The sequence below is a fragment of the Corvus moneduloides genome, chromosome 27 (assembly GCF_009650955.1).
Source record: "Corvus moneduloides isolate bCorMon1 chromosome 27, bCorMon1.pri, whole genome shotgun sequence".
Taxonomy (NCBI): Eukaryota; Metazoa; Chordata; class Aves; order Passeriformes; family Corvidae; genus Corvus; species Corvus moneduloides.
Window position 1 is genome coordinate 2,345,089 of NC_045502.1, and position 104,131 is coordinate 2,449,219.

The 104,131-nt window shown below is 47.4% G+C and overlaps 2 protein-coding genes across 4 annotated transcripts in view; one reads left to right on the forward strand and one right to left on the reverse strand.

Moving 5' to 3' along the window:
- The window catches only part of ADRA1A (adrenoceptor alpha 1A), a 19,359-nt gene extending 10,498 nt beyond the window's left edge, over positions 1–8,861 (forward strand). Inside the window, exon 4 of the mRNA XM_032092157.1 lies at positions 3,497–8,861. Within this exon, the coding sequence (XP_031948048.1) occupies positions 3,497–4,008 (512 nt within the window). The 3' untranslated portion in view covers positions 4,009–8,861. The remainder of the gene's footprint in view (positions 1–3,496) is intronic.
- A 15,913-nt stretch (positions 8,862–24,774) lies between these two features.
- Positions 24,775–78,475, reverse strand: DPYSL2 (dihydropyrimidinase like 2). Of its 3 annotated transcripts, none has more exons than XM_032091793.1 (15): positions 78,334–78,475; positions 77,271–77,640; positions 63,868–63,956; positions 62,417–62,601; positions 45,076–45,240; positions 44,224–44,285; positions 43,072–43,152; positions 42,120–42,188; positions 38,030–38,150; positions 34,717–34,873; positions 34,416–34,557; positions 34,058–34,228; positions 30,812–30,991; positions 28,584–28,749; positions 24,775–27,585 (listed from the first exon to the last, which is right to left on the reverse strand). In XM_032091793.1, exons 2-15 carry the CDS (start codon positions 77,619–77,621, stop codon positions 27,494–27,496), a joined length of 2,031 nt encoding a protein of 676 aa, XP_031947684.1. In that variant the 5' UTR covers positions 77,622–77,640; positions 78,334–78,475; the 3' UTR covers positions 24,775–27,493. The 3 variants fall into 3 exon arrangements, with proteins under 3 accessions (XP_031947684.1, XP_031947686.1, XP_031947687.1); XM_032091795.1 differs by lacking the exon at positions 78,334–78,475 and adding an exon at positions 78,025–78,109 and having other exon boundaries at positions 77,271–77,637; XM_032091796.1 differs by lacking the exons at positions 77,271–77,640; positions 78,334–78,475 and adding an exon at positions 67,175–67,560.
- Between the last annotated feature and the right edge of the window lie 25,656 nt (positions 78,476–104,131).

Genomic DNA, 104,131 nt, shown 5'->3' on the forward strand with positions numbered 1-104,131 from the left:
ATGGTCAAGGATTGCATGGAAATGCTCATCCCAGCTCCACCTGCTCTCCCTGCACTCACTGCTCGTAAGGAACTTGTACCATACGCCCTAAGAAAGAGATAATTCACCACTCTTGTTTAATCTTCTGATTAATTATGGTCATTGTTTAAAAAAACCCCCACGAAATCTTTGTGGTATTTCTCCTTTGAGTTCGTCTGACCTGAGCTATCCATCCTGAGGGCTCAGCACTGAACAAACCACTTTGTCACCAGGTTTGAAAATGCCTTCTGCTCATTACCAGATGCATCAGCCACTGAAATTGATCACAACAACATCACTGAATATTAAAGGTTGGAAGAAAGGGACATGTTCTTAGGATTCTGTGGGGATGAACACCATTCTTCAAGGATTTGGAAAATAAAGTATTTTTTCCCTTTTCCTAGATACTCAGGTAGCCAACAGGAAAGATTAGGAAATATTTTTGAGCTACAGAGGCAACTGGGTGGCTGCAATAGAAGGACAGAGATTTCTGTGGCCCCTAAGTGTCAAACACACCCTACAGGGAGGCTGGAGAGAGAGTTTTTTCCCAGGGCATGCACTGATAACACAGAGGGGAATGGCTTTGAGGTGAAGGAGGGTAGACTTGGATTAGATATTGGGAAGGAATTCCTCCCCGTAAAGGTGGTGAGGGGCTGGGATGGAATTCCCTGAGAAGCTGTGGCTGCTCCATCCCTGGAAGTGTCCAAGGCCAGGCTGGAGCAACCTGGGATAGTGGAAGGTGTCCCTGGGCATGGCACAGGGTTGGAATTAGATGATCTTTCATGTCCCTTCCAACCCAAATCATTCCATGATTCTCCAAAAGCCAGTGTGTAGTGGGGTCTTTAGATAGCAAAGTCTCTGTGCTGTTAAAGCTCCTTCGTTTTCTTTCACTGTGTGTTATTCCAAGGCAACCACGAGTCTCTCCACTGATGAACCAAAAAAGGCTACATTAATAAATTAACATGCAGATCCCACCCCAAAAAAAGAGCAAGGGACAGACTCTGACACTGGCTCTTTTCTATTTTTATCAGACTTTGGCACAGCCCTTGCATTCCATTTGGAGAGAGCCAGGAGTTGCAGCAAACAGGAATTGTTATTGTTTACCCATTTTTACACTCAGCCTTACACAGCTGATTCCCTAATCTGGGATTTGGTTCGCCTTTTGTCTCACCACAAAATGGGAAAGCAGCAGATACACTGCATTTAAATGAGGAAACAAACCAAAAAATTGAGCGTGATTTGGGCATTTAGAAGCCTTTCATTATTTTTCATCTGCCAGTGACTTCAGCCAGAAAGTTCTTTGAGAATGTTATTTAGTTGTTTTTCACTAAAGGAGAGAAGCATTAATTTGCTGAGAAAAATTCTGGGTTGTGGATACGCCTGCCCGCTTCTGCTTCACTGCAAAACAGCATTTGCAAAATATTTTTGGTCTTAAAATCTGGTTGATATTGAAAGTAATAATGAAACTGGCTCTACCTGGGCCAGCTTGGGGCAACCAGAAGCTACCGCTGAGGCAGCAAGACCCATGTTTGGTGCCCAGGTCGTATGTGGGGGTGGAATCAGAGGTTCCTCTGCTCCAGTACAGAAACAGAGATCCTGTGTCATGTTATGCACTGCCTTGGGAAGAGAAGGCTTTGGGAAAGGTTTAGTGTCCCTAAAGAGGCTCCAAGAGAGCTGGAGAGGGACTTGGGACAAGGCCTGGAGGGCCAGGGCAAGGGGCAATGGCTTCAAACTGACAGAAGGCAGGGTTAGAGGGGATATTGGGGAGAAATTCTACCCTGTGAGGATGGAGAGGGGCTGGGATGGAATTCCCAGAGGAGCTGTGGCTGCCCCTGGATCCCTGGAAGTGCCCAAGGCCAGGTTGGATGGGGTTTGGAGCACCCTGGGACAGTGGAAAGTGTCCCTGCCCATGGCAGAGGGTGAAGTGGATGGGCTGTAAGTTGCCTCCCACCCAAACCATCCTGTGATGATCCTGACTTGGTGTCACTTCTCTGCTGCTGGAACGCACACAGACCACCTGGGCCCAGGTCAGAGACCCCTGCAAGGCTTCCCACCCTGCCCCATGTCCTGTCCCCTCCCCGGCAGCTGCGTCCCTGGGCCATGGGCTCTGCTCTGGCTGCAGAAGCTGCTGCCACCACAAGATCGCTCCACATTTCCCAGCAGATCCCGTGTTCAGCAGGATGAGCAGGTCATTAATCACCCTGCACTGGGAGTGTCTCTGGGCCAGGCAGGATTTTGATGCATTACCACACAGGCAAAACCACCCTGAGAATTGCTCGAATGCATTTGCTGCAAGTGCTGCAGCTTTGTTTGACAAAGACGGGAGGAGAAAGGTTCGAGCAATTCAGTAGCTCTCAGATTTCAATCAGAACACCCTTGCAGGGCATTATCAGCTTTTCCTCGGCCAGGGGGGGTCCAGGGAAAAGATCAATCCCTGTAAAGCTTCGGAGCTGCTCCCAGACACGGTTAAAGTGCAGAGGATGACAGATGCATCAATGCCTAAACCTTCCACAGTATTTCTTTCACATGCTTACAGTTTTTCCAGGGGAAGCAGGGAGACAAGCATTTGTCAGTGCTAAAAGTCCTGTTTATTATATATTTGAGTACAAATTCCAAAACAAGTCAATTTTATTTCTGGGAATTTTTTTTTTTTTATTTTATAAAACCAAAAGTTTGGCAATGGGAAAAACATTCTCAAGATTTATAATCAGCAGATAACTCATAATTCTATAGAAAAAGAAGTGCCAAAGTACTTTTCTTACTAAGGAGCCATGGAAGTTCTTGCTCTTTGAATCATCTTTGGAAGGTAACATTGCAAGTATATATCAGATTTTGTGTAAATATAAATATAAAATAAGTAAATAAAATGGCTGCCTATGACATGCTACCCAGTGTTCATTGATAAAAGAAGGAACCTTTCCTTAAACTTCTCTGAATTTTAGCTACATTCCATGAGGCAGAATGTGGATAGTTAGGTTTTCTGAAGGTTTCAGGGAATATCAGTACTCAATACTTCATAATTTCAAAGACTTTTAGCTGTAACACAGTCAGCTCTAATCCCTCTTTTCTCTAACCCTTCTGAAATGGTGTGATTTTCTTGCCATCTGAAGCCCCTTGTGATGACCTCCAAGATATGGCTGTCATTTGGGTAATTAATCTTGAATTAGGAGTCCCTGAGGAAGGAATTTTCTTCTAAGCCTGGAATCAGCCCTCTCACTGCCTCTCTGGCTGTAAATGGGAATATAATGCTTGTAATTATGAAATAACTCTCTTGAATTGATTTCTGATGGAACATCCATGTAATTGTATGACACCATAGATCCTGAAACACTTGTTCCTGCAGGAATTGTGTTTCCAGTCATAATTTTTTCAGGACAGAACAGAATCCTATTTATTTTTTTCCAGTGTTTTAGTTTCTTTGGTTACCTGCAATTCCTCACTGCCTCTGCCCTAACACTCTGCGTATTTTCCATTTTAGGTTCTTTCTTTCCTGCAATCAAACCCCCGGACACACTTTTTAAAATAACATTTTGGCTGGGATATTTAAACAGCTGCATCAACCCCATCATCTATCCATGCTCAAGTCAAGAGTTCCAGAAAGCGTTCCAGAACGTCCTGAAAGCTCAGTGCCTCCTGAGGAAGCAGCCAGCAAAGAAGCAAACCCCAAGCTTCAACCTCAACCATCCCTCTGGCCAGAGCATGGAGAGCGGCAAAGGGGTGGTCAGGATCCCTGTGGGATCAGGAGAAACCTTCTACAAGACTTCCAAGTCGGATGGGGTCTGCGAGTGGAAGATCTTCTCTGCCGTGCAGGGCGTGCCCGCCAAAACTGCTGTTTCCAAAGACTGCACGGCTGCCAAAGCCAAGAGCAAAGGGTTCCTGCAGGAATGCTGCTGTGCAGGCGCTTCAGGGAGCCTCGTCCATGAGAACTGCAAAGTGCCAACCATTAAAATCCACTCGATCTCCCTGAGTGAGAGTGGGGAGGACGTGTAACCAGCTGGGTGCACCAGGCTGGCAGCTCGGGGGCCTCGTGGGCTGTCTTTTTATGGGGAAGTAGGAGTAGGTGTGGTGATAGTTGAAAGGATCCAGGTATGAACAGGTAAAACAGGGCCAAATCTTTCGAGGAGGGATGTCTGTGAGTGCTGGGAGCATAAATGGAGGCCCTCAAAGACAGTGCATGGCTTCAGTGGATGGTATTCTGAGGGTCCAGCATCTGCCAGGCATTTCCTTGGCATTTAAAGGCTTTATCCCTCTATTCTCCTCTTTCAAAGTTCCCTGCTCTGATTTAGGGGCAGTGGAGAAGAAAGAGGGAACCACAGACTCCATGCTCATTTCAGCCTCGACACTCTCTAACAGCTCCACCTCCAGAGCCATTTTGTGATTCCACCCCTCCCCATAAAGCCAAGCCTAAGCTGTGGATTTCAGTCAACTCCGTTGCCAAGGGAAACTTGATCCAAGTGACTGCACTCCACCGAGCTTCAGAGACCAAGGAGAACTTTCCCGTTTTGTGCAATCCGCCTCCCTAATCTCCACACCAAACCAAATGAAAATTTGCATGTGCCCCAGGTTTGTTCGGACAATCTCTGCGCTTTGACGTGGGTCTAATAAAACTCAAAACTGGGTAAGTCCTCATCAAGCAAAGCTCAAAGAGCTCACTTGCACTCATCCTTTTGTTTTTCTTCCTCTGAGTCCAGCAGGAACCTGCTGAAAGGCTCAGTAATTCCTTGCTCAGGTGCTTGATAGCCAGATCAGTGCCACAGTCACTGGAAAAGCTGCAGATTTTTCCTGTCTCCCTGCCCAGTGTTTTGCTACATTCCTTTTCCCGACTCCTTCAATACCAAGTGCTCTAAGCTTTCTGTGAGATCCTGGGTACTCTGGAGTCAGGAACTTTCCCCTTGCTCTGAGCAGGGGGAGTTAAGCATGTTAAAAGGCTTAAGGACATCCATCCCCATGAGAAAGGGCCATCTCTTGGGAATTTGGGAGCAAAGCATTTGGAAGCATGTTATATTTTAATACAGCTAATCCAAATAAATAAATAAATGAGATGGCCAGCATCTGGAAGAAATAGTGGGAGGAATTCTCTGTACAATATTAGAAATAAGCAGCTCTTGACATAACTCCTCCTGAGCTTGCCAAGTAAGAATTTAGCTCCTTGAAACAACACATGAGCCTCTACTCTTGTGTCTGTCAGCTCCTGTGCTGAAGATCCACTGCCTTGAAAAGAGAAGGGGCTGAGGTAAGGATCATTCTCACAGGATGGACCTTGAAACAACACCTTGGTGGCGTTGATGAGAAATCATTGTTTATTTATCTCTCATTCAGTACTAAGTCCCCAATGTCAAGAGGATTTGTCTCCTGTGTCTTTTATTTATGCACTCACAGAACACGGAGCTGTAGCATGATCCCATTTTTAGCTTAAATAAGAAATCCGCCTCACTCTTAAGGTTCGTCAGGCCTAGAATTTTAATCTAAAAGTGTGGAAATACCATGTCTGAAAATATTCTCATGGTGCTTCAAGCCAAGAGCAGAAGGAGAAAAGCTGGAAATCTCATAAGAAAGTCACGTGAGACTCATGGCCGAGGTTTCCAGTCTCACAGGGTTCAGATACGTGGGACGTTTATTTGGACAAAACCTGAACTTTGAAACATTTTGAAAAAACACCCCTTAAATTGAGCAAGACTGGCAAGATTTAAAGTCTTCACTGCACACCCTTGGTGCCCAACCCTGTCTTATTCTACAACCAGTACTTGTTTTATAGCCAGTAAGGTCCTTTTTGCCATCTCTCCTTTGGAGCTGGGAGATTTACACAGGGTTGCTGCAGTAATTTCAGATTTATTGAGGTTTCATGGTGTCAGGCAAAGAGGTGTTGTGGAGATACACATGGTGGCTGCCACAACTGGATTAATTTAACTCCAGAGCAATCCTGATGCAGCAATATAATCTGACCCTGTAAGATGAAGATAAATAGTGTCAGGATGGACATGGATGCACAGTTCTCCTGTGTGGCAGATACAGAGGCTGGAATAATGGAAGTCTTGGTCTCAATCTTCATCCTTTTTTTCTGTCACCTAAGATGCTAAAGGACCTCTCTGTGTCCAGTGACTCTGAAAAGCTCCCAACCCTCAGCAGCAGGCGAGCCCGGTCCCAGACACACCTCTGCTGCTGCCACATCTGCCAGCAAAAACAAACACATCATTTGTTTGGCTGTCTCAGAGAATTTCTGCAGGAAAACTGCCCTGTTCCCTTGTTGCAAGCAGGGTCACTGGCACTTGTCATCTCGGTGGAGATTTGGACTGAAAAGTCTCAAAAACCATAGAAGGAACTCTAGGGAGCAGAAAAAAAAAAGGAGTGCAGATTTAAGCAGCCCATTTTTTTCTGTTATTTAAAGTGGACTTGGCACTGGTGAAAGAGCTGCAGCCACAGAGGCTGAATGTAGCTGTCTGTCTAAAAGCACAAACAGGACAAAAGGTTTTCCCAGTGGCTGGACATCAATCATCACTTCTAAAATCTTCCCAGCATCAGGATTTTGTTGTGTGAAACCCAGCAGGAGCACAGAGCAGAGATCAGAGAGTGGCCAGATGGGAAGGGAGATCAGTGGAGTGCCAGGAGTTCCCCTCAAAGCCACATCCAGTGACCTGCTCTGACCGGGCAGTGGATGTGTCCTGACTGAAACCTCCGAGGGATGGCTCTGACATCCCACCATCCTCTTGGGTCAGGGTTTTCTGCTGGGAGTGACAGCCAAGATTTCCACGTGGGGTGGAGCACAGTCTCAGCTGCAGAGAGTTGAGAGCTGGAGCATCACAGAGATTACTCTTAATTTGCACAGTCTGAGGCAAAGCAGATCACCAATCCCTCTTCCTCCCAGGGCAGGGAAAGTTCAGTAGTCCAGTTTCCACAGTCAATTCAGATTTACTATCTGATGTTTTTGAGGCTTTGTGTACTTTGCAAGTTTATTCAAATCCCAAATACTTAAGTTCTGTCCACTATTCAAATAAATGTCTTCTCATTTTTATATTCTTTATTTCACTCTGCCAGCTCCAAGGATAAATTGTGCATTGTGTAAAAGAATATTCTCCTTTGCCAGGCCTTAATGTCCTGAAAATCTGTAGCACTGGAAAGAAGAAAGATTCAGCCAGGAATATTTCTTGCTTCTCTACTTGGAGTAAGCAAATGGATTTCACAAAGCTTCTATACAAAATTTCCCTGCCTGACTTTTTCAGTTTTCTGAAAGGCAACACTGACAGGCTGCAGCATCTTGTACTGATTGAAGTCAGTTAAAAAAGGTCTTACTGCTTTGCTGAAGTGGAAATGCCCAGTTTCAGGTGTGCCTGTTGGCCTTGAGCTACTATTGCTCATGTCTGAGTGGGGTTTTATTAGGAACTTCATTTTAAAATAAAGCTACTGAGACACAGAGCAACTCAGTGATTCATCCAGAAAGGTTTCAGCTGTCCCAGGCTGAATCCATGCTGGGTAATTAACTCCACATCTTACCCAGAGACACCTAGATCCTCTTTCCTGTCTTAATATGGTTTGGATAAGCAAGACAAGGTTGAAAACTAACTCTAGGGGACAGACTGTTGACACCAATTTTTTCTGGATGATCCCTTCTGACAGCAGAGCTGAACAGGAAAGCCAGTTGGTCTTCAAAGAGTTGCACTTAGCTCCAGGCAAATTTGGGACCTGCACGAGTGTTATCCTTTGCCAGAAGGAAAAAAATCCAACATGTCATGAGAGAGCTGCTCTCACAGCAGCATCTGCTCTCTGCCTGCACCCCTCACACACTCAAGTATTTGTGAAGGTATTTTGTATGTGACAGTGTTATAAAAACCATAAGACACTGCAGAGGTAGCTTTTGGTGCTTTAAAATACAGATCTTCCCTCCAGCTTGATAGGAGTAATTGAATCTCTGATTTCCCTGGAAAAGATGGAGCATTTGTCTCAGGGATTGGAGTGAAATGTCATTCCTTCTACACAGAGCACACTGCATATTTCTCATGATGGCAGAGAAGGAGAAAATAGCAAACGTGAGCTAAGGGAAAATGAATTGCTGAGGAGGAAAGCTCTGGATGGCAACCATCACATGAGAAATAACACATCTGTCAGTCCCACAGTGGGCTCAAAGCTCTACTTAATGCACATTTCTGTCTCAGTGCAACACTGAGCTCAAACCCAGGATGAGCAACAGCCTCTCCTTTATCATCACGGTAACATCCAGATCTTTTTCAGAGTCAAAAACCTCCACGTGTTAATAGTGAAAATAAACATGATTTTCCAGTGCTCAACGAGACTTTCTTGCATTAATCCAAATTTCTTTTATCAGCTGTCAAAACTTAGCCCTTGTAAACCATTTTCTGAAGTAGGAAAACACCAACCTGCCCAGCATTTCAGCAGATTTCCACTTTCAAAGCAAGTCCACTCAGCCAATGATAGAAAACCTCCCTGAATTTCATGTAATGCTCAATTCTTCCTGACAGTACAACTATGGGAATTGTATACAAGCTGGTTTGGGCTTTTTTTTTTCTCTTTGCTAGTCTTTGGTTGCAAAAAAAAAAAGGTTTTGTTTTTGTTTTTGTTTTTTTTTTCTTCTGCCTGCAGCAGCATTTTGCCTGCATGTTGTACAAGTTTGGCTGCCAGTGGTTTTAAAAGATTTCTTCTGAAACAGGCACTGCATTTTCTGAATGTGGTATTCTGGTGTTACTGAATTTTCTAGGTGCTGTGTTCCAGGTTTATCATGTTTGAACAGTCCATGCTGGTCATTTCCTTGAACAAAATGTATATGAAATCTTGCTAAGGTGAACAAATAAATTATTGGGGGGAATGTGCACTTTGGGATATGTGAGCTGCAAGTCTCGTTGGTTGGTTGGTTTTTTTCCCCTAATTATTCATACAGATTTGTCTTCTCCCTTTCAACAAACATTTCAGGCAGAGGGTCAGGTAGAGACTCCTCCTGATACTTCTGATCCTAGTGAGGTTTAGTAGGGCAGGGTGCAAAGTGAATAAAGGAATAAACTTACATTTCTACTGTAAAAAGTCAAAGTCCTTGAAAAAACTTTTAACAAGTTCATTTGGGCCCCAGGTCCTTACTCTGCTCCTTCAGTCTGCTTACAGTAAAACATCAGGTCCCAGATGAAATCCAGCCCATTTTGCTGTATTCCTTATAAACAAACACCAGGAGAACAATCCCTGTCCACCCAAGAATGTAAATGGGAAAGACAAGTGCTGAGTTATTATTTCCTATTTATAAAGGACAACTGAGACACGGGGAAGGAAAAGACAGATTTCAAAAACAGCTGATGTACCAGGAACCTGGAAAGCCCTGGCTGTGGCTGCCTCTAGTGAAACTCTGGGAAATTTCATCCAGGGAAACTCTGAAGAAAACTTTAAATGAAAAAAAAACCCAACAAAATCAAACCCCAGTTGCCCTCCTGCTTATTCCACAGGTCTGTTCTTCCTCTGGATTATAATGTGCATTTATCCTTAATAATTTTCTGCGGCAGTCGTCTGGGAGCTTCAGTGAAGGACCAGGATTTGGTCCTTAATGGACACAGACCTTGCTCTAAAAATTCCCTCCTGAACTTACAGATGGCCACAAAACCTGTTGCAACTCTAAGGAATAATTTGGAGTGTCAGAATGCCCTTGTGACCACCACATTTGCTGTCAGATAAAAAAGCATTTTTAAATAAAAATGTGCATTTTTGCTTGGCTTTATAATTTAAATCCAGTTCAGCTAAGATTACACATCATCATCATCATCATCATCTGCCTTGGTAATGTGGCTGTAGGTCCTTCCTGTATTACAGGATCCCTTGCTGGATTCCGCCAAGTGAGGAGAGGAAGGAGTCACATTTTCTGGCATTTTGGATAAGGATTCTGTTTTCCTAACAGGGTAATGAATTTTTGGCCTTAAGCAAGTCACCACTTTTTCACTGTGTCCAAACTCCCCTCTGTGCAATGGATGTGATTCACCCCAACTGTCCCAGGAATGCTGATAAAATGCTCATGAAACACCATCAATGATTTTGAAAAACTGACATATGACAGGGGAAAAATAAACCATGGTGCATTTGTTTAATTTCACTACAAGGACGTGAATTCATAAAATTCTGCTTGTGCTTTTTTGGGATTCATTTACCCCTTTCTGGCTCCTCAGATTTCTTTGATAGTTTGTCCACCCATGGGCATCTGGTGATAATGGCACTGCTTCATTTCCCAGACAGATTCTGCTCTCAAGACTATTGAGGGTTTTTTCATCAAGACTCAGACCCCGAGAGAAATTCTAGGACAGTTTTAATCACAGCCCCTGCAGGATAAAAATCTTTTGTTTTGCTAATCGAGCTGCAGGCAAAGGTCAAAGCAGTCAGGAGGTTTATTGAGGTTCAAACACTGCTAACAACACAAGTGACACCGTGCTGGCAATTACAGGAGAAGAAAACATCCAGTTTTTCATTCAGCTGCTTATTGGCCTAATGCTATTGAGGTTTTTGCAGTAAATTTCTGTTCCAACTGGATTTGTTTAAACCCACCAGTTCATATAATGAATTACCAGTCAATTACCAGACCCTGATTTTTACCAGGAGCTGTAGAATTGACAGAGTAACTTTGGAAAAGTGGCTTTTTTTTCTCCCTGATATCAACATTAACACCATATTAACATCAAAATTCCCCAGTTTTGGCCTGGGAATTTGGCAGCTGATGTCATCTTTTATATGAAACAAATGGATTTGGAGCAGCTTCATGGACAGGCCACCAGTTATGTGGCACTGCTGGTTTGGTTTCTCACTGTAATGATCAGCTCCATCAGGGACAGATTCCCAGATATAATTAGAAACACTCGTTTAATCTAATAATCCATCTCCCAAAGCAAGGAGAATCTCTGCGATTTGCATCAGGGAGATGGGTGAGAAATTCTGGTAAACATTTCTAAGAGTTTAATTGAAATCATGAAAAGAGAGGTAAAAAATAAGGAGTGGGATTGGATTTCAGCTGAGGATTGTTCCCAAGTACACTTCCACACCACATCTTTTAGCTTTTACTGTTTGTTATAACTGAAGTGCTCTGTTATGTTTTCAGGAGAACACAGTGCATGATGGATAGAAGCTTTCTGGGTATGTTTTCTTTTTCTTTTGCATTTTCTTCCTGATGTATTTTGGCAAAAAAGGAAAGAAAAAAAAAAACCAGGAAAAGAATTAATGCCTCCCATAACCAAAAGAATGAAGGGCTGATTCTGTTTCCCCTCAACCCAATTAAAAATACAAATTGAAGCAGATCCAGCGTTCCTTATCCATATTGAGCAGTGAGTCACAAGGAGCCCCGACGCAGTTTGCCGTGGAATTACCTCTGGGTCCTCAACATGAAGCTGGAGAATTCCTGGTTAATGCTAACACAATCTCAGAAAAACAATTACCAGCAATTAGGAAACCATTTCAGTGGTAAAATAGACAGAGTGAAACCAACCCAGCATCACATTATCCTTTGTGTGCACACCCAGAGCCCATCTGAGCTTAGCCCGGAGCGCCTGTTCAGTGTCTGAAGGCATTTGCATGGCTGAGCCTAGAAAAACCGAATGCAAAAATATAGCCTGCAAGAAGCAGGAATCCCAGTTGATCCAAAGGGTTATTTTAGAAAATGGAGTTCTGTATGAGAACCCTTCTCCTTTCCTTTCCCTTCTCCTTTCCTTTCCCTTTCCCTTTCCCTTTCCCTTTCCCTTTCCCTTCCCCTTCTCCTTTCCTTTCCCTACTCCTTCCCTTCCCTTCCCTTCCCTTCCCTTCCCTTCCCTTCCCTTCCCTTCCCTTCCCTTCCCTTCCCTTCCCTTCCCTTCCCTTCCCTTCCCTTCCCTTCCCTTCCCTCCCTGCAGAAAATAGGGTTTCTCTGCAGCTTCATCTTGTCTGAGGTACAAGTTCTCCGTTGGTGGCACCCAGGAGGCAGCACTTTCACATCTCAGTGTTCATCCTCAGGCTTAAGCTCACAGAAAACTTGGTTTGCCAGGAGAGCATCCTGGGCTTAATTCTACATAAGACAGCTAATATTAGTCCTGAGCTGTAGGGAGAAAGAACCCACTGCTGAGCCCACCTCTTGTCCAGTTTTCCTGTTAAACCATCCCAAGAGCAATAATTTAGAGGAGTGAAGTATATTTGGGCACAACTGCAGATTCTTTGGCTAGTGCAGTATTTCCCTCCCATCAAATACCCCTGAAATACTCCTGGGTTTTTCACCAGCTCCTCAGGAGTGAAAACCGGGGCAATTCCACTTGCACTCAACGAGACCCACAGCAGTATTTCAGCCCAGTTAGAGCTGTGTTAGATTAAAAGGTTCTGTTTTGCTGGTTGAGAGTTTTTACCACTAAAAAGCCTTTTTTTATCATCATCCACAATTGCACTATGATGTTTGGTGTGGACACAAAGCTGAAGAGCTGCTGCCTCCTCCTTCCCTCACCTTTTTTTCCCCATTCCAGCTGTAGAGATGGAGGCAGCTGGCAGCAAGCAAAGCCTTCCTGACAAGTGAGTTCTTTGCTAACACTCCCTCCCTCCAGTTGTGATGCTTCGTTATCATCAACTCGCTGCTGGAAATCACTCTGAGCTACTTGGAGATGAAACATTTACTATTTACTAGTGACACAAGGAACAGTATTGGTGTTTATTGGCCCCCTGCTTCTTAAGCCAAATATCCCCTCTGTTGGCAGCTCTGTGATTTATCCTTGAGAGAGGCTGAGCTCCAGCTCAGGGACTCCAAAATGCTACTTCAGTTTCAAGAATGTTCTGAGTTTCCCCTGAGAGCCATAAAAATCTCAAACTAATGGTGCTATATCCGGAGCTGTGGTGCAGGAGGGGGCATGAGGGAGGAGCACTGCCAGGGTTTTAAAGTGTTTCTTTCCTTGAGCACTTGGAAAAAGGAGGACAAACTTAATTATTGTTAAAGCCAGGGATCACTAATTAACCCTCCAAAAGCAAAAGACACAAAACCCCTCCTAATTTTTAAATTTAGTTTTAATTCTAAAAATTAGAGAAAATCAGCTATTTTGGAAAAGAGAACCTCTTGTACAGGCTTTTTATAGTTTGAAGATTCTCAGTCCAGCAGTATCCCTCCCTTGAACTGCAGTGGGGTCATGTAAAAAGGATCTCAGGGGGACCCACCCCCCTTTAGAAAACAGGTTTTTCTGAAAGAGATGTCCTGGTGTCCAGGGAGAATGCAATGAGCAGCCTGTCCCTAAAACAACCCCCCAAGATTTTGTTTGCATTCAAGCTTTGAAGTTCTCACATCCATTGTGGACTTTTTAACATGTGGTGGATTCTTTTATAAAATCCTGTCTTTTCCTTACATATTTTATTATCCAGTGTGTCAGCTGACCTGAAAGAAATAGAGTTTTTTCAAAAATCCTGAAAGAGATCCATTTCAGAGATGGATGGGGTCTATTTGGGGATTGTTATTATTATTATTACTATTACTGTTACTATTATTATTATTATTATGACACCACCTGTGACCCCTCCCAACATTAACCATTCTGTGATTCTGTGATTCTGTGATTATTATCTTTATTGTTGTTATTATTCTTCTTCCTGTTCCCTTGGCCTTACATTTCTCTACACTCCTAGAAAACTGACTCTTTTCCTCTGTCAGTGTTACTCTGTCAGAGGCCCATCACAGAATAATCACAGAGAAAAAGATCTTTTCAGCCTGTGGTTTTTAGTACTTAGTTCAGGCACTGCTGCCTGAGGCAGTTGAACTTAACCATCAAACTCAAAGTATTTCTGCTGGTTTTCCTTTTTTTTTTTTTTTTTTAATCTACTCCAGACTATTTATCTACTTCAAGTACTCCATTACTGTTTATCTACTTCAAAAAGGCCTTTTGCTGCTACTAGATATCCCAAAATATGAAGGTGAGAAGCTACAATTTTTGTTTGCTGCTCTTTCCTATTTCAAGCAGGTTCAGTAAAACAAGCAGCTTCTCTGGGCTCAAGGTGGTGAAGCAGAAGTGGATTTGGAATATCTGGTACAGAAGAAATTTCCTCACAAGGTACACACAGAGAACTTGTGCCAGTTCAAACGGGATAAATTCCTGTCCCCAAAAAGTCTGTGCGTTCCCATCGAGTGCCTGAGGAGTTGTATGAGAATTTATAGAGTGTATGAGAAGTTATAGAGAACGTGAACAGCCGAACCCCTGCCAATGCAGAGGAAAAGGAACATGTACTTATTTACGAGCACTGAGCCCAGACCCATAAATTGCCTCCCCCTTTTGCCAAAAACACAGGTTCCATGGGGTTGTTAGCAAACTATTTTCAGGCACTTTTATGCTTTACACCCCGTTGTTATATCCAAGAAACATTTGATTGGGAATTCAGCTGCCTGATTCTGAATGCATGACACATACCCCGAAGAGAGCCAGTTAAATTAAATTACAAGGTTTGGTTGGGTTGTTGTTTCATTTGCAACATACCTGCAGTGTCTCCTCAGGAAATATCTGAATACAAATCTCATCCCAAGCTATATTTCTGTATGGATCTGGGCATAATGCAAGGCTTCTGAGGACTCCTGAGAGCCATATGCCCCTGGTGCTGCCAAGGGATGGTGCCTAAACACTCCAGAATCCCTGTTCACCTCCCTGAGGACATTTGTTTTGCTGAAAGCCACATATAAAAATACAATTTGGGGTCTGTGGAGACAGGTGGCAAACAGCAAGTGGGCCAATCCACACCTGCTGTATCCCCTGGGATGTCCTGGGCAGTTTTGCCGTCTCGTGGTGGTCTGGAAGCAAAGCGGGGGGGAAAAGGATCTGTGAGGACAAAGTGGTCCTACAGGAACTCAGGAAAATGGGGAAAAAGTCAGGGAAGGCCGGGTATTTCCCTCACTAGTTTGCCCTCCCATTTTACACCAATTCCATTTTACACCAGGACGTCGCCCCACTGCACTGCACAACCAATTTATGCCTGCAGGTGAACTTTGAGGATTTTATTTCTGATCCCACCAGCAGCAATGGCAACATCCAGGGAGGAAAATCTCCCTTCCTGCTGCTCGATGGATGTACAGGCTGATCCAGGCAACCACGGGCTCATCCCAAACAGGAGCATGGAGTGGTGGCTCTGCAAAGGGGTCACAGCAGCTTGGGAGATGCCAGAGCAGAGCCAGGGAGGGAGGCAGGTTTGGAGAACTTCAGCCTCAGAAATATCAGCAGAAAATGCTTGAAATTAACTGAGGAGAGCAAGGAAATGTTCAGACTGACACAGAAAATGAACACTTCCTATGAAACTCTGATTACTGCAGTGAGTTAATGGTGTGTCTTCTTCTCCCTATTTTATACACCCAAGGTTCTGCAGTTTTTCGGTATTCATTTTGTTTATTCCAACAGAGGAAATCTTTCTGGGGGGGGGAAGATTGGCTTGGGAGAGACTTTTCGGTGGGGTCCAGGCTCAGTTGCTGTAAAGGGGTTAATGTGGAGATGCGGAATCTGACACTGAACCATTCCTACAGAAACCAGGAAAGCAAAATGAAGCTGGGGTTGTTTTCCTGCTCTTCCTTCTCCCATGAACCCCAGGACTTTTTGCAATGTGTTCACTTAACTGGTGGTGTTAATCTAAGTGGAATCATATCATCTTAATTTGTGTTGAGTTTAATTTTTGTTTGGGACAAAACTGGCTAGACCTTTGTTTAATGTGCTACACATGCCATTTAAACCAGCTGTTTAGCTCTAAATTATGAATTAGAGGTATAATTTTCTTTCAGGTTTTGAAAATTAGCATCTAATTATTGTTAACCTAAGGGATATTAGCACTCTTATGAAAGGGAATAATGGCCTGCTCTAAATTTAGAAGTGAGAACTCCTGGGTAAATGGCAAGGCTGGAATTATGCAAAGACAAAGGAATCAAGCCAAAACATTAAAAGAACCCCCAGAAATAACTTTTTAAGATTAACAAAGAAAAAGGAATCTTCCTTTTTGGGATCTGTGTTGGTGATATGACCCAGCACCTTCCTGCAGCTTGAGACCAGCTCAGGATAAGCAGCAAGACACAGCAGTGGGATTTCCATTCTCTTTGGGACCACTCAGATTTCTTTGAAAAAACAGAATATTTTTAACTTTCTGTTTCATTTTAAAAAAAAGTCAGTGTTTCAAAGGAAACTTAGAAATGAGAGGTGTTTTGTTGATTGGGGAGAGCAAAACAGACACAACAGCGCCATGACAAAGTCTCCATCTCTAAAAGACTTTTAATAAAACTAAATGAGTGTCTAAAGAATGTGATAGCTCAGGCTCAAACTCTTGGGCCTGGTCTTGGAACAAATCAGGGAATTAACAAAAGAATCATAAATTATAAAAAAAAGGCTTAACATTTAGGAATCCAAACATCTTCGACAGCTACAAAACTGGAAATATTTTTCCCCTTTCAAAGTGCACAAAGCACAGATCATTTTTCAAGCAGATGTCTCATTATTTGAGGCTTTTTCTTCTAATGAGAAGCAGCATTTTGTTTTTCTTTTTATCCTTAAACCACAGCTTATGTCAGAGAGAAGTGCAGCAACCACCAGCAACAGGACTGGATGTGGTCTGACAGCTCATTACTGGTGCCTGATGGATTAAATCTCTTTGGAGAAGGAAGGCATCACAAGAAGGGAGCTTTCCTTGGAGATCTCCCTGTGCCTTCAGCCTGACACTTCCATCCGTGCTGCCTCCACTGAAGGCTCTCCAGCGAAAATCCTGTCTGTGCCAGATTATTTCATTCATTCTCATCTCCAAGCCAGAAAGGAAGTGCTTGCCTTCCTCTCCCAGGACTTTGGATTATTTTCTCCTCCCTTTGGATGCCAGGCTGGTCATTGCCACATCCTTCCATGAGCACTTATCTCTGGGAATACTTTCACCCCACACAAAGTCAGGGGTGATTGATTTCCCTCCCAGAGCACACACAGACTTGTGGCATCTGCACTTCTCCTGATTTCTAAATCCAACTCACGGGACAGGCCTAAGGCCAGGAGGTTTTTCTCAAAATAGGAGTTTCCCTTCTCCCGTGATGGTGGGGAGCAAACAGCCCTTCCAAGCTGGGATATGTCCTAATATTATCTGCTCAGATGTTCCTCAGCTTTCTCCCAAGCTGTTTTGGTGCCCAAGCAAAGTGGGTTTAGTGCAAGTTCTGGCAGTTCTAAAGACTGAAAAAATCTCTACACAGAACTGAGGGTGCTCAGGGTAACCTGTGGGTTTTCCAGTTATCAAAAATAAAGGTTCAGGTGTGCTCGGTGGGAATGGTGTGTCCAGAGTCACGTCCATCATTCCTTTTGCAGGTCTTTGGGGCTGGTGATGGGAGCTGTGCAGGCAAACTGGGCTGGGGGTGGGATTTTTCCAGAGGAGCTGTGGCTGTCCCACCCCTGGAAGTGTCCAAGGCCAGGTTGGAGGGACTTAGACCCTGCTCTAGCAGAGGATGTCCCTGTCCGTGGAGGGATGAGCTTTAATGTCCCTTCCAACCCAAACCGTTCCATGATTCTGTGATCAGGAATGTGGCTTTTCCTCTGGGATTTCAATCCTCAGGCTCCATCCTTTACCACTGCAGGCAGGGAGCTGCTTCCATGCCTAAAGCCCAGCACAGGCCAACACATTCCACTAAATTATGCCCTAAAACTGTCTTGTAGGCACTTGCCTTTGGATGGGAGCATTAATGAGCTCTGCCAGCCCCATTACAGCACCAGGCTGACACAGCTCTTCAAAGAAGATTTAAAACAAGAGTTGCAGGGGTTTGGATTACATCCCCTCTGTTGCCGTGGTTGGTTCATAACAGGGGTATTTAGAAAATAAATTTATTATAAATAAAAAGGCCCATTTAATATCCAAGTGACAGGTTAGAGCAAAACCCAAAGCATATAAAGGCCAGGGGCTTTTTGCAGTTTATAAAACCTTGTTTCTAAGTTTACATGAAACATCTTGCTGGCTTTGTTTTGTGGTTTTTAAAGAACTCTAGGAGCCAATCCAAAGAGCACTGAAATGGATGGAAATCCTCTCACTGATTTAAGTAGTTTGGGTGAGCATGTTTTCAGTCCAGGATGGATGTACAAGGAGATGTCTCCAGCCCGGGATGCAGGACTCTTGCCCTCTGGTGGCTGCTGCAAAATAAAATATCAGGAAAAACTGCCTTAGAGCTGGATTAGGGAAAAAACCACCAACCTCAGCTGGGATACCTCCAAGTACATTTGGTATTGATTCAATATTGTTTTTTGGCTTTGAATTAGCCCCAGGCTGGGGCTGCAAAGCCTCACCCAGGCTCATCTTTCATCACACAGAACAATAAATACCTGTTGGGGCCACATTTCTACTCTGCCAATTCATCATTTTTAGCCATGGCCACGCTCATACACAAGCAGAGACCACTGGCTCTGCCAGTGGTGGCCTCAGCTGAAGCAGGAGTGGCCAAAATTGCCCTTTCCAAGGAGCTGTGTGTTCACACATGCACAGAGACCCACACAGCACCCACCACCTGTGTCCTGCTCCCCTCTTTGGGCTGGTTTATGCCTCTTGAAGGAACACTCTGTAACAGAGACAGTCCCTCTCTACTTCAGGCTGTCTCACAGTTATTTTGGGATGCTAGGAAAGAACTTTCCCCTCCACTGTCGCGTTTTCCTTGTCTTCAACCTTCTGTCCTTCTTAAAAGTCTGAGCCAGAAACATCCCCTCCCTCCAGCATCTTCAAAAAAGCCAATCCATCATTCAGGGGAGAAAAAGAACCTGGCCGTGGATTTTCTCCACAGAGCATGGCTCAGGCCCATCATGGTTTGTGTATTATTTCAGGTACAAAACGCAGCCAGTGATTGAACTGAGAGGTATCTTGGGGGGGATACTCCAAGGGGAGAAGCTCTGGCAGTAGCTTGGGAGTCTCTCTGCAGCACTGGTTTGGGCCTGTTGTGGTGGAAAACTTCCCTGCAGAGCTCCAGCCTTGTCCCTTCCTTGATTTCTACCCAAGGTTCTCACACAGCAGCACAGGCTGAGGAACTGGATGAATAAAATTGAATTTGAACACGAGGGAGGGAGAACATAGCCCTTGGAGTAATTTATGAGGCACGTCTTAGCTGTTATTTATAGATCTCAGTGGGGGATTCACATTGTCCTCCTGACATTATTTGGCAGTTTAGTAGTGTCTAAAATAAACCAAAAACCAAAAAAACGAAACAAACAAAAAAAACCCCAAAAACCCAAACCCCACAAAACCTTCTCCAGGACCCCATTTTTGAGCAATAATTCTGAAAGCTCAGAATGTCAGCAAGTCCTCAGAAAGAGTGTTCCTGCTCTCCTCCAAAAACTTATGGCTGGAAGGTATAAGGGCTTGATTAAAACTCTCATCACAGTAAATCAATGGCAGCTCAGGGAAAAGAGGTCCCTTCCCTTCCCCTTCCAGAAAAACTTTGCTGCTGGCATTGATTGAGGATTTTTGTCAGAAAAGCACAAGTGAATAAAGCTCTCACTGGGGTGCTGAGTCCTGTCCACAGCAAGCTGGAACATCCTTATGCACGTGCCTCCAGCATTATTTTGGGAAAGACCGATGAATTCAGGTGCCGTAAGAATAGTCTGCTGCAAACAAACAGATGGCACACATCCTGGCACACTGGAAGGATGTCACCTGCAGGGACACAACCTCGGGGACACTGGGAGGCTGAGGAGCAGTTGGGATGGAATTCCCAGGGAAGCTTTGTCTCCCCCTGGATCACTGGAAGTGTCCAAGGCCAGGCTGGATGGGGTTTGGAGTAGCCTGGGATAGTGGAAGGTGGGAGGTTGAAAAATTAGTGCTGAGCCCTCGAAGCCTCCATGCTTGAAGGGCTCTCTGCCTGATCTGTGGGAGTTTTTTCGCTCTCTCTCTTAAGCTATAAAATCTCAGGAGATTTTAAGTTGACTGCTAAGCCCTGGTCACATCCCCCGTGGGGTCTCCCCCTGCACCCAGCAGTGAGGCTGCTCCGAGTTGTTGGAGGGAAGGACAAAATAAAACTGGATTAAAGCACAAATGTGGGATATTATTTCACTACATCACTGGCCCAGAGCCTGGAAAAGCTCGATTCTACCACCAGCCAGGCCTTAGAGAGGACAGGGAGTCAGAGGGGAGCAAACCACAGGGGTTTCTGGAGAGCTTTGGTCAATCCATGGATAATTTGGGTCTCAGCCTTACCGTGCCCGGCTGGGCTGATCCTCTGGGACCATTTCCCTCTAACCAAGGGGCAGCGTGAAATGGCCTGGAAAGGGAGAGCACTTCACACCCCATGATGTGCCTGCTCTTTCAGGTATCACCCAAAACAAGCCACTCCTGGGAATTGCCAGGAATTCAGAGCCAGGAGGCTGAGTGCACTTCAGAGCTGTGACAATTGAAGGTCATTGAGCCCCAGCCCAGCTTCCAGTTGCTGTTTGAGTTGGCACCTGGCCTGTTCTCCCTGTCCCAGAAAGAGGTGACGTCTACCTCCTCTCTCTACCTCTCCTATGGTCCATTTGTCTTTGTCCTGCAGGGAAAAAAAAGCCACAGGAATATTTATAAATAAACCAGGACATTTTGCTGCTTGCTTGATGTCATTAGGGAGAAGGGTGCAGCTGTTTTCACCTTGCTTGGACAGTTTTGTAACAAAAATCCTGCAAGAATCTGTAGAAAATCCCATGGGGGTGGCTCTGATGGGTATTTTAGACAATCACTTGTAAAACTTGCTGCAGAATTCTGTGTGTAAATTTTAAAATGCTGTGAAAAACAGATGACTCCCTATTATACTTACAGCCAAATTTGATTCGAGGGGGAAAAAAAAGAGGTTATTTCAGATGTGCATGAACCAGCATCTATCTAATCCAGGATAATGTGAAATGTGGCAGGTTTTGGTGCTGAAAAGCATCAATATAAAAGGCCTGTATGCTTTGGGGAGGAAGTGATGCAAACAGGAGGGAGAACGGGAGCCTCAGGAAAAGAATAAAAACTCGATTTAATAAAAACACAGGTATCTGGTGCCCTCCTGTGGAAATGAGAGTAGCAAATACCGAGTGGATTTAATGAGCAGATCCTCCTCTGCTCTGGAGCCAGGCTGGGAGAGCTGGGGGTGCTTACGTGGAGAGAAGGGTCCAAGGAGAGCTCAGACTCCCCTCCAGGGCCTAAAGGGGCTCCAGGAGAGCTGGAGAAGGACTGGGGACAAGGGGTGGAGGGACAAGACACAGGGAACGGCTTCCCAGTGCCAGAGTGAGATGGGATATTGGGAAGGAATTCTTCCCGGTGAGGGTGGGGAGGGGCTGGGATGGAATTCCCAGAAAAGCTGTGGCTGCCCCTGGATCCCTGGAAGTGTCCAAGGCCAGGCTGGAGCAGCCTGGGACAGTGGTGGTGTCCTTGCCCATGGCAGGGGGTGGGATTGGATGGGTTTTGAGGTCCCTTCCAACCCAAACCAGTGCGTGATTCCCTGGTACTGGTTGCAGATGTGTTGCTCTTCTCATTCCATGGGACACAGCCCCTGGTGGTGGGGGAAGGATGGCTCCAGAGATGAGCCCCCGGGTTCCAACAGATCCCAGAGAACATCCCCACACATCCCAGAGGGATCTTCCTTTTATTGTGGGAATGCAGAACAAGCAGTGATGGTGAGAGATGCAAGGCAGCCCAGTGCAGATCAGAAGCAGGGAGAAAAATGAACCATGAAGATGATTAACCTGTGGAATAAATTACCAAGGGATTTTCTACCATTTGAGGCTTCACAAGTCAGCATCAGAAGACATCCACCAAGTTTTAGTGGTTAATGGTTGAAAAAAATGCTTGTGGAAAGAAAGAACTGTACTAGTTTGAAAACAAACCAGTGGGAGGCACCAAGTCAGAATAACAATTTAATGGGGAAATTAAAGAAAAGGAAAAAAAAAAAACAAAACAAAAAAACCACTGGTTCAAACTGACAGAGTCAAGATACAACCTGAGTCCCTGTTAGGCAGGGTGGTGGTAGCAGTCTGGTAGAATGGTGGCTGCAGTCCTCTGAAGCAGTGATCCTGTAGTAAAACAGTCTGCTCTTCCTCAGGAAGTCCAGTGGTGGCTGTGTAGCTCCTGTCCTCTGGAAATCCAGTGGGAAGGCTTGTCTCTGGTGTTCAGAGTCCCAGATTATATCCAGGATGGAATGCTTGGTTCCTCCCTCTGGGTGGAGCATCTCACAATGGGGTAATGAGTCATGAGGCCAAGTGTTGATTAGGCTCATTAACAGAAGATAGTCCGGAGGGAGTTATCTCTGAGTCAGGCGGCAGGACAATGATGGGCAATTTACAGCAAGATAGTCTGGGGGGAGGAGGCAAGGAAACACTGCCCCAGCTGATTTCAACAGCTCATGAGGATGGTAATAGAATACACTGCAACCCAGGACAAGAACACATTCAAGCACAGAGTGGTAAATCCACAGCTGGAGTGCCAGGGCTGGAAGTCAGTTACATCTTACAGGATTAGCAGAGGGCAGCTTCTCTGGCCTGGGTCATAGGAGAGAAAAAATCATTTCCTCTAATTGCTTACTTTACCTCTTTAATGAAGGGAACTTTGTCCCACCCCTGCCATGGCAGGGTCACCTCCCCCTATCCCAGGTTGCTCCAAGCCCTGTCCAGCCTGGCCTTGGACACTTCCAGGGATGGGGCAACAACAGATTCTCTGGGAATTCCATAGGGCCCCTCACCACCCTCACAGGGAGGAATTTCTTCCCAATATCCCATCTAACCCTACCCTCTGGCAATGGGAAACCATTCCCCCTTGTCCTGGCACTCCAGGCCCTTGTCAAAGGTCCTTCTCCAGCTCTCTCGAAAGTCTGGGGGTTCTTTGATGTAATAAATTGACGGGTAAAGTTTATAACTTGCTCTGTATCTGATTTGAGACAAGTGTCTTGCCAGGCTTTAACAAGAAGAGAACACACTCAGGTGATTCATATTTAACATTGAAATACCCTCCAATATATTAATATAACTGAGAGGACGTATGTGTGTGTCACCTCTCTGTCACAGTCATCATAAGCCCTGTGCATGTTTCACATTTATTACATCCTAAATCATTCCTGAGATGATCCATGGGCCTCAAGGGAGATGGGCCTTTACATTTCCCCATGTCCTGCTGCCACCTGATAGCACTGAGCAAAACCAGCAATTTTGGGGCTAAAAAAAAGGAGGAAAACGGGTTCTAAAGCTTCTAGGCACAGTGACATTTATCTGAGGGATAAATAAGGCTGCATTGTCCTCATCTCTGATAACCCCCCCTCTCCTCAGGAGCTGACAGTTCCTATTCCAGGTCACAGTCATATTCATCACCTACTTGATTTCTTCTCCTTTCAGCCACAGAATTCTCCACCGATGTTAAGATCAGATTAGATCTAATTTTGGCCTTACACAATGGGCCGGCAGAGAACCAAATTAGTGCCTATTAACGAGTTGTAGGCTGCCAGATCAGGAATTACCTGGATTAAGGGGCTGACCAAATACAACTATTCCTGTGCTCCTGTGCAGCACCAAACCAGGGCTGCCCCAGTGACCCCAATATCCTCCTGATCTCTGTCCCCGCCTTGGTCCCTCAGCACATGTTGGCCTTAGATCTAGCTGTTGGCAGTTCTTCCTGACCTCGAAACCTTCTCTACTCTGCCAGTTCCAACAGCTTCACTGAGTCCTGGACATTTATTTCCTCAGGAAGAGGTTTCTTTCATTCCAATTCAGGTGCTGGAGGAAGAAATGAATGATAAAATAAAACCAAATGGAGGCTCTGCAGGTGGGTGTTAACTGAGTACCAGTGCTTCAGGCTGAATGCATCTTTTCACTGGGATATTATTGTTGGGATTAGCTGATAAATCTTACGTACAGCTACCCACCAACCCTGCTCCACAGGAGTTGATTGCACAGACGCTAATATCTAATTTAAGCTGCCAGTAGCCAAATAACTGCATGTCACTGGTGCCAGAACCAGGATTCCCATGTTAACTGGAGCTCTCTTTACCAGGGAATGACCACTGACCCTTCTCAGCAGGTAAAAAGGAAAAACCCTCTTAAAACTTCCCACTCTATGGGGTGCCGGGTTTAAAGCCGTGTGGAGGAAGCTCAATGCATTTCAGAGTGCTCCAACATTTGGATTTGTTCACATGAGGAACAAGAACTAAACCTCCTCACAAAGTCAGTCACAAACTCCAGCTATGCTCGGATTTGGGGGAAGATCCCCCAGAGAGCTGAGCTGGTGGGTGTAGGGATGCAGCATCCAACACTCTGAGCAGCTGACAGGGATGCTTGGCAGTCCCTGTGACAGTGAAATCCAACCACCACCACCCCAAGTTCCACTGGTGTTTCTCCTGTAAATCCCAAGCACCACCACCCGGAATTCCACTGGAGTTTTTCCAGCCAGCTCCAACTCTCCCCACCCAGTTGCTGCCTGTGGCTCCTACTTACGACTGTGCTTTTTTCCCCCATTCCTTGGCTGGCAGAGGGTCCAAGCAGAACCACCCTGGCGGGCTGAGGGCTATGCTGATACTTTTAGGGGCTTTTGCTCACATTCCATCAGTGATCCGTGCAATGCAGAGCCAGGATTTTTCAGGCAAATGTCTCTGCTTTGCCAAATGCCATTTTAAACAAAGTGCCCTGAGTTGCAGCTCACTTTTCTCCAGAGGAAGTGACTCTGTGGCCCATCAATTCCTCTTTATCACCACCACCACAGGAGTTCCTCTCCAGCTCTGCCCCTACACATCTCCACATCAGCCCACCCCAGGCTGGTTTCCAGGGCTGTTTGTCCCTGCTGAAGGCACCAGCCCAGAACGCAGTGACACACAACACGCAGCACCTTGAGACACAGATGCACCTACTGAAACAACAACATTTTGTCTTTATTAGGAGTTCCCATGGTAATGTAACACAGAGTTCTTAAGGAATAAAACACAAGACTTGGGGTTGGGGGGCAGGGGGGTGTTTTTGCCATTCAGACAATGGTCAAATACCAGTACTCCTCTTTGTCTACACACATGATCAGCTTTAGCACTTACAGCTCCTCCACTCATGGTTCACAATCACAAATCCAAGGGTTAAATCCAGCTAGTATTAAATCCTACTTTTTCTTTTATTATTTTTAGAGCTTCAAGTCACTGCGGTTAATTAATTAATTAAGTCATCATCTTTTTTTTCTTTAAGCATTTACATATGACATTCATTAAACAGACACAAAGCGGACGAGCTCTCACAGGAAAAAACATGCTTACATAGCCTGCAAAAATCTCTTTTTTTTGTGATTTTTTTTTCTTTCCTTTTTAAGAACAAATTAAAACTTAAAGAGTTATCATGAGTCAGTGAAGGAAAAAAAAAGGAAGACTTAAGTGAATACTGAAGAGCCGCAAGTGTTTCGTAGAATTGAAACGGATCCACAATTCTTTTTTTTTTCTCCCCAACTCGTTCAAATTGATTTTAACATACAGGTGACAAAGAAAAAAAAAAAAAAGAAAAAGAAAATAGCTGCAATATATATTAAGTTCACGAATTACTTAACAAACAAAGTGCAAACTCTTTATGAAAAACTAAAAGACCCAGGAGTTGAACCTGAATGTAAAATGCATGGAGGAATATGGCGAAGTTTTTCTTAACTTTTGTGTTCAAAGGGGCCTAAAGGGTTTAGGTGCTGAAGCTGGGAGGGTTTGGGTACCTAAGTAGCTTCCAGATCCTTTGCAAATCCCAGCATTGATACTTCGTAACAACGAAATTTGGTACTCGTTTCTTGAAAGCCTTCATATGTATAGGTTTTTTCCTAAAAGAACCTGTAAACAGCATTTAAGAAAATACAACTGTGGAAAAACAAGTTTGATGGAGATGGCAAAGCACAAAGGGAAGAGGAAGCAGAAGATGCAGCCAAGTGCCAGGGCAGGCAGACAGTGGTAAGAAAAGCTCTCTGTGCTAAGACAAGTCCTTGGGACTGCTGAGCCCTCCAGCTATGCCTTAGTGGGGATCTGATGGTGCAAATTTATACTCCACGTCCCAAGAACAAGCCTCCAGTCCCAGGGCTACCAGACCTTCAGTCCCAGAGGATGGTTAAACACCCAGATCCTGTTGGCTGACCCAAAGCTGGGACTCCTCCATTCCTTTAAGGACCACGGACTGTGTCTCAAAGCCGAGGCGTGTGAGGCTGGGTGGGGAACAGCCAGGCCCTGCCATGGGTACGTGCAGGATTCCTGCAGAGCTGGGCAGCTGTGACATTTGTACAAGAGATTCTCAGCTGCTGGGGACCCACCCATCTCCCAGCTACAGCAGCTGGACCTGGACTGGAATTGCCACAGGTGCTCAGCACACACTCCCTGACTGCCCTTTGAGAGCTAAAGATAAGCCCTCAAAGCTTTAAATAACCTCTCCTTGATGGCCAGGGAAGGAGTTTCTGCTACAGAAACCTTCTAAGCAACGTGTTGCTCTTTGCCCACAGCCCCCTGCCTGTCCATACCAATCTCCAGGGACAGAAGACAAACTGCTACAAACTTCCAGATACTCCATCCCAGCAGCTCAGATGGTGTCCAGCTCCTCTATTTGCACCAGCTCAAGACCTGATGGACTGAAGATCCCACCCTATGGGCCTGCTCCATGCCCTTACTGCAGCTATGTGGCAAGAAATGGCTGGAAAATGCAACCAAGGGACGCCTGAAGTACCAGGGTGGCAGCGGCAGCGACACTGGTGGGAGTCTGTGACTTGGATGAGGTTCAGGAAGAACAGGGAATCATATTCCGAGTTCTCAGATAAGGCTTCATAAACACAATGATACAAACATATTAAAAACACACACATAAACGTTTAAGAAAAAAGTTTCCTCAAGGACCTAATTTGCAGCAAAAATCCAGAAGAAAAAAGAAACCAAGGAAAAACCAACCCAACCGAATGGAAGTCCCCAAGGATTCTGGCTCACCCGGTGGCTGGGGTGATGCTCTCTGTCATTCCTAGTGCTGGGTCCTGTTCCTCTCTCCTGGCAGCATCCAGTGACCTCAGAGCGGGTGGTGGGGAATGGCCACAGACAGGCTGGGATTCCTGTCCCTCTGTGCTTGCCTAGCTAATTCTGCTGGAACACAGAACCCTACAGAATATCCAGTTTAAAACCCTTGAACTACTCTTCTGCTTGACATTAAAAAAAAAAAAGCTTTTTTTATACATTTATTTTTATTTCTTTCTTTTTTTTTTGTGTGTGTGTGTGTGTGTGTCTTAAAGGCAGCTCCCGGGAAATTCACTTTATCCTTCCTTTATTAAAAGAAAGATGCTGAATGGGACAGAGGCCACATATCTCAAATACCCTCTTTACATTTACTCTTGCATGTCAGAGGTGTCAAAACAGGGTTTATTTCTTTAAATGTGTAAGGGGCTGAGGGGGGAGGGAGTGAGAGGGGTTGGTGAAGATGAGGAGGGAACCTGAGGGGGCTGAAAGAGGCGCTTTTACTTCAGCCCCCCCGCACTGGGTGCCCGCAGTAACTGTCACAGGCTCTAAAAGAATCAAAAAGGGTCTCCAGGTGCCCCAGCCCCTCTGGATGTGCCCGGTGGGCACAGGAGGGCTCGGTCCTTAGCCCAAGCTGGTGATGTTGGCACGGCCACCCGGCGGGGCCACGATGCGCTGGGTCGTGCGGCGTGGGATGTTGTCATCGATCTGTGCCCCTGTGGGAGAGAGAGGAGTCGTCACCAACTCTGCCAGGCTTTAAAATCTGTGTGGGTGTGGCCCTTCGGTGCTGCCTTGATGGCTGGATTTGATTTTAGAGGGCTTTTCCAGCCTAAACCATTCTGTGATTCTGTATTTGAAGGAAAAGCCTTCAGTGGTACCCACTGCCTTAATTCTCCTGAAAGCTGTTCTGCATTAATAATCTCTGCCCTGAGCACCTGAAGCACCCAGCCAAGCACAGGTAAGAGTTGGCTGAATGATTATCCCTTAGCCAGCCTTCCTATCCCTTTTTACAGTCAGCCCTTCTTGCGCTGGAACACCAGCTGAAAAATCAAATCTGCCCCATCCCAGATCCACAGCTGGTCTCAGCTGGCAAAGTTCTCCTGAAGTTTGTGCCATCTTAAAAAAAAAGGCTTTTCTGCTATAGCCTCTTAAAACCAGAAAATTCCCACTTCTAAACACAATTGGAATGGTCTTAAGCTGGAGGAGGGCAGGGTTGGATGAGATATTGGGAGGCAATTCCTCCCTGTGAGGGTAGGGAAGGGCTGGGATGGAGTTCCCAGAGGAGCTGTGGCTGCCCCTGGATCCCTGGAAGTATCCAAGGCCAGGCTGGACAGGGCTTGGAGCAGCTGGGTCTAGTGGAAGGTGTCCCTGCCCATGGCAGAGGGTGGGACTGGATGGGCTTTAAGGTCCCTCACACCTCAAACGATTCCATGATCTGCCCTCTCCAACACCCAGCTGAGGACTGAGCCCAGAACACACTGGAGTGCTCAGCATGCATGAGACATCATGAGAAGAAGCAGGAATTTAGGACAGCTCCTGTACTGCTCTTCTTCATCATCCCTAAAGGGAAAACCTCCCAGCTAAAAACCCCCCACAGCCTCTCCCATTGCACCCCTATCCCAGCAGAATTAACTCAAGAGCACGGGAGCACAAACCAGTTGTGATCTCAGTGCAATAAACCACTCAGCAATAAATCATTCCCAGAATCACGTACCAGACAAGCTGAACCCAGACTGGTGCAGGTTCCTCACGGGGGGTGCCTGCTGTTTGGCAGGAGAGGTCTTTGCTGAGGACGCTGGTGTGACCGTCTTGGGCGTCACCGACACCTCGCAGACGGGGCCGTCGTAGAGGCCTCGGGGCACCCCCCGCAGCTCAGCCAGCTGCAGAGAGAGAGGGCAACACAGCCTTAAAGCACAGCCACAGCACAGCCCAACAGCTGCCCAGATGTGGCTCAGCCAGTGACACACATTTTGGGACTGGCTGCTGGTAAGAGGATTTGGAAGTGCGCAGCATCTCCGCTGTGCACGTCCCTGGGGAGCTGCTCTCTATCTGTATTTATTTTATATCTGTATCTACATCTTTATCTGTATCAATTTTACATCTATATTATATCCATATCTTTATCTATATATCTACATCTTTATATCTGTAACGTATTTATATCTGTATTATACCTATATCTATATCCTGTCTATACCTATTTCTATTTCTACTCAGTATCTAGTTCTGTATCTGTATCTGTATTATAGCTATATCTATTTTCTATCTCTATCTATATTATATCTATATCTATCTATATCTATATCTGTATCTATATCTGTATCTGTATCACATCTACAACTATTTCTATTTTATATCTAGTCCTGTATCTATATCATTAATATTTCTATTTTATGTCTATGTATATATATCTATCTATGTCTTATCTATATCTATACCTATTTCTATTTTATATCCATATGTATATAAAACATGTCTGCGTCTCTGTCCAACCCAACCAGTTTTGCAGCAAAAAAGGTAAATTTGCACTATTTTCCTACAAGTGAAAACCAGTGTTTGTGCAGTTCATCACCTTCCACCATGGAGACCTGAGGGGCTCTGAGTCCATGGGTGCCCCAAGGCTCCTTGGCAATATGGACTTGGCTGCTCTGCACTCCCAAAAACCCCACTGTTGGATCATCCATGGTGTGGGGTACTGTGGGTTGGGAACAGGGTATGTTTCTATTTTGGCTCTAGATTTTTGTACAGGATAAATTCCTACTCATTAGTATGTGACACAGAATGTGCTGTGGCTCCAGCCAGTCTGCCCCGTGCCCCGCAGGTGCTGTCCTTTAATGATCTCAACCTACCTGCCACAGGATTAAAGGCTCCTGACAGGTCTCAAATGCACCTTATTACTCATTCCCAAAAAGCCATGCAGTGCTGAGACAGGCAGGGCTGCCTAGAGGAGCCAGGCTGGCTTCAACTGCCAGCCCTGGAGCTGTAGATTGGGATAAATGCAATTATTCCAGCTGAGATGCTGCCCAATTGGATTTATAGGTCAGACGTGTATTTCTGTGGGAGGACACAGCAAAAACGAGGGATCTGTTCTCCATGGGGCTAAATTACGCCAGGTTGTAATTTTGATAACTTGCAATTTCTTCAAAAGAACAATCAAGGAAAGATGATTTGCAAGGAGTGGGAGGATCACTCGTGGCCAGCAGAACCAACGCAGCCCAGGAGTTGTCCAGGAGAGGGCAACACTTCAAACAGCAAAATAATTTCTCAGAAATGATTTCATCTATAAATAAACTTCTTAAATTCTCCGCAACTGAGTTCAGTGTCATCTCCCTTGTCAGGCAAATTCAGGCGTATCAAAAGACAGGTTCAGTTTTGAATGGGTGCATTTTACAGAATCACTTTCCAACTATTTTAGCCTCTTAAAAATAGAACATTCTCCCTTTTAAGCAGTCTGTAGGCTGTGCCTGTGACTCACCAGTCACCAGACAAGAGCATCTGATCGTATCTGGCAGAAGCGAAAGCAGCATATCTGTAACAATAAATTACAATTCTAAACTGCTGCTGAGAGATTTGATATATAAATGCTAATGATAACTACTCCTGGGACCTCTGTGACAGGAGAAACCTGGTGAGTCCTCTGCAGCTTGACTCATGGCCAGACTGGAGGGCTCCTGGACAGATTTTCTGTTCGGGTGTCCTCAGACAGAGAAAAATTAAAGACCCGAAAAATAAAACCTGCAGAAAACCCGAGCTCAACCCAAAGCATATTCCTGCAAAGACTTGAGTGAACAGCAAAAATGAAAGAGGAATGAGACAAATGTGGCTCCCATCCAGGGAACAGCAGTGTGGCCTGAGCCAGGGGACAGCAATGTTTCCCAGCCACTTTAACTCAGGGTTATCAGAGGGAGAGAACAAATGTGCAGCCAAACCATCGACACTCACCCTGCTCCTGGCTTTGATGCGCTTGTAAACGAAGTCAGGGAAGGGTTTCCTGGGGATGTACCTCCCAGAGCCCTCGGTGACGTGGAGATTCCCATCCTCCAGCACAATCTTGCCCTGGCTGATCACCACCAGGGGAGACCCACGGCACTCCATGCCCTCGAAGATATTGTACTCCAGAGACTGCAGTGAGCAAAAACAGCACATAAGGTAAACATATTCACCCAGCAGAGCCTGCTGGGCTTTAATCAGCAATCACAGGCCATGCTAATTGCCAAAATTTTAAGGGCAGATGGAAGCAAACTCAACAAGTGTTTACCTGAGCTGGATTTGCTGTGATTTAATACAGGCTGCTCTTAATTATCAGTCTAAGTTTAGGAGTTTATTAATGCAAAATTTCCATTGAAATAAGGTTCATAAAGAATCCCAGAATGGTTTGGGCTGTGAGGGACCTTAGAGTTCATCCCATTCCACCCCCTGCCATGGGCAGGAACACCTTCCACTAGACCCAATTGCTCCAAGCCCTGTCCAACCTGGCCTTGGGCACTTCCAGGGATGAAGCTTCCAGCTTCTCTGAGCAAGAGAAAAAACAGTTTCAAATGAGAACATCTCAGAGCCTCCCTGTTTAAATACCTTTAGGCACCTATCTCTGCTGAGCTAGGGGCGGATTTAGGAGCCAAAGAAAGCTTTATGTGAGTTTCCTACTAAAAATAATAATTCTGAAGAATCTCTATTTCAAACCAGTATTTTGGATGATGGGTCAGGGACCAGGACAATCTTGTTTTACTCTAATGGGATTGCTCATCCTCAATTAACAGGATTGGAAACATCACACCGCGGAAAAAAGGCAAGTTTGAAAGGAATCACTGCAAATGTGAAGCATCCTGGAATGAACTGCACTGCAACCATGTTATTTGGGGACTGTTACTCTAATGACCATCTCTGAGTCAAATGCAGGTCTTTTTTACTGAGTTAATGATGGAGTTTGCCCTTGAAGTGTGTTGTAAGTATGGGCAGGCCTGAGTGCAGCTTTGCAATTAGCCAGGCCAGTGGCTAAACGGAGCCTGAACCGGGTCCAACCTGAAAAGAACTGTGGTGACAAAGGAGGAGGCTGGGTCAGGAGCTAATGGATTAGGCTGCTTCCAAGAACAACACCACCTCCCTCTCCAGCTCCTGATGTTTCCTTACCAGAGAGTGGCAAGAGCAGTGTGAATTCTTGGAAAATATCCGTAAGTTGCTCGAACATTTCAAAAAGTAACAATCATCCAAGGCCACATAATCAGAGGGTGTCCCTGTGCCTGACTGTCAAAGGCCTTTTGTTTTCTGCTTGGCCAAACCAGGATGCCTGGGCTCCAAGGGCATCACTTGTATCAGTTTCTCCTCTAACACAAAGCACCGTGCAGTTTGAGACCCGAAAAAATACAGACTTTCAGAATCATTAAGGTTGGAAAAGAGCTCCAAGGTCACCAAGTCCAAGCCGTGCCCGATTTCCACCTTGTCCCCAGCCCAGAGCACTGAGTGCCATGTCCAAACTGCCTTCCTTGGACACCTCCAGGGATGGGCACTTCAAACCTCCCTGGGCAGCCCCTTCCGATGTCTAATCACCCTTTCCATGGAGAAATTCCTCCTGATGTCCAACCTAAACCTCTCCAGAGCCTTCAGGTGTGATACCAGGTACAACAGGTGAAGTGATGACAGGGGAGGAGATCAGAGATGGATTTGTAAGCAAACAAGCTGTGATTGCTCAGCCTTTCAAACTCTTGGGAATGAGAGCCCTTCATCCTCCATGGTCTTGGCACAGCTTAAGGATGCAGCCTTTGGCCACAGCTGAGTGCTGATGCCTTTTACACAGTGTCAGGGTTTCGGGGGATCTGCAGCTCTCAGCAGACAAAAATATTTCTGAATGGAGCTGGTTCTCCTTTGCCTTGCCCAGATCCATGGCAAAATCGCTGAGCCAATCGTGACTGCACTGGGGCACATCCACAAAAGAGAAAGTCTGTCAGCTCTGTGTCACGAAATATAAAGAGCCCAGTTCATTTCCTAAAGACAACAGCCATTAAATAGCAAGGACATTCAAGCACTCCACCCAAACTACTTCCAGCTCTCTGAGCCATTCATAAGCACAAGCCCGGGTTCAGACCATGAAATCTGACACCTAAAAGAAGTGAGTCCCTGGGTTCCCTCTTCTCAAGTCATTCCTCTCCAGACTAGAAGGAGTTGGGAAGCACCTCTAAGGTGATTGAAGTGACCAGACTCCTGGAATTCCTCTGCCAGAAGCCTACGCAGAGGCAGGATGAAGCCAGGCCGTCTGTGACCAATTCTGACAAACAGTTAAGTCACAGGGAAGTGAACCAAACCTTTAAAAAAAAAAATAGTTTCTTTGTGAATGTGCCCAGGGATCCAACTGTGGAAGAAAATTTTGCTCCTTCAGCTCCAGAGTGAATGAAAGCATTCATGGGAAAAAGGAACAAGGAGTTTTTTTCCAGGGAAAGATTCCATAGGTTCATGGCCAGTAGTCAAACAAGTTGTCAACAAATGCAAACAGTGGCTGCTTTCTCTGAGACAGGGCTCGAATGTCACGGGGAGACTCCAACCAGCCCTCTGCACTGGGACCATTCTGCAGATTCCCACAGGCTTTGTCACTGCAGGGCCAGGTGTAAGGCATGGGACACTGCAAAGGTGTCCCTAAGAGTGCCACCACAGAGCTGCAGAAGAGCTAAGGGGAAGCTCTGGTTGGTTTGGGTGCTGCCCTGTGCCCACTAATGTGGGGATGATCACCAGGAAAATCCTGACTCCACACACATGTGCCAGATCAGTAGGTGGTGTAAATCCACTCAGACCCTGGATCTGGGCCAGATTTCCAGCAAAAGTGTCCACTGATAAAGCTTCAGTGAAAAAGGGCAGTTCCCATCCCCACCACTGGCAAGCCTGGATGTCATAAACAACACACTGTCCCCTAAGAGGCCTTTTGGTATTTTAGAGGATTTAAAGAGCTTTCTGTGTGCTCAGATCCAAGCACCCAACACTCAGGAACAGCAGACGCACTCCCTGCTCCGAGGGGAACCCACATGACTTCAGATGGACTCATCCTGCTCACACAGCTGAGCTCCAGAGTGTGAGACCAGAGAGGGCTTCAGGCACAGGGAAAACAAGCCCTGAGTTATCACAAGCTCCCGTTGCTGGCAGCACAGCCTGGCACTGAGGAAGAGAGCAGGAAAGGAAGTAGGAAATGGTAGGGAACATCCTTACTATGTTGTGAGTCTTGGCAGAGATTGTCTTGACGCTGTCGGGATCCCAGATCACCAGGTCGGCGTCCGAGCCCACGGCAATGCGGCCCTTCCGCGGGTACAGGTTGAAGATTTTGGCTGCGTTTGTGCTGGTCACAGCCACAAACTGGTTCTCGTCCATCTTGCCAGTCACCTGGGGAGACACCACAGGAGTCACTGCGTGAGCCAGCAAAGAGCTGGCAGCCCAGCAGATTCCCAAGGATCTCACAGGGGTAAAAACCCCAAGTGGAAGGACCGTGGCAAGAAAATAACACATTCCTGCAGCCCCTTCCCCTCTGAATGTCCAGCTGAAACCTAAACCCGTGACACGTGTGACCTACCACAGCCTTATCCCAGATGATGGACATCCTCTCCTCAGTGCCATTGGTTCCTTCAGGGATCAGGGTGAAGTTGTCCTTCCCAACAGCTTTCTGAGCAGTGTTGAAGGTGCAGTGGGCACTGCCAGTCACTTGGAGGTCTCCACTGGAAAAGAAACAAAAGGTATTTGAAGTATTTTGTTGTCACAGGTTTGTTCCTGAAAGTAAAACAGCTTTTTGCTTGCTGGCAGCAACATCCCCTATTTTATCACCCATGTTCTCATGATGAATCCCACGTTGTTTGAACACAGAGAGTTCTACTCACCAGGACAGTAGTGAGTTGAGAAAATCAGGAGTCGTCGGGTCAGGACTCAGTGGTGGGGATGTAACAAAAGCTGCGGCCTTTGCCCAGTTCTTGCTCCAGTAATGGGATCCATCGGTGCCCAGGCTGGCTGTGATGGGCTCTCCATACACCACGGTGCCTGTGGGACAGGGACACACACACAAACCCTCTGTAAGCACCAAGGAATGTGCACTTCCAGCCTGGCTTCCTGGCAGAAAGCATCCTCCTGGGAAAGGACACACACTGCAGGGCTGCCTGGTACTTCCTCTGAAGTATTAAATAAGATACTGCTACTGACCAGAGCTGGGAGCAGCAGAATGTGCACAATCCTTCACACAACTGCAGAAGTTGGCACTGATTGTCCTTGAAATGGTTACTGTAAAGATTCATTTTATTGTTTATAGTCATTTTATTATTTATTTACCCCGGGCCAAGAACTTTGTGGAAGAGGACGAGGGCAAGTGCAAGGGCGTGAGGAGATCCAGTCTGATCTAGAAGAGATGTGCAAGAAAAAAAAAACCCAAAAAACCAGGCCTGCCATGTTTTTATAAATTAGTATGAATTAAAGAGCTTCGGAGCAGGGTCTGTGCATAGACCAGGTAGGAGAAAACTCCTACCAGAAAGATTTTCCGCATACAAAGAAAGCCCATCACAGGGGAAATACCAGAGTTCCTGGTTCACAAATGCAGCTCAGGAGAACCCTGTGATCCTCCCGAAGCACACAGCAAATCTGTGGCAGAACTGGGAAATGGAGCTGCATATCCTGGCTGTCCAGTGCGCTCACCACCAGTGCATCCTTCCCCCTCATTAACATTTTTGGAACCACATGAAGGGACAGCAGATCCTTAAGGCCAGGATACTCTGCAAGCTGGAACGCACCAGCACCATCTGCACACCAAGCAGATGCTGCAACTTCAAAAGCAGCACAAGCTGGCAGTCCCAGGGATCTGCTCACCAAATGCAACTTCCCCAAAATCTGCTTTGTGCCCACCCACCTGCCTCCCCAGCCCAGGCACTTCACGGGTTTGGATCTGCCTGCCAAAGATGTGGGTGGCTGAGATGCCAACCCTAAATACTTCAGTCAGAAAAGATGGGGAGAGGGACAACCAGAGCTGGTCGGCAGGGTCTCACACCTCACCATGCAGAGTGAAAAGACAGAACATTTCTTTCACTGTATTCAGAGCTACTGTTGTGTCTCTGGGGTCTCAAGACAGCTGGGAAAGAGCCCACTAGCTGAGGCAGGATGATGATTAACTGGCTCCATGCTGCTCCCAGGACCCTGCTGACACAGGAGGTGCAGGAACAGCCTTTGCCAGAGGGTTTCCAGCAGCAGAGGAAGAGGCTCCCTGACATCACTGACCACAAATAGGGTTCTGAAATCACAACAAGGCCAAACACACGCTGCCTATTAACGGGAGGCCTCTTGTGGGCCAGCACATTGGGGGGATTGTTCTGCAGGGAGTGATGCTTTCGGGCCCCAGATCTGCCAGCAACAGAGTCTACAGAGTCTCCTCCATACAAAAGCCACTGGGAACATCTGGCTTTAAATAAGGTCTGCTCTTTTCCATTTAGCAAATCAATCCTCGTTTGTTTTCGCCTTGGATAGTCTTTGGTTATGCTTCCTCTGTTGTTTGGGAGGGCAAGACCAGTGTGTGTGGCCCTCCTGGGTTACTGCACAGCATTTAAATTGAGTTATTTGAATAAAGGAACCAAGTGATGGGGCACCATTTATACCCCAAATTCTCCTAATAAGGAGAAAATGCACTGTGAATGAAAACCACGTGTTCTGGCTCACTCAGGAGGCTGAGTGAAGTGAGCCCTGTGGATCATTCCTCTGGGACAATCCCAGCACCTTTTGCAGGCAGGGTAACATCCACCCAAGCCAAGTTGTGTTTTATGGCTTTCTGTGATCCAAGTGTGTGGTCCCTCATCCCAACGCCCCACTCCACTTGCAGCTGGTGGTCTCAGGACACTGAGTGTAGCAAGAAGGTGTTTCTGTTGATGCTCCACCTTTGTGGTGCACATGCCTTCAGTATTTTATCTGGAAAAGGGAAGGGAGGCTTCCCTGGCTCTCAGGATACAGCTGCACCACAACACCAAGTTCATTTCTGCAGGGATGCAACATGCAGCCACTTTGCTGGGTCAATGCATCTTCCTCCAGGATAATCCCCTCTGACAGAGCTGGGAAAGGAAGGTTTATCCCAAACGGCTCCAGCTGCTTCCACAAACAACCTTGGAAATCAGTCCTCCTCACCAACTCCTTTAACAGGAATCACGGGACCAAAATACTCCTGAGCCAATGCACAAACACCAATCTGTTTGCTGGAAATCAGCTCCTCTCGCACCAAACACCCAGATGGAAAGTGATGTCATTTGTATACCCATCCAGGCTTATTTAGGCTGCAGAAAATTAAATCCAAGCCTTGTGAGGAAAAAAGAGGGTAAATCATCCCTCCCAGTTACTCACCCATCCTGAGCAGCTTTAAATAGAAGTGAAGGGTTTAGTCACAGGATAAAGCAGCAGACAGCACTCACTCTGCAGGCAACCCTGGATCCTTGGAGGGCCAGGCAGCAGGGGCAGGGCTTGGGGGAAGTTTCTGCATCCCTCACAGCAGCTCAGTTCCCTCACAAGCCTCAGTCAGAGAGGACAGACATAGGCAGCAGCACCCACAGCAGGTCTGAGTCTTGCTTCTTGCAGCGTCCCCAAGCAGAGTTATCAGAAGCAGTCGCAATTCCCAAACCTAACCCAGCCTGCTGATCCCAATCCCTGCACGGATGTCAGGCTGTGAGTTACAGCACATGGAGAGCATCTATTCCACAAGCAAGAAGCACAGCAGGCAGCTGGAACTGGTGGCCTCTTTGGCTACTCCAACTAAATCCAACAGGGCCTATGAGTCAAGAACTCTGTCAGGAACACTGCTGACCCCCAGGAAGCTCAGCAGAAAGCACCAAGGGAGAACCACAGCAGCTGGAAGGAGGACCCAGCTGCAGTCTCCAAGGGGATTCACTATGTGGAAGGAGCATGGAACGACTCTGTGATATCATGGAGGCACAGGGCTCGGTGTAGGAGGATGAATGTGAAGGAGACAAGTTCAGGGCTGAGCAGAAATAAGCAGCTCCTGGCTCTGACACAACCACTGAATCCTTGTCTGTGGGAGATGAGGCAGAAGGAGCTGCTGGGGACCTTTATAAAAGGAGCCTGGACAATAACACTGGAAAAAGAAACCTTTCTTGTAGGGATGAAGCTGATGTTGGCAGGAGCTGAAGTGCATGAGCTAAGGAGGAAATAACTTACCCTTTTTCCTGGCTTGAGCAATGACATCAGCAGCACTTTTGCTCATCACCTTGGTGATGTACAGGGGGCAGTTGGTCTGGTTGGCAATGGTTATTGCCCGGTTCACAGCCTCTGCCTCCACCTGAGGAACAGAGGCGGCAGCAGGTCAGGGACACCCCACAGCACCCCAGTTACCCTCCGAGGTCCCAGACCCTGTTCTCCCAGAACACCGAGAGTGACGAGGCATTTCCCACCTCTGAGCCAGAAAAGGCACAGTGTAATCACAGCAATTAAATGACTGCAAGCTGCAGTCCTCTCTCATTACCACCTCTTCTCCCAGGCTGCTTCAGAGCCTCTCTGCCTGAACTAAAACAGGCAGGTGCTCAGGGTCAGAATGATTAAGCCCCTTTTTTAACCTAGACAAAAATAAGCAACTAAATGTTGACTCAACAAAACTGCTCCTGCTCCAGCCCACGCAGAAAGGAGATGCTGCACCACAATCTCTGGTAGGCCACGTTTGCAAACAAGCCTCCTAAATTGTACCCTCCACTACAGTCTCTGGCTTGGGATCTGACAGAGTGTGAACCACCCCATAAATCAACTGCTTTTCCTTGCATGTGTACAGAGAATTAACCTCAGCCAAGCTGAGGGTCACGCTGTAACTGCAGCCTCGGGATGACAGGCATCACTCTGATTTTATGGATCACATGTCTTAATCAAAGGATCCAGATTGAACAGCTGGGTGATGCACACAGTGGCTGCTGCCTGCAATGCCATGGATATTTTCCAAGCAAACAACAGCAGAAACAAACCCAGAGCAATCTCCCACCTGATTCCCCAATGTGAGAGGCACCTAGAACCTCTCCCACGGACTCTTGGTGGGGTTAGCACACACTCAGCACTTGGGAAAACCTGCTCTGCAGTAACTGCTCACAGCCCAAGTACCACAAATCATCATCACCTGTCCCAAACACATTGCCCAGACAGGTTGTGGGCTCCCTCATCCCTGCAAGTGCCCAGGGCCAGGCTGGACAGGGCTTGGAGCAGCCTGGGATAGTGGAAGGTGTCCCTGCCCATGGGAGGGGTGGGACTGAGTGGGCTTTGAGGTCCCTTCAAACCCAAACCACTCTGGGATTCTGTGACTGCTGGCTCCCAGCAATGTGCTTGGAGGAAAAGAACCACCTAGAAAAGAACCACCAGCTTAGGAAACTGTGGCCAGGCTGATGTCCAAGTGTCCTGAAGAGCTCTGCTCATGCCAACGAAGCCACTGCTTGCACCCATGCCCTGTTTGCAGCTGGAATGCTCCAGGAAAACAACAGCCAGGAATTTTTACAGCAAACCAGCCCCCCAAGAGCCAGCAGGGTGGTCTCTGGGGCCCAAAGGGTTACAGTTCCACGCAGGGGATGCTCACCAAGGGGTATTTTCTGGCCCAGCTGCCCCAGACAAATGGGAAAGGCTGTGAGGGAGGGGTTTGTTCCAGGATGTTGGACCTGAAGTGTCACAGCCAGCAGCACTCACAGGGGCTGAAAGGAAGAGCCAAGAAAAGCCCAGCTCTCCCTTCTGAGAGACAAGGGGAGGACTCAGACAGGCCAAAGCTTCCAGGCTGTGGCCTCCCTTTGCAAACTCCCCACTAGAGCAGGTCTGTACACGGCTCTGCCTCTGCAGCATGTGGGAACCACGTTTCCACTCCATGCCTCAGTTTCCCTGCAGGCAAAGCAGGGATAAAACAACACACACCCCCAGACTTTTGGGCAGAAGGCGTTTGAGCAACTGTGAAGCAGCAGGATAATATTTTCTGAACAAGGCTGCTGAATTCCTGTCTCGTGCCCAGATGCTATGGTGACAGGCACGTAACAATAACCCAATGAGTAGTCCAAAGGGGAATGTTTGCAATTACCAGGATGCATTAGAAGCCCTAGCACAGCAGTTCTCTTGGAAAAAAAACAAAACAAACCAAAAAAAAGACAGACATTTCCTGGAGCACTTGGACTGCTTGTGCTTCCAGCGTTTTTGTGGCTGAAATAAAAACAAAAAAATGATGGATCACTCCGAAAAGTCATCACAGAATGAGCTGTGAGGGGGAGAGTTTTCCAGAAAGTGATGGGTGAGGCTGAGTTGGGATGGTGCTTTCTTAATCCAGGCCCTGTTTTCTGGCTGGAATAATGTACTGGACACTGTCACCTTGGCTCAGCCCAGGTGACAGACGTGAGCAAAGCTAAACCCCTGAGTCAGCAGTGAAACTTAAGCCTCAATTTGAGCCTCCTGCCAGCCTGGGAATTCAGATGTGTGCACTCCAAGACACAAATACACGTGGCCAGCCCCTGAATGCTTCACTCTGATGTAATTCGCCCTGAAATGAGTGGGAGTTTTAAGTTAATAAATGTTTTAGACTTGCTCAGCAACTCCTGCTGGTTTGCCGTAGATGGAGGTCTGAATTAAGGAGCTCTCCAGTCAGATGCCAACCATCCTTAGGATGGGCTTTGCACTCCCTAAGGGACAGCAGGAAAAACCAATTCTAGTGTAAACAGCACCCCAGAGGGATACAACAAACATCCACTTCTGCCGAAGTCAACAGGAATTAGGGATTTGCTGCCACCCTTGGAATCTGGCTTCTATCACCAGCCATCCCAAGGGGAGCTGGATGTTTTTAAAAGCACAGAGTCACCCCCATGCTGCAGAAAGGGAGGGGAGGGAACCAGATGACATCGTTTCCTGCTCTGTTTCCTATGACTTTCAAGGAGGAGAATGTTGGACCAAATGCTTCCCAAGCTTGGGCAGAGCACAGCTGAGCTCAGCTGCACAGAGGCTGCCCTGAGTGACATCAGGGAGAGGCTTCACTGAGCCTCATCTGCGGCAGCCACGTGTCCTCAGGCTGCATTTTTCCTCCCTGCACTGAGGCAGAGCACAGTCCTGCACAGATTAACAACCCATCCACACCTGGGAACCACACAACTCACACTTTAAAGCTCCTGCTCCATGAAGGATGAACTCTGGAACAGCCAGACACAGCTTGGCTGGTTTGATGTCCAGATCCTTTAAGGTAAGAGCAGCCTTCCTTTGAAAACAACCCAAACTGAACTCCCTGAAGTGTCACACCAGCATCTGTTCCCACTCTCCCGATGCAGGCCAAAATACATGTTAAAAAAACACAAATTGGATGGCTTACTGGAAAGCTCAGTGCAAAGTGTTTGCTCACAATTTCAGGAAGCAAGAGATCCCAGCTCCTGGAGCCACACACAAATTCTGTGAGGATTCACTTACTGTCCAAGTGGAGCATTTTTTTTTTTTTCCCTAAGCAACAGAATGATTTATGTTCCCACTGAAATGCCTCTGGATGCTGCTTGTCTGAACCAAGGGGAGGAAATAGAGAGGGAGCATGAGGGGCACGCGTGGATGATCTCACAGCCCCAGCTCCCAGCTGCCACATCTGGCAGGCAGCAAAGCCCTGGGATCTTGGAGGAACAAAAGGAGCTGCTTGTACAGAACAGATGGACTCCACAAACCCAGAATGCCACGGTGAGGTGTCCAGCTTAGAGACACTGAAGGACTGGCAGTGAAGACTGCAATGGGAACCAACCTCAAAGGCAAAGTTTTAAGGCTCTTTCCTATTTTGGGATTTATTTCAAAGGCTTAGAGAGATTGGGGTGCTCATCCCTGGAGAAATCCATGGGGAAATATGAAGGGTAACTATACTGAAGTGCTGGACTAAGGCCTGAGCATGAGCTCCCCTCTCTGGTACGTATTTTCTGTGCCTTCAGCAAACCACTTAATCCATTGGTATAAAAAGCCCCACCCCACTGGTAAAATTTCATCAAAATATCAAATATCACAGTAATGGAAGCTATGGAAGTACCTAAGACCACGTCAGGATTTGGGCATACATTAAAAAATTCTGCTGATTCACTGAAGTCTGATAAAACAATGACCAAGAGAGAAGCCCAAGAGACTGGAAAGACTAGAAAAGACAGTGGCAGAATTCCACCAACATAACCCCAAATGCAGAAAAATCCTCCTTCCAGACACATTCATCCTTACATGAAGTACTTGGTGGCAATGCAGAGATGCTATAAATTGGAGAGTGGAGTAAATGCAAAGGCAGGGGGGTTCTCACCTCTTCAGGTCTGCTCAACACATGCCCTTCAGGGCCTGTGATCCCCAGCTCCAGGATCCTTTGCTGCTCCTAAGGCAGGGAGGAAAAAAGAGCAGGGATGAAATTTAAAGCAACAGGGCATTTTTCTTGCAGCACACACAACTGTTGAAAAGGGGCACGAGTGAGATCCTGAGCATCTGTGCTGGCTAAAAATCACAGGGGGCTTTGCATAAGGGTCCTGCAAGAGAATCCTGTCCAACTCCCCTTGCTGAGAATAATCAGAGCCCATAAAACCTTGCTGATTTGTTCACAGGAGGTCAAGCAAACCTTTTATTTGGAGTTGCTTCGCACGGGGTTCATTGCCCCTCGACTTTCAGCACTCATTTGTGTCTATAAAATCATCTCTAAGATGTGGCAAAATGAGATCTCATAGAAAAAAATCATCCTGCAGCTGGGCTCAAGGACTGGGGTGGGCTCTTGCCCAGCCAGAGAACACAGAAATCTTCTGAGTGCTTGAGACACAGTGTACAAAATGAGCTGGAGATAAGATTAAATTGAATACATTATTAACATTTCTCCCTTGCTGCTGTTTGAAAGATAAACAGACCCCAAACATCAGCACCTCACGCACTGTACGGATCTGCATCCCTTTCCACTCCCCCTCTTCTTATTTCCTGAAGAACAGTTTTGTTGCACACAGTGACAGTCACACCCAGCTTTTCACTTTTGGGGAGAGAGGCAGAGAAGCCCAATATCCACCCCAAACTGAAAGCTGCCACAAAAACCTGCTTTATCAGTGTCAAAGGGGATAAATTCTGCTGTACAGCCCTGCTCACACCCTCCCTGTGTGTGCCACACAGCCATGCCATGCTCTCAACAGCCTGTGTGGCTTTCTATTTGCAAAGAAGGAGTCAGAATTTAAACCCCTCCCAGCATTTTGCAGCCAGTAACTCAGAGAACAAACAGGCCATACCTCAGCAATGATGTCACCGTTCTCAGCATGCACTTGGGCTGTGGCACCGATGTCCCGGATCACACTCAGGACCTCGTAAATCTGGGGGACAGACAACACACATCACAACAGGAACACACCTGTTGGGAAGGCCACACTCCAGATCCCCTCAGAAACCAGAATTTTGCAGGAGGGAAAAGAGGAAGGGAAGCATTAAGCAATGTAAGATGTGGTTTGCTGGAGAGATGCAAGGCGTTTTCATGCCTGTCACTGAATTTCCCAGTTCTACAGTTGGATGCTGCTGATGTGGCAAAGGAGGATTACCCAGCAGCAGGTCTGGAGTATTTACCACACAGGAGGAAGAAACGACAACACAAGCTCCGTAGCTGGATGATTTTAAAGGACTTGAAGAGTTGTACCTGTTTCATGTCTCATTTACTGGTGCCTGGCATGAAAAACATCCCTCATATCTGAGTGCTGGGGGCAGGTTCTCCATGGAAATCCAGTATTTGGAGGTAGGAGCAGTGCGATTTCCCACTCCAGCAACCAGTCTGAGAGGTCTCAGGTCCAGTAACCCCCAACTGGCGCCGTCAATGGTCCCTCATCAAAATGCTTCCAGAGCCCTCAGAGATAACCCACACACCAACACTCCCAGGCATTCCTCTCCTCCCACACCTTCAGAAACATAAACTGCCCCTCTCAACAGCTAAATGTGCCCAAACATGCCCACCAGAACAGCAAACAGGAGGGTAACTAATTCTTTTTTAAGGTCCCAGCGATTCTACCACTGAAAACCACCTCTGGACCAGGATCAGTTTTAGCTTCTAAACAGAGTAATTACCCCAGAGATCTCCCTGTCCTGCCCTGTGCAGAGGCATAAAGCAGCAATTCGTAGAACTGCCACTGCTTCTACCCCATAGGAGCTGGAATAAAACCTCAGACCTCTCAAACTGAGGGTTTTACCATTGTTACCCTCAGCCAAGCCTTTCGGGGTTTGCTGTTGGTTGGGTTTTATTTTTAATTAAAAATATAATCTTCAAACCAGAGCTGTGGCTGCTGTTGCCAATCTTAGGTACTGTTACACACATAAAGATGGGAGAGTGTGTCAGATCCCAGGATATTGAATTTAAACACTTTTTTGTGACGAACTGAACATGAAGCCTTCCTTCCTACCTGAGAATCACTGAGCTGAAAGCGATCTTTGAAAGCCATGTACACCAAGAAGGAGTTCACACCTGGTGGAAAGAGAGCACGTTGCAGGTAAAGCCATGGAATGCAGCCCCTAAATCAGCCCCCCAGCAATAATTCCATGGATTCAGCACTGTAAGAGGTTGAGTAACAAAATAAAAGCAAAAATGCATCTCACACAAAAGCAGAGACTGGGCCTGGCTGGCTGATCCCCCTCACCCTCCAGGGAGAACAATGGGAAATCTGTGTCTGTGATGTGTCCAAACTGACCCACCGATCCTAAGCTGGCTTTCCCTCTCCAGCTTTTGGAATCAGTAAAAACTCTCACCCAGCACATGTGGGAAGCTCCCATTAGGGCACATAAAATGCTGGATTTTGAAACTGCAAACAGGATGGAAAATTACTCCAGCCTGAGGATGAAACGCCAAGGAAATTAAAGAGGGGGAAAACTTATGAGGTTATTTTACTCAGCTCTTCACTTTTAGCAGCCAGAGCTGGGTTGTTTCTCCTGGGGCTGATACTTCCCTTGTTTACAGCACTTTAGTGGCTGCAGGTATCACCAAAGGCACTGATGAACCCAAAGGGCCTCCACTGGACACAGGAGCTGCTCTGCACAGGAAAAGCAGGAGATTCACCTCTGGAAAATCAGTGCTGCAACACCAGTGTGCCCCAACCCCTAAGCTCTCTGCAATCCCAACTGCCCAAATCTTCCCAAGGAGCCAGAATGGGCCCAAAACAGCTTCATTGGGATACAAAAGTAAAATACTGCATGAGAGACAGCCCCAAAAAACAGGGGATCCTGAAAAACAAGGAGGGGGAAGGCTTCCCTGATCTTACCATGATCTTTAACCAGAGCTTCCATCTCCTCCTGGACACCTTTATGCCACTCAGTGATGTCCACATGCAGGGAGTAGTCACAGCAGGATTTGCTGTCTGCCCACTCTCGCCACTGGTCGAACGCCGTCAGCAAACTGGTCCCAGGCTCGGGAACCACATGGTCAACTGGGAATGACAACCAAAACACTGGTAAATGGCTGATGCAGGAGCTTTCCTGGGTACCCAGGACAGCAAGCACAGCTGTGCAGAGGCTGCTGCAAAATCAAGGCACCCTCTTTCCCCTTAAAATATTTCTAATTTGAAATTTCTCAGTGGTTTCCACAGAAACAGCCAGGGAAGCAGCCAGGGAAGTCGATTATGGAGCAGCAGCTGAAGGAAAATGAGTTGTTACTATAACCTGTTTATTACAACTGTTGGTGCTACACATCCCAACCAGGAGCACCTACCAGAGGACTGGAGGAAGCAGGACCAACAATTTGTGGTTGGAGAGATCTCTCTGACACTGAGAAGGTCCTACTGCCTCTGGCACCTGCTCAGTTTGATCCTCACACCGAATCCAGCAGCAACTGGATTCACAGGCAACTGCAACTGCAGGACAGCCTCAAAGGGTGACACAAGGGACCTGGATCTGAAGGTACAGTGTTCCTGGTTTTTATTTGAGCACACGGAGTCTCTGAGATCTTCAAAAGACACAGTGAAACAAAAGAAGCAAGTCAGCATCTCCAGTGCTGAACTGTGAGAGTAGGAAAAGCCTGTGGGATTTCAGGGGTCACAAACTGGGCAGGCACTGCTGGGGAGGAGGAGAGGACCTAGCTTGATTCTACATTAAAACACACAGAAAAAGCAGAAATTGCTTCAGTTATCAGCAGTGAAATCCCAGCAGTTTATTTTTAACTTTACGGTGAGGATCAGGTCTGCTCTAAATCACAGCTGGGATGAGAGACAGAGCCCATGGGTCCCGCTCACCCTCAGGGCAGAACAAAGCTTTGCTTCACCCCCATGCAGACACAGCAGCCAAGATTTATAAATGGTTTTGCACTGCCTAAAGAACCAGATTCACACTGGGAAAGCCAGCCCAGCTCTCCTGAACAGACATGAGCCTCAGCCACCCGAGTCAGCAGAGACATCTCAGCTGCCTGAGCTGGGCACACACTGCAGAAAGCCAAGAGCTCACCCAAAACAACCATCCCTGCTGCAAAACTCTGCCCACCCTCTCCCCTTTGCAAAGGGAGACAGCTTAGGATATTTGTGCTTTTCCAAAAGGCTTTTCCCCTGGAAGCATCACACCAAGGGAAGAATATGCACATCCTTACAGCCTCGGCAGTGCAGCTGCAGCTTTGATCAGCTCGGAGCCCCAGGAGTGGCTGGTAGTCTCTGTCTCTGCTCCCTCCCTGCCCATCACAGAAATCCATGCTAGGAGTGAAAACTTGGAAATTTGCCTCCTGTCTGGCACCACATCAAGGATGTGCTTTTCACCACCACTGGGAAAAGCAGACCAAATATAAGCAGACAATAAACTGACCTGTTTTGTTAAAAAATCATCCCATTTCTGTTCCATGATCTGCTTCTCCCTAGTGGTCAGAAACCTTCCGCTAACTTCCAGCCTGAATTGCTTCTTGGCCAGTACAGAGCCCCTGTCGCTCTGCCAAAGTTAATCTTTAGCTTAAGTAGAATGAACAACAAGGAGAAAAATAGCATTCCCTTTGCTTTTCCAATGGGACATGGAGAAAGCCCACATTTACACAAATGGCTAATTAAAAAGCCAAAAAAAAGCCTATTTAATCTCTAACACATCACAGGAATAAATCCATCTCCACTCAAGACTAAAGGTGCCCTCAGAGCTCTGTCAGCCCCAAGATGATGGATGGCTTGTGGGCACTGGGAAATCCCCGAGGGCTCCAAGGGGTTAACACGGAGTCCTCAGAGCCCAGCACTGAGCCCCTGGGAATGGCTCTGGAGCCCCCAGGAATGGCTTTATCACCAGCTCACTTCACGCACTGCCCAAGGATGACTAAGGGGAGTTTGTGGGGGAAGTGGGATGAGGGTAAGGGAGCTCTATCAGCTCTCTGACAAAGCCAAACCACAGCTGGCTGCAAGAAGGGTCAGGGATGGAGGCGGTGGTGCAAAATGTGCAGGGAAGCCAACTCCAGGGGTTGGGAATATCTCCTGTGGCAGCTTCCCTGAGCTCCCTGAGAGCTAAATCACCCTCCAGCCCCCTCAAAACACAGCACCCTTTCTCTCCACAGCAGCTCTGCCAGGCAAACACCAGCGAAGCACCTCTTCCCCACATCCACATGAAGAACTCAGCAGGAAGGCAGCCTGAGTGTGCGAGGTAAGCAACAGCCTTCACATCCTGCAACTGAACTGGTCCAAAGAGAAAGGACCCAGCAGAGCACACCAAGGGATAGTCACAGTGACAGGGACATCCCTGGAGAGGGGCCCAAGAGCTGGGGTCCTGTACCTGACCCTGGGGCAGGATGGAAGCTGTGCAGGCAGCAGGAGCAGTGCATGCTGCACAAAAGGCGTGGAGAAGGTAGATGTAATCCCAAATCCTGGTCTGGAGGCAATTCAGACACAAATGGCAAAGTCTCCTTGATTCTTCCATTCTCTGTACAATGGGAGGGGCCAAACACATTGCAAGATCATGGCCCACATCCCTTCATGCAAGGGTGGGGTTTTGGGGGGACTAAATAAGTAAAAATGAGCCCAGATCCAGGAAAGGAGAGGAGTCAAGGCTGACTCTTCATCTGCTCTTAAACGGACTGAGCTCTGGAACTGCTCCTGCCTGTTGGCATGGCCAGGAATCACCCACATGCAGCTCACAGAAGCTTCTTCCAGCCCTCAGGCACAGCTCAAGAGCTCAGAGTAAAACAGAAATCTTTTTCTTTCAGGTCCCTTTCAGCAGCACATGCAGCTGATGGAGGCTCCATCCCACCTCATTCCCACAGCCCCAGGCTCCCAGGATTATCCCTGGGGATGATCTGCCCCAGGACCACAGACACAAGGGCTGACCCACCCCAGCTCACAGCAAATCCCTCCATGGAGAATTCCCAGGAGGCTTCCCATGGGAAAAGCAGTGCTGTGCTGACCCCACAGAGCTCCTTCTCCCTGGGGATCCCATCCCACTGCCCCATCTTTCCTTCCATCACAGCAGGAACCAGGAATGTTCAATCCCTGGGGTGGCCCCACGCCTGCAGGGCACACTCAGGACAAACTGTTGTGACACAGGCTGTTGTCACCCCTTTATTCCCTCCACCACCACAGCCTTGATCTGGTCATGCTCCCCAGCCCAGATGTTTTCTTCCTGTTGTTAATTTTTTTTTTTGCTGTGCAAATGAATTCAGCTGCTTGAGGTCTGAGAAGGAAGTTGCCAGCTCATTTTTAAACTCAAAGCTTGTTCCAGAAACAGAAAAAAAAAACGGAGAGGAAAAAAAAAACAGAAAAGGAAAAGATAATTTAAGAATCACTTCATTAGTGATGAAATCTTCAAAGGAGGAATTAAAGAGTTAGTGGGCCTTGTAGTGGCTCCCTGAATCTGAGTGAAATTCAGGCCAAATCCTAATGTTTCTCTTTATTTAACACACTCTCAGCAAGGCACAGGGCAAAGCCAAGCTCAGGGTTACAGTGGTTTCTCAGCTATGAGCAGAAAACATTCTGTAGATTTATCTTTTAACGTTCTGAGCTGCAGAACCCAAATGCAGCAGCCCAGGGCTGAGAGCAAACAAGGCTGTTACACCAGCAAAGGAACTTCTTAAAAACAACTGTAAGAAAAAGTATTCTATACATTACAAAGAATCTAGTTTTTTCCCTTGTTAAAACGCTGGAAGGATTCCAAAAAGCCTAAACAGTCTATCTTTCTCCCAGACAACCCAAGCACTCACCTCCCTCTGAGGGCAGTGGGATTTGAGCACCTGCGGACCCACATGCTCCAGCCCTAATCACCCAGACTCTTAATTACCCTTCCCATGCCTGGTTTGGCTCTCCTGTCATTACACACGGCTTACAAGGTGCATCTGCTCCTGCTTCCTGCTGTTCCAGCTGCCACCCACCACCAGCCAGGGCTGTTTTCCTGCTTGCCTGGCTCAGCTCAGGATTCCTCGCTCCTCCTCGGCGAGATTAATCGGCTCAGGATTAAAGGCACACAACGAGCTGAAGTGAGACAGCAACACTGGGTGATCCATGTGGCTCTCCTGCACCAGAGCTGGCATCCAGCCACGCTGGAATATTCTGTATCTCATGAGCCAAACTGGTTGGATGGTGGTGGGGAGAGATTTGAGTGTGAAATGGAAGCGGAAGGCAAAGACTTAGGGGAATGGATGAAATGTTCCAAGGACGGGGAAAATAAAGCAGTGCTGTTTTAACGTAAGTATGGAAAAATCTACACAGGGTAGAAGTGCTGGCAGCACTTTAGACTGCTAGCATCACCAATTATTAACACGTTCTTATCATATATTAACGTAAAACCTGTACTAAAATCAGATCCCAGCACAATCCCATACACACACAAGTAATTTTGAAGCTCAGATCATTCCTACTGCTTTTTTACACAATTCACAGAATCATGGAATACCCTGAGCTGGAAGGGACCCACACAGATCAAGTCCAACCACAAAGGGCAGCCTAAAAGCTGAACCACACTTAAGGCTGGCCTAAAACATCTCCTTGTCTTCATCAGAAGGCTGGGGAATTACCCAACAGCCTGCAAGATGCTCCGAGACCAGAGCCAGAAAAAAACCCATATAATCTCTTTCTAACACTTGGAATCTCTCTCAAATTAAAAAAAAAAAAAAAAAAAAAAGCAGATGAAGAGCAATGCCTTTATATTTTTGACCCCTTGCTAAGATCCAGAGAAATTATTGCTTCAGAGGGAACGCTGGATCCAGCTCTTTGCCTCTCCTTGAAAACAAAGCTCTGCTTTTGGGATGGATGTGCTCATAGGTGGGGGTTAACAGGTTTTATAGCTTCCTGGCATTGTGGCATGCACTTTTTTTTTTCTTTTTTGCATCCTGCCTCAGCTGAGCAGGCCTTGGCTTGCAAACAACCCCTTCGTGGAGCTTCTATTAATAGCCCTTGCTTCCAGCTTTCCCCTGGAAAGGATTTTTTTCAACTGCTTTAATTAAGTGTCATCCAAAGTGTGCATGAAAATTTTTTTGGGGCTTCAGCTAATGAATGCCACTACCAGGAAGGAGAAAAACTGTTTGAAATGGACAATATAAACATGAATTAGGGTCAGATGATACAAAAATTGTGTATGTAATAAAAACCATGTATTCAGGGTTCCAGTTGCTATTATAAACTGCAGTTTTACACATTATTTCCTGCTCCTACCAGCATTAAATGTGCCTATTGTTTAAGAGGAGTTTATAAGGTGAAAAGCCTTAACATTTAAGCTTAACTGTTAGCAGGCAGATCTCCCCTACCCAAAACTTTAAATAGCAGCTTGATCACTATAAACACATCTGCCTGTTTAATACTACTTAATCCCCACAGCAACTGCATGTGATGAAATCTGGTGAATTTATTGAGTTGTACATTCTGTCACAAGCCATTTATTGAGAGGTTGTAATTAAATTCAGCCCTGGTAACTGCACAGCTCCCTGCTTAGAAGTCTGGAGTTGTCAGGCTGTGCTGCAGGAATATTCTCCTAGCACTGGTGTGAACTGGGAGTAATTCTGTGAAAGCAAGAGGAATAAAATCAATCTTCGTGAACTGAAAGTCAGGCCCTCAACTGACCCACAGAAGATTATCCCATAATCACAGACCTTATTTGATCCAGTGGCTTCAAATTCTCAACTGGTGAAATATCACAATCCCTTCTATCTTTATGTATCATGACCCTTTTATGTGTCAAGGAATTGAGCTACCAAAAGCTGCCTCATCCAGTAACAAAGCTATTCCAAAGTCAAACCTTTCAGCACCAAAAATTCTGATTTAAGTATTAAACCCCAATTTCCAGCTCAGCAGCCCTGCACCCATCCAGGCTAGAGAGACCTCAGCCCTTCTCTGAGCTCAAAATCCCAAATCAAGTCATCCAGAACGGCCTTACACCTCCTATCTTCTGATTCCATCCCAATTCTTCCTCTAAACCACACTCTGCACGGGTTTGATCTGGGAAAAGGAAAGACAGTGACAAAATTGCTTTGAAGGGAACTGCTCCATGGATCTGATGCACCTCAGCTGATGAGATATCAAATGAAGGATTTTCTTCACATCCTGGCTCTGGCAACCAGATTTTAGCTCTGTCTATTTGTGTGGATTTATTCCCACAGTATTTTATTCTTGTTTCCCCCCCAGGAAAAGACACTGGAATAAAGAGATTATTCTGAAGAGTTACAGCGCTGCACAGAACAGCATTTATGGTGCTAATACAGCTACCCAAGGACTGTTCTCCTGTACATGCCTGCCAAACTCGTAGAAAAGGCAGTCTAAATGACATCACATGTTGTTTTCTGTCAGTTCAGATCCAGTTTATGAGACCTGATGCAGAGAAATCAGAAGCTGGACCAGGCTCAGAAGAATCAGACACATCCGTGCTCCACTGATTACATTTTCAGACTGCAACATTCTCTTATTCCCTCACTGATGTTATACAGATATTTCTCTTGTCCTTTTGGCTGATTACATCCAAAATACAATTAACAATTTGAGGCCAGCTGGACCCAAACATAAAGAATTCAACAATAATTAATAACCTTCCCCTGCAGCTGGAATGGCAGCATATTAAGGTCAGATCAAAAAAAAAGGCTCCATCTCTTCCCAGTACAGGTTTATTGTGCATTTTTTGTATCTCAGGAGGTCACCATGGCGGGGGGGGGGGGGGGGGGGAACCAAGTTCAAAAGAGACATTTAAGTGGTTCCAAGATTTATTCTTTCTTTTAGGCATTACTCCACACTTGAAGGCCATGACAAGAGCACACAGGACTTCAAAGGCTTCCATATGAATTGGTCTGTAAACCTTGAGGGACTGGGATGGAGAAAAACCTCGGTTTGTAGCCATGGATTTCAAGTCAAGACAAAACACAGGAATTAACAACACATCCAAGGGGCAAGAGCTGGATCAAAGGAGGACAAAAGATCACTTGCCGTGAGCCAGCTCTGTCCCTCTCAGGTCACTGGAGATGTGTCCTGCCCCTCAGGCTTTTTCCACTCACTGGGAAGCTGGAACAGTTCTGGATTTGCATTGTTATCACCAAGTTTCGGCTCCTCGATTCAATTTCATGGCCTGGACTTGTCTCAGGAGTGTTGCACATAAAGAGGAATGTGACTGCAGAATGCCAGTTTTTACAATGGAAATTTGTGATGGTTTTGAGAGGGCTTTGTGTGTTTGGGATTAGAAAAGTTGGGTTTTCTCCCCCTGCAAAAATAAACTAAATATGAAGACCTCTGATTCTATACAAGCACTTTTTATTACTACAGCTTGTGAGAGAAATGGGGAAAAGAAAAACCCTGTATTTGTCAAATAAACATCTCCCATGGCTGGATGAGGAGCAGACACTTCCTCTCCTCATGTCTGTGACAAGGTGACATCATGTTCTGAGGAAGAAGTTGTCACCCACCACCACCAAACCACTGCCACTTCTGCTACGACACCGGGAGTCCCCATCCTGTTCCCACTCAAACCACTGACAACTGTCACACACAGCTGCAGGCATGGAAGTGAGGGCTGAATCAGACCTAAACATTCTCGTGTTTATAGAGAAAATGTGCTGGGCTGTGGCGTGGAGGGGCAGCAGAACCTGTTTTCTACCAAAGGACAGGGCTTGGAACAACCTGGAATAGTGGAAGGTGCCCTGCCCATGGCAGGGGGTGGAACAAGATGATCTTTTAGGTCCCTTCCAACCCAAACCATTCTGATTCTCTAAGAAAAGCACTTAAAAGCAGCTCTTCAAACATAAGAATAAGGTAAGATAATTCAAACAGCAATTTCCTGACCGCACCTGCCCATCTGCAGGTGTCCTCTCCACTTCGTGGCACTGATACTGCCTGCAAATTAGCTCTTGTGCTTGCTGAAACCATTAACCTGTAGGAGGTCCTAACTAGATTATCCCCAGTTTAAACAGAGACTCCTATGGCATGTTCCCCAGCTGCTGAACTTCCTCCTCCAGCTTTGAGCCAGCCCAGCCTGGCCTCACAAGCTGTCTGGTGTCTTCCTATATCTGTGAACAATCCAAGGTTTGGGGCACAAAGCACCACTCCTGGGCCCACCCAAAGAGAGACACCCAGCCTGTGGCAAACTGGTTTGGGAAACTCCTACACACAAGATCTGACTTTTGTTTTTTCCACGCACCCAGTTTTTAGGGGCAACCGTTGCTTTCTACACCTCAGCTTAATTTCCTGTCTCAAACATGGTATTAGAAGGAAACTCTTTACTGTAAGGGTGGGGAGGCCCTGGCACAAGGACAGGCTGGACAGGGCTTGGAGCAACCTGGGATAGTGGGAGCTGTCCCCGCCCATGGCAGGGGGTGGGACTGGATGGGGTTTAAGGTCCCTTCCAACCCAAACCAATCTGGGATTCCAGGAACAGCTGGAATTGCCCCTGGATCTGAGCAGGATGGCTCAGTGGGAGTTGTTCCATACAGTTGCCACCCTTCCCTTTACTATAGAGTGCTTGTATGGCAGAAGGACTGACTGGTTCAGAGACCTGAACTCTGGTCCTGGTTCCATGGCCTTATTCTACTTCTAAGAACACCCTGCACATCTACATTTTTCTCAGCTGTGCTATGAAGACTTTCCAAAACTTTTTCCATTCACGGTGGGAAAAAAGCCTCTGCCCATCAGGCTGAAAAGTCCTTTGTAAAGCCCATCAGTAGCTGAACTCTTCTCTTGGGACACTGATACTAATCCCGAGAAATCTAATCTGAAGTAAAGAAAAGCCTGCTGGGAAGTATCATTAACTGACACCCACTCCAGAAAGAGAGATTTTTTTAAGCAATATCGGGATATTGGAACAGAGATCCTGTAACACAGCCCCTGGCTGCTGAACTGGCCCTGCCTGGCTTTTCAAGGAGTCTGGAATCTTGCCAGTCCCATGAAGAACCCCAGTTCGGGAGCACAAACCCCTCAGTGTGTTGTAGCTTGGGAGCTTCCCCCCTTCTCTGCACCAACTCAGCGCCGTGCCATAATTTGGGAGGGTTCTCCAGGAACTCCTTCCCAGCTCCTGCTGCCTGGAGGCTGCGCCAGGGAACTTCATTCATATGTAAAACACCACCAGCGAGTCCCCCAGATTCCAAAAATATCCACGCTGCACATATGTAGCTGCTTCTAGGGACAAAAGCAATCTGGTGCAAACACACCCAGAGAAGTGGCCGAAAGGGAAGCTTCCAGAAGCTGAGCCCTTTCTGGTGGGCTCTGAAAACCAACCAAAGCATTTCCCAGTTAATATTCGTATGTGAAGTCAAAAAGTTCCTTCTGATACTTAAAATAGGAAGCCAAAAGCACTTTCCTCAGGATCTGCAGATGACAAGTGGGAGGGACAGGGATTATCTCCTTGCTTCATGTTGCCCACATCAGCTTCTCAGACAGCTCTTCATAAAAATAATCACTTTTTACTTATGATATGAGGCTCTAGGTGAGCTTAATTATATTTGAATTAAAGCCATAACCCCTCAGCAACAAAGCCACCTCCCATTATGGACAGCCAGCAACCAGCACGGAGAAATGGAATGACATTCCCATTGTTGCAAAGGCGGTACCAACACCAACTGCAGTGAACCAAGGGGGAAAAAAGAGTTCTCCCAGAAGCCTTAACTCCTAAATGTCCACCCCTGCGTTCCCTGCAAATGCACAGGGCTTCCATGGGAGTGAGGGCTGTGAAAAGATGCAAGCACAGCCCCAAGCTGGTAACAACTGGCAGCTCCTGAGTGTGACGGAAGTGTGCCAGACAGGAGGAGCTCATTTGTATTCCTCAAACATTTCTCCCTCTCACCAGAAAGATTAAAAAAAAAAAAATCTGGTTTCTAAGAAACAGATGGGATCTATGAGCTCTGAAGGCACAGGGGCTGAAGGAAAGAGGGAAAAGAGGCTCTGCTGATCGAAGACATCAAATCCCATTCCACAGACAGCACTCCAAATCCATCCCGACTGGAGAATCCTGCAGTTGGTTTCAGCCTTTGCTTCTTTCAGGCTCCACTTGCATTCCTCCCATGGCACACAGAGCTAATTCCCAACGTGGAGAGCTGAAAGGTCCTGCCTGACCAGGGCATTTTCTGCTGAGTCAAGCTCACAGGAAGGCAAAAGCAGCCAAGGGGTTGAACACTGGTAGGGAGACAAAAATTCCCTGCTCAGAAAAACAGGCAGAGAAAAGAGCTGAAGGCACTATTTTCTGCTGCTTCTTTGAAGACCTTGTCAAGGCTTGAAGGTGATTAATATACTTTATCTAGCAAGGTTTAACACACATGCCCTGAAAACCTATCACAGGCAGCTAATGATGTTATATGAAGGGAGGTGAATAATTTAGTTTTAAAGATTTTTTTTTTTTCCATCCACAGCAGACCTGGAGGAGCCAGTTTTTACAACTGCACCCTTGAAAACATCATGTACATTTTCCACTGATGTAAGTGGCTGGGTGAGACACAGCACATCAGAGAGATCCACTGGCTCTTTACTTCTCTTTTGTGTCATCTCTAAGGCCTGGAACTTGGGGATGGGAGCACTGGACACAGAAAGCAAGAATTTGGGGATTTTGGGAACTTTTAACAAGGGCATGTAGTCATAGGACAAGGGAGGTAGCCTTAAGCTGAAGGAAGGCAGGTTTAAATGAGATATTAGGAAGAAATTCTTTATTATAAGGGTGGTGAGGCCCTGGCTTGGGTTCCCCATCCCTGGAAGTGTTTAAGGACAGGCTGGACAGGGCTTGGAACAACCTGGGATAGTGGAAGGTGCCCTGCTCATGGCAGAGGTTGGAACAAGATGATCTTTAAGGTCCCTTCCAACCCAAACCATTCTGATTCTCTAAGAAAAGCACTTAAAAGCAGCTCTTCAAACAAAAGAACTCTTCCCCACACAGTGGGAAAGCAGCACCGCTGAGCCCCAGCATTAAACAGAGTAAGAGGCATTAAGTGCTATTGCATCAACAGACAACATGGGTTAATGTCTCCTGAAATAAATCCCGCTTTTTGGACGCACGGAAAAATATAGGTCAGCCACATCTGCACTGTCAGAGCTGCTGCCACTCCAGCACTCGTGTGTTCAGAACTAAACCAGGCTCCAGCACGTGTGGAATTGTCTCCATCCCCTCCTTCCTGCACAGGGAGGGGCTGGAGCAGAATGGGGCAAAACAGAGAAAGGGACCCCTCGCCTGCTCTTTAAAAAATCCGTGCTGCCAAGAGGCAGAAGGATGGCAGAGGAGGCAGAAGGATGGCAGAGGAACTAGGGGAAGGATCCCCAGCAGCTCTGGGGAAGGAAAAGGTGGGAAAATCGAGAAAAATCTCCTGATTGACTCAAAAACAAGCCAGGCTGGACTGCAGAGGTTTCACAGGGCTCCAGCCCAACACCAGGGCCAGTGATTTCACCTTTCAGCACTGAGGCAGGACGATGGCCCAGCTGAGTATGTGACAGCCAGGGTTAAACACCTCACCACCCCACAGACCTCCTGCATCACCCCAGGCACAGCCACTCAGCTCCCGAGTCCTTGTGTGCTCCTCACAGGGCCCTGCCCCTCACAGGAGCCTGTTCTCCCAGCACAGAGAGGTGGCAAACAATAGCTGCAGCCCAAAGGGTCAAAAAAACCCCCCTCAGAACACACAGAAACACACAACACTTCTGAGGTCTGCACAGCTGTTTCCTCCTGTGCTCTCTGGCAAGGGACATCAAGGGCTTGGCAGATCCCTGTGAGCCCCTGCTGGAATCCCCAGCAGAACAATGGGGGATCCCATCCAGCACTGCTGGGATGCTGGGAGCAGAGCAAGCCCCAGGACACAGGCTGCACAACCCGCTGCAGGCAGAGCCTAATGGACTTAGAGGGGTTTAAAAGCTCGGGAAGAGGAGCTCACACCAGGGAACTGCCCAGCTCTGCTTACGGCCCCACTTTCTCACTAAGGATTTTAAGCCTGCCCTGAATGAAAGGCACAAACACAGCAGCAGGAAGCTGGGAGCTGGTGAAGCAAAGAGATTTAGAGTGAATCAGGGCCAAGGCTGGTTTTGGGGGTGTAAAAAGGACCAAAGGAAGCTGGGGAGAGGAGGGACAGGGCAGGAGGGACTCTGCACTCCTACGTGGTGATGCCACTATTCCAGTCACAGAGAGCCAGGATTCCCACCCAGAGAAATCCCCAATAATCTGTGGACATTCTCACTGCGTTTCTAGAGAATTAAACACTTCTTTGGGGCAGAAGAACCACTGCCAGAAAGAGAAACAAGCTCCAGAGCCAGGGCAGCCTGTCTGCAGGGCTGGTCCCAGCACACAGTTCCTCTTTCATCTCTGGGTGCAAAGAGAAACAAAACGGGCTGGTTCCTGTGGAACAATGCAGTGCTGTGTACACACAGCCAGGGACTTGGGGAGACACTGCAGCTCTGTGGTCGCTGCTCTTGGATGCAAAACACTTGGTTTTATAATTCCAGCTCAGCCACAAGTCCCTGCCTGATCACTGCTGTCACCTCCTTCTGTCTCTGCTTCCCTCCTCCTCCTTTCATCATTTACACTCTAGACCAGCACAGGACTAACCCTGATAATATAAAATAAATGCACCCAGTCAGGTAGAATATGATCTGATCTCCACTGGTGGGTTTTAATACCACCCCACACCCTCACCTTGTCTAAAGCCCACTTTAAGCTGAGACTATCAGAGACTCTGATCTCCTTTGGGGCAGCTCCATTCTCTGTCACACTCAGATCAAAACCCAAGAGGAAAGGAATCATTTCTGACTGGAAACATCTCCTTCCAGCAAGGAGGTGATATTCAGGATGACCTGGGAGACCTGGTGTCACCTCACTGTGAGTTTGATTGTGGCTGGGCAGCTCAAATCCCTGCCATGCTGCCCACGGGAGCTCTTTAATAGCAGGGTCAGGAATTAGGGAGCCAACAGCAGCCCATGTGAAGCTCCCCTTCATCTCCTGAACCTCCCAAGATACACAGGCTTCCCTCCCCAGCCTTCCCTCCCCATGTCATTAGGATAACTGCTGCTCGAGTTCAAAAGGCTGCTGGCTTCCAAGCCACCAGGCCAGAAAAAGCTATAATTTCTCTCACTGTAATTTCTCTCTTTGATTACAACAGTGGTTGACTGAGTCAACAGAGGCAATGTCAGCCAGAGATTTCACCCAAGGACAGCAGATACCAGGGAAGAAGCAGAGTCTGGGAGGAGGGGCTCAAATGTGTGCGGAAGCAGGCCTGGATGGATGAAGTTCTCACTGGGACATTAAACAGGCTCGGGGATCAGAGAGCCAGTAAATACACAGAGCTTAACTTCTTCAACCCTCCTGCAGGGCTGGCAGCAGAGAGAGGCAATCCTGCCCCTGCTCACATCAGGGGGAGTTTTTCCACTGAGTTTGATGGGGATTTCACTCATCACAGTTAATCAGCAACCAAACCATCACCAGGCTCCGAGAGGCCACTCTGTTCCTAGCAGGGATTCTTCCCCCTCTAACAGCTCCACGGACTGGGCTATATCCTGGGGTATTAACCTAGCTCAAGTTGGGAAAAATAGGGTGTCTTGTGCAGGCATTGGACTTTGATGATCCTTGGGGGTCCCTTCCAACTCAGGATATTCTGTGATTCTATGAAAAACGCCATTTTTAGCTCACCAAAATTTTAGCCTCTTGTAAAGGGCAACCTCAGACAGTGCCCTTTTCCAAAACTCTGGGAGGACTGTTCTCTTTGCATGGAATACAGGGGAGTTTAGGGAAGCAACCAGAAGAGGTTGGAGCACATCTAATACTCCTCTCTCCTTCAAAATTCTCTGTGGAGTGTTCTGGAATTCTCCTTTCAACTTAATGCCCAAACACTGCATTCTGACATTTCAAAAGGGCGAGAATCCAGGTTTTTTTCCTGGAGCAACGTTATCCTAAAACCCACAGGGAGGGCTGTTCAGCTGACATACCCACACCAACACTGCTTTACAGTAGGGACAGAGAAAAGGACCATGCAAATTGTCACTCCAGAAAAACAAAGATATCACAGTACGTAATTTCAGGCAAAACCAACTCTGTTTGTTCCTCTGCTAGCAAAGTCAGCTGGAGCCTTTGGCACTGCAGAAGGGAGAGACAGAAGGATCATAGCTGGAATTCCTGCTCAGATGGCCTCAGGGGAGCCAGCAGAAAAATAAATCAGCCCTAACTCCTGAGTGGAGCAACCTAAGGAGGGCTCAGGAAAGCAAGCGACAGAGAGACAAAAGAGCAGATTTGGACCATCACCCCCAGTCCCTTTTTCCTGATGGGCTGGGAAGCCCTGGAATGGAGCTACATCTGTTTCCCACCAGGATAAATCTCCCCTGGTGCCACAAAAACCCCACAATTGCTCCATTTGACAGCAGGACCCATCTGATTCCCCCCCTGTGATGCTGCAGGGATGAATTCAGAGGGGAGCAAGCAAATGAGGACAGGGTTTGGAAACAGTAGGTTACATGCCTGTGCTTCCCTTGGATGTGTCTGCCATGAGAATTAAAGGAGCAACATTGAATTTGATCTGAGCTGAAAATGAGGTTCACCAAAGCAGATCCTCCAGGTGAATTCCTGGCACTGCAGGTCGATGCCAAAACTCACCAAAGCCAGAATTTCACCCACAATTTTTATAAACCAACCACCAGGGGAAACGTATCCAAGGTTCTTGTTTCGATTTCACTGAAAACGGTGTGTAAAACAAGTATTTCCCTACAACAATTGTAAAGTAAACAGCCTTAAAATGCCCTCCTGCACAAAAATGTGAAACAAATTGAAGCATGAAGCTGAGGAAGCTGTTTTGTGTGCCCAAAGTGAGGGTTATGCACAAAGCAGAGAAACAGATGGAGTAAAGGTATTTGTAAATAAACCACACAACGTTTGCTTAAAGCACTAATGAGGAAATTGGGTGGTTTTTTCCACAAATCTCACATCCAAAAAGAAGTGCTTTTTCCTAAAAAAGACTGAAGAACAAAGACATACAAGTCCACAGGAGGATCAGATTGAAAAATCCCAGCATTTAAAATATACAGTGAGATAAGAGTGTCATTTTCAGGCTGCAATTTGTGATACCATTAATCCAGTTCACTAAATATTGCCCCATTTATCGTAAGGAAAAAAAATGCTGCTATCCACCACAACTCCCACCTGCTGTGGGGAAGCCCAAGGGCCACCCACCAAGAGAGTGTTCACCAGGGCTTCACTGTGGAAAAACTTTTGCAAATGCTGTAATTTTGCTCAGAGGAACAGCTGAGCTGACACAGGGCAGAGGCTCCAAAGCTTTGAAGTCTACTCTGGATCATTCATCCTGCTTTCCACTGCTCCAGTTGCAGATTCCCACCCAATCAGAAATGTCTCTCCATCACCCAATTAGTCCTTGCTGCAGTCACAGGAAGAATTTTTTTGTTGTTCAGAGATGATTTTGTATTTTGGTGTCTTAATCTGAGATACTTAGGATGGTCAAGTCTAATCACCAGCCTCCTCTGAATTGGTTGCCCATGATCATAATCCAAATTATGCTCATTTTCACAGCTGTAAAAGGAGAAACTGTAAAATGGGGGATTCTCCTCCCACCTCCCTAACTCAGAAAAGTGGTATCTCACCATTAGTGAGATATTCAGGTACTACAGCCATGAAGGCAATAAATATTTACACACATAAAGCATTTCTGAAACAGGAGGCTCTGCAGAGGCAAAATTAGGCAACCAAAGTAAAGGGCTACTCCAGAAAAAATTTTGCCAAAGCAATTTCTGCTTTCAAGAAGTGCCCCTGAGGGGAATAGTGCTGCTGGAAGGTCACATGCAGATGACAGAGAATGTTATTTTGATCTAATTCGACTTAACAAGGAAGAACAAAACAATAATTTGTGTGAACCAGGTGTACTCCTGATGAAGGAACAACCAACAAAACGAAGTCAACGAACTGAGGCTGAAAATAAAAAACCATTTCAGTGCTATTGATTCAAAGTGACAGCAAAGATTTAAAGAAGTGGGTATTAGTGTGCACAAAGGCACCATCCACAGCCACATCCCCTGTGTGTGTGAGCTTATCTTCAGCCACAAACCTCACAGCCTGAAGTGATAACGTTATGAAAAGTAATTTCCCAGGTAATTTTAAGATTGTTTCTTTGAAGCATCAGACCAAGACATAACCTCCAGCCTCCTGTCAATCAATCCAAGTCCACCCACCAGGCCAGGGATCAAGGACTGCTCACAACCAAGCTCTGGGAGATGAGGATGTTCCAGTCCGTGCGGAGCTTGGTTTGAACTGAGGAGAGTTAAGCTGGTTCCTGGCTGTGCCTAAGATCTCTTTATATCCATGAACTGGACAATAGACACTAATACCTGTTCTGAACCAGATTCTTTTATTCCTCTGTGCCTGAACTCCCCTCCTGTGGAATGGCAGCACCTCAGAGTACATGAAAGACTGCGAGATGCTCAGATTTTGGATCACTTCACACCTTTATCCCTCATTCCCACATGCAGCAACAGAGCCTGGGACACCGTGGTAGAGTTTTACACCTGATCAGCTGCTCTGCAACAGAAGGGTTTGGTTTTTTTCCTCTGGCTCAAACAAGGTTACCAACAATGACTTGCTTGTGGAGTTTTAAGATCCAGTGGCTAACACAAGCAGGGACAGATAGCCTGGAAGCCATTCCTGAGGTGTTTTAGAGGCAGAAGGGAACACCAGGAAGGGAACAACAGTCAGTCAGTCTGTCTGTTTTATTTTGAGGTATTTTCACTTTCCAATTCCTCTCTTTCTCCAGAGGAGGAGATGAGTACAAACAGAGCTACGTTAACAAAAATCCTGGTGCTAAAGCTGAAGTGGGCATGTGCAGATCCTGAAATAAGTGGCCCAGTTTTCAAAGACACACAGAACACTGGCATCAGGCTTCTGGGTGTGAGAAATACAATGGACATCTTTCCACAGACAAGGGACCAAAGCACAGGAATGTGGGGGATCTGCTCCTCACTCTGGAGCCAGAGGTCACAGTAACACTGGTTCCAGCACAAGCAGACCCAAAAACCTGCTGAAGTCACATCACCAGCAAGGGAAGACAAGTGAAACGAGTGACAACTGCAAGATGGGGAAATCCTGGGGTCCTGCTTTTCCACCCTTATTCCCACAAGCTTTCCCCAGCAACCTGGCCAGACATCACCCACTGGTCCAGAACAAGGTGACTCCCACAGCTCCTGTTCTTACCGGGGAAATAGAAAAGCCCAGCTTTGCTGGAAGAGGAAAGCAGGCACTTACTGATCATGGTGGTGCCGCCAGCCAGTGCAGCCTTGGTCCCCTGGAAGAAATCATCAGCAGATGTCATCCCCTGCTCTGGCATCTGGAACCGGGTGTGGACGTCGATCCCGCCAGGAATCACCATCCTGCCATGGGCCTCGATGGTTTTCACTCCCCCTGGCACAATCAGGTTCTCCCCTATTTGCCTGGGGAAAGAGGTTTCAAGGAGCAGGTCAGGCACACCCAGGTGAGCAGCATGTAAACAAACACCCCAGTGCTACTTAGCCTGGCTGCAGTTGTCTTTTTCCATATAAAGCAGGGCACAGGATCAGCACACACAGGGCTGAGGGTGTTTCATTCTTCCCCTGGAAGCAGTTGCATAACAGCGAGTGAAGCATGCAATTCCTTCAGGATTTTGGGGCAATATTAAAGGAAGGAAAAGACAGAGCCCCTCCAGAAGGGGCTGTGCAGGTCATGGACGATCACTGCACCAAACACAGCTTTACTGGGGCTTTTTTTAACTGGCAGCTCAAACCTTTGATTCAAGCTCTCTAACAGCAATTTCGATGTTACCATTGGTTTGGGAGCACTGAAGAGTTTTTGCTTCTATATTTTCTACCTTCCTCTCATGTGTAAGTATTACAGAATCCCTGCACAAACATAAATTCAAGCAGATATTGGTTACCAAATTCCTGGTGAGACCCTCAGAGGTCTCTCCAGTCCAGCTCTCCACAGACCTATTTTTAGCAGTGCAGTAGTGGATGACACACTGCAATTAATTAGCTGTCTCTGGCTGGCTCCTTTAACTTCTAACCTTGATTAAAAAAGCACATGTGCTGGCTGTTTAGCCAGAACAGGAAAATTCCTTGTTTGTAACCTCCGTCTTGTCCATTTTTTCCTAAGAGTAATTTTCCAAAGAAATCTGTAACACATTTAATGTGCCAGGAACGCATGTTTCAGGCCTGAAAACACAGAAAGAGGTCTGAACCTCTTCCACTACAAGGTCATTTTTAACTTGAAGAAGGAGGGCTGGAGTGATCCTTGCATCACAGACTGAGAGAAGTCAGCACTGCAAGAGACTTCCAGAGGTCACCTAAGTCCAGCCTCCAAGCCTAAAAGAGAATTAACTGTGTTAGGATGCTGAACTCTGGATTCAAAATATCTGAAGTCATAACTCAGTGAAATGTTACAGCACAGATAACTTCAAACACATGTGTCATCTCAGCATGGGGCTGCTCACATGGCTAAAATTAAGTGCATGTAAGTACCTCCTTGGAGCCAGTGAGGTTTCGGCCCAGTTGTTTATTTAATTCAACACCCTGCTTTTAAAGCTCCTTCATTAAACACCACGACAGAGGTGGAAATATTAATTTTTCATTGCAATTTAATAGAGCTCTCTGAGATTAAACTACTCCAGCCAATCTGCAGTGCATTTCCATGCATCCCCAATCCCACCATGAGGCTTCACTTACTTTATCAACCCATCCTCCATGTAAATGTCTGCATAGAAGGACTGGTCATCATTAACTATTTTACCACCTTTGATCAAAAGACGATCACTCTGCAACAAAAGAAGCACAACACAAGACACAATTATTCAGTGGGAGAGCTGACAGTCTGCAGTGTCACTCCAGAGATGAAAGAGGAGGGAAGGCAACAACCTCTGCATTATTCACCAGTCCACGTCAAAACACAAGTCAACTGCTGCACTTTCAACTGGAAAGATAAAATCTTTTATTTCATCTGAAAGGCCTTTCATCACACTGACGATCAAAAAAAAAATTCAAAAAAAAAAATCAGAACGGGGAAGGAGGTGGGTTCCAGTGGTCTCGTCTGCTCTGGCAGCTTCACTCCTACCTGCAGCCTGCCACCATCATCTGCAGCAGCAGCAGCACTAAATAACACTTGGAGGGACGTGTTAGATCCACACCTCTTATTTTTTTCTGCCTTGGTTGTATGCAAAATTTCCTATATGCACCCACACAGTGGAGTCACTACTTGGCTCAACGTGAGTCAACTGCTGTCAGGAAAATGGCCCAAAAGTCTGTTGCCAGGGGTGACGCAACACAAACAAGCTCCTTTGGTCCAATTTAGTGATGTTTCGATGCAGAGGATCCTTTCCTTGCCTTTTCAGAGCACCACTGCAGAACCAGATGGAAATAAGCATGTATTTAGCAAATTAGGGTTAAGGGAAGGATTTACAAAATGGTTATTAAGATTTCCTGAAATTAGAAGACAGTTTGGCAGGAACAGGAAAGTAATTACAAAAAGGCAGCTATCAGGCAGCATGATTTCATCCCAGCCCAGGTTACAGCTTGCTTCTTCAAGATCTTAGGTCAAAAACAAATGTTGGTTTTCTTTTTTTTGCAGTACTCATAAACAAGAGTGAAACCCACTGCAGAGCTCCTGACTGGGAGGACAGTTAAAAGTGGCTGCTACATCCCCCTGGTTCCCTCATCCACACATCACAGATGCATTTTTACAGCAGATGAATATTTAAAGCAAAGCACATACATGCTGTGAGTGTTTGGTTTAAACCACACCTTTGGCCCTCAGACATGCACTTGTACTTACTCTGATTCTTTTTTCCCTCCTCCTAAAAACGCCTTTGGAAGAGAACAAAGCCATACCAGCACAGCCAAAGGCTGGGGAAACCAAAAGCTGGACTTTTAACTCAGAGGTGCCATGGACTTACAGAAAAAAATATATATGAACTTATAGAAAAATACATGTAAAACAGTGACAGGGATGCTCAGGGCCCTGGTTTTGAGGTGCCAACTCCACTGGTCAACAAACAGAAGGAACAATCAGGTGTTTTCCCAAATTCCTCATAATAAAGCTGAAGAGTTGGAGTACCCAATTCTCAACTGACACGGCTCTTTTAACACCAAATTCCACGAATTGCATCAGATACTGATTTATACCATAATACCCATCTTTTATATCACTGCTTAGCGTCTAGGAGATGTGAAGTCCATCTCCCTCCTCCTTCTCCTTCCTTTTCCTGCTGCAGTGGAGAACTCCCTCGGACAACGCCATCGATTTCAAATACAAAGAAACCCCCAAAATTTAAATTTAGGAGCTGCTGCAAATGCCAATAAGCCTGAGTGAATTAACGTGGGGTGTGAAAAACCCACTTGTCTTTCAATGCCAGCCTCTCCAGCAAACTGTCCTACATGTTTACCGTTTCCAGAAACACTGCAGTGTTGATACCCACCTCCAGTGCAGACTCCTTGTGCCATTAAAAAGGGAAAGCCTGGTCATGGATGTGACCGACAGCCTGAGTCCTAACACACTGGGCATCAATTAGGGAAGAAGAAGGGAAAAAATATACATAAAGTGGCCACAAAAACGCAGCCTGGAGCATTTTAATGATGCTTCTGGCAGTAACCAGGGCTGCTGCTGGGCTCTTGAGAGGGCTCTGAGATCGGGGCGAATCCTTCTGCTCATCTCAACCACCTTGGAGACAAAAGCACACACAGCTCGCATCCCTTCGAGGGCCTGCCACCAAATCTGTGTCTATTCAGCAGCAAAATCAGGGCAGCCACACATCCATTATCCTCCTTCTTCCAGCATTAGCCTCGGTTGATAATTCCAGATTTGCACAACAGCAAATAGGAGCAAAATCTGATTTTTCCTACCCCCTTTGCAGGAGGATTGGGTGCACACAACATAAATCAGAGCGTTCAGCCAGAAGAAAAATGCGTCATGCTACTCCTGGGCCGTGACAGGGATACAGTAGGAACCTCCATCGCCCTTTAAACAGAGGCAGCTTTTTGAACTCCTTACCACTGGACTCTGGGAGCAAAACTGACCCTCCTTCGCAAAGAAAAATAATTTTAAAAAAAAGGATGCTCCATTTATCAATAACCATTTTGCACATCCCCTGAATTCCTTAAGCACCGCAATTGTACAACCCAGCGACTCCTGCCCAAACCCGACACGTCAAAGCCCCGTTTCAGAGCTCCTTTTCCTGCCCCCGAGGATGAAGGGATGGGTGTGTCCGTGGGGATGGTGAGGAGCGGCTGCCAAGGATGAAAAACTCGTGTCAAAAAAAATAAGCAGCTCCAGCAGCCCGTTAGACGGGGATAGCTTACGTAACCAAAAGTTGGTACCCTTGGACCTGCAATACCTGCCCTAAATGGGCTCCCACAACAAGGAGAGCGACGGAGGGGTTTATATAACGGCTCCTTCCCTGCTCCCCCAGGATCGCACCGAAACCTGCGCCTTGCCAGAAGCTTCCTGGCGAAGAAAAGGCGATCCTGGAAAATCCCCAGCGCCAGCCCGGCGGGGACTGGGGTCTCGGGCTTATCCCCCCCGCCCGGAGCCGCCCTTCGCCGGGCTGGGGCGGGCGGGGATAGAGCCCCCGGGCAGGCACCGAGCCCCTCCCAGGCACACAACGAGGGCTGGGAGAGCCCCCCGGGCACAGCCCGAGGGCAGGGACCCCTCCCCGGGCACAGCCCGAGGGCAGGGACCCCTCCCCGGGCACAGCCCGAGGGCGCCGAGCCCCCCGCGCGGGGGTCCCCGATGCTCTCCGGGGCCGGGGCTGCGCTGCCGCGGGGCGATGCCGCTGAATCCGCCTCCGGCCGGGGCTCAGCATCTCCCGGCTCTGCCGACCCCGGCCCCCCCGAGCCCCCCCGACGCTGCAGCACAGGAAGCGCCGCATTATCCCTGATCCCATTATCCTGCCCCAGCCCCGCATCGCTCCGGCACACAAAGGGCTCCATCCCCGCGCACCCCTCCCCCTTCCCCGCCGCTGTTTCCCTGCGCTCCACTCACCGTAATCCGCGGAATATTTTTCTTCCCCTGATAAGACATCTTGGGAAATCAACCCCCGATGTATTTATTCAATAATGTTATATATTTTTTAAAGAGAAGCGCGGTGGCTGCTGCACCGCTATTGTCTCCCGCGCAGCAACTGCTCCACGACCTCCCCTCCACCGGTGCGTAGATCAAAAAAAAAAAAAAAAAAAAATTATAATAAAACAGAATAAAAATAAATCCCCCGAGGCCAAATCACTGCGATCCCGGGGCAGGGTAGCGGGGGGGAGGGGGGGGGGCGCGGCGCGGCGCGGCGCGGGAGGCGAACCGTGCTCTCCGCAATGGCAGGAACGGGAGAAGCAGCCAGCCCTGCGCGTTTCCCTTTCTTCCCTACGCCTCAAGCCCAGCCCGGCCCAGCCCCGGCAAAGCCCGGCCCAGCCCAGCCCAGCCAAGCCCGGCCCAGCCCCGAGCGGCGGCGGGGCGGGAGCTGCGCATGCGGCCCCGCCGCCCCCGGGCCCCGCCCGCCCGGCGCGCGGCGCCATTGGCTGAGCGCCCGCGGGGATGCAAATCAGCGGCGGCCTCCGCCCAATGGGAGAGCAGGGGACGCGCCGGAATGCAAATAAGGGGTGGGAGGGGCGCGCGCGCTCCCGGCGGCGAGGCGCGGGAGCGCGGATCGGGAGCACCGGGAGGCACCGGCATAGACAGGGAGAGATACATCGGGACAGACGGACCGGAATACATCGGGACACGCCAGGCACCGCCCACCCGGCCCCCCGCTCCCACCCAACCGCTTCCTGGAGGCCCCGAAGCTGCAGCGTTGGGCGGGGCAGCCGCGGGGCTCTGCGAAATGAGCACACCCCGTTTTATTCCCCGCCGGGGCTGCGAGATTCCCTGGGAGGAGTGGGAATGATCCCTCCATCCCTGGGGGTGCGGACATTCCCCTGTATCCACCGCCGGGGCTGCACCCCCGGGGGGAGAGGGGACGACCCCACTATTGCCGGGGGTGCGGGCACTCCCATGTATCCTCCGCTGAGGCTGCACCCCATCCCGGGAGGAGCGGGAACGCCCCCTCCATCCCTGGGGATGCGGACACCCCCATCCATGCCCTGCTGGAGCTGCGAGCCCTCCGGAGGAGCGAAAAGGACCTCCCTATTGCCGGGGTTGCGGACACCCCCATCCATCCCCCGCCGGGTCTGCAGCCCCCGGGAACGACCCCCCCCCATTTCCGGGGCTGCGGACACCCCACCATCCGAGCCCCCCCACCGGCAGAACGGAGGATGCCCGATGGGGAAGTCGCTGCTTTCGATCTTCTTTGTCCCACCCCACCCTTTCTGGCGCTCCCAGTTAGCTAACTGGGAGGAGGCGAGGGTGTGGAAATGAAGATTTGAAGCCACTCCCGACGCTTTGGTTTCCTAGTCTGCCTTCTCTCACACCTCGTCCAGAAAATCCAGCCTGGATGCAAGCCCCAGAGACACCTCTGGTCACTAACCTGGAGCTTTAGTGCCAGGGAAATGTGGGCTCAGAACTACGCACCCGGGCGTGGGGATCCTCTCTGGTCTCTCGGGCCATTCCTTACTACTCCAGTGCTGCCAACTCTGTGTTCCATGTTTCAGTCACACTTGGAGTCTTAATTTCTCAGTCCCTGAACTCCATAAGCTGGTACTTCAAGGAAAGAAATGCATTAAACGGCATAAATATCTCCTCATTGTTTACAGTGCACTTGTCCCAGTGCAGGGAAGGGAGGTAGGATCCCTGGCCAGGCAGGTTCCTCTGACATCAGCTCTGCTGTGTGTGTCCAACACGTCTTGGAGAACTCGAAGCCATGAATTACCTTCGCAAATCAATTAACTCAATGCCACAAAATAACTTCTGCTTGAAGGTTATAACTGATAATTAACAACCAAAGACTTACCTTCTTCCCTCACTCATGAGGAATTCCACATCGCACAAACTGCAGCTTTGCCTGCCACGAAATTGTGATCTCTACATACCCAAACACACTGTGCAGAGCCAGTTAAGAAATGAAACCTTTGCTCTGGGAGAGCAATAAATCATTACAAAGACAACATCTGTTCAAACAGACCCCTATCAGGACCTTTTATGTTCATTTCTTCACAGGAAGCTCTAAGGAAAATAGCGAAGGAGTTTTTCCTGGGTATAGGTAGGACATCACACAACACTTAAAGAGCTGATATGTGAATCAGTTAATATCCAATTAGCCACAAATGAAAAAGTGGCTCATTATGACAGTGGCAAAATGGTTAATTTCCCAGACTGTAGGGCTTTATTTTGATTTAATGATTAGAATAGACAACCCTAAATGAGTTATCCTGACCCTCTGATGTGTGCTGGAAGAAGTTTTGAAACCTCAGCATATTTTTGTTCAGAACATGGCAGCAAGAATCTACATCAGGTCTCTAAATTTAGACAGTGCAACTGTTCCTTTTTTTCTCTTTGATGCTCGTTTTCCTCCTCGGTTTCGTATCTGAATGGTTCCATGTCTTTTTTTGCACGTAGCAGAGTACCAGAGAGGAATCACACACTGGCCAAGGGTTGGGAGCTGGCACCCAGGCCTTGGGCAGTGGATCACTAACACACCTAGAGCCCATCTCATCTGCCCAAACACAAGTATTGCAATTTTTTTTTTTTTTATGAGGCTCCTTACTGCATGTGGGCTTAATTCAGAGCAGCAGTTCTTGAATGTTAATTATTCCATAATCATATATTCCATAACTTGGATCCAGCAGTGACTAGGGTCAGAAAGCAATAACCAATCTCCAGGTGACACTTAGCTTGTCTTTCTCATCACCTTGTAGTAGTACAGAATGAAATAAATACAGAGATTCAAGGGCTGGAAAGCCACAGTTGTTGAAGAGGTAACATCTACAGAGCATTTTAAAGCACTTTAAAGCTTCCATGGTTTAGGACCGGAACTGAGCTCCCAAATGTGCCCTTTAGCAGCATTACACCACACCAATATGCCCCAATTTTCTTTGCTTTTAGCAATGAGCTAAAAGGTTGTCAAAATACGTAATTTAAAAATTAATATAGTTGCAAACTGGCTTATTTAGCCTGCCTAAAGACAGGTGAGGAATGGAAATTGCCTGTTGTATAAACACACACGAGGGCAGGTGATCAGGAGGGGAGGAGAAGAGCTAATGGACAATGTTGGGATGAGAACAAGCGGGAAACAGTCTGGAATTACTGAGGTGCATCCTGTTCTTTTTGGATGGTTCTGATAGAGCTTGGAGCAATCTGGTCCAGTGGAAGGTGTCCCTGCCCATGGCAGAGGTTGGAACTGGATGAGCTTTAAGGTTCTTTCCAACCCAAACCATTCCATGATTCTCTAAGTAATTCCTCAGGTAAATCTCTAGTTTCTGCATAAATTCCCCCACAAGTTGAATGAAGAAAAGTAACTATGTATGAAATGTCAGGGGCAGGAGTTGGGTCCTGTGTTAAAAGAAGAGAATTGAACTTCCTCCTTAAATCCTGGCAGAGCTGGATCCAGCCCAGCTGCCTTACAGCAGTGCCAGGATATTGTGGGAAGTGACGGGATTCTGGATAATGCTGATGCACTTTGTCTTCCACAGGTCTACTAATGCACACAGGGGGCTGAGCAGGCTACAGTTAAAGGTGCCACATTAATGAGCACTGCCTAATCAATGCTAATAAAGGGAAGGACAAGAGTATCCCTGACCCATCCTCAGGCTTCAGATATTTGGGGGAAATACTGGCCAGGATCATCCTCAGCCATTCCTGCCCAGCTGCTGCAGCATTTCTTGTGAGGCTCTTGGCAGCAAAAACTTATTTCATGTTAAAGGAGCAAATACATGTCTAAATTTATATCCTGGAAAGGTCTGGAGGGAAAATGGCACCGGAATATGAGAATCTCTGTGCAGTGATAATCTATGCTAAAATCATCAAAATAAATCTATGCTGAAATAAATCAGCACAAGCATCAGTGGAAATCAATTTATACCAGCTCTGAATCTTAACTCACAGATTCTGTGAACTACCATAAAGCACTTGGCAAAGAATTTTATTCCCACTGTGGAGTTACTGAATGGTTGGGAAAAGAAGTATTAAAAAGATTTTCTTCCTCTGTGGAATTTTAGTGTAATGGCAACAAAGCCCACAGAATTTCTGCAACACCCAGTTGCTTTCACTCCAATACTTAAAGGTGTGTCCACAAGGGCATTTTGCCATGAAATTAAAAACCCTGCAAATGGAAGCATCCATTTTAAAACTTAATGAAAAGAGAGATCAGAGATGGATTTAAATAAACTGGGCCAAAAGAGCTTTTAGGAGTTCACCCATCAGGCCCTAATTTTCAGTCATGATCCTGCCAATGCCAATTGTTGCATCAGCTCCGACTCTCAACAATTTTAAAGGCGTTTTCCATGGATCCAGCAACCTCCTGCATCCTAGGAAGTGTTGGAAGAATTAAATCCAGGCTGATACATGGCAGGATGAGTTATATATCTGTCCTCCCCAAAAGATGGTGAAAGAACTGTCCATTATTAATCACTATAAATTAAATTACTGTTATACTTGACCATGGGCATCTCTTGTTTTATTATCTTACAGGAGAAAATTAAAATTAAGAAATGACCATGAGGGTCAAACATGTTACTATGAGGAGGTAAAAATCATACAGCTTCTCAGAGAAACAGCCTGATTTTTTTTGCATACAGACTACACAGACTATTTTGTGAGGGGAAGATTCACTTTCTAGCCACACAAACAGGTCGATCAAAATGTACATTCGATCTGCAAATTAAAATTAACCTTCCAATTGATTTTGCTTCTTTTAATAGCCCGAGAACCCTTTAGGAGGTTCAAAAACGTCATTTTAAGAAAGCTGTTAGTGTTGGAGGGTGTTTCTTGGAGGAAATGTCCTGAGCACCATGATATGAATTGTCCTTAAACAAGCCCAGCAGAGTTAATTCCCCATCATGTACCCGGGAATGAGCCAGGCTCTCTTCAGGGTTCTAGACAGGGATTGCTCTGTCAGGGGTTGTACAATTCACAGAAAAAATGTGCTGTTCTCTCCAAACTGCTCACAGCCACATCCTGCCCTGACCTGCACTACAGCTAAACGCAGAACTTCTGGAACAAAGGCATGGGACATTCAGGCCTCGCTGTCACTGCCTCTCCCTTTCATCCTCTGGCACCTCCAGGCCTGTGGGAACCATGGGTAGGGGCTAAGAAATGCCTATTTTCAGTGATTTGCACAGTTTTTTACCATTATAATCCCTTTTCCTTCCCCAAAAACCTATAGGGCAAAGCATCAGGCTCTCAGCCACTGCTATCCCTGCTTGTGCCAGCCAGCTTTGCCTTCCTCTGAGATGGAGGATGATCATGACTCAGGGAAAAAATGGAATTTTGACCTCTCTTCTCTCACCCTGAGATTCATTCCTGCACTCTGGTAGGGGATCACAGAACAGGACATTGATAATCACACACAAATGCAAAGAGGTTTGGGTTTGGGTGGTTTCCTGCTCCCAAATGCTTTTAAGCTAAGAGAGTTCATGAGAACACCCACCCCCAACCCCACCTGAGCTTTGCTGACAACGTCATTTCCCAACTTTACAACAACATCCCAGCAGATACACCCAGACTTGATGTGCCACAAGACAGATGGGTGCTACAGGGAGTCAAAGCCCTGCAGGTAAAAGACTTCAGGCAGACCCTAAATGACTGCCCAGCACCTACTAACCAGATGGGGCCTGTTAAATGATGGCCAGGGCGGTGATGTAAGGGCGGCACACCAAACTGCCGCTCCCATGTGCCAGGAATTGCATTTATGCCTTGGGGTAAAACCTGTATCAGCTCTAAGCTGAGCAGGGAGTCCTGGCTCCAAGTGTTTAAATTTTCCCCTCAAATCTTTGACCCAGATAATACATTGGCCCTGTATCAAGGCCCCTTGCTCATTCCTGCATGAAAATGTGGTATTGGTAAATTCTGCACATAAAACCACTCCACAAGACACCCACTGGATGTATGGAACATCAGCTGTGCAGAATGATGGCTTTGAGAAGAAGTTGAGAGGACTTTGGCATTTCTGCTCCTCACTGTTAGTTTTTTTTTCCACAAACCATCCTGACCCACTGGAAGAGCATGCAAGCCATCCTCCCTGATTATTTTGTGAGCAATGATTATCGAAACAAGGCTAGAAAAATTGCAGGCATTGTAACAAATTAAACTCAGGACTGCATTTCCAGCTGTCTGGAACAGCTCCTTTGTTTTAGACAACAGTTCCATTAATGTTCCAGAGTCTGTGATTATTTGAGCTCTCAACAATATCCTGTTTTCATTATTTCTCTCCAGGAATGAACAACCATGATCCTGAGAGCTTTGAGGTTTTAGGAGAAAGTCCAGTCATGTCCCAAGCTTCATGACAGTGTTTTGCAAGTGAGTCCTCTCCTGTCAATTCTAAAATAAAAACATTTTCCTACTCTCTGTTTTTTCATTTTTGTTATTTGTTACAATAGGCTTTGTTGGTTCAGACCAGCAGTTTACACACAGTGCTCTGTGCTTCCCAGAGGGCCAGGAACTGTTTTAAGAGAGGTAAAAAAGGGATGTAAAGGCACACAGGGGAAACACCTGAACTACTGGAGTAAGAACAAGATGGCAAATGAAGGAGAGATCTGGGATCCCAGGGCTTGTACTGGTGTTGAAGAGTCTGAGCAGCTACTCAGGCTCTCTCTACAAACTGGATTAAAGCCCTTGTGATCTCTCTCGCAATTAAACCTTGCTTTTCTCTATAGATGTTCCCTAAAATACTGTTCCCTAAAATACTGACTCCCAAAAATGTCAACAGGTGAGAAAGACAGAAAGAATAGCAATTACAGATATGAGAAAGTCTGGGAAATACACTAGCAGGAATGACCCAGCTCAAGCAATCAATGGCCAAAGTTTTTCAAACCCTAGATAAATGTCCCTCTCTCAAGACTGGTCATGTAAGGAAAAGGGAAATATTGCCCTGGGATGCCATTCCAGCTCTGGGACCAGGAACTTTCCAGCTTCTGCCCTGACTACAAAGCAGAGCTGATGGGCAACAGAGCTGGGGAAGGGTCTGGAGCCCCAGGAGAGGCTGAGGGAGCTGGGAAAGGGGCTGAGCCTGGAGCAAAGGGGGATCAGGGGGGACCTTGTGGCTCTGCACAAGTCCCTGACAGGAGGGGGCAGCCGGGGGGGTCGGGCTCTGCTCGCAGGGAACAGGGACAGGAGGAGAGGGAACGGCCTCAGGCTGGGCCAGGGCAGGCTCAGGGTGGACAGCAGCGGGAATTTCCTCATGGAAAGGGTGGCCAGGCCCTGGAATTGCCCAGGGAGGTTTGGAGTGCCCATCCCTGGAGGTGACCAAGGAAGGGCTGGAGGTGGCACTCAGGGCTCTTGGCTGGGGACAAGGTGGGGATCGGTCACCGGTCGGACTCGATGGTCTGAGAGGGATTTTCCAACCTGGATCATCCTGTGGGTAAATCCCACTGCAGGAAATGATCTTGCAGGTGCACAGCAGCTCCTGAGAGCTAGGCCAAGGATCTCGTGCCTCATTTAAGGAATCCCACATCTGAAGACGCCGTTCTTGGCACACCCCAGTGCTGGGGTCAGGGCCTCGGAGCACTGAACCAGCAGCTCCAGAACCAGCCAGGAACAGCCCAAACAGGGAAGATGAGAAAGTTCAGATGGGAAATAGAAGCACAGTCAGTTCTCCAAGGCCTGGCAGCTGGAAGCAGCAGAGCTTGGCTCCAAGCTGAGCTGCAGACCTGTTGAATTGGCCGCCAGAGATAGAGCTGCAAACGCTGCTGGAACTGAGGCCGAGCCTTCCTGGTGCCTCCAGAGATGATCTTAACACTGAATTATGAGGCAGCACAGCCCAGGGGCAACACATGATAGATGGCTACAGAATGTCCCAGGCAGGACAGACACTGAGAGATTTGATTGCCCTTATCTTGTCCCACAGAACAATATATTGCTATTTAATGTAGAATAATTACATCCCCCTTTTTATCCTCTTGACAGTTGAGACCTCAAAGAAAAATATAAAAAATAGCTTGTCCATGTTGCTTTGTTAACTATTTCGAAGGGGATTAAGACAAGATCTTTCTATAAGTGACAGAAAGGATGACTGTGTTTTAAATCCATAAAACCGATTTTAACTGCTGAGGATTTAACCATTGATTCAAGCTATGGGTGCAGTCAGCTGGAAAGCCAAAGCTAAAACATTCCTGCAATAAATTCCCAATCCACAGCATAACATTTATCCCAAGAGATTGCACTTACCCCAATGCTCACCACCCCTCACAACACGATCCATTGGCATCAGTGTTAAGTAAAGCTAATGAGAAACAACTTAAATGTTTTGTACCATCCCACTATTTCATCCCCTCAGTTAACATTTAGACAATAATATTAAAAAATAGAACCAAAAAACACACTTTAAAAAAAATGTTATTAATATTGTTGGTGGATTCTGATTTTTCACAATGGTGTACTTAAGTTTTTATTATACTTTTTTCTTAATCAGAAAATAATCGATCTCTTTAATGTATATCCTGCTTATACTTATGTCCCACAGGACATCAAATTGTCCAAAATTAGCTCTTAAAGTGTCCTGAATTGCAGAACCTTTGACTCCCCAGGATGAAAAAGCCCTTTATTCTTGAAATGCACCTTGATTTGTCCAACAAGACAAATAAATCATGGAAAGTTACTCCATTAGTAGCCACTCCAGCATGGTCAGAGCAAACCTCAGGCATCTGTAGTGGCAAACTTTTGTTTGGGTTTGGGAAGCTAGGTTTGGAGCAGCATGGAGCACATCCTCCTCCTCCTCCTCATTGAGGCTGGTGTGTGGGAATTCTGAAAATCTGGGCCTGCCTTTGTGAGCTCTTTCTGACAGCAGTGGTTCACATGTGGAAATATGGCTGGTCACTGCAGCAGGGGCTGATTTGGGGTGGATGAGCCCCTATTTTATAACCAATAAATTTTATTAATTCCTATTTCTATATTACCTCCAGTAACACTTCATGTTTCTGAAAGCAGGAGAAAGTGGTGAACAAGCCCATATTCTGAATTCCAGGCAGACTTCTGCCCAGCGTACACAATCCATATCAGTATTAAAAATCAGAAGGCACATCCTAGAAACAGCTTACAGAAGAAAGGGCTGCTCTAAACCCACTGGGAGACTACTCAGAGAAACTCCTGCCCCATGCCAGGAGTTTAGCAGGCTGCTGGTGGGTACTTCATTCATTAATTTCTGCTCTTCCAGCCTCTGCACAGGAGCCAGCATTGTCAGAGGCGTTCACTGAGTATTTCCTGGCTCACAGCTGAATAAAACTGGTTCAAATTGATTTATAGAGGAAAGCAGATGGGCATGGTCAGCCAGACCCATGGGTTTAGTGGGTTTTGCCTCTGGAAGAGGATGGGCTTTATTACACCCCGACAAACCCAGAGAATGAGAAATATCTGCAGGAGTCTTAAAAACCTGGGCTGCTACGAGGATGCCACATTCCTGTGAAAGTCCCAGATCTTCCCGAGTCAAAAATTCCCACTAAAGCCAGCGGCCCTGCTGAAAATTGGCATTGAAATGCAGCTCTCAGGGGTCACTCCGGCGCCTGTCCTCCCCTGGCAGCAGGGGTAGGAGCACCCCCCTGGAAGAAGCCTGCAGGGGTTTGATCCCGGAAGGTGCAAGCTCATCGATGCTCTTTTGCTCACAATCGCGTTTCTGTTCCGTGAGCTGCATTCCCTGCCTGGGTGGGGCATTTCCCTGCCCTCGTGCTTGGGGAATCGCCTAAGAAACAAAAAAGTCGCTGTTTCTCCCAAAACAGGAGGGCAGGGCGGGGTGTTTGTGGGTGCGGAGGGGGGGCCGCCTTTTTTCTTGTGCCCCCCTCTCGCACACCTGCAGAGAGCACACGGACAGCATTCGAGCTCTGGAGGGGAGGTTGTGCCAGAGATGCTGCTGCCGAGGGGAAGGCACGGGCTGCCACACGGATGCAGGGGACATAAAAGCCAGCGGCTGCAGGTGGAGAGGATCCGTCCTCTCTGCAGCCTATCGTCTGCTCGAGTTCACCTCACACAATATATATCTATATATATATATCTCTATATATGCACCCACCTTGTCATTCAGGTTCTGCAGCGCCTCCTTCCCCGTGGCACTCCTGATCTCCACCTTCCTCCCGAATTCAACAGATGGTTCCCCTCCCTTCCCGCTCTGCCTGGAATAGACGGACGGAGCATCCGGACCCAGGTGGGCAACATCCTTCTGCTTTGCCACGACTTTGTTACATCCGCGGCCCACCGAGAGCGAGTCGAAGTCGATGGTCTTGTTCTCCAGGGAGCCTTCCACCGGGCAGAACATGCCACAGAATTTCTGCCGGGGCTTGGGACTGCCCGAGCCCAGGTTTTTGAAGAAGGCTGGCACTTCTTCCTCCTCTCCCTGCCGCCCGTTCTGCTTCCTCTCAGCCATGGCTGGGGTGGTCTCCCTGCTAAGGGGGAATAACAACAGCGGTAACCAGGAGGATCCTGCACACACACACACAGACACACACACACGCGGGGAGAGGAGAGGTGGGGGAAAAAAAGGAAAGCGATAGGAAAGAGATGGATCTGGGTCCTAGAGATACGGCAACATCAACTGCAAAGGGCTGTGCCCGGCAGGTCCCCTGCCCCCATCGGCACCAGCCAGCCTGTGGCTCGCTCTGTCTCTTTGATGCAGCGCAAAGTTGAGGCAAGGATGGGGCAGATCCTGCTGCAATTAAGGGAGGAGGCTTCAAGTTCCCAGCATCCAGATGGGGAGGGAGGGAAAAGGAGAGGGAAGGAGAGGAAAAAAAAATTTAAAAATAATTAAAAAAAAAAAAAAGAAAGCTCACTCTGCAGCAGAAACTGAGGACTGCTCCGGAAGTGATGCGAGTGGTGAATTGGCAAATGGACTCGATCAGGTTGGAGCAACAGCCCCCATCACACCCACCCTCTCCCCCTCCCCTTCCCCGGCGTGCGGCTCTCGCTGTTCCAGGGAGGCTGATGGGGTCCGGGCACCTCCTCCCCTCCGGCTGCTCCCCTTCCCCGGGCAGGGCAGAAAGGGGCTCTGCCTCCGTGCCTCCCTTCCTCCCACCAGCCTGTCCCCTGCCTCCCCCAGCCTAGCAATGGTGGAGTGCTCCCGGAATTCCATTGTTCCTCACTTTTCCCAACACCGCGGAGCCGGAGGGCGGGAGCAGCTGGGATCGCGGCTGGGTCAGTGGGGCTGCAGGAGCAGAACGCTGACTCAGCTTCCTGGGGTTTGGGGCATCGTTGGTGCAGACCCTCTTCAGGGGGGAAAAGGGCTGATTGATGGCACTGGAGAGAGGATGAGAAAGAGAGACAGATGGGTGAGGGGTGTGAGAAACGGGGGAGAGATGAAAACGAGCTGGCAACAAGGACTTACCTCCAGGAGCTGAAATTAGTGACCTTGCGAGTCAATTAAGCCTCTGCAGCGCCAGGAGACCCCGGTTTCTCCCTGCGGGGGATGAGGGGAGGCAGCCAAAGGCGGCTCCGGCTGAGAGCAGGTTTCTAGAGGAGGAGACAGAGCAGCCCCGTGCGCTCCTGCCCGTGGTGACAGCGACCCTGCGACGGGGGCGAGGGGAGGTGGGGGAGATGGGGGCAAAGGGGAGATGGTGGCGGAAGGGAGGTGGGGGCAGAGGGAGGATGGGGAGGAAAGGAAAGATGGGGGTAGAGAGAAGATGGGGGCAGGGGGGAGATGGGCAAAGGGGAGATGGGGGCGAGGGGAGATGGAAGGCAAAGGGGAGATGGGGGCAAGGAGAGGTGGGGGCAGAGAGGAGATGGGGGGGCAAAGAGGAAGTGGGGGACGGAGAGCAGATGGGGGCAGAGCGAGGGTGGGGAGCAGAGCGGAGATAGAGTGCGAGGAGAGATGGGGCGCAGAGGAGATGGGGGAGAGGGAAGATGGGGCGCAGAGGAGATGGGGAAGAGGGAAGATGGGGCGCAGAGAGGGGACGAGGTCCAGGGGGAGACGGGGCCCCGGCTGGGCCCGGGCCGGCCACCGGCGCTGTCCCTTCAGCACCGGCCGCGCCCGGCCCGGGGCGGGTCAGAGCCCGCCGGGCTCTCGCTGCCCAGTGCAGCCCCTTCGCTGCTGGGCTCCGACCCAGCGCCTGCTCCGCCTGTCTGGCATCCTCTGGGACTTATTCCCCGGGGTTTGTACCTAAACGAGCCGCTCCAGGGCCGGCGGGGTGGAGGGAGGGCTGGGGTCATTCCCAAAGGGTTGGTTCGGGCAGAGTCCACCAGACCCTGCGAGCCTGGGAGACCCTGGGGACGTGGGAGCAGAGCCAGCCTGGTCACAAAGGTAGGAAGTGCGGCACACAATCGGTCGAGCGTGTCTGTCTCCACCTGATAATATGTTTTTCACGTGTGATTTGGGGCCCTCAGGATAATCCAGATGCAATATTCGTGCGGGCCAAACCCAATGGCCAGGCTGGTTATTGCCATGCATTATTCATTGATAGGCATCTTTGCACGTGCATACATTAATTGTTAATTGAGAGGCATCTGTGTCCAAATGGCTATGAAGCACCTTTGCAAGATTCAAAAAAAAAAAACCCCAAAAAACACTAAAAGAAATAAATCGAGGCATTTAAAAATAATCACAGAGCCATCTCTCCCTGCAAACCACACCCAAATCAAGGCATTTGTACCAAAGGGTGGAAAACCACCAAAGCCAAGGTCACAACTGAGCAAAGCCATGTAATAAATGCGCAGCACAGTGATAAAGGACTCCAGACTAAAAGGAAAAAAATAAGCCTGCAGCTTGGCCCTGAAGGATGAGGATGATGTGCTCTGGTAACTAATGAAGGAGGGAGGAATCCAAAGACAGGGACTCTCCAGGGAAACAGCCCCACCTTCTTCCCCTCCTGGGGCCATCCCCGAGGATCCAGCAGGGTTGCAGCCACGCTGATCTCAGGTGCGTGGTTGGGGACTGGAGCCCAACAGATGGTCTCTCAGGTACACACAAGTGCTGTTTTATTTAGGGTTTATAAATATTAATTGCCACAGCACTGCTGATCAGGCAGTGCCGGAGCTGCAGCGAGTGCTGGCGGAGGCTCCAGCAAGAGGAAAGCCTTGGAGTGATTGTGCTGACACGTTCTGCAGTTTGCTGAGACGAAGGCAGTGGCTTTCAGGGCCAGCCTGGAATCCAGCTCATTCATCCCTTGGCACAGCCCTGCAGGATGCTCAGATGGTCACAGGCACAGGCTCTGTGGAGGGGTGGGGCGGATCTGCCAGGAAAGCTGGAGGCTGTGTAGGGATCCAGACGGGAATGAAATCCTGCAGACAGGACTAAACCTCCAAATGTCTCAGAGCTGATAAAGGTCACTCCCAAAGGCTGTTTTCCTGCTGTACAGATCTGACTCTTCTACAATAACCCCACAAAACATAGACAACCACACACTGAACATCCATCTCCAAATGGTTCCCCTTTCCACAGGCACTCGAGGACACACTCAGCAGTATTTCAGTTATTTTGGGTTTGTATTTCCAGCTGGGCTCATGGGAAGTCTGTCAAAGACCTCACCTGTGTCTGCTGATCTGCTGAGACTGTGGCTGGTCTCTCGTATCAAACCAAAGATGATTTCAGTCATGCAGAGGAAATTCAGGCGCTCCAAAAAATGACTGAACTGCTAAAAGATATCCTCCTTTGTCTGTATTCTCCTTTTTGGGTATTTCACAGTGTCTGTATATGAATTCTGGTTTTATGGTCCTTTAATGGACAGTGAATAAAAAGGAGGCAATTTTAAAAAGTTTTTATTTCCACCTCTGAAACCCAAATATCAGATCTTGCAAAACTCCCAGCTGTAGCAAATTCTATTCATTCTGTTACACTTGAACCGAAACACTTAAATGTGCCTATATGACTCCACAGCTTTATTCCTCAAATGTTTCTTCCTCCAGGAAGAGTCATAGCATGAGTAAAGGTGCACCAGCCAGTTCTGTGAGAACTCAGACCCCCAAAATCACTCTGAATTTGGGACCAGACATAGAAATTTATTGCCTGCATGAGTCCCACTGAACCTCTATAATGCCTGACACACAAGCCTTGTTCAAGATTCCAGAATTCCCAGTCAGGCATATCAGATTCCCATCGAATTTGTTATCATAAAGAGAATATGGGATGATGGAATTTATATTTCAATTTGAGTTCACAGCTAAATAACAGAACAATTCCTGAGTGGTAACATATTAAGCCAGCAACTGGATATGCCCATGCTCTAAGCATGGAAATAACAAAGTTTTCCTGAAAAATCACTGGGATCTGATAATCCATGTGTTTAATAATCCCACAGGGTGTCTATTTTCACTGAGAACCACATAAATTACTTTGAGAATGACACTGACCCTCATCTGAATTTCATAAACCCTGCATCGATATGAAAATTCCTCAGAAAACAGCTCATACTTGGCCCTACAAAAGTGGGAAAACACTGGAGAAACCTAAACACAACCTTAGAAGTGAATCAGGGCAGTTGGAATCACACTGGCAGCTTCAGTCTCCATGCAGCAGCTTTATATTCTGCTCCTGTAATGAGCATTAATTAGATCTTGCTCTATCAGTTATAGGGGTGTGCAGAGCAGAATAAGCTGAACACTTATTTGCAGATAAACTATTTAATAACACATGAAAATGGGTTAAATTTGTAATATGGTGTGTGGATAATATTAATTGATAAAAAGAACAAAAGAGAGAAACTCAGTAGAAACACATCTTCAGATTTTAACATCTTAAAACTCTGGACACCTCTGAGCAAGTGACTTGCAGCAGGAATAACACCCCGGAAAAGTGAAGTGATGAATAGAGAGCTTACCTGAAACTGCAGAGGAGAGTGGCAGAATTGGCCTTATTTAAGATCCTTTTATGCTCTTGCACAAAAGTGCTGAGTGCTGTAAGTACTCCCTGCCTTCAGCACTCAGCACCCCATGAGAGGAGACAATTCCTGCCTGGGGATTGGCCTTGGCAGAGACAAGAAGGATGGCACGAAGAGCCTGGATTGCACAAATTTCTTTTGCAAAAAGAACTTTACACTGATAGAAAGGAAATGTGAGCACAAAGATGGGCAGTGGGCTAGCTCCTTGTCAAACAAGGGGAAAATTTGGTCTCTTTACTCTCATACCGAGACTCCCTTCATGTACAGAGCCCTGGAATCTGACTGGAAAAACTCAGGAGCACAGGATTGATCTCCCTGTCGCACCAATGGTGACCAGTGATTTCTGATTTCCTATTCCATCTGGCCAAGAAATCCCAGCTTTTACAAGAGCCTGGAGTGACAGGACAAGGGGAAATGGCTTTAAACTGACAGAGAGCAGTTTTAGATTGGATATTAGGAAAAAAAATCCTCTCTGTGAGGGTGGTGAGCAGCTAAGATGGAATTCCAGAGACACTGTGGCTGCTTCTAGATCCCTGGAAGTCCAAGGCCAGGTTGGACAGGTCTTGGAGCAACCTAGAATAGTGGAAGGTGTCCCTGCCCATGGCAGGAAGTGGGATTCGATGGGATTTAAGGTCTCTTCCCACCCAGTCCATTCTGGGATTCTCTGATTCCACTTCTCATGAATGAAATGTCTAATGCTGCTTTATTCCATTTCATTCTCACAGTTGCTTCCAAGGCTGAACAATCAAACTTGATTTGAATTAAAAACAAGGCAATATAAGCTCGATGTTGCTTTATTTGCCTTCCATCCTTAGGTGAGATAATTGCTGCAAATCCAGAATTTTCTTCATTATTTAACAATTAAAACCCAGACAGAAAGTACAGCAGTATATTCCACCATTAAATTGCCATTATTAAACTAAATGGCAGCAACTACTTCCAAATCTGGGGCTCTTCCTATTGCAAATAATTGATTATTAATACTTCCAGTGGGTGCAAGATTTACCATGCAAGGCAGGATCCCAGTGAAATTTGGGTATTTGCAGAAGCAGAACTCCACTGAGTCAATTCTCCAGTGAAAATGAGCAAAGAAGGCCTGGCACAAGCCACTGTGCCAATTTAAGGGATGGCTTAGAGACCTCCAGCCTGGATCTTTAAGGTCCCTTCCAACCCAAACCACTCTGATTTTCAAAGCGAGGCTGAACAAAGCTTGAATATAAATCAACAACATTTTGGGGATGCTGAGAGCAAGGATCTGTTTTAGGCTGTGCTGAACTCTGCAACCAGCACTGCTTACAAAAGCGTGCAGCCCTTAAAAACATGAACTTGCTGCATGTGCCACTGGAACAATCTTAATTTCCCTGCCTGGCCAGAAGCTGGGAAAGCTGCCTTCCCTCTTTCTGGGTGTTGCCTTACCCATTGCTGCTCCCTGCATCCCTCCCTGGCATTTGAATTTTCTAAGGCACAGGCTCAGGATCAAGAGGTGGCACTGAATAACTGCTATTTCCAGAATATTCCTTGAGTATTAAGAATCCAACCAAATCCTAAAATGCTTCATTGGGTTGGAAATTGTTCTGGCAGAGCACAAAAACTGAAAGACCAAGTTGTCACAGAGAAATCATTAACCAACTTCCCTTTGGAATATGATAATTGCTGGAGTGGCTGACAGCTTTTCTTGGCAGTGCGCACTCAAAGACGAGACACATAATTTCAGGAACATTAAAGACCAGCAGAAAGTATTTTGATAAATGAATAAAGTCAATTAAAATGCTGAGACAAAGATAATTTTTCTTCTATGTTCTTTTTATTTCTGTTTATCCTATGCCTCACTTTTCTTTCGGTTTTGTCCTCAGCGACCTCAGCTAACATAAAGTAGCCCTGGCAAATTTCTGCCACTCAAATTTTGTTGCCAGTGGGTTTTAGTCCATGCAAACAGTTTTAGTCCATGCAAACACCCTGCCCACAGCCAATAGTACAAATATTGAGTCGATTACCAGAGGATTTTCCAAAGGCCCAAATGGAAATGAGGCCCACAATTCCCAGTGACTTCCAGAGGGAGTGGACACCCTCACTGCAATCAAAACCTCTCCTCACTAATTCAGCGTATGAAAGGCACCAGCCTGCCCTGAAATCAGATTTTTCTCGGCTATTCCCAGGATGATAATGGACAGAAGCAACAGGAATCTCTCCGAAGTGTTGAGTATTTAAGACAGAATTTCCAAAATTGTTGATTTCCTTGAGATCCATAAGTGTCCTGTGACATTTGGAAGCCCCACCACAGCTGAATTACAGCTGATGACTGAGTTATGCTTCTTCCAGACAGTGTCATTAAGAGAACTCATCATCTAACCACAAAAAGGCAGCATTAAATATTAACATTTCCGCTGAACACCTCTCTCAGAATATGACAGCTCCTGGCTCACCACCACTGACATCCGTGTGGAGCTGAGACTGGGCAGGAAATAGCCATTGATTTGGGGACAAGAAGTTATCTAAAATTTTGCCAGCATTGTCCCAAAAGGACCCAAAATGAATAATGGCAACCTTTACTATTGGAACACGGCTTAAAATCTGACCTTCCAAGGCTGGGAGTGCTGGCCAAAAAGCAAAATGAGTGAATATCAGTTTATGTCCTGTCACTGGGATCTCCTGGCTGCTCCCCACCTCCCCAGATAAGATCTTCCCATTGCAGACATGCCAGAGCTATGATCCACGTGGCTTCACACACCTTCCAAGCACTACGTTAATAAATAATGATGACAAAAATAATAGCAAGGGTCATAAAGCAGAGCTCGGTCTGTGAGTGATTCACCCACTTGACTTTGAGTGCTGCAGCTCCCTGGGTTCCTCTGAGTCAGGGCACAACAGCACTAAAAATAAAAGTCAGCTGTAAATTCAACATGAGAAGGAGCCCAGGCTCACGAAAAACAATTTCTACTTGGATGAACATACAGCAACTGCATCAAGGGTGAAGCCCAGCTTCACCTTCCCTTTCAGCTGCTCTAGAATTGCTCTCTCCTGTCCCTGCTCTTCCCTGGCAATTCTTACAGCACTTCCCGTTCAGTGAAACTGCCTCCCCTTTTACTGGAATGGAAATACTTAAATATCATATAATGACATCCTGGGACATCACCTGCCAGGTGACACTAACAGTACAGGATGCTGGGCTCAGGGAAGGCTTCCTTGGGCACTGGAGCCAGTTTTGAGCACCCAGAGGCAGCGACAGAATCCACACTTGGATCAGAGCTGAGAATATTCATCACACATTCACACAGGCACATCCCACCAGCACAGAAATCCTTCCCCTCTCCCTTGTCAAGAGATTCACTGTGGATATCTGAGCTCTGCAAGTTGAAAGAAAAGAGGGAGAGGGCCCATCCAGGCCCCAGGGAGGAAGGGATGCTGGATGAAAACGCCCAGGTGAGTTCAGAAGGTGTTGCTTGTACTGATGGTTCTGTTTATCAGCTTCACTGGCTGGAATCTCTGCCAGTTCATAGCACAAAAGCATCTTACCCTTAATCTGCATTAAGCAGCTTCACCTCATGTTTGGGGATGGCTTTAGAGCCTATTTTAAACACAGGGCACCTGTCTGCACAGGTAGGCTCTGAAAAACAGCTCTGAATGCACTGCTGGTCATGTTTACATGCACACAATCACTGACCTCGTGAACCCAAGGAGAGGGAAAATGTCTTGAGTCCATTGATAGAAATAAACAGACTATCCTGCTTTATTCTGCAATAAAAATGCCAACCAGAGACAGTAATAGAGAAGACATAACTGCTACCCTGGAAATCCAGTGGACACTATGGCTAAGCTGGGCCATAGTGTCAGGTTGGTACCATTTCCAACTGGAAAAAATGGGGAAACGGGAAAAAACCACACAAAAAAGATTTCCAAGCAGTGCAAAACTTTCAAGTGAAACAAAGAACTAAAGCTTCATATATGCTTCACATTATTATTGCAGCAGGCCATGAGCTGTATAATATTATAAACATACACAGAAGCAGCAGCCTTTTCCAAAGGTCTCAAGCAAGATTTTCTTGATGATCAGTGTTCCCAGGGAACTGGGATTTGGTTCAGTATCAGAAAGAAGAACAGGGAGGACAAACAATTAAACAAAAACTTCATGCGGAAAATTTCAAAGCAAAAATCAAACCAAGTCATTAAACTCCATGAAAGGAAAACTTCCCTTTTCTCTTTTGTTTTCATGAAGGTTCCTCTCCTCTCCTCTCCTCTCCTCTCCTCTCCTCTCCTCTCCTCTCCTCTCCTCTCCTCTCCTCTCCTCTCCTCTCCTCTCCTCTCCTCTCCTCTCCTCTCCTCTCCTCTCCTCTCCTCTCCTCTCCTCTCCTCTCCTCTCCTCTCCTCTCCTCTCCTCTCCTCTCCTCTCCTCTCCTCTCCTCTCCTCTCCTCTCCTCTCCTCTCCTCTCCTCTCCACGTGTGATGTCTGGGAGAGCCAGTGCTAACTGGAAAGACATGTAGTGTCACTGAATTTTAATATAAAGCTAAGAAGAAGCTTCAAGCTTCAGTCTCAAGCAGCGATGTGCCCTGGGCTGTCTCTGCACTGCTCAGGTTCTTCATTTTGCTGACACAGCTTGAAAACCCAAGCAGGCCACGCTGCCCAGCAGGAGACCCCAGGCCCCTCTGAAGAGCCTTCAGCCCAGCACTCGCACATGGCCCTGAAAACCATTTGTCATTTCTGAAAATTTCATCTCATTACATTTTAAACAGTCCCACAGACAAAGGCAGCATTATTGGCCTCACTGTACACATGGGAAATGAGGCATAGAAATTCAAATTCAACTCCAACCACAGCAACAGCCTGGGACAGGCGAGACCCTTGGCCAGGCTCTTGTTGTGTGCAGCCAGCCCTGTTTGGGGATCCTCCTCTGCCACTGCTCTGCCCTCACAGTTTCCAGCCCCCATTCCAGGCAGGAATAGCATCAGTAGTAAGAAAAGGGACTGAACAGAGTAACAGCCCCGAAGCCCCAGATCTCTTTGTGCTGCTCTGCAGCACCCAGTAAGTCTGGGGCATTGCAGTTGCTGCTGCCACGAACCAATGTCCTCATGTTGCACTTATTAAATAAATCTAATCTTATTAAACTGCATTACAAGCTTTTATTTCATAAATCTGTGTGCCTTACAGATCACCCAGAGAGTTAACTCCTGCCTGGACTCTGCTTTTCCACTCCATAGCCTTGCAGAAGGCACTCCTGACAAACCAGACCTCCCCATGATCCCATTGCTCCCAAGCTTGGAGCACTTGGAATGGGCCACAGGGAGGATGGGAGCACCCAGGATGCTGCTTTAGCATCCCATAAACTTGGTACCAGTGTTTCAAAAAGAGTACAAGTTGCATTCCCTTCAATATTTGCTTTATACATGGAAGTATTTGTTTAAAATCACCCAAAAAACCCCGCTGGAATGAAAACACAGGGTATCACTAACTCTTGGAGGGGAGCAGTACCAGGAGGTGCAGCATTTCTGTTACATTCTGTGCAAAACAAGCTTTCCTGCCCTGGTGTGCTGGGATTTTGTTTTAAAGATCTGAGATCAACATGAAACAATTTTTTAAATGAAATTGAGTGAATCAAAATGTAAAATTTCAGGTTTCCATCTGATAGGGAGCATCTCCTCTGGAGGCCAAGCAGGTTGAGTTGTACTTTTATAGGATCAAAGGAAATGTTTGCAGAGAAAGTTCTGACTTCAAAATGAGGAGCTGCAGTTTAAGAATCACTTAATTACCTCTAAATATAACTTGAATAAATTTTTTATAAATATTTGGATAACTTGAGTAAATGGATATTTCGATTTTTAAAATTCATTAATTCTTTAGTGGTTAGAAAATGAGATGTGAGGATTAAAGACAAAAAGACACAATAACAAAATGAAATTACTTAAGATGTCTACTGCATTAGGTACTAATTAATCAGCATCTCAAAAATAATGTTTGAGAAATATTAGTGTTAAGGCAAGGAGTTACTTGCTAATAAGAACACGTACACAACTCAGCACCAACAGAATTACCTGAAACATCATCAACATCAGAAAATTCATCAAAGTCCAGTCACTTTGGAGGAGTAGGATTTTAAAGCACATAATTTTCAGTGTATCTCTCTCTTTCAACTCAAGGCAGGACACATTCCCTGAGCCTAAAATATATTTCTACTCTCTAGCTTTAATAAACAGCAGCAGAAGCCAGCTAAAGGCAAATATTGAAGAATGCTTCACCAGCACCTGGGGGGAATAAATGATCAGGTCTGATAGAAAAGATGCTCTGACTGAGGATAAAGTGCAGGGTGCTGGGAGGAAACAGTCACCACTATCTCTAGGAATAATTAAGTTGGGAAGCTGGGTTTGATTCTTTATGAGAACGCTGGAATGTGGTCACTGTGGTCACTGGAAACCTGTCCCCTCCTTGGAGATGATTCAGTCTTTCTCACCTGTGACTTTGGGAGTTTTCTGGGAGTCCCTGTGTGTGTGCAGCCTTTAGCACTGGGCCATTTTCAAGCTTATTTGAGTCCTGTCCTAAACAAAGACCATTAATGTGACAGCAACGGCAAATTCCTGAGCTCCTTCCCCACTTCTGGGGGAGTCTCTCCTCCTTTAACCCGAACAAGCCTCGTCCGTTCGGTGGGACAGCTCTGTTAAATGGCACTGATCACATCGGCCCTCTGCTCCCACCGGACACAGCCACCCCTGCTCTCGGATGCTTTCCATGGCAGCAGCAACTCCCAGAGGGAGAGCAGTGCTGGCAGAAGGAAAAGAGCTGCATTGTGTCTGGAGAGGGGACGCCTGGACCGTGATAAAGGAGCACAAAGTCAGCCTTCAGAGCAGCTGCTGAACCCACCGGCTCTAGTTCATCCTGCAAAAACACCACTGTAAGCTGCTACCTCCCCAGAATGCCCACCAGCATTCCCTCCTGCGAAGACCCAACTGTACAAAGCTTCCAAAATCCCCGTCTTTGTGTGCCATGGACATACGGCTCTTTGTGGAGTGCGCAGAGACAAAGGAAGAAAGCACAAGCTCACAAAGGAACCACCGGCTAAAAAGAGCCGTGCACTCAGGGGTTAAAAAGGAAAGCGAGCCGTGAGGATGTTTGGAACAGCAGGGCATCAGCTGGAGCCTGCACGGAGGCTTTCCCACTGCCATTCATAACAAAATCAGGAGGCAGAAAGTTACTATAGCAATGGCAGCAGAATGCAGCTCTCCAGAGGGCAGAGAGCTCCTGCAGACATCGGGGCTCTGCGGCCTCGCCCTGCAGGGCTGCGAGCTCCCATCAGCTCCACTGCACCAACATCCCCTCCTCGCCATGGAATTCTCGCTGGAGATCACTGAATTTTAGCTTAAACCACCCAGAAACGAGGCCCAGCTGAAGACAAAGCACAACCATCCACCCCCTCACTCTCCAGGTGCTGAAGCAGCCAAAAAGTCACCCCTGGCTGCACAATAAAAAGATTGGGCTGACTTTATATGACAAAAAGCACTGGGCAATAAAACCATCTGTGGGTGCATACCCCTCCCCTAATGCCTTTTTCCAGGCAGTTTTTCAGCTGTGGATTTGTCCACTTCCAGCAGGTTAAAGCTGTGCTGGTGGTGGGCTGTGATCCCACTGGCCAGCAGTGTGACAAGGGGGTGACAAGGGGTTCTCAGGTGTCCAGGACCAGCTCCAAGCCTGGCCATGAGGTTCCTGCAGAGCTGGACTCAGTCTCTGACTCAGCTCCTGTGCCTGGGTTTGACACAACTTCAGCAGCACCTGGACGGGGCTCGTGTGAAATCAATTCGGTGTGGTTGGTTCGGCTTCAGGGGTCACAGTTTCCATATGTGCTGGGGCAAAACTGAGCCCATCTCCCAGCAGGTCCGATTGTCCCCACAGAAATACGGGAAAGCCCTGGGGAATGCTAGTCCAGAAGGACTGACTGGGACAGAGAGCAGCCCCCTGCAACTGTAAGGAACCTCAAAGCTAAGGTCTGGTTCAGATACATCCATACAAGATCCTCTCCCGATCCCACAGATCATTCCCTAAAAGCCTAAAATCACAACTTCGATATTGACCAGGAGAGATGCTGAAGGGATATCCAGTGAAAAGAAAGACATGATCAGCCAAAGAACATCACAGTGTGAATGTAAATTAAAGCAGCCACAATACCTGTTCACCCCCTGGGGCTTTTAACAGATGATGGGAGCACAAAAGTGGCCTAAAACACTCCCTGTGTCTCCCTCCCATTTATCCGCATGTCAAATTGAGCGATTAAAATCAGACCCAGAGGAATTTCCCCATTCGGTGAAGGCTTTGGGCTACATTTCCCCCCATCTATGAATAAACAGTTGCTGTCTGAGTTCTACCACAGATTCACAGTGTAAAAACAGAGCAGACTTTTGCCAAAAATCTTGCAATCTCTATTTTTGTTTCTGGATTAGCAGAACCAGCCTCTTTCACCACTTGAGAGGCAATGACTCCACCAGCAGTGATCATCCATCCCCACCTGGTCCTGCTTCCACACAGCACCACTGACCCCCTGCCTGATGCTTTTGTCTGCCTCACATATCTCACCTTGTCTTCCCTAATTTTTAATGCTGACCATTCTGCACACGAAAGGGGGGGCTGCAGCAAGCACTGATTTCAAAAGGGACCTCGTTGCCTTGGTTACCCATTGCCAAGCCTCTCCTGAAATCTGCCTTTGCCTTGGATTTGTCCTGTTTTCCGTGTTACTGAGGGATTCCCTCTCTCAGATAGCTGGACTTAAATGAATCAATTAAATAAATAAAAACCTGAGGGAAACGCCCTTGGATGTGCATAATTTGTGAATTCTTGTACAAATCCCAGTGAGAAACAACAAAACCAGTGGCAGAGGATGCACTGCTGTATTGGTTTGGCCACAAAGTAGGCTTCAGAGCACTCTAGGCTCAGCCTGTGTCCCAAGGAGCTGGAGCTGACACAACTCTGCTGTCCATTGGTGGTGAGACAGAACTGAAACTGGGGCATCACTGGTGCCGCCTGTGCCCAAAGCTCTCAGCTGCCCCTGCCCCAAAGCCCAAATCTCCACAGTCCAAAGAAGGCAAGGGAGGAAATAAATCCCTTTATGCCCATTTTACAGAGGGGGAACAGTAGGATTTTCAGGGTTGTCAGATTTGAGGGTTACAAGCAGGTCCCTGGCAAGGGTTGGGGGGTTTGGCACAGGGACTCACGCCAGGGTGGGTTCAGGGTGCTGAACACTCATCAACACAGCCCAGACCAAAATTGTACACGGAGATTCATCGGGGGCTGCTTTTGATAAACAGGCACATTGAGAAAAACTTGGATGTGTCAGTGGGTAAATCCAAAGAAGAAAACAAAGCCAAACCCAACAAAAGCAGCGCTCACAGTTTCTGTTCACTATACTCCTGTTCCTAGAAATCAGCTATTTTCTGTAGCCACAGTTAAAAATAATACCTGATTAATATTTTCAGCACTCACTGGGAGAACTGAATCAGAGCCCACTAAAATGCTAATACTTACTGAGAAAGGTCACTGCATTCTTCTGCATAGAGAGCAAGTTAGATTTGGTTAATCCCATTTTTGGAAAGTACAGGCAGCATTTTCAGCACTGTAAACCAAAGAGTTACTCCTATCTATGTTTATGATATTTCTAATTGTCACATCAAGTGAAAATTATTTAAGAATGTGAAATAAATAAGATATCCTGCAGCGCTCCTGCTCCACCTGTGTTGAGTTGCACAGGCCACCTCTAAGTCTTTCAGTGTTGAATCTTAATTGGATCTTCCAGACAGAAACAATCCACTCCTCACATGGGAATGCCAGAAAGGAGAAAGAAAAAGGACAAGGAATTTTAATTGCACTGTAATCCTTCCTTCTTGCAAACACCACATTGCAGGGACCTAACAGACTAGAACCAAAAGCAAAATTCACTGGGAACCTCTAAAAAGAAAACACATTAAAATCCATCCATAGATGGATCTCCAGGCAGTTGGCCATGCTGTTGTTTAATGCAGGAAGTAATATAAATTAAACCATTTGTCACTCCTAACTGAAGGAAAAAAAGGGAACCAGCCAATTTGTCAGCGGATTTTGCCTTCATCATAATTGCTGTATCCATCTTTCCTGCCTCTCCATGCCCCACCACAGGCCCTGCTCCAAGCTGTCAGCAGTTCTCACACTCAGCTTTGTCGCTGGGAAAATGTTTCATTCTATAGTTCATACATCTTGATGAGAGGCCTGTAAATAGACACCATTTTCTACCCTTGTTTCTGGGCTGTATCCATCACCCTGAATAGCAAAATTACCTTTCAGCACTGCATTAAGTCAATGGTTCTCTACTGCAGAGCATGGATGTCGATGGGGGAAGAGCCCACTGAGCCACCCTGCACACTAAAATAACCTGCAGTCCATCAGTTCCATCAGGAGCGGTCCCAATCTCTACAAAAGGTTGACAACAGGCTGCCAACCCCAATTCCTGACAATCCAGACAAAGATTTGCCAAGAGGATTTGAGATCCAGCTCCCATTTGGTCTGTGCTGCACCAGACAGGGCTCTGCTGGGCACTGAGTTGGGAGGATGGGGATTGGGGTGGCTTTCTTAGGGAGTTACTGGCCTCTGGCATTACCCACTGCCCACACCCACCTCCAGCCCAAATTCAGTTTGGCAGCACTTTATTCCTGGCCCGGGCTATGGACTTGTGTCCATTTGCATCATGGAATTACAGAATTGTTTGGGTTGGAAAGGACGTTGAAAATCATCCAGTGCCCCTACAGAGACACCTTCCACTATCCCAAGTTGCTCCAAGCCCCTGGCCTTGGGCACTTCCAGGGATCCAAGAGCAGCCACAGCTTCTCTGGGAATTCCATCCCAGCCCTCCACCACCCTCACAGGGAAGAATTCCTTCCCAATATCTGGCAGTGGGAAGCCATTCTCCCTTGTCCTGTCACTCCAGGCCCTTGGAAAGCCTCTCTCCATCTTTCTTTTAAGTTCCTTCAAGTACTGGAGCGCCCCAATTAGTTCATCTCAAAGCTTCTCTTCTCCAGGCTGGACAATCCCAACTCTCCCAGCCTTTCCTCCCAGCAGAGCTGCTCCATCCCTCGGATCATCCTGGTGCCTCCTCTGGACTCTCTCCAACACCTGCTCCTTCACGGGGCTGTAGGGAGGCCTCCCAACTCTTCCAGCAGCTTTAAAGCAAACTGTACAAGCATCTTTTATTTGTAACCACCACGATGTCAAAGTCCCAATAATTCCCAAGCAGGGTCCTGCCCTTCTGCAGGGCAGCCAGGCCTAGGCGGAGCAGTTTAGCTGTGCTGCCTCTCCAGGTTGCAGGATGGGATGCCTTGGGACTTCAAAGGGGTTTTGTGTGGACGTGAGGGTGTTCTGCAACCCTTGTGAAAATCAAATTGCATGTGCTCCTTGTGCTTGTCCCTGAATGCCCCAGTTAATGAGTTTTTAGTGCACTGAACCCTACTTAATACATTGCCTAATAAAATGAGAGTAATTAATCAATTACCCAAAAGGGCCCAGCTTTTGATCGTTCTTACACACTTACCACAGCAGCCAGGGTCCTTCCCCCACCCTCCTCAGCGTCACAAACCTCCCCTTTTTGATGATGTCCTGGACACAATGAGGGGCCTCTCTGGTGGGGTAATGTGGCTGCTGGCCACGCTTTGCCCCTGCTGGGTGGACAAACACTTGTCCCTTGCCAAGCTGCTCTCAAGTCTCCAGCCAGGACCATGCTGGAGGATGCAGTTACTGCAGAATCACAGACTTGTTTGGGTCGGAAGGGACCTTAAAGCCCATCCAGTGCCACCCCTGCCAGGGGCAGGGACACCTCCCACTGTCCCAGGTTGTTCCAAGCCCCGTCCAGCCTGGCCTTGGGCACTTCCAGGGATCCAGGGGCAGCCACAGCTGCTCTGGGCACCCTGTGCCAGGCACACCCCCCGCACCATTATTCATCTACACTGACTGAGGACAGGTCTTCACCAAAGCTGAGCCCTGCTGAGCTCTCTGTGCTACCACCAGTTTGATATTCCCACTGTCATTGCCACTGTTTGTATTCTCCATGGGAAGTGCAAACCCACTGCAATGGGGGTGACAGTCCCCACGGTCAGGCTGAGCCTGCTCCAAACGCATCCCCTAAAACATCATTTGCTCCAGTTCATGGAATTGCCATTGCAGACAGAGCTCCAGGAGTGTCTGCTGCTCCTACTTGGCTCTTTCCTCAGACTGCTGCTGTGCTGGCCTTGACAGATGCTAAGTCTCTCCTCCTATTTTGGTCCACGGAAGCTTCCAACCTTCTTTTATGTTCCCTCTTTAACTTAGGCTGCCCCTCTGTGATGGCAGCACAGCAGCAAAACCCTTGGAAGTCATCCCGAAAGAGGAACTACTGCAAACTGCCACACTTTGCTATTTACTCCTCACAGCTGAGGGAAAAAAGTGTGTTCCCTTATCTTAGAACTAAAAAAAGAACTAATGCTCCTGCAGGAGCCTATCTGTGAGGCAAAAAGGATTTCTTCCACCTTAGTGACAAATGTTGTTTCAGTTCTAGTGAGGAAAAAAAAGGAGAAATCCTAAGAAACCTCTGAAATCATCTTGCCAAGGCTTCTATACTCCTCACAACGTATTTCCAAAATGCCTTGGGGGTTGATGTTCTCTACTGAACTGTGGCCCTGCAACCTTGAACCTTGGGAGGAAGGAAGGGAGTAAGCCTTGGATAAAGCAAAGGAATAGAAGGGACTTCAATATCAGACTTCCACTGAAAGAAACCTCACTGTAATTTAGGCAAAGAGAACTCCAGACCATTCCATTTCATTCAGCTATGCCTGGATAAACCTGAATACATCAGGGTCAGGCCCTGCCAGAACAATTCATCCAGACTCTGAGTCATTCTGCAGTGCCCTCCTTCCCCTCGCTCACAGACACAGAGCAGAGGCTCTGAGCTGGACCAGCCCTGTCAACTCAGTCCCATCAGGAGATGGGGAGGCTCTGAAACCTTCAGGTCTTGATAATTCCGTTGGATTCTGAACAAAATAATCCATCACCCCTGAATTAACACCTAAGCACAGATAAACCCAAGAGGAGCCCAGCCCCAGACACAAGTCTGGTCAGGGAGCAGCGAGCCGGTGCCAACAGCTCCACATTCCAGACTGGGTGGATCCCCCTGACGTTTGGAAATACCGGGTCTGACAGCCCGGCTGCAGCGCTGGAGGGCTGCACCTTCCTACCAGCCTGCTTGTTTTCCTTGGGATTTCTGGCAGCAAACCCAGGCAGCTGATCCTAGAAATAACAGCTGGGAGCAGCCCAACACTCACCACCACTGTCAGGAAGGGCTCTTCTGAAGATCCTGATGTTAAAGGGAGGGGGCACAATAGAAACCCACTGGCCAGATTCCCATCCTGACAGGAAAAACCCTGAAGTGTTTACAGCAAGGGTTTCAAAAGTGCTTTTAGCAATTAAGAATCCCAACTTGAGACGTCTTACAGAGGCCCAGACTCTTGGTGTGCCTGCCTCCAGCAGGCTGTGCATCCAACTTCCTGACATAGGGGAACAGAGAGATGTTCCATGGCAAGGAAATAGAGGTGTGATCCAGGGAAGGAAGAAGGTTTTGCTTTTGTATTTTTCTTTATTTCCTCATCCTCCTATTGGAGGCATGGAGCAGCTCTGCTGTGAGGAAAGGTTGAGAGAGTTGGGATTGTCCAGCCTGTAGAAGAGAAGCTTCAGGGTGACCTCATTGTGGCCTTCCAGTACCTGAAGGGGCTGACAGGAAAGATGGAGAGAGACAATTTACAAGGGATGGAGTGCCAGGACAACGGGGAATGGCTTCAAATTGACAGAGGGCAGGGTTAGATGGGACATTGGGAAGGAATTCTTCCCCGTGAGGGTGGGGAGGCCCTGGCACTGGTTCCCCAGAGCAGCTGTGGCTGCCCCTGGATCCCTGGCAGTGCCCAAGGCCAGGCTGGAGCAGCCTGGGACAGCGGGAGGTGTCCCTGCCCAGGGCAGGGGGTGGCACTGGATGGGCTTTAAGGTCCCTTCCAACCCAAACCATTATATGATTTTTCAGACAAGAGACCCTGAAAGAGGGAGGAAGAAGGCACTAAAAGAGTTCAGCTGCAGGAGCTTTAAAGCCCTGAGAGACCCTCAGGTGGGGAGGAGAGCCTGGATTGCTCTGCTGAGACAGAAAGCAGAGAAGCACAAGTGCTAGCACTGCTCTGCTACACTCAAAGAGTTCACCTTCCTCTGTAAACCCAGGGGCATAACAGATTCTAATCTATCAGAATATATCTGCAATTTTCCCTACAAGTTCCTGGAAAATTAGCTTTCTGAAGCAGAGCTATTTTAGCAGTCAGCCAGTGAAAGAACAGCCCACGGCAAGCTCAGGGCATTAATTGACTCTGAGGAGCTATGAGATATTGCTGAGGCTGGAGCTGTTTGAAAGCACCCAGGAATGCACAGGCACAAAAAACTGCTCATTGGTTAAATCCAGGGGACTCCACATCCCTCTTGGAACAAAGCTTGGAGTGGAAGAGGTGGGAGGATAAATACAGCCGCAACCTAGAGAAGGCAACAGCGCTTCCTTCGGCAAGACAAACACTTTGGGTGATTGCTCCCTGGCCAGGCAAAATCAAAGGGAGGCAGAGGCAACACAGGTCAGAATATTTAAGAATCTACCAGCACCCTGCAAGAGACTAAAGGTCAGCACAGACAGCTGGGACAAACTTGATATTCAATTTATGTATAAACTGCCTTATAAAAGTCTGTGTTATCCCACCATGCAGTGTTTATAGAGGAAAAATACAGCTAGAAAAAACAAGCCCTAATGAGTAACACACAAGGCTGTCCAGCTGCTGTGATTAAATGCTTTGCAGAAGCATCTTTAGGCCAAATCCTATTCCTTATTTCCCTGTCTGAGCCTAATGCCACAAATATGTATCACACCTTCTTCTTTGCTCCAATGACCATTCAAAGAGATACAGGTTTTACTCATTTTATGCTCCTTCATCTTGAGCCAAATCTCCTTGTTCTTATCCTCAAAGTGAAGCACAATATAGTCTATGCTTTGAGGGAAATTTTCTTTTATCTCAAAGTATCCCCCATCTCAGGAAAAGTAAAAAGACACCACCACAATTGCAGACTTCCCTTGAAACATTCCAAATATGAACAGTAAAATGTCTCCACAGCTGTGAAAAAATAGTGTCAGTTTTACCCCAGTTACGGGTCATTTTTTTAAAAAAAAAGCTTTTAAAAATGATAAATTGCCACTAGTCACAAGACAAATGTTGTCTTTTCTTCATGTTACCCAGAATCAACACACACATATGATGAAAAAATCAGTGTCCATTGATTAAATTTTTTTTTTAAATCAAGCCAGGATGAGACAAAAGTGTGGTTTTTCCAGGGAAGTTTCTGCTTTATCAGGAAGGGCTGCAGCAGCTACTGGTTAATCAAGCTGCTGAAAGGTTAATTATCTGTCAGAACACACATAGGGTGGGGGAAAATCCCTGTGAGCAGTTGCTAGGGAGTAGAGGTTCCAGGAACAAAAGGCAAATGGGTGCTTGGGGTAGGGAATCTCCATCCCTGGATTAGGGCTGGCTGGGGATGCACGGCAGGGCTGGGCACCTGCAAGGCCACAATCCTGAGCATGTGCAGAGCCACGACTGGACTCGATGGTCCCTGTGGGTCCTTCCAGCTCAGGATATTCCATGGTTCTGTGATTATCTGCAGGCAGAGCTGGACTGAGAGCTCCCTGTGCCAGACCCACCAAATGCCGCTTGGGGCTGGGAGTGCAGAGCACAAACAAGACACAGGAGGAACAACAGCTCCCAGTTCAGCCTCCATGGCTCGGTGCCTCCCTGGGACTGCTCTGTCCCTCACCCCAATGCCTGCACCGTTGGGAGTTCACCCTGGCCCTGCACCAGGCTTCGTGCCACGAACTCTGTGCATGGCCATGGCAACCCCAGAGGTCACTGGGGATGGAGGAGAGCTCAGTGCGTGCTTCAGCAGGCTCTGACTGAGGTCCAGAGAGCTGGCCTGGGCAGCCTCAGGTCCCACAAAGGACAGCCTGTGCACAGGGAACCTGAGCCATGTCCCTTATCAGTCCAGCTGCTGGTATTTCACACACACCTCCTGCAGAAAGAAGCCTTTGCTTGGTGCTGCTGAAATTGCAACTCCCAGTGAAAGGTGAGGAGTAGCACAAACTGGGCTTACTGGGACTCTAATCCATCCTGTCCAGAAGCCTCAGCCTCTATTCCTCATGCTTTAAACCAGTCCTCTTCTGACAGATGCTGATGCTGGAAAGCATCCACTGCTCCTTCAGGACCCTTGGAGGAGCCTGGTGTGTGACCCAGCTCGAGGACATTGTCACAGGGAGCCCTCTGACAGCAGTGATGTCACAGCCTCCAGAGAGCAGCCAACACATGTGGAAGTTCAGCCCTCCTGCACGAGGCAACTCATTCCTCCAAAAGCTGGTGTGCCAGGCTGTCAGCAAATCCAGACAGAGATGGGAAAAGCAAATATATTTAGGCAGATTTTAACAGCTTGACTGAAAACCCATAGAAACTCTCTTCAGGAAAAGGGAAAAGCAGCTGCTGGTTGAATATAATGGAAGCTCTGAGGAAGAAAGCAGCCCAGTACACGTGAACGTTAATCAAGCCCCGTTTCTCTTCAAGTCAAAACACGAAGGTATTTACTGGTGTGTTGGAGAAAAGCCTTCAGGGGGTTTAAATTATCCTGTCCAACCCATCTTCTAGTGGCTCTGCCTGACCTCCAGAGATCATCACTGGGTTTCTGGCTCACTGCCCTGCTGCATGTGATAAAAGCATTTGAGGCTTACCAGCGAGGTTTTCATCGCTCTCCATGGGAGGCCTGGGAAGGCCATGGGATTGTGCCTGGAGAACAATGTACATTTCCTTGCTGATAAGAATGTCGGGGGACAGATTTTATAACAGGCTCTGTGTGTGCACTGAGAGAGAAAGGATCAGAACACGGCAGCATCACTCATCCCGCCTGCAATCATTCACACCCTGTGCACAGGGATGTCCAAGGCTCCAGCTCTCCTGAGCAGCAGAATTCGGCACAATCCCAGTTTGGTTCACACCAATAAGTTGATATCACGGACCCACTGCTCTCCAGTGAGGCTCCACAATATCAACTCACTGCAGAAACAAGGCAGTGGATTTTCAGATCCTGACCCTCATGGCACAGCTCATGCAGGATTCCTCCTGCCTGATCCCACTGAACAAACACAGCGTTGTACTAGAGATAAATGTGAACTATTCAAGCTACATTTCATCAAAACCAGAGATAAAAAATATGCCCACTGACTCAGCATGCTGACACGTCCAGTTCAGCAATTTAAGACTAAAGACCATCACCTCATTATCTCCCTAAGATATGGCCCAGAAAACCAGCCCATCAAAAATCACGGAGCTCCACACAAATTTGAGTCTCATAGGAATATTCTTCTATAGGAATATAAATTCAGTAATTGCTTCATGGGTTATTAAATCTGGTTTTATAAACTAAGACAGACATAGCATATAATCCAAAACTAATCACACGAGAACAGGTCAGGGAGCACACATTAGCATGCAATTGGCTGACACTAAAATTATCTATACTGGCTGAGAATTTGGAAAAAATATTCTTGGTATTTGGGATCATTACATGAAAGGATTATAGAAATCCTTTGCTTTTAACTGATGTCATTAACACCTTTCTACAGCACATTAATATTTCCCTTTTACAGAAGAGGACTGAGTCACAAAGACTTTCCTACAGCCAGTATTAAGTCAGTGGCATAAAGGCATCTGCTGCTTCAAGTACTAATCCTGGAAAACAAATCCACAATTCCTATTTCTAGCCCAATTAAAAAATAAAATCTCAAACACTTGGAGAAGCTCAAATTCCGCAGAAGGGGTGAAGAGCGAAATAAACTGGTAAGAAAAAGGTGAAAAGGGTGAAGTTGTGCAGCCTGTGTGATTCTGGCTGGCAGTGGCTGTGCCAGTTATACAAATTATGCAAATGTGGTGCTCAGCTAGGTGTGTACAGCAGCAACACCACACAGGTGCTTTGGGGCAAAAAACACATGTTCCCATATTTGGAGCATTCAGTATTGCAAATCCAAGTCAGAGAGTTCTGAAAGACATGGGCTGGGAGGAGACATTTTCTGTTGTGCTTTTTCTCCTTCTTTTCTTACATTTATCCCATTATCTATTCCTAAATGCTCCCGACGGACTCAATCCTTCCCGTGCAGCTGCATCTCCCTCCCTCATGCATTCAGCAGCGTGAGGATTTCCGGCAGCTCTCCGCCTGCTCCTCACAAACCCATAACTCTCGCGCACAAGCGCTGGAATGTAATTCTCCCCCACTAATTTCACATTAACTTCGCTCCGACTGCACTGCTGCGAGGAGCACCGGGGATTTATCAGCGGCTCTCGCAGCAGGGGATGGAAGGCAGCACCTTCAGCATCATTCTTTTCTCTCTTTTTCTCTCTCAGACGGTTCTGCCGGCAAAGAAAAGCCCCCAAAGAGAGTCTGGTGCGGAGGCTGCCAGGGTGACATCACGGATGGTGCCACCGCAGGAGCAGCCAATTGGGGAGAGCTCTCCCGCTGCCGTCCCTCTCACCTAGCACAGGAGCCTATAGGAGAGTGCTCCACGCGGGGAACACTCGCTCCTCTATTGTCGATGCTTATCTTGCCACTCCTCCTCTCTCTCCCCTTCCCACTGCAGCGGGAGTGCACGTACACACACAGAGCACAGCCGAGGCAAAACAACCCTGCACAGCAAAAAGCCGGTGTCTGAGTATCAGACTTCTGGCAGTGATTCACATCAGAGCTTCCTGCTGCTGCTGGAGAGTCGTATTTTTGTTCAGGGATTTCAGTGGGAGGAAGAAGCTTCCTCCTCCTAGTCACTGATGATTTTAACTAGTTGTTATGACAGTGCAGCCAACCGGCTTTGGGTTTCTATCCCAAATGCAGTAAAAGCAAATCAGCTCCAGCCAGAGATCCCAACCAGGCCTGCAACGCTGTGAAAAGACAGCAGAGAATTTAAAGCTGGGGCTCAATAGCCTCGAGCTGCGCATGGGGAGGCTCAGGGTGGACACCAGTGGGAATTTCCTCCTGGAAAGGGTGGTCAGGCCTTGGAAGGGGCTGCCCAGGGAGGTTTGGAGTGCCCATCCCTGGAGGTGTCCAAGGAAGGCTTGGACGTGGCACTCAGTGCTCGGGGCTGGTGAGAAGGGCACGGCTTGGACTTGATGCTCTTGGAGGGCTTTTCCAACCTCAGTGATTCTGGGATTCTGTGTTCTGCCTTTCCCTGGACACCTGTGAATTTAACTAGACAAGACCTAATTTTTAGCACACAGAAGCAAAGCCCAGCATCAGACTGGGGCAAACTGCAGAGCTTGCAAGTGCACCCAGTTTACATCAGAGATCCTCGCTGCAGCTGCTGTCTAGGAGGAAATGGACATATAAAGCTGTTTGCGAGCTGAAGCTATTAAAGTAATTTGTAGGAACCCCAGAGATTTCTTCTACCTGTCAGACAGTGCTCTTAAAGCAGCAGCTGTAATTGCTGCTTCTCACTCTGAAATGAAATGACAATTGGCACATTATGGGAGCAAGTCTGGGGTGTCTCCTGGTAGTGGTACACCTTTCATGTGAGAGGAGAGCAGCCACGCTCTCTGGGAGAATCCTACAGGAGATTGTTGTACTCTAGGCACACAGCTTTTAAACCCAACTAACTCACAGCACCTGAAATTCTTGTGAGTACAAAGAGATTTTTATGTCCCATTCTTAGCAAAAAATATCTGAACACTGCTCCAGCTCTGGCCAGCCCTCACACACTACAAGGCTTTAATTCTGACTTTGCAAAGATGAAGCTGAAAAATCCACCTCTGTGTATCCATCTCTCACCGACTCTGACACGAACTTTGTTCCCATCTTATCAGTATTTATAAAAGTATCTGTATTTTTACAAAGAATCCTGTAACTGGAGCTGGCTCGATAAGGCCAGGAGCAGGAACGCTCTGTGCTTGCCAGGCCTGGGCAGCACGGACAGACCCTGCTCAGCCCAGCAGGGCAGAGACTGCAGCTCCTTCTGACCTCCCATCTGTAGGAAATGGAGCTGAGAGCAATTCTATCTTATCCAGCACTGCTGGGAGTAAACACTGGTCACAAAGCATCCTCCAGGCCTTCAGGAGGAATTCTCAGAGAGTAAAGTCCAGAATGGTTCCAAATTTGGAGCTGAATCCTGATTTAGTATGCACCAGCCTCTTACCTATAAACACGACAGACCACTTAATAGAATCCTGGAATGGTTTAGGTTGGAAGGGACCTTAAAGACCAGCCCATTCCACCCCCTGCCATGGACACCTTCCACTGTCCCAGGCTGCTCCAAGCCCCGTCCAGCCTGGCCTTGGACACTCACAGGGATGGGGCAGGCACAGCTTCTTTGGGCACCCTGTGCCAGGGCCTCCCCACCCTCACAGGGAACAATTTCCTCTGTACATCTCACATAAATTTCCTCTCTTTCAGTTTGGGCCCATTGGTCCTTGTCCTGGCACTGCAGTTCCTGATGAAACTGTAAACTTCCCTTGCATGCTCCTTCCTTGGAAGTGAAAGCAAAGCAGTGGCCCCTGAACACCCCTGTCCTGGGCCACGCCAGCTCCAATTACACACGCCAAACACTAAGTAACAGTGTGCAAGACCTAGAGCTCTCCAGCACCCACACTCCTACCCGAAGGAACTGCAGGGCTCATGGAACCAGGAAATACACACTAAACAGGGCAATATTTTGTCTCAGTCACCAGAACTTCCCATGACAGAGCTGGGGACTCAAAGAGGCTCAAGGTGTTCGAGCAGAATGGAGAAGCAGTGTGAAAACACGAGGAAATGAAGGAGCACTTCCCAGAGCCTGGGAGAGCACAGGAATGCAGCAGAGCAGGATGAGAACTCAGGCATCCCAGCAATGAACTTCACGGTGAGTAATGGGAATAATGCAAAAGCAGAAGAGGATTTCAACCAGCAGCGAGGTGCAGAGGAGGCTCCCACAGAGGATGCTCCCACAAAGCTCCTCCCAGCATCTGAGGGACAAGGACCCTGCCTGCTCCTGCCCACAGAATGAGCTGGAAGAACCAGGGGTGCAATTTGTGTCTGAAATTCCACCACGCACCGCTCACATCTTGTTTGGTCATAAGCTCATGTAGCACTGTTGAAGTAAATGAGGAATTATTTTTTATAAGGAAAAGAGGAGCAATGAGTATGTTTCACTCAAAATTTTGCACATAAAGTTTTTTCTGTTGATAAATGACAGTCTCCCAGCCTGTATTTAGATGCAGGTTACATGGCAGAAATAAAAGGTTGTGAGAAGATTGGTCTTACAACAGAGATTTTCATTAAAACACTTAATTAGAAGACATGGGAAAATGCACCTGAGAGTCAGAGGCTCCTTGATCTACCATAGAAAGGCATTCCAGGATCCAGGGGCTGAAATTGAAACTCTAAAATAAGGTGGAAGTTAAAGGCTGGAACAGTTCAAGGTGTAGGTCCAGCACAACTCCACACACTGACAGCTTTGCAAGGGTGTGTCCTTTTGTGACCTAAATTATATACCTCAATACACTGCAACAACTTCAACAGCTGTAGGACTATTCTCTTTTTTATAAATACCAGAATAAGGCATTTTCTGACCTTAAAATTCACTGATTTGTCTTCAGACAACAAACAGCAAGTTACACAAACTGCACCACTAAAACATATATCTCTAAACAAACTTCCCAGTCTTAGCAGAAAGTGTTAGGAAACAGCTTAAAATAGAAAAATGCCTGTTTCCATACTCTCAATTCTCTGGCAGCAGCTCAGAACATTAAGTCATGTTTACTTTCCTTCCTGGAAAATCACCCCTCGCTCTCCCCCTAATGTCAGCACTGCCCGTGCTGGGAGCACGGCCTGGCTGAGTCAGCCCAGCTCACACAAGGCAGGGCACAAAGAGGGTCCTAATGAAGTGAAAATTAATTCAGCTTTCTCTTTTTCATGGGGATGCTGTATCCAGCACGAGGGTTTTCAGGAGTATCTCACGATTTTTGTTTTGTTTTGAAAGTC

Bases quoted from the DNA above. Each gene is read 5' to 3' on its own strand.
- DPYSL2 (XM_032091793.1), bottom strand. From the start codon at position 77,621: ATGGCTGAGAGGAAGCAGAACGGGCGGCAGGGAGAGGAGGAAGAAGTG. The intron at 45,241-62,416 runs GTAAGTGCCTGC...TGTCATTCCCAG, and splicing joins TGGCGGCACCACCATGATCA to TTGACCATGTGGTTCCCGAG. The intron at 30,992-34,057 runs GTAAGGATGTTC...TGCTCACTGCAG, and splicing joins CTGCCAAGACTCACAACATA to TCTCTGGAGTACAATATCTT.